General features: G+C 38.2%; 1 protein-coding gene and 2 long non-coding RNA genes across 3 annotated transcripts; 2 read left to right on the top strand and 1 right to left on the bottom strand.

The window, feature by feature from the left end:
- Window positions 1-32,713: 32,713 nt before the first annotated feature.
- LOC141933788 (uncharacterized) lies at window positions 32,714-127,237 on the bottom strand. The gene is made up of 3 exons (XR_012626224.1): window positions 127,014-127,237; window positions 34,320-34,354; window positions 32,714-33,092 (listed from the first exon to the last, which is right to left on the bottom strand). It is a non-coding gene; the product is annotated as an uncharacterized LOC141933788 (long non-coding RNA).
- On the top strand, window positions 86,749-94,744 carry LOC141933792 (uncharacterized). The gene is made up of 3 exons (XR_012626225.1): window positions 86,749-87,095; window positions 92,049-92,141; window positions 94,693-94,744. It is a non-coding gene; the product is annotated as an uncharacterized LOC141933792 (long non-coding RNA).
- A 4,039-nt stretch (window positions 127,238-131,276) lies between the features above and the next one.
- KLF6 (KLF transcription factor 6) lies at window positions 131,277-140,550 on the top strand. Its single transcript, XM_074832154.1, has 4 exons — window positions 131,277-131,909; window positions 134,871-135,444; window positions 137,160-137,283; window positions 137,706-140,550. The coding sequence occupies exons 1-4, from the start codon at window positions 131,808-131,810 to the stop codon at window positions 137,755-137,757; spliced, it is 852 nt and encodes a 283-aa protein (XP_074688255.1). The 5' UTR covers window positions 131,277-131,807; the 3' UTR covers window positions 137,758-140,550.
- Window positions 140,551-144,179: the final 3,629 nt, after the last annotated feature.

Raw genomic sequence — 144,179 nt, 5'->3', positions numbered from 1 at the left:
TTTATTGGATAGATTTGAGCAGTCCTTAATTTTATATTGTTTCACTCTTATGTACTATCAGCATTTCAAGAATAAAGACATCCATAGAAAATTAAATTTTGCTTAAATATAGTCAACCTTGTGTGACAAATGACAGAGATTTTTATCATAAGACAGAAGAATAGTAGCAATAATAAAACCTTAGAAATCACTAAGAAAAGTCAAATGCTTTAAGGGTAATTAGAGCCTAATTAGAAATAGAGATGTTATCAGTATGATAATAGTTGCCATTTTATTCATGCCAATGCATAATTTCTCTCAGTGACAAAATGTGGTTCAATCCTGAAAGCATGCACTCATAAATTGCTCACAGCAGTTAGTGGTTGAATTAGTAAAATAACTGTGTTTTGTTTTCCGTAACTAGTTGTCTTCTAAGTACTGATCTGATCATTTAAATTAATCATGGGGAATATTTATGAAAATTAACATTAGTTTCCAGAGAGTTCGTTATGAGAAATAATTTACATTTGAAATAAAATGCTAACTATATAACACCACCTTGATGTCACAATCAATAATGATGGATGTTATGGAAGAAAATAGGAAACTTCATTACAGGAAAAATATATGAAAATACTTTGGAAAATAAGAAAAGAGCAATCCTCTTTCAGTGTCTTTGCCCACCACTGATCTGCTAGACACCATAGTTATATTTGTTTTACGGTTTTTGGTTAATGCAAGTTTACCAAAACAATACTCTACAATAAGACATTTTTTAAAGTGATGTCTTGAAGGTCAACATATTACTGCTTAATGTTCTTATTCATCTATTAACCATAGGAGACTGATTATTTTTGCTTGTAACATGAAGGATTATGGAATTTAATTATTATTTGTAAAATGTTCAAAGATTCACAAGAGAAGGATAACCACTCATTTTGTCTTTAAAGTGTCACTTGCCCACTTGCAAACATGGTGGATAGATTCCTGAATGTAGCCAGAAGATATTTACTTCATTTTCTTCAGGTTTTCATAAAATTGTTGCAAACCAAAATAACCCTTTTTCAGCCAATAAATTTGACTTTAAATATAACAAAAAAGCATGGAGTTAGTTTTATTATTTTTCCTCTTTGATAACAAGCACTAGGTAATCAAATTTTCTCACTTTATAGAAAATGTTCATATATCACCAAAGAAACATTGCCAGCAGTGCAACGGATGTTAAAAGGACTAAATAACCTTTGCTCATTTTTCTAGCTGCGATTACTCATTTTTAGTGTAATACTGCTAGCACAGCTCTTAATTCTCTGAAATTTCAAGATGTCTTTCTAAGTCAGAGACAGTCTTCCCCAACACTCAAGAGTAACCGGAAGAGATAAGAGTAATACTTTCCATAACTGACAACCACCAATGAAATCACACATGATAATTCTTATTATTTGCAATCAGGAATTTCTATCAAATACCGCTATCTTCAATGCCTATCACTCCAGTGACATAAGGTGCGGCTAAGCAAAACCTCCCTATTTACAAACCACTAAGAATAACATCTAGTGACTGCACTAGAAGTATGCATCATTCTGTGAATAAGATTAGCCAGTTAATTCACTTTAAAACAACCCCATTTTAGTCTTGACTAAGCGTAAATGAAAAGCCACCAGCTGAGCATTCTTTTAATTCTTAAAGTTTCAGATCCACTTCATTCATCTTAGGATTTTGTTCCAGCAGCACAGTAACCTCCAAAAGTCATGCTACTTTCAGACATTATGTGACTTGACAACCACAGCCTTCAGTTTGGTTAATCTGCAAGTGAGCATGGTTTCTTTTAAATATAGGTGCTACATTATTGTCGTCATTGTGCTTATCTAGATCATATACTTCATATAGAGTCAAGTGAGCTTCCCTGAAGAAGGACCTTTGCTTTATTTGAAATGGATAGTCATTGATAACTTTATTTGTCTCATGAAGATGGAGAAATACAATTTAAGATTTTCTGCAAAAAAAGTTTGCACTACTTCAAATTCAGATTCTGCCACAGTTGCAGCTGACTGTTTCCAATAACACAGTTCAACGTTTTAGTCACCCTGGGCTGCAGTGCTGGCTAAACTAAAGCATAGACACCTATATTATAAATATCTAGAACTGAGCCAGACTCTTAAATTCCCTTTATAGTCAGTGAAATGAAGTAGGAATTTTTTAAGGCATGATTCACTTCTATTTAAGAGAAATGTCTGCATAGGCCAAGCGTATCTCAGCTTAAAGCACTGTTTTTTTCTCTAAAGCCAGAGCCCTGGATCTTTAGAAAACCCTGCTACTATGTTCCTTCAGTTTCATCATCTTTCTTCAGACTGTAGACAACTGAAGAAATGACACAGTAACCCATCAAAACTTTCTGCTGTTTGGAAGAAAATGTTTTGGATGTAATTTCTAGTGGTTTTTATCTAAGATATTAAACTAACTTGTTCAAGTTCTCACCTCTTTATTTGAAGCACCTTACTAAATGTGAGATGGCACATTGCATTGGCTGGCTAGCCATGATGAGCATGATTTCCTGATCCCAATTTATGGACCCAAACAATTGTAATGGGCAGAGTTGTATTTTGGGGGAAAGAGTACATTTTGCAGAAAAACACAAAGTCTGAATAACTAGCCATAGGTTAGATGACTATAACAAATAGAACATGCATTTCTTCCCACAAAAGTAACTAGTCAGGTAGCTATACACTGAAGACATTCATTATAGGCAGATATATCTTACCATTACACCTGTATCTTGAACAAATATTCCTCAAGCTACCACATAATAATCATCCAGACATGCTCTGATATACAGTCAGCCTCTTTTATTCATCCAGAAAAGACAGCAGAAACTTTTTTACCATGAAAGAGGCTTTGTCTCTTAGGTTAGTTTCTTGGGGAGCTCTTGGCTATTGTCACTCCTGTCCATAAACAGTTATTAGCAACAAATAGAGCCAAGTCTTTTAAGGCTTCAGGCCAGAGATTTCTACATATCTATATATGCACCTGGCAAAGATTACCAAATATTCTCCTTTATTTGTTCATCAGCACCGACCATTTGCTTCCTCACCCAGAGTTGCATATGCTTTTGTGAGAGCATTTGTCCTTAAGTACCACTTAAGTAACCTATTTGTAGAGTAATGAGCTTTTTTGATGTATGTTGAAAAATTATTTTTGGCTTTACAGTAATAACATTAGCTTGAATATTTTAAATTACTCTAAGTAGCTATGGTAATGTATTTGTGAGTGTTTATGACCTTGACTGATGGAAATATTTCAATCAAAATTTCAGCATAAGTTTGGACAATCAATTTCCAAGGAAAGTGAACTCTTAACAATACTTCATTTTCATCAACTGTAGTTGTTCTTCCAATCATTTTATCAGAGAATATTTCTGTGACCATCTCCAACTTTTTGTTCAGAATGAGACTCCCTGAAAAGGATGGTTTGATGCCAAATTGACATCAAGAAGATACAGAGTGACTCTTGCAACCCACCACACTCCAGTGTAAGACAACCAAATGAGATCCTGGAACTGTTGAGCCTGCAAAGCTTGGCACATTTCCCAAGAATATCTAAATTCAAATCCTCTTGCCTGGCTTCTATTAACACTAGCAATATGAAAGATTAAAAAGGGCAGCTTACTAAATATTTACTTTGGATTCAGCACTTAATACTTGCTAAGTTCTTACAATTTCTTTGGAAACTGTCCAGTAGGATGTGGCTATATCTTTTATCTAGGTATCAAAGCTGTAGATGGTGAAGAAAGTCTTCTGAGTAATTTAAGTAGCTATATCACACATAACAACTGATTATTTAATTAAAGCTGTCAGTGCTGGTGCACTCTACATATGCACCAAATGTGCATTAATTTGTCAGATGTATTAATTAAGAAAAGAAACAGTAAGGGAAGTCAATGCTATTTAAGACATATTGTTCCTTATGTACCAATGAAGTTACATGCAAGAGTTGAAGTTTCTTGCTACCAAGGTTGGACAATACTCATATTATTGTAGTTTTGTTCATCATCAGAACCAGTCTTCCCCCATATCAGTCTTCTTTGGCATATTGTCATTCTGAAATATTTTATTCCTTCCATAGCCACTGTCTAGGAGACTGTACCAGGATCTGTCAATAACTTCTTTCTGAGAGACAGCGAGATATTCACTTTCACTATAACTCCTGTGTTCACTTCCTCTGTTCCCTTTCATTAGCCATTTTGACGTGGATATCCTCTCACGTTTCCCTAATGAAAAAATTTGAACCTCTGCGTTCCCTAAGTCTTTCTCCCTCTTATTCTTTCTCTTGTCCTAGTGAACAAATCCTACCTTTTCATTAGTTTATTTCTTCTCACTGTCTCTTAGCAGAAATGAAACCTGGCTTGGAAATCTTTTAAGAAATTTTATTATTTTTCATCAGAATTTTTTTAATTGCCAAAAGAGAAACTTCGCAAGGACATTGTCAACAAGATTTCTCTGGTTCAAGATAACATTTCACATTTACCACAAAGCCAGAATCATGCAGAACAGTCCTAGATGCTTGTTCTGGAAAAAGGCAGCATGACCAAACACAAATGCAAGTCTGAATTTTCTGCATCTCAGCTGAGTATATTTACCTGGAGTTGTGACCTAGATTCCTAGATTCTCAGTTCACCCTTACTAATCAGAAGGTTAACTACTGAAGTCTTAAAAAGCTTCACAGAATAAGAAAACTATGTCCTGGTCTACTCCAATGGCAATATGTACCCTTCTTAGATTACTGTACCTCACCTTTCTTTAAACTTTACTCATCCTTCCTATGTTAGCTACATATTGCTCAATGCCCTGGGAAATATTTAAATACATGACTTTTGACCTTTAGATGTTATATGTTGTTGTCTCCTCTATTCTGGTTTATTTAGAGACACCTTCCTTTTGTAGTTTTTCCTTTTTTTTCTTTTAATAACAATTTATGCTTAATTCTGCGCATTGCTTTCCAGAAGATTATAATAGTAAATATAAAGTTTTCTCACAGTTTTCCATAATCCTGTCCAAAAATTCCTTCTGTTCTAATTGCATCTTAGCTTCTTCCCTTTCCTTCTACCTGTGCCTCTCCATTATGGCTACCTCTTTTTTTTTTTTCCTTTTTTTTTTTTTTTTTTAATCCCATATAATTCTCTGTTTAGAGCAATCTCCAATTTTTTGCTTACATATCAGTGACCTCCCTGAGACTGACTTTTTCCTTGACTTCCTGTTTGTACAATGTGTACTGCATTAATGTCTAAGAGCTCCTACTACCATAAAACAGAAAAATTCTGCATCAAAAAGCTTTTTTTCCCTCTATTTTTTTCCATAACAGTCTACCACTTTCTGCATTAGATGATATGCTACTTGAGGCAGCTTTCCTCTGCATTGTACCTTTACAATGTTTATTAGAGTTTAATAAAAGTAATGTCATTCACAGAAATCTTCCTAGCTTTATCTCTATAAGAGAGACTTCAATAACCCAGTTTAAAAGCATATAGACAACCTAGTTTTATTTAAATTTTGCAGCATTCCTTAGAGCTCTTGATCTATAGGAGTGTCTACAGTGAGGTTAAATCCCACTTTCAGAAGTGTCTTAGTTCTTGCTGGGACAGAGTTAATTTTCTTCCTAGTAGCTGGTACAGTGCTGTATTTTGGATTTAGTGTGAGAATAATGTTGATAACACACTTATGTTTTAGTTGTTGCTAAGTAATGCTTATCCTAAATCAAGGACTTTTCAGTTTCCCATGTTCTGCAAGAGAGCAGGTGCACAAGAAGCTGGGAGGGAGTATGGCCAGGACAGCTGACCCAAACTAGCCAAAGGGGTATTCCATACTACAGGATGTCATGCTTAGAATATAAACTGGGAGAAGTGGCCGAGGGGGGCCTATCGCTGGGGACTGGCTGGGCATCAGTCAGCAGGTGGTGAGCAATTGCATTGTGCATCACTTGTCTTTCTTGGCTTTTATTTCTCTCACTTTTTGTTATCTTCCTTTTCATTACTACTACTACTACTACCACTATTAATATTATTATTATTTTTAATTTCAATTAATAAACCATTCTTATCTCAACCCACAAGTTGTTGGTTTTTTTTTTTTCTTTCCAATTCTCCTGCCCATCCCACCAGTGGAGGGGAGGAGTGAGTGAGTGGTTGCATGGTGCTTAGCTGCCAGATGGGGTTGAACCATGACAGAAGATATGGCCGCAATTTCTATGAATCTAGATAAAAATCTGAAGTACTTAAAAAATGGAAGAACCTGTTTATATTTTGAAGAATTCCTTCGGGAACCTTTGGAAACATCAAGGAAGTTCAAGACTTTTTTTCATATTACTACAAATACTTATAAAAGGCATAGTTAGACATAGTAGAAAGGAAAGAACTCTGATGTATATCACAAGTACTGTATTTTCTAACATCATAGTAAGCTTTAACCTATATCTTCAGCATATCTAAGTTACCCACTTCACAAACAGAAAGGAAAATTAATTTCTAGGAAAGGTAAAAATACATTCTTTATTAAAGTAACCCTAGGAAGAAAAGAAAAAAAAAAAAAGACCAGGAGAGTTAAAATGTTCTTTACAAGAAAAATGTATTTAAAACACTCAGGTAAGCTTTTCTACTCAGAGTCTCTTTGTGAACGTGTAAGCCTCAAAGCTTTTTTTCCTAGCTGTATCAGTTGGTGTAATAAAGGATATTATCTCTCCTTTCAAAACCCCATCTGCTGGTACTATTAGTACCAATATAGCAACTTAACTAAAACTGAGTTATGGAGACATAGTGCTCCGAATAGTACTTCAAGGGCAGCACAGATAATAAAGTCTGTGATGATGCTTGTACCTTCAACCATCTTTCAAAATGAAAAGTCTTCCATAGCATCAAAGTTCAGATAATTCAGACATAAACAGAAATTAGTGGGTCATGAGAGATTCTACTCAGAGCTGCAGAAGCTGATACACATGCAAAGCATCTTTTCCAGTGATAAAACTGGAAGTTATATAATAAACTAGCCAGTAGTTTTCCTAATATCACTGTCCAAAAAGAAAGAAAACCCATTCTCATTGGACATAGTGAAATTATTTATTCTGTACAAATTGAGAACAGACATTTCTAGGCTGATTCATCTGAGTTCTTTTAAAAATCTACTTCAGTGAGATAAGAATTGACTATATTCACTAATCTACTATAATAACAGTGGGATGCCTATACAATTAACTCAAAGCAGATGTCCACAATTCAGTCAGATTAATCCCATCCCTAGTGACAAATGTCATCTTAGAAGTATCTTTAGAATCAAATTTTCCTACTGTTTGCAAATGCCATGTTGAATGATAATTTAGAACAGTTTTTGGAGAAGCATTTCAAACAGCTGAGCCATATTAATAAAGAAGAGTTATGTGTGTAAGATTTTTCTGGTTTGGTATTATAATCCATTTATTGGAAATAATATGGGATAAGAGAAGTGGAGTTCATTCACAAGAAGGGTGGTGGTTGCTGTTTTCACTTCAGTAATTTAAAAGTATGTAAGAGTAAGCTGTAGGGATGCCTCCAAAGGTAGTCTGAAATTACTTCAGGATGCTTTTCAGTATGAGAACAAAAATACCCGGACCTGTCCTCGGCATTTTCCAGGCCTCCTCATGTTCAACAGCATGGTGCTATTGTAAGCCACTTGGCTTCACTTCCCTTGTTTAGATAGGGAAGACAGAACATCTTTTCAATGAGAAACTGCAACTTTAGTCTCAGTAAGAAATATAAGAGCTGGCAGATGTCTCCAGAGAGCTATTCCACCTTCAACGTCTCTGTAGTACGTGTGTATTGTTTGCTCTCAGCTGAAGAAAATCTGTTTTGAAAAATAATCATAAAATGCCTACCTGACCTAAAACGTATTTTCCTGTTATAAAAACATTTTTATATAAATTCTTAAACTTTCACTGCTATCTGTTTTTTATATAGCATTGCTTTATAGAGATGCTCTCAATAACTACTAGGAAGGGTGCTGAGGTACTATAATGAAAAGTGTCAAGACAGACTACTAGGACAGAAATTCTAATAGACATGGTAAAAATTTCCTTTCATATCTTTTAAAAAAGTGTGGTTTAAATAGCTCTAAACATTGCTGCAGTGAATGCTGCATTTACCTTTCCCTGTCCTTACAAATAATTTTTAAGCAACTAAATCTCTGACTCATTCTTTTATTTTTTTTTATTTTATTTTAAGGTAATATATCATTTACTTGCAACATGGCATAAATATTTTGGAATTGATGTCTGAAAAAGATTAGGTTTTTTCAGTCTAAAAAGAATGAGAGTTTGTGCCCAGTATTCTTTCTGAAACTTTCAGAAGGATTTTAACGATATAATCATAAATTATAATTGTGTCATTATGCATAATTACTCTACACCATTACATCACATAATTGGATCAGTTCAAGTTCTAATTGCATGGTTAGAGAGATTTACTCTAAGTATGTTTGGGATATAATTACACTAATTTCATAATTCTGGGACCCGCAGAGTCCAAATTTTTTAGGATTAACATTTATTTTTGTGGTTCTGTCTCACAGCTGGAAAATCTTAAAATGGTATTTTCGTTGTATAACAGACCCTATTTGTTTTCACCAGTATAGTATTAATCCCTATTTATATTTATAATGTACTAAATTCTATTTGTATATGTGAAGATTAGAGTATTACTTGGTCTATAGCAATGTTAAACCTGTTTATACGGGCCACCTTGGCCAGTGGTCTAGAAATGAAAAATAATCAAATGTAGTGGTCAGCACATGCAAAAAGCAGATGGGCAGAGACTAGCAGGACCAGAGCCAGCTGGTGTGCAAGTGACAGGGTCTGCTTCACAGTCTTGTAACGGAGCCAGTTCAGAGAAGCTGATGTGGTATTACTGGGATGCTATTAACATCACGGTACTTTAATGAAACATCTGTGGGTGGGCCTGTGGCAGCATGGACACCACCTGGGGTATTGCCAGCTTTAGAAGACCAAAAGTCATCAGTCAGACAGCGAAAAAACCTGAGATTGACCTTATGATATTGGCATTAAAAGTAATCAGATTATGTTTTCTATTCTGTCTTTTGACTTTTAAATGACCACCTGTTCTTCTTCTAACAGTAATTGGCATATGACAGTTTCAGGTTGAAAGTAAGGTAAAACTTTCCCTATTTCTTCTATTTGTTCCTTTAAACTAGTGGAACTACATTAATTTCATTTTATTATCTTGAATTTTCCAGTTTTTCCCTGTGTCTATAGCAGGTATTAGAAAATGCTTACTATGTGTCCACAAAAGCATTAAACATTAAGAATTTTTGTATTAAGTATTTTCACATCTGAAAATACTGCTAAACCAGCCTAACCTTGGAAAAAGTAATAGCATCAGAAATATGTAAAAATAAATGTATGCATTAAGAATCACCATCATCATCTTCAAAACAAATCCCAGAATGATTGCAAGTCACTGAGATGGTCTTCTGTTGGAGTATACACAAAAGACGTGATCTGGTTACTCACACAGAATCACACAGAATCACAGGCTAGTTGGGGTCAGAAGGGACCTCTGGAGACTGTCCAGAAGTATCAGCCTGTTGCTTCCTGTACGAGAGGGAACAATATGCCTAAGTTTCATTCTGTAGAACTGAAGCATCCTTTTTCTTTCCTTGTACACAACCTGAAATTCTTCTCCTATTTTTCTTTTTCTTTTTTTTTTTTTTTTTTTGAGGAAAAGGGGTGGGTGGGTGGGGTGGTCTGTTTACATATAGCGTTCTCCAATTATATTTTGATATTAAAATTATTAGTTCAAGATTTGGTGGCTATTTCTATGTAACAGATGCTGTTTGCTATAATTTACTCTTCAACCACAAAACAGTCATCAAGTAAAAAATAATTTTTTTATATTCCTTTCTAGAAAGTCTATCTGTGATACCAGCCATAGCATTTCTCTTGCTCTTTGCACCAGCTACTCATGATTCTTTGCTTATAAGGATTTCTCCTTAACCTGCCATCTCTGTTTCCTTCCTTAACATCTTTAGTAGTAGTATCAAGCTCCTTCTTTGCTACTACTGTGATGGGTCTAACCCATAATCTAAGGCCATGTGGAGGCACAAGAATCCACCTGTGCCTCCAGCTCCCCCCACCAGCTCTCTGGGCTGGCAGATCACAGGAGCATCAACATTTCTTACCTTTTCCAGCCAGCATTAAGGTCTTTTAGCCAACTGGTACAGAAAAGTTGGTCCTAGAGGGTCTGGAACCCAGCACCAGTGACTGTGATCCTGATCCTTTACAGTCACCACACAGAGCAAGCACAGAAAATAAACATGGCACTGTAGCAAATCACAGTATATCTCCAGAGAAAGGAGCTTAACCTGCTTCTGTTACTTGTGCTCTCATGTTTGACATCTCAGGTTGGGGTTACATATGAATAACTAAACTAATGAGAAGCATCTTTATTTTTATTTATTGACATAATAATAATTAATCAAGGTAGACTTGGTTTAGACAAAGACTATTACAGAAATTTCTTGATACTGGTAGTTTTATGGATATTAATATGCATCTATTTCACTGTATATAAGCAGAGAAAACAGCAAGGACAATAATGTCAGTGTTTCTGCAGGTGGAATGGATAAGAAATTCTTTTTTTTTCTTTCCAAATTAAACCGAAAAAAATTTGTTCTGAATCTACTTTTGATTTAACTTTTTCTCTTATAATTACCATTTCATATAATGGATTACAAATCCTAAAATAAATAAAATTCTGCATCTATGAACCTTTATGTTTTGTACTATAATTAAAGGATAATCAATATAACGCTGGACTGCCCAAAGTAATAAATAGCATTTTCAGGTAATTAAATGCCAGAGCAAAGCTGAAGTATTTTATGACCTTAAAAGTCACTTAGTGAGAGCATAAACCAAAGCATTTTTTTTCTGCAACCATATTTTTAACAGCTAATCAGGCATAAGAGAGCTTTTTGGAACTAATGATAATTTTCAGTTGTCCATAAAAACTTTTTTGTTTCTGTTTTTAATGCTCTATCTTTATGTGTGTAAGGTCAAAGAGGAATTTTAGGTTTTTCCACTGTAAACTGTATGAACCATTTTCCTGGAAAAAATATTGAAATAGTTTATCTCCAGTTCACAGGAGAATAAAAGACAGTCTAATTTAAGAAAACATTTCTTGTGTATTTTTATCTGTTATATTCTATAGGGAGGGAGAGAGGGAAGAAGGAGGAAAGGCAGGAAAGCAGGATGGAAGAAAGGAAAAGGAAAAGGAAAAGGAAAAGGAAAAGGAAAAGGAAAAGGAAAAGGAAAAGGAAAAGGAAAAGGAAAAGGAAAAGGAAAAGGAAAAGGAAAAGGAAAAGGAAAAGGAAAAGGAAAAGGAAAAGGAAAAGGAAAAGGAAAAGGAAAAGACATATCCCAGCAAAGAATGACTTACAAATACTGGCATCAAATAGGAAACTGAAAGCATCTTAAGATAAAATGAATATATTTCTTACTGCTGTGAATTTTGCTGTGTCTGTAATGTACCGTATCAAATCAGTCGAATAAGGAAAAGCATGCTTGCTTCTGGGAATGAAACCACTGCACATTTCAACTGCCTGAAAAGATATCTCTTAAGATAAATAAGTACAGAACCAGACAAAAGAAAAATAAAATCTGGTAAATACTATATCGTCTGCATCATCCTCTAGATTTCATATGTAGCAGAGGTTGAAAATACATTTGACTTTGTACAATAGAGGTCCATTTTAGAGTTTCTGCTGCTGTTAGATGCTGGGCTGATATTCAAAGGACATAAGGGATTATCAACTTATTAGGTTTATCCAGGTGAAAATCCCCAGAAATTTCTAAAGGAATTAGGTACCCAAATCACTTAAGAAGCTATTGCTTCCTAATTTCTTTAGGTTACCTCACAATACTCTTCTAACCTGAAAGACACAGGGAAGGGAACTGCCCTTTAGAATGTAAGCATTATGGATGAAGAGATATAGATGTTTTTTCTTAGTAAACAAAGATAAGACAGGTTGGTTTGTTCCCTCTGTAACTGTATGATTCCCTGGATCTTTACTCTTTGATATTCCCAACTGAAGCTCACATATTAATAGTGCTTAATGAATAATTGATACCTTTTGTAGATGGGCTTAATGAGGAACCAATTGTTTTCTGTTAGGTTATAATTATTATTATTTGTTGCTTTTATTGATACTACATTTAGCTCCCAAGAAAACTGAAGTCCCGTTATATTAGGTATTATACAAACTGATACAATGAGCAAATCATTGAGAGGAATTTATACTCTAAATGGACAGAGCAATGGGTAAGAAAGGAAATGGGAGAACCTATGGTCTAAAAAAAGATTCACAGAGGAGGCAAAAACAGAATTGTCATTGTCTTTGTCCAGGCTTTTCTCTATCATGTTCTATAGTCTGTCTGATTTTAATGTTCTGTTCCTTAGAATTAGTGGACTCCAGATTTGCCAAAAAAGCTAACCTTATGGAGGAAGATGGTAAAACGTACAACAAAAATGTGAGGATGCATTCTATTTTTGTTTAAGGATATACATCCATCATGCAGTCCAAATGTAATTACAAATAATAATACTCTTTAGTCCTAAGCAACCTTCTCAAGAGTACTCACATGGAAGGCAGCAGAATCTGAAAATTATAATCAATATCTAGACTGACAGTAAAAAAAGAAAATTTCTTCTGAAATAGTATTCAAAGAAAATGCTCTGATAGATGAAAAGAGAGCAGTACATTGAGAATTAATTCTTATCCTCAGCAAAGGTACAGCATATGGAAACCTAGATTAAAGCTTTCAGAAAAGATGTTGGCTTTACTGACTTTTTTAATAGGCTTATTTTTCAGTTTTTGTGATTCTGTTGGGCTGCCAAGTATGGTGGCAAGCTACCAACAATACTAATAGTCTAGCTGTCTACAAGATGCAACAGTGATCCTAATTAAGACCCACAAGTGAAAGCACAAGCAGTTGAATGCAAATTGCAAAATTCAGCTGATTATTTATACAAGAATGAAAATTCTCTTCTCTTGATTAAATTCCTCTTTAGAGGCTGAATTTGTAATTGACCATTTCTCTGGTATTTTGAGAAGAGTGATTAGAATGAGCAGCTTGAACTTCTTTTACTTGAGAGAAAATCATGAAAACTAGCATAGTTACAAGATTCCCCGTGACATGTAAGTGACACTAATAATATTTCTAAATGTTTCAATTGATCTCTCTTTTTAAATGACACACAAATCCAACTTATGGTTTTCTTTTACACCCTCCAGACGTGGAGAGTGGGAATGACTTCAAAGCACACAGGCACTGTGAGATTTAATGTCTGATTTCAGAAGGGGCCCTTTATACTCTCCACTAACTAGTAACTCTCAGTAGACACTGCACCTGATGAGCAGATTTTCAGCCTGCCAACATATTATATAAAAATCTTGTTTTGATCTTTGTATACTGAAATTTACTTCAGCTGGTACTAATTACACCAAAACTTCTGTGACAAAAGATGGCATATCCTATCAAACACAGCTAAAACCAGAAATATCACAGTTCACAGCTAACCATATTGTCTAGCCATAGGCCTTCCACAGAGATCATCTCCAATTTTGGCTCCTGCTGCTGCTTGAGGCAGGTGAAAGAATGGACTTTGGACCTGTAGCACTACCAAAAGTTGACATATGCTGGAGGATTGCTGAGACTTGTCAGCTTCTTTGATGGCATCACCCACATAAAACAGATGGAAATGTGGTTGTGAAATTCCTATACGTTGATTTCCTGTCTGTGGTATCAGCTAACTAAACAAATAAGAACTTCTAAGCCATATGGTCCTTCAACTGGCTCTTGATTTCTTACTTTAAGGGAAGGAGAAAAGAGAGTCTTATTATACAATACTGAACTGAAAATCTCTTTTGAGAAGATACTATTATTTCCTCATACAGTTGTCGATGACCAAAAAAACAAGAACAGTACACTGCATACTGACTTTAATAAAGACAGCTGAGGACTCTGTTTATTTTTCCCCTGCAGTGGCTGTGTGCTGTGTTTCTGGGGCTAGAGAAAAGAAGTTTAGAGTCTGGCCAAGAATGCGCGGAATGTAATAAGTTCCCATAAATTCAGAAATTGTTAGGCTAGCAAAATTTAGTTCAACATATTGATTCTGATACACTTTATAGAATTATAAAAAAATATTGACTGAAAATACACTGTCAAGTAAAGTCCCTGTTACACACCAGCATACTTTGTGAAATTATACCTACAGATAATCCAACCTCTTCCACAATGCTACTTTCAGCTTTTCATTATGGCAAGAATTTGTTGAACTATAAGTCAGAATCCTTTTGGAAAGAGGTGCTGTCAGGAAATTAAAAATATTTATGCGATAGTTTCATGCTTGTAGGAAAATAATATATGGATTTTTTTCTTATTTCAAACAATAGCAGGAAATTATTTTCTAAAAGACCACTTTTGTACTAATGTTGCTTCCATCAACTGAAAGGATTTTTCTCTGCTTATGCTGTTGAAGATATCTTAGCTTAAGATTAACAAGACAGAATTCTTTTTTAAAAAAGGCACAGTTTGGGTTTTTTTCCCCTCCTTTAGCTTGCTTTCTTTTGAGTGAAAGGATAAATAATACAAAAATTCCTAGTTTTGTTCTTGTAAGGAAGAGATTGGTAAAAAAAGGAATTAAGTTAGCCCAGAATTAAAATTTGCCTGCCACCACCCATTGAAGCTCTTTTCTGTAAGTAGTGTGACTGCATCTTTCAGTGGTCCAGAAAAGCCTAATATTGTGTTGAGACACCTTCTCTCTATAAATGAACAGGCTGAGAACTTTGTTTGTTTTTGTTTAGACTGAGAAGTCAGCAGCTGTGACATACTCTCTTGCTGTATGTCTGACCCTGTTACAACTTGCCTGTTATTAAATAAAATCTCTTTTGTTAGTTTATCTTGAATGTGAATCCCTGGCCATGGTGAAGGCAAATCTGATATGAGCTCATTGGAATTCAGGAAAACATTCTCTCACCATTTTCTTGTCTTCTGGGACAAGCACTGCTGGTGACCCACCTTTTAAGGATGTTAATTGTTTTTAACAATGGAGGAAGTGTTCTCTTTTCCTGTAGTTCAAGGCAAGTTGCTTAGACAGGGTGCACTCCAAGTTCTTTCACTGCAGTTAGTTAATAGAAATAGTCCATAATTTTTCTGATTGTTATCACAGAAACACTCAAAGATCAACAGAGACCAAGGCTACAGCTTTATGTTCTGATGAATCACCAGAAGCCAGCAGATAGTCCTTCTGGAAAAGCCTGAGGTGTAAAGATATAAATCAGGAAAATTGTAGGGGCAGTGAGTGGGTAGTGATGGCTGGCCAACACCATGTCATGTCCAGGATTGCAAAAAGAACAATAGAAGTGAATTAACCAAGCGATGTATGGTTAGAAGGAGATAAGGAAAATGAAAAGACAAATTAAGAAAGTAAAAGGGGCATCAATGAAGAGACAGAGAAGAAAAAACTTTGAGTATGGAAGCTCTCAGCCAAAGCATACAGCAAGGATGGAAGTAATGTCCAGTAATCAGAAGAAGAGATTGTCAGAATAAAGATTAAAGAAACTCTTTGGGACTGTTTCTTCATATGTTCCTTCTAGCCTGAACATGTGGCAACAATGATGAGAACTTGTCAACAAAATTTGGAGGCAAGAGGGCTTCACAAGTCCATATAGGGTATTGAAAGAGGAGATGGCTTAGCAGAGATCTTAGCACCCTGTAAGGAGCTAGCCCAAGGAAAGGGATATAGAAATTTAAAGTTGTGGTGATCTGAGATAGGAACTAATTAAAGTAGTTCAATACTGATAGAATAAAAGTTTCTATTCATTTGTGGATCAATTTTAGGAGATATCCTTTGGTTCTCCAGCTTTTAATTCTTCTGTCCCCTCAGTGATTGAATGCCAAATTAATTATTGCCAGCATGTTAATTTAGGAGGTGAACAGTTTTGGTATAGGCTGGTAAAAAAAAGTTATTGAAAATTAAAAAGATATATTATCACTTGTGAAACAAGTTACCTATAACTGGTAAAATGATTATCCAAATAGTCTTCTACTATGCTAGTCACATATATTGTTATAGGTATGAATGAAAATGGTCAACATAATAATGCACTTTGTGTGTCAGCTGTAGAGTTCCTCTACTGTGTGTTATCAGGGTATTCTGACCTAAGAGTTTGATGCCAATGCTTAATAGAAAAAAAAAAAAAAATGGTCTACAGCTTTGGAGACTTTCTATTTACTAGATGTACTGCATAAAGGAGCTGTTTAAGAACACCAGCAGTTGCCATCTGTCAGATGGTCTAACAAGTTAATTGAGCTGGTTTTACTTGTCCAGAGATGTTTCAGTGATCAGAAGAACATTTCTTCAACCAGGTGCAGTTCCACAAAGTGAAATCACGAAGACAAAAGATATGCACAGACCACATTTCTTTTGTCAACAAGTTCTGAGAAATGCCTGCTGAGAATATGCCACCTGGTATTGCTACTCTGAAGTTGTATCTAGTCTTATTTTATGGACCATGCTCTGAAGTATCCCAGAGCTGTATGATCCCTACTTGAATGAACCACAGATCCATTTGGCCTGTGAACATGGTTTCCCTTGCATAGAAGTTACAGAGCAGGAAGATGAACTGCATTTCTCTGTGTCATAAAATCACGCTATGTAATTCAGAGATTACTAAACTTTTTATATATCCCACACAGGAACTGGGAAGTGCTCCCAAATCCGTAACACCCATAAACTAAGGAAATCCAAAGGGTACAAAAGTTTACTTTTTTTTCAGTAAAAATCATGTCCTCTTACTAAGTGTCCTTCAAAGAAGAAACAAGACAGATGTCTGTGTGGCTGGTGCTTTATTCTTGCTTTTTTCACAGATAATTCAAGTGTTGGTTGTGCCCTGAATCAGTCCCAGACATGTCAAAAGTTTGGAAACCCAAGGATATTGATGGTGATGTAGAATTCTGACAGGAAATATTGTGTTTCTAAAAGATCACTGTAACACAGAACTCCCTCATTTTTATTTGTCATCTCAGCTGTGACAAAGAGATTATCTCATTTGGTTCCTCAACTCTAGTACTTGACCAACATTGACGTGCCATGGATGCCTAGACTCCTAGCTACCTACTAACAGGCCCACAGCTGCTTGTTTCCTACTTCAGAACAAGCTCAGTTGCATTACCTGAGTGAAACAATACTGACTAAAAAAGAAAATGCCACATTTGGTACTAGAAAGAAGGAGCTGGATTGACAACTCTGATAGACAAGTGAAGACTACAGTTATTATTGTTTAATTGCCATGGCAACTAAGCATGGCCTTTTTGCTGAAATAATGTCATGGTAACACCTTACTCATTGTAAAAAATAATAATCAGTCAACCTAGATTGCTATTGGGGCTGCACTCGAGTGAAAACTGTAGACTTAGAAAAGAAAGGTTAATAAAATACACAGAACAGAAAACAAGGTTAGAGGTGATGTTTTGCCTCTGAGGCGTTTTTCAGAATGCAGAAGAAAAAGATTAGCTGCAGAGACAAGATGAACATTAGCTCCCTGGTTTCTCCTTTCTACCAATAACCTTCTAAGAGTCTCTCCAAAGCATACAAAAGTCCCTGCAGCCATAATGTCACCTTCAACCTTGTTATCTATTCCAGTTTTCAATATATATTGCTATCAATTATTTTTCTTGCAATCTTTTGAAACAGCCACATAATTGTTTCACATCCTTATTAGGAATTTGGATCTCTAAGTAATCTGACAACTTTTCATGTGCTTCTTTTTCAGTAGCAGCTGTGGCACTGACATTTTTCTTAGAATTTAGGTCTATGACTATATAAACTAAACATATCCATGAAGAAACCACATTGATTAATTTTGACCTATTTTCTTCTATTATGTCATTGTTATATTAAAATACAGACAGACTGCACCATGAGAAAAATAAAATGCTTGATCATCTCAACTCAGTTCGTACTATTGTTTGCTATGCATCTCCTTATATTACTTTTTAATATTTTATAAGCTTTAAAATAGCTGAATCTAAAGAGATTCATTTATCACTACTTTTTAAACATTTTGCATGATGAGAACTTCACAGGAACAAAGTACAATTGTAAAAGTCAAAGTCAGTGCGTTTTACATACAGGTGAAATAATAATTTAAAAAAATTACTGAAGAAGAAACAATGACTTACACTTTCAACTGCTAGGCAAAGTTTATCTGCTTGATTCCAGTTAAATTCATTGAGAAAAGTTGTATACTTTGAAGATCTGGGGAATAAATGTTTCATGAAATTCAGCACCTACTGTTTTATAAATGCATTAAGGAGGTCATTCGGTCCATTTGTCTTTTTTGATTTTTAACTTGACTATGGATATCTTTTACAAAATAGTTTAAATTTGAATTTTGTGATTTTTCTTAATATGAAGGGAATGACTGGCTATAATGACTAGCCTACTATCTGTTGATAGTCATTTTGGCAGAAGAGTTGTATGGATCCTTATGTTCATAGCCAAGCCCCATTTAATTTTTTTCATATTATATTTCCTCTTAAACAATTATTTCTTCTTGAAGTATTCATTCTTTACAGTCCAATGAATCTTCAGTCCAGAGATGCTTTAAAGAAGATTAAGAACTCGATTTGCTCTAACTTGTTATCCAATTCTGAATAGTGGTTTGCAAGATGAAAAAGACTGAGTATGTACATTGAGTGTTTTTCTAAAACAATTTATGAAACCTCAGACATGGGTAGTGGTAGTACCACACAAAAAATTCAGTTATATATTATATTAAGGTTGTCCACTGCCTTTAATCAAGTTTGACATGAAAATGTTGTTTTCACATAAATAAACAGATTAAGAGTCAAAATTTTGGCTCTTATGGTTAAAGAACCATCAAATTGGTAGTTTGAATTATTGCATTTTTAAAGGAAGAGACAATAGCCTCACTAAACATTGCCAGGGAAATACATTTCAAACCTCCAAATAGACCTTTTTTGTCAGCAATCACTCACATTTCCCACATACTCTTTGCTTCTAAATTGCCTAGTGAATTACAGGGAAGTGATACCTATCATCCTGCAACCTAGAATTGCTCTGGAAGCTTGGAAGAGCATGGAGAAGTTCAAACATTAACAAGTTCGATGATTTTCACTGCTCCACATTCAGATAAATGTTTTCCACCTGTGCATTCAGTTAGCTTAAGGACATGGAGCTAAGCTAACACGGTTTCTTTTTCTTTAAGTGCCATTCACAAGGAATAACTTATCTATGAAACAGTTTAATTATAAAGAATATATTGGTTATTCCAAAAAGGATTTTATCTTATTTTTTAATATTATTTTTAACTTTACAGAAGGACTATAGTATTAAAAGCAGGTAATCGTGGGCATATCCTTTTGAATTTCTTGCTTTATGTTCATTGTCCTTTAACCACCCTACAACTGCATTTGACATCCAAGAACCCTAGTCAAAACAAAAAGAAAATTTATTGTTACAAGAGAAAACATTTGTGTCATGCATAGAATATATCCCTTTGGAGAAGCATTTCTGAGGATCGTTTTTACATCTGAAAATTATTTCCCTTTGATCATTAAAATGCAATTAAATCTTCCTCACACATTCAAGCCTATGCATCTTGTCAAGAGAATGCAAGTTCAGCTTTGTCTTAATTAATATCTTGAAAGAAAACTATGTTATGGATCAGTTTTCATTCTACACTGATAAGAAAACGACATAAAGTTGAACTGCAATGTCAGAAATAAAGTTAATTTTCAAACTTGTTCAGTTCAATATTCACTGCTATGCAGATGACCATTAAGTACTCAAAGCAACAAGGTCTCTAATTCTGGTCAGTTATCAAGATTTACACACACAAAACTGGGCTCATGGTTTGCCTAATTTGGACCGTCTCTCTGATGAAGTTAATGACAAATAAAATAACAAAGACATAAGGAGATAGTTTCTGCATCCCTGGATGGAACAGGGTGCCATTTATACCTTTCTCAACTAGATCGTATTACAACAAAAAAACCAAAGACTGCAAAACTTCTTACCCTGCCCCCCCACTTGATTTTTTTTTTAGTGAACGAAAGTAATACATTATTGCCATATAATAAAAGAACTATAAATGATTTATTTAGGTTCACAGAATTGACCATAGCTGCTCTTGACAAATAGAAATTAAAGTTTCTAATTTTTCCTTTAAAAATTCTTATTAAAGCAATCAGCTGCAGGCATTTGTCAGAGTATTTAGTATAACATCAGTATGTCAGAATGCTTCTGTTCCTTGAGGGCTACTTTCTGTTAAGTGATTCTTCCCTGGACTGTCCATCTCTGACTGGGATGTGATTTTTACAAGAAGTAACCCTAAGGAAATAAGGGAAATCAAATGATCCTATAATTTTTCTGCTGAGCCTATATCTACTCTGGAAATTTTCCTATAACATATGACTTTCACTGAAAATTTCAGAGGAAGAAATAGATAGCCTACTTCTTTAAAATCTTGATAACATTATGATTACTAAAAGACTATTGTTAAATGGAGTGAAATTTTCTGGTTTACATTGTGAGGTCTAAAACTAATGAGAAACTAGCTATTTGGCTGTCTTGAAATGTGGATTTCAAAACTGAATTATTACCCCCACCTAACTATTCTGCAAGTGTCACTTTAAACATCCTTTATTAAAAAAAGGGTTTTTTTAACACCACAGTCTTGCTCTTACTGAAGGAATGCAGAGCGTCCTTTTTTGATAGCTGTAGACATACACAGATGAAATAAATATCCATTGAAACTCTCTTCAAGCCAGTAAGATGGAGTAGTTTGTTTTGAGACTTGTAAATGCAGAATCCATACAAATCTCAGAAATCAGATGAAGACCACTATCGTCAGATGAAAAGTATGCTTTATTCTACTTTTTCTAGTGCTCCATCTGTATATCTTCACACAAGTGGTATAACTTCATGACAGGGAATACAGGTGGATGATGAAACTGTGTTTTGTACTTGTGTCTAAGACTTCTTGGCCAAAAGCTGTATGAGATTTTGAAAGCTGGGGAAAGGGAAGGAAGAGCAATCATCAGAATTAATCTTTTTGAGAATCATTATTAGCTCAGAAAAGCCATTAATTGTCTTTCTAAAGCAGACACTACTATTAATACAGTTGAAAATATTAATTATTTCCAATGATTAGGTAAGACTTGGAGAGTTCAGCAATTTTTTTATTACTAATGAACTTGTAAAGTAATCTTTGCAGATTTGGCAGGGTCTAGAAGCAAAAAAATGTAATGAAGTTTAGATGACAGAGTGCAACACACTAAATGACAAGTTTCCGCCTTTGTATAAGGTAGTGCAGGTGATAAAATGCCAAAGGTGAGTTACATGTACACAAATTTTGTCCGTGATTATAAATAGACTAAAGGGCCTGAAGTTGCATTAAATCTCAAAATCACTTCTTTATAAACTTTGACATTTCATGCAGAAGTCATATCACTGTTCTTCCATTTTTCCAATATATTGTTATCTGCTTAAACCACTATCAGTTTTACAACATATTCTAACATGGTTCCAATACGGTCTTGTAAAACCTCATCTACTAAACATGTTTTACACTATACTAAGATCTGATTAATCAGCTCAAATCATAGTTGTTTGAATTCATTGCTACAAGCAGCTTACAGACTTCCCAAATATATCACAGAATCACAGAATCGTCTAAGTTGGAAAAGACTTTGAAGATCATCTAGTCCAACCAGTAATCTAACAATGACAGTTCCCAACTACACCATATCCCTCAGCACTATGTCGACCCTACTCTTAAACACCTCCAGGGACTGGGACTCCACCACTGCCCTGGGCAGCCCATTCCAACGCCTAACAACCCGTTCTGTAAAGAAATGCTTCCTGATATCTAGTCTAAACCTTCCCTGGTGCAACTTGAGGCCATTACCTCTTTTCCTATCGCTTGTTACTTGGTTAAAGAGACTCATCCCCAGCTCTCTGCAACCTCCTTTCAGGTAGTTGTAGAGGGCAATGAGGTCTCCCCTCAGCCTCCTCTTCTCCAGACTAAACACCCCCAGTTCCCTCAGCCGCTCCTCGTACGACATGTGCTCCAGACCCTTCACCAGCTTCGTTGTCCTTCTCTGGACACGCTCGAGTAATTCAATGTCCTTTTTGTAGTGAGGGGCCCAAAACTGAACACAGTAATCGAGGTGCGGCCTCACCAGTGCCGAATACAGGGGCAAGATCACTTCCCTGTCCCTGCTGGCCACGCTATTTCTGATACAAGCCAGGATGCCATTGGCCTTCTTGGCCACCTGGGCACACTGCTGGCTCATGTTCAGCTGGCTGCCAATCAACACCCCCAGGTCCCTCTCTGACTGGCAGCTCTCCCGCCACTCCTCCCCAAGCCTGTAGCGCTGCTGGGGGTTGTTGTGGCCAAAATGCAGCACCCGGCATTTGGCCTTATTGAAACTCCTACAGTTGGCCTTAGCCCATCGCTCCAGCCTGTCCAGATCTCTCTGCAGAGCCTCCCTACCCTTGAGCAGATCAACACTCCCACCCAACTTGGTGTCATCTGCAAACTTACTGAGGGTACACTCGATCGCCTCGTCTAGATCATCAATAAAGATGTTAAACAGGAGTGGCCCCAAAACCGAGCCCTGGGGGACACCACTTGTGACCGGCTGCCAACTGGATTTAACTCCATTCACCACAACTCTCTGGGCCCGGCCATCCAGACAGTTTTTTACCCAGCAAAGCGTGTGCCCATCCAAGCCTCGAGCAGCCAGTTTTGCCAGGAGAATGCTGTGGGAAACGGTGTCAAAGGCCTCACTGAAGTCAAGGTAAACAACATCCACAGCCTTTCCCTCCATTCAATAAGCAGGTCACCCTGTCGTAGAAGGAGATCAGGTTTGTCAAGCAGGACCTGCCTTTCATAAACCTATGCTGACTGGGCCTGATCATCTGGTTGTCCCGCATGTGTTGTATGATGATACTCAGGATGAGCTGCTCCATCAGCTTCCCGGGCACCGACGTCAAGCTGACAGGCCTGTAATTTCCTGGATCATCCTTCCGACCCTTCTTATGGGATTCAGGAAATTCATGAAGGCTAAACATATCAGCAGCTATTCAATTAAATTGTGTGGATGCAATCTGGCTCAGAAATTCCCCAGACAGTAGATAGGAAGAGCCTCCCAGAGAGGGATCTATGAGTTTTAACAAGTTAGATATATTCTGGTGTCCTTAGCAAATATTTCCATTAAACAAAGAATCCTTTTAAGGGTGAGGAACTGGTGATTCAAATTAAAATTCCCAAGAAATATAATTTAATACAAATAATTTCAAACCAAACCAACCAAAACTCCAACCACAATGTTGGAATTTTCTAAGTAAAAAATATATTGTCCACCTCCTTGTTTGAATATTATACATAACGGGAAACACTCAGCGTAAAGCAAAGTATTTGATTGAAGTGCTGTAAATAAAATAATCTCTTTTGAAGATGCCTCAGAAATGGTAAGGTATTGTACACAGCAAAGTAGGTACATCTGCAGGGAGTTGTTAACAATTTATTCTAATTTGTCTATGCTTAGCTATTATGCTTGCTGGAATATGCTGCTGGATTTCAACATGGCTACACTTCATTGCTCATAGCGTGTTGGAAGCTTACAATAAGGACTGGAAAAAAACCTGTGCTCCTAATGCAGTGAGGATATCAGATCATTATTATGTCAGGAAAACAAAGGTTGAGCCTCCACTAGGTATTTCCATTTCCTGAAGATATATCCATTTTGGCTGTACATGTTGCCTTGTATCTCCCACAAGTGATCTGAACAGGTTTCAGGTGGGACAGAAAACCCTTTATCTCCAGACTGTGCACTGTCTACTCTGCTACACTTTTGTAAAGGCTGAAAGCTGATGCATCTGCAAAGGCAAAGCTCTAGAAACCTTTTCTGTAGCCGGGCCTCGTATTCTTTCCAATACCTAGGTCAATATATAGTTATGCAGGGGCCCGTGCCTAATCCTATCTCACACATTTTCTCCTGTCAGGTATCTCCATCTCTGAAGCAAGAGCTCTGAATCACATGAGAATTTTCATCTTTTGTCTAACACAGCAGACTGCTCTACCACTGACAGAAGCAGGTTCCCCACTTGTGTCTCTTTAGCAATACTAAGATGCACTGGCTAATGAACTTGTCCTTCACTTGTCAAGTATACTCTCCAGCCACAAGGAGGTAGTTTCCTCCAGGAGACAAAACATGAAACTTCTTGAATTCATAGAAAATAGCTGATAATGATTTCATTGCTGTGCTGATCATGGCTAATTCTTTTACCAGTACCTAAGATGCCTAAATAGCTTCTGCCCTATAATTTATGTTGTTTCTTCAAAGGAAGTGGTTTTGTAGGTGCTATTTGCATAAATGTACTGTTCTTGGTTATCAGAATAATTTCCTGCTTTTGGAGAAAGCAAGCTCTTCAGAGATGAGCATATAAGATAATAGTATTGCTATGAAAATATAATCTCTATGATAAAAATAAAAGACATACTTTGCCTACTTATAAAGACTCCTTCGTCTGAACCTCAGTGAATCTTCTAAGCTTGTAGTTAAATTATGCAGTGCTCCATATGTTAGGTAAATGCTTACGTCCTACATTACTACAAGAAGAAATTCTGGCCTTCTCTGAGTCAATAGCAATGTGTTTTCAATGAGGATAAGATTTTACCTGTAGTTGGAAATAAGATATGAGTCAGAGTATCTTACTTTACCATTATACCCCTTGTCACACTGGTCTGCCCATAGAGAGCTTGAACACACCCTTTTACTTATGCACTGTACATATTCAGAAGACCAAAAAAACCCTCTTTTCAAATTATTGTTCTGATGGTTAACCAGCTGCAAAGCTGACATGTTGAGAGCTAGCCGGTTGTTCAGAGAACTGACAGGTGACTAAAAGGCCAATTTCATACTTAAGCTCACCTCACTGAGCACAAGATCACACAAGTCCTGCCTAGGGGCGAGATGTTATCTGGACTGGGATTTAAGGTTGAATCCAATCCCAAAATAAACAAAAGATAAGGATTTAGGCAACTATTTGAAAAAAGGGTGATATTTTGGTAACTACATCCAAACTGATGTTCCTGAAAGTCCCTGTTCAGGCACCACCTAAGCATCAAAGGCACCTACTATTCACATTGTTGCCTTTTGTGACCTTAAACTTCCTGAAGAGTTTAACTTCTGCACAATTGCAGAAGTGCTTATGTTTTGGCACAGTTGAACATTGCACTGTAAAGCTCACATGGAAGACCAGGCTGGGTGTCAAGCAGGCATTCCTCCACTGCAGTCCCCCCAGGGTCTTTCTGATCTGGCAAGCATTATCAGGGTAAAACTTATGCACACAGACCAGATCAGACCCCAGAAAACATGAAGTGTTTTCACAGCTACTGGATTCTTGGAGAAGTACACAGTGCAACTAACCACTTATTTAAAACATAGTAGCTTCCCTGGGAAGTGGGAGATGAAAGCTAATTCCTTCCTCTGCCAAAGGGATTTCTTCCCTCTTAGGTCAGTGATCAGAACTATTAGGCTATTCAGAAAATAACTAAGGTTTTTTGGGCCAGAAGGAAACCAGAAAAGTCAGCACAACTCCTCTGAGAATGACACATCCTTTCTGACTTGGCTACTAAATGAGTGGCTACCTCAACTGTGCTTTCTGTTCAAAACTCTCTGAATCCTGCATTCCTTTCTGCAAAGTGACAAAGCAAGCTTCAACAAGCTTGTGGAATTTATCTTTCCTTCCCCAGTTGCCAATGTTACCTGGAGCTCTGTGGTTATTGCATTTGCCTGAGGAAAAACAACGAGGAATTGAAAGATTCCTGAAAGCTGAAAGGAGTCTCAAACTCAGGCTGTGCCCTATCCAGATGCCATATACAAAGTGGATGGAAGTGGCTGTGGCTGGCATCTACTTCAGGCTGAACACAAATTTTCAGAAATTGTTAGCTATAACCTGGTCTCTGTGATGAAAGCAATTATCATATTATATGATAATGTCTATTGTGGGAAAACCAAGAAGATATATTCTATTATAAGGTATGAACACAGAGATTCAGTATATTCTTGCAATTTCCATCTTCTTTAATAACCCAGCCTCTTACAAACATGTTGTTTCCATGTAGAGTTCACAAATACAACTTATGCTCAATTATGCAAAATAAGGACAAATAAGGTGATAGCTTATGCACCATTGTCCAGCTCTGGTTGAAAGGATGATACATTTGAGCATGGCCAGACTCCAGATCTGCTAGCTCTACCCTGTGTATCTCAGAACAACACATGCTTGGTGCTTCTGTTACTACTTGGTCAAAGATGATATGATTTAGTCTCATCCTTCTGGCTCTTGTGTGGTCCATCTATCCCTTCATAAAAGAAAATGGAAGGGATTAACCAGCCTTCAATGTGAAAAGAGATAAAAACTCAATAAAGATTTACATCATCCCTTAGTGATAGAACACACATTTTAATGCAGTTTTGCTTGACATGCAGCTCCAGTACAATATGAAAGATTGCTAATGAATACAATAAAAGCTTAATATTAAGCTTTTGGCTTCATACAGGAACAGCTAGAGAATGAAATGTTAAGGTCAATATTCAATGCCTAAATCTTTGTGCTATGGTATTTTTCATGTCAGTATGATTCAAAGTTGCTTTCTATTTATATTTCATGGCATTTATCAGTTTAAGACAGTACTTTGAGATTTACTTAAGTATAGGATATTAGATGTAATTTGCATCTAATAGTGCAAGCTAGACCTTTTGCTGTCCTCATGGGTGTACGAATGTCAAAAAGACTCAGCATTCCAGGAATACCATAATGAACTAAATATGAAGGCAAATGCAGGGAAAAAAAAAACACATCAAAGGTGAAGTATGTTTTCAATCAGTCTCTGCAGATGATTCAGCTAGGAACATCAAGATTGTATAATGACCTGCAGACCAGATTCCCATGCACAGCTGTATGAACTAAACCAAGAGCAAATGAACTGTAAAAACTATTATTGTCACTGAGAGCCTCAGTAAAGTAACATTTATTTGAACTCATATCTGTTCCAATGAGATTTTATTTTAGAGAGACACCAAAAGCATAACATAATTATGCATTAGCCTTTCTTGGCACAGAAAGAAATACAAAATTGACCTCTTTTGGACTTCGAGCTAAAATTATTTTCACGTCATAGCTTAAAAAAACCCCAAAATTCACTCTGCCTTCAAAGCATGGCTGGATTGATTTCTTCTCTACAGCTATAAAACGGTATAATACATAAATATGACAGAAGTGTGCACATTTGTAACTTTATGTATTTCTGTACATACAGATGTGTATATGTGTATATGTATAAATATGTATCTATATATATGCATACATGTATAGATCCATATGTCTGCACATACACACATATGTATGCTTGTACATTTGTAATGTATTTAATATACGAATCATACAGTAACTTTTTGGTAGCACTGAGGTATGCCTCCTTCTTTTACAGGGAACATTGCTTCTAACAAAGAATTGTTTTAATTACTCTTTAAAAATTACATGTGGCTCAAATGCATGCAGCTACTCACTGTACAGAACTGTGTGAAATCTCATTATGAAACTTGGAATCAATTAAAGCTCACCTAGTTAGGGCTTTGTTAATAGCCTGGGTCATTATAATGCCTGTGTGATCTTTTAGAGGATGAAGTAACTGTACCTGTACAGATTTTTTGTTTTGAAGCAGATGGTACAGAACGAGTTTTAAACAAATAGCATTAAAGATAGAAAATGCCAAGACAAAATACTTGTTTATTCAGAAGAAAAACAGTAAATTCAGTTTGATCGTACTTACTATTGCTTCTATTTATCTACCAATATGTTTATATCAGCAAATTTTTGTTTGCTTAGCATGTAAATAGGGGTTGACTCATGCAAATACATATGTACAAGTGTGCTGCAACTGTTCATGAGCTTGTCTTGAGAGCTGATGTTGACATGGGAAGTTATCCAACAAGGAAATAGAAATGGTGTCACACATGAAAGAGATGACCAAATGGTTAGACATGTAGAACATAATAAATATATTGAAAAACTCAAAACAAGGGTCAATCCTTTTAGGTTAGGAACTGCTGCTTATTACCAGAATAGTGTTGTGCTTAGCATGGCACACAGACAAGGTGCCCACAGGCATATTATGAATAACTCACAATCAACCTTTGACTAAAGTATGTCATTTGATGAGTAATTTCAAATGCTGAGCACACTGGAACATGTCAGAGCATATTTGTATGTATTTCAAAAACAGTTAAATTTGCTGGATAAACCATTTTCCAGCGAAACAGATCCCTCAGTGTGAGATGACACTAAAAGAATTTGGGCAGTTTCCTCTAAGTTTTCTTGTTTTTTTCCCCTCCAACTTACTCTGAAGTCTAAAATTCACAGGCAACATGAAACACAGGGAAACGTTCAGCTCTGTGCATCAAAAGACAAAAGATGATACAGTTGCACAAACAAAACTCCAGGTGACATTATTTGTCAGTTTGTGATTCTAATTTTCAGTGCTCACCGAACTGCTTGGCTGAACAGTTACACATGACAGTCTGTCTGACCCCACTTTAACCCTGGGTTTAAATAGGTGCAAATGGAAAATTAATAGCAGGGATAGCCAAATAACACACTTTAAGTGTTTAAGAGGAACATAAATTTAAAGGATTGTATACAGTATATCACCAGCAAAATAGTTTAATAGTATATAAAGCAACTCTTTTAATGAAAAATAAATATTACTGCTACACTCTGCATTCCTTTCCTGTTTTGCTTAGCTGAGTGTTCAAGTTAATGTTCAACATATTTAATATGCAGATCTGGCTGGATCAGTTTAGTTAGTTAGTTTTAGCATATGTTCAAAAAGCCATGCAAACAGTGACCACAAAATGATGTCCAGAAGAAGTTATATGACATAGATTAAAAACACTACATCCTGTCTTAGAGCATGCAGATGCACTAGATGAAGTTTTAAGATCTCTTTCAGCTTAGTGATTCAAAATTTCAGATCATGCTTGATGATCATAGTTTGATGACTATAAAGAACAGACACAGAAGCTTCTTTCATCAAGTCTATCTTTCGTTTGTGCCTTGTAGCGGTTTATTCGAAAAAACAGTCACTGACCAGGATATCATATCTGAAACCTCAAAAGCTAGAGTAATGATGAATATTTAGGTTGAGTCTGCTCTTTGATTTTTTTTTTTTCAGTTAGAATGATTGACAAATATCCCTCCAGCAAGTAATAATTCTTGACTGACAGATTACTTCCTTCTTAGATGTTTTGAATCAAACTAACACAGACATTTTGATCACACTTCATTCTTCTATATTAATACAGCATAAAATCCTCCCACAGCTACATATGTGTCAGATAGAAATATTATATCTAATTCATAAATATTTATTTATAACAAATCTTATGTCTGAAGTTTCCTGGATTGATAACAAAAATGTAAATACAATAGATTTATCTCCTTCAAGAAATCTAAATACCAATTGTGCTCATTTATATGGTGCAGATAAGGTCCACGGAAGAGATGGACATCAGCCCTGTTGGCTTTTATTTTTACAGATCACCAAAGAATGTTCTGTGGTTTAAAATGTAAACAGAAATGGCTTTGCCCCAAGCTGGTTTTTATCTAGCATTAAATGCAACTTGGTGGTGCCAAATATTACAAGGGGAAAGCGTAAGAATGTTACAATAAGATCATGAAGAAGGTCATCATAATTGTCTGCCCCAGGCTCCTTCACAGGAGAGCTTTCAAGGGGTACAGTTTTAAAGGCAGTGGGCCAAAACCAGAGCTACCATAAAGAAGCCTGCTCCCTTTGAAGTCAGTAGAGGCAGCCTGATTTACACTGAAGAGACTACTATCTCAGAACAGGTAACCTAGCAATTTGATGACGACTAGCTAACGAGCTGTCAAAGCTTAAACACCAGTCATCCATTCGCCTGTATCTAGGAAAGTGATATACAGCCAGAACTATATGTGTAGCATTTAAGCAACTGCCACAGATGGGGAATTTAGCACACTTGCTGAAATTATTCCAGGAATCCCTAAACCATATTTGAGCATCAGCAAGCATATATAGAAATGCACAGTTATCAAGAATGCCATCTAGTGTACCCTCCAGCAACACTCAACCATAACAAACTCTCTGCACGCAGAAATAAAGTGAAATGATTATAAACTGTATATCACTCTGGATTGTGATAGATGGGACCATTAATAGCAACCTGAGAAAAATCAGATGGCTGGATCTAATGGAAATTACATGGCTTTTCAAAGCAACTTAGAGTGTTTTGTTCTATAGGATGGCACAAGTTTCTTTGTATATGATTGTATAAAACTATTGCAGTTCCATCCAGCCTGTCTCACTAATCTTTCACTAGGATGCTTTGTGGCAAGTCTATAACCAGAGTCCCCCACTCTTCTCTATCTGAATCATTCTAAATGTAGGGACAAAGACATTTTGTGAAACAAGGCTCCTGGATAGTTCCCTGAATTCTGAGATAAGCATTAAGATGTGCAACCCCAGTAAAGATGCTTGATATAATGTTATCTGGCAAGTGGTTACTCTTAATCTTACTATCTCACAGTTACTCTGGTATGCAATAACAAATTGTAAATACCTAAATGTTTTCCACCATCCACATCACATCTTTTAGTTCTTCACACACAAAACTCAATGACTGCACTTCATCTCTGGCTGACTTCTGTGATAGCACAATGTGTGAACCAACAGCAAAGGCTTTCCATTACCCACTCTCATTTCAAATCTACAGACTTGTAGTGGTTTGCTGTTCCATCTTAAGCCAGTTTTCTGTCAGTTGTGGGCAATACTACTGTGAATTATTTACACGCAAATAATTGCAATTTTTACACAGCCTACATGCATTTCCAAGAAAAATCTTGCTATGATTCCTGCTATGTTCCAGCTTGCATTAAGGAATTGCTCAGACACATCTATTATGTTGTCATCGGTCACGCAAAAGCATTAGAATTTATGTTCTACACTACATTTCACAGAAAACAACTCCTCCATTTTCATTTATGAAAATAAAGATTATTTAATGAGGAAGAAAGGTCTAATGAACAGGGAACTAATCTAGCATTTAACTTCCCTAGTCGCTATATACTTCCTGTGCAACTTTAGGCAAGGTGTTTAGCTATACTCTAACTTCCTCCTTTGTAAATCAGAGATAAAGGCACAGCTGACACTACAGAGTTTTTTGAAGGTAAATTATGTGAAAGACTGTGAACAGAACAGTAGCAGAGGCAAGTAATATTTTAGACAGATCCGATGCTTTGCCTCACTTCCAGCAGTGCTAGCACCTGACATCATCTCTGTAACATATTTGCAATAAGCTTTGTCAACAGTACTTCCAGTTTATTTTAAATGCATTAATGAAAAGGGTAGATGCTCAAGGTGTTTAGTGAGATTGTCCTGAGCACAATTTGCAGCTTAGCTGCCAGCTATAGCATACCAATGATACTGCCCCAGGAGGAGGAAAGATGCATTTTTGTTCTCTCAGATGGCTGCACAAACACTGTGAAGGCTGACACCACACACCACACATACTGCTAAAGAGCATGGAGATTGTAGTTCAATAAACTGACTTACCACAGGATACCAAGTGTTTCTCTCTCCTGCATAATTTTCATTGAACTGAAACCCACATATGACTTACAAAACCACTAATAAAATTTGCAGTAAAAATGCATCTTCACTGCTGTCAATGGAACTGCTCAATTCAATGAAAATGTACAAATTGAAGCCAGCAAGGAGTGGAATTATTTTATTATTTATCAGTTTTGAATTAAATCTTAGCAAAATACTAAGGCATCAACATCCTTAGGATTTATATTTCCCACTATGAGAATAGAATAAAGTAGAATTAGAGCTCCTGAGCACCCTCCTTAGGCTGGAAGATCCTTGTCTGTTGTAGAGTCTCCTAGCAGATTCTACACACTTTCTCACCCTGATTAATACATGGGAATTTAGCTAGAAAACAGAACAAGGAAAAAAGAGATCAATATTGAACATTTAGGGGAAACAATATTACATGCTGAAAGACCTACTTTTTTTATTCAAAGTTTGTATCTCTTACATTGCAGAGCTGTTGATGTCCCTTCAAATCGTTGCTACGTGACAAGTATCACTCTCAAGTTCCATTAGTCACAATACTTTGGAAGCAGCCAGACAGTATCTCAGCAGGAGGTAAGATTTGCTCCATAGTTATTGAACACTGAAAATAAAAATAGTGAATTAAAACCTCCTATTACAGGTAGATGAAGTGAAAGTCTGACAGAAGGCTGCATCTTCACTATTCTGGGAAAATCAACCTCATCCTGAATGTAAATACACCAAGGAACCTCAAGGGTAAAGAAATACCATGGGCAGGAGGAAAAAGGAAAAGAGAAAAAGGGGGAAAAAAGATTGTTTGGTAAACATAAAGTGAAATATTCTGCATAAGTCAGAGAACAAGTACACGGTAGTCAAAGCTAAAAACTGGTAGGTTGCATACTATGGGATCATATGAAAAAACTTCAGGATCTGCTCATAACTCTGTCTTTAAACACATGATAGTATTTAATGGTATTTAAAAAGACTTTAAACTGCACATACAGACATGCAGAATAATTCAGCATATCAGTAGGCATGAAGGAATCGGAAAGCAGATACGTTTCTTCGAAAAACTGGTACGACTGTCTTTGACTTCAAGAGTGCCAAATCTGGCACCAATGTACGGCAAATTTACTCCATTTCTTCTTTCTAATGAACTGATTGACTTCAGCCAAGCAACTTCTCTGAGATCTTCACAGTCTTTAAATGACGAATGTAAATTTTCAGCTGCACAATGAAACATTATCCAGATCTCCAGATGGCCTCCACTTCATATTCTCAGGATCTGGTATAACTGCTGTCCCAACATGATATGTAGCAGGTTCAAGATACCTGAGTGACAAATGGGTCTGTGTAAGCGATTGCTTTGGCAAGAATTCCATACCTCCATGCAAAATGAACTCTGTGAACTCCTCTGCAACACACAATACAAGAAAGCTTCAAGGAAATATGAACACATGTGGTACTTTCCTTGCACTAATAGAAGAAATGTCACCTCTATTAAGTTATGACTGGCCCAACTTCAGCCACTGTTTGTTGAAGACAATGTAATTTCTTGTGATTTAAATCACATCATTAACAATGAAGAGAGAAAGTTTAAAGCTACATTGAAAATGTATATATATATCTCCCTGTAATATTAATAAATAACGTGTACTTCCCAAGTGTGGATTTCCCAACTGCTAGGGAGATTTCCTCTTGATTTTCCTTCTACCAAAGGGACAGAAATAGAGCATGAAAAAACACATTAAGCAACATAAAAGATGATTTAATTATTAGATAACTAGCAAAGGCCAAAATGTATAGTGAAAAAAAGATCTGCATCTGAGTATACTTAGTGGGTTATCTAGAAGTTTTCATTCAGAAAAAAGAAACAAACAATATGAATGAAGACAGACCTCAAGGTTCATAATGATGGTTTCCACTGATTTCACTGGAATTTGGATAGGAAACATTTTATAATATAGTTGATTGGTTTAAGAGCCACCATTTTTGGTGGCACTATTTTCCACACACACTTCACATTTTTCAGTAGCACTTTTTAAGTGTGAATGCAAAAACTGGATGCAGTTTGATTCCTGAAAAGCATAACAGTTCTTTGTGTCTATGCTTAAAAAAATCACCTTTTGAAAGTTGGGATGGATGAGAAAAATTTAGTCACAAAAATTACTCAAGTTATAGACAAAATACCTTAAAATTCAGGGATTATAGACCTCTACCTGATTAACTAATCAGACAGAAGGTTTAGAGGTGAATTGAGTGACAGATATTAACAGTGAAAATACAGGGTCTATTGTTTAAGGCATAGCAAACAATAATTGTTGGAAGAAAACTCAACCCTTTTCAAAAAAACAGAAGAGGTAGATTTTGAAGAGTGGGGGTGATTCATCAGCAGAACAAAATCTCAAGGGAATTGACATATTGTCTCTCTTTATGTCTTCAAATCAAAATGTTACATGAAAATAAGCACAAATAAACACATAACTTGTAATTTTCTCATCAGGAGTAACTAGGCAAATAGATATGTCAGGGGTCAGAATAAAAATTCAATGGTTTTACCTGGTTTTCAGTCTCATCAGTTAAACTCTGTGTATCTGCAAAAATATATGAGCAGAATTATTCCATGAAAATTCTTCTTCAGTAATTTTATACAGTATTAAACATATTTTTCCCTCCTTTTAGCAGACTTAATTCTAACAAATTTGGGCAGATTTATTCAGCAAAAGGGTGGACATTTGCATTGAGAGCGATGAGTACATCGTCACAGATACTATATCTTTCACTAAAGAAAATCGCTATAGACCAGAAAATTTATACTAATGCCTAACTTGTACTGCAAACAATACAGTAATTGTTTTATTAAGGTTAACAACATTAAAGACTCTGTTTCCTAGAGAGAAGTAATTTTATAAAAGATTTTATTAGGAATTAAGCATGTCCCATTTTGTAAGGTAAAGACTAATAGATGAACTTACACAAGATTCTGAAGAGAAAATCTTCTAGGTTAGTGACTGTATACTGATTACTTCCAAACATACTGTGAATTTGCTGAAAATGTTGCACATACATGAAAGAATAGACATGTCTATTTTCATATCACAATAAACTTTGACAAGCATTCACCACTATTTATGAATGAATATTCTTTGTTTTTATTTACATGCCTCCTCCATCTCTTTTCTGAGAGAGAATGACCAATTGTTTGAGTTTGTAGCCATATTCAGAGAAACAGTAGCACCAAGGAGTGGGTCATATCTTCACAGCCTGAAAGAACACAGAATCTAAAACCCACCAACAGAACCTGACTTTGGAGGCAGCTGAACAACTTAGACAAGTATACTACTTCATCCTTACAAGCTCGTAGCTGACCTTGTATAGGTCTGATAAGAGAAAATTAAATGTAAAGTCTGAGCCCAGACAATAAAACAAACCATAGCTTAATTTTTGTAGGAAGTATTAAAGCCTTCAGTTAAACCTGTGTGAACCAGAAAGAAAAAAAAATAATATTTTTTTGTATATCCTTCATCTTGCCTCTACTTCCCCTTTGTGAAAGAAAAGACCTCAAAAATTTCCTCAAGTACTTCCCTTATTTTGAAATTATGGATATCCAAGCAAGCAATAAATGTGGTTCTATCCTAAAATCAAACTAAGAATTTCAGCAGACCCTTTGTACATCATTCATCAAAATTACATAACAAAACATGCTAGGTTAATCTATGCAAAAATCAACACCACTTGCAAATTATAAAGAAGATTAACAGTGGGGGAGCTGTTGTTTTTTTGAAGCTTGAGCCTTTATGGGAATAGTGAGCTCTTCAGAACCACACCGATCTTTCTGTGACAAAAGAGAGTAGGATTAAGTGAAGTATTGGTCTGCTAGTATGGTTTTACCACTCCATACTGTTGGAAAGCCACAGGTGCAGAGGCAAAATAAAAAAAAATAAGATAAAAAAAGAAAGAAAAATTAAACTCCAGTATGTCAGGGTTGGAGTTTTTCATCTTAAATTTTGGGCAGCAGGATATACAGCTGCATGCACAAGTAAAATGGAAGGAAAGTTTAAATACAAAAGAAATCATAAAGTATACAAACTTTTGCATGTTCTAATCTGAACCACTGTAAAAGAAAGGAATTTAGAGTAGAAAGAATTTATAGCATGATACTGAGCATTGGCATTTTCCTTATATATTTCATATGACAAATAACCCAGCTGATGCGCAGAAAGTCACCAAGAATGTTTGAATGCATGTCATGCAGCCCCATTACCTCTCATGGACTGGCACATGATGTGAGACATTTCAGAATTCAGGCCAATATTTTTAATAATAATTAAAATCTATTTGGAGCTGGTGGTATTCTATGTGAAGATCACATCTTTCATGCAGAAGTAAACACGCTTTTCTCTAAATGAAGGGAGAGATTCTCTTTTTATTTAAATCTAGGCTTTAAATTTAAGATTTCCATACACCCCTCCAGTGATGTGGGATGAGTTTGTGAGGTGTATTAAATCTTAAGGCAAGTCTGCATTGCATAAAAGAGTACAGTACAGAGATCTGTGCTCTGTATTGGCAAAGTCTATGAAATCCACAGGGCATTGTGTAATCAAGAGACAACACAAATGATGTGGGGCTGCTTTTGAAATTCAGCTACCTACAGTGTCCACTCACCCAGTTCCAGTTCTGGAGTTAGCCTGCACAAACCCAGTTCAGATATATTCAAAACTACAGAAGCAGAAAGAGATAACTATACTTTCTAGAGGAGACATATGTTTACATAGTTACTTCAGGAAAACATCTAAAAGGTTTTGTGCTGTCTTCAATTTTCTCTTAAAATAAAGTTGTTTGGAGAAGATTTCTAAGTCACACATGACACAATGGCAGGAGAAAAGACAACACTTTTCTCCCCTCAATCAGAGACCCAAATTAATAACTTTCTGGCATTGCAGAGATTGAGGGTTTTTTCAGTCAGCAGTCACTTGGTCACTTTTAGCTGAGTGGCAATAATTGAGAAAGCACAAAACAAAAGTTAGCTTTGGTGTTCAAAAAACCCAAACACCCAAAAAAACATATTGAGTGCCACTTGCCCAGCAGGTTCGTGGGGTTTGTTTATTGCCACTGCCTTTTTTTGGAGCTAGGCTATGGAGAGAAGACTCCAAGATGAGATACAGAGAGCCTACTTTGTGCCTGAAATGGAAGTAGGATGAAATGTAGGCAGTGGAGTCCAAGAAACTGATCCAGAAAACCCATGCAGAAAGTGGTTGTCAAAACCAGCAGACACTAACAATCCAAAAACACCTTCCTGTTCAGCATAAGATGTTTCCCAGAGGCTTGTGCTTGAGCCCAGTTCCCACCTCATCTCCTCGGTCCCTTGGGGACAAGGGACCACGTGCTCACCCTCCAGCTGAGCGCTGCGACAGGCGGGTGCCATGGTGTGAGCTCGGTGGGACTGAGTTCAGCCCAAGGAACAGGCGCTTTGGCAACATGCAGGATCTGACCTGCAAGATGAGACAGCACTGCTGCTTCTGCCCACTTTATAGGGAATTTTTCATGTGGGTTATATGGAGCTACACATGTGGGTCATATGGAGCTACACATTACATTACTTACATTGCTCTCGGCCATAGTTTTCATCTTTGCACGCCATGGCAGTGCTGGTACCACGGTTTCCCTCTGGGACACACTGTCAGAGCTGAAGGCTCCATGTCCCTGCCCAGCCCTCTGGGGCCTCCCCCATCCCGGCCATAGCCCAAGACACCCTTTTCAGCCCCCCGAGGTCTGTCAGTCCCTGTGCTGGGACACCAGGCACAGCCCTGGCCCTGGGGGGCCACCCATGGGCCAACATCCCAGCCTGTCCCTGTCCCCAGGGAGGTGCCCAATGCTAGGGCTGGGGCTGCCCTGCTCCTGGCTGGAGCTGAGGCAGACCCTGACGGCTGCCCCAGGGAGCCCCCAGAGCCCCTGGCTGACCCCCATGGGGAGCCACCATCCCACAGGGTGTCCTAACAGGTGACCCTTCACCCACCCTGTGTCAGTGTCCACCATGGGCTTCCTCAGTCTCTGGCCATTGTCCATCCTCCGAGCGCAAAGGAAAATGGTGTCAGCCACTCCTGCTGCTCAGAAACTCCTCAGCAACACATGATCCTCCCTGGTCAACATGGAGACTAAAGAGACAGTCACTTTAATGAACTGACTTTTTCCTTTTTGCTTCTCTAGCATTAAAAATACTCCACTGTACCCCTCAGAGAGAAAACAGCATTACAAACATATTGAAACAAGCTGTCACTACCCTAAAATTTCCTTTTATGAGCTAAGGAAATTCCACTTTTCCAGAATGACAACCATAGCACTTCTGAGAAACCCCTGTAAATCTTGACTGTGCGCAAACATGTTGTTTTAGCCAGGTTTATTACTAGGAAATACTGGGGAAAATGTGATGAGAAAGACCGTTCTCAGGAAATCCAAACCAATAGCGACATCAAAACTGCGGGATTTTTCCCTGCAGCAAACCAAACTCCTAGAACCTTTAAAGGTTCGCTCATCATTACAGAAATGCCTCTACATAAATCAGTCAAGCATAATGAGGCAATAAAATTTAATTCATGCACAAATATCCTGGCAATCAACCATGCTGGAAAGAAAATTCAGAGCACTAAATGGGAACTTCGGAGGGTTTCCTGAAGCATAATTTAGGCAACTTTTTTCAGAATGTGACATGATCTCTTTAAATCCGTAACTATTTTCATGCGTATTATTGTGTTTTCCCACAGCTGAGAACCCCTGCAGAACATTTTTGGTTCTATAGTTCAGCTTGTGTTAGTAATCCAATAGAAATATTTACCAAAGGTTTACAACTGACTTGTAAAAATATACTTGGCATCAAAACTCAAAATTTGGCACATGATGGACTGGCATAAGAACTGCCCAAAAGCATTTTCCCTCCCTTCCCAAATTTTACATACAAACAAATAGAGGCAGTCTGAGCTATTTGTATGTATTAAAAGAATCAACTTAATATTTTCAAATAGATTTTTTGCAGTTGTGTAATTCTAAAGTGGGATGAATCCAAGCAAAATACCAAAATACCAAAATCCAAGCATAGACTTCATATTGATGCCTTTTATTAGAGAGGTTAAAAATAACTCAAATTTAGCTAAAAATAAAAAATTTACAAGTCATGTCTTATTCCAGATGATGGAGAAATCACATTTGAGCTTCTTATAGGTTATACACATCTTTAGTGCTTTGAAAGGAGAATAACACCACCAGACCTGGGGATTTCCCTATGGCACATAGAGATTATTTCTCATTTATATCAGAGACACAAGGAATAGGAAGAGCATGGAAGATGAACCCTGAGTTTGATTAAGTTTATATTGACTAAAGAGGTCCTAACTAGGCCTATTTTTCTTTTGTCCATTCCTTTTAATAATGAGCCATTGACTTTAAGAAAGAAAGTCAAGTGTCTTGTTTCTTTGAGCAACAAAAGCCTAGGAAGAGATACAACATATATTCTGTGCAAGGAGGTTGTCCCTTTCTGGAGCTTTCCATTTTATCACAGTGTTAAGCCAGCTCAGCATCACTACTAAAATATGCCTTAGGTAGAGTGAGTGTCCTGCCATGAGACACTCATCAAGAGAGTCATTAGTTGAGGACCTGTGAGGAGACACAGAGCTGTAGGAAATAATAATCCAGGACTCTAGCAGACCCCAGGGATTCTCAGTATTTTAAGGACCAAATCACTTTAAATATTCAATTTAAAGGTCAATCATCTAGCCCTTTTTTTCTGCCCCCATTCTTGCCTTGTTCTTTTTTCACATTGACACAAAGAAATATGTGAAGGAAACAGTGAAACTCCTTGAACTTTCCTACTTGTGGACTCTTAAATAGATTTTTCCTTGGAAAGGGAAATCTGTCCCAACAACCAGAGACCAGGAGAAGGAAAAATACAGTCAAGTGAAGAGTTTTACATAGGGTTTTTTTTTCCACCAAAGCTCAGAGGGGATTCTGGCAAGAGACAATAGTCTGGATAGAGTCAGAGACTATAGTAGAAGGAATGTCTGAAGGAAAGAAGGATCTCCTGAGATGAAGCCAACAAAGGCAATTTTTTGACTTCTATCCAGAAGCATTACCCTTTAAGGAACTGAGGCCTGGGGAGTTTTTAAAGCTGTTAAGCTGGATCCTTTTAGGTAACCACTGAGGCGAGAAGTGGAATGGAGAGAAGAATTAATATGAGTGAGTCAGATTCCACATAAATCCAGTTCAGGAGCAGTCTGGGCAGCATGAGCTTTTGCTTATTTCCTCCTTTTTTTTTTCCCCCTTTTTTTTCTTTGAGACCTCAGTCGTTGTGTAGGATACAGACAAACAAAAATAATTGGTTTTCATACAGACCAACTGGATGAAAATCAGTGGTTTATGGGAGTTCAAATGTGATAAGCTCATGATGCCTTGTGGATTTAAAAGCCTTTTACCCCTGAGCTCTGTGACTCACCCATCTTCAGGAGCCAAGTAAATTCTCCCAAGTAATTCAGGAGCCGACTGGCTCAGACCCATGACAGTGCCAGGGTGGCTCAGTTACTGTTAGCATGGAATTACTAAGAATGTTCACAAGCTCTTCCTGGTTTTGAGATAATGTGACATAACATAAATCTTCATTGAACAGATTCAAACCCCCTGCCAGACACAGGCTCACATTGTGCACACAGACAGTTCCTGCAGTTCTACTGATGGGTAGTAATTTGTTAAATTGCCATAATTCTGGATGGATTCAGGGCAAAGGTCTTATATATTACAGCTACAGAAATGAGTCTCATCTTTTTATTTGAAACACTATTGCTATTTCAGTAAGGCAAGGTTAGACATGACAGCTACAGCAACACTATCCCTATTGCCATTCCATTCCTTTTACTTTGAAACTGTTCTACCTTCCCTTTTTCTCCGTTATCAACCAACAGAAAATCATGTAATGACATCTGAAGAATATCATTCTTCACAATGGAATGCAGTGGGTAGATGCTGCTGATGTCTTGTATTTCTCCCATGTCCACAATTTCTATATCCCCTCAGTCTTTCCTTGTTTATAAACATCATCACCCCATGAAATCCAGCACTCATAAATTTAATCACATATCTGTGGCTGGTTGGCAAGAATCTTGTACACGCATATACAGAAGTTCAGTCTTAAGCTTTGCAGCACTCTTTCCTTGCTTTTCTAATGTCCTTTTAAGGATATTATGATTAAATGTCTTAGAAAAATACACATTCATCCATGCATTTACCACCAAAATAATTTTAAAAATCATTTTAAGCATACTTGGGAATAGCAGTTTTCATAAGGCTTATTTTGCTAGGAGCCTTCTTGCAAAATATCATTCATTTTTGAAATGGCACACATTCAGGTTTTTTCCCATTCAAATGAGTGGTAGTTGTGGCACTGACTTCAGTGTTGACATGATCATATCTACTTTGCAGATCTCCCTAGTCTGAAAAAGATGTTGGATCATCTTTCCTCTCCAATCCAGGCTGAGTTTTTACAAAGAAACAAACTTTCCTTAGACCATGCTTCTGCTTTGATATTTTATCTCTGTTTAATTAAAAACTCTGAATCATCTTTACCTTGACAGAATGTCTTGTATCCTTGATTCATTTTCCCTTGGCCAGATGAAAAAAGGTGACTCTGGCTGCTTTCCATTTTTACCTTTGCATAGATGGTCTAACAAAAGTCACTAACTTTTTCTTTCTTATTCATTTTTAGCCTTTTGCATAGGTCCTTCTCTACAAAGGCTGTAACCTTTCTGTCCTCCTTGCTTCAACCTTTGTAGCATCACCAGTGACAGACATTTACTGCCTGCATGTAGTAAATTCTGATTAAAACACCTTATAAATTTTTTTCATTTTATTTTCCCCTGCATTACAGAGTAGCCCTATGCACGGAAAAGATTTTTTGCAACGGATACATTTGGCCTCATTAAATAATTACAAAATAAACCAGAAGGAGCTGATTCCAACCATTATATGGGAGATAAACAGTTTTTAAAATGTGGCCTAATTAAATAATTACTCAATAGACCAAAACAATTCTGATCTGTCATGTAGCTAATGTGCAGTTTTCAAAAACTACCTAATTAAAGTAATTGCCCAATAGAGCTGATGGTTCTAAATGAGCCACTTCTTTCTTTGGTTACTTGGTGCCCAGATTAAAACAACCTAATTGCATAATTTCTTTAAGGACATATTCTGATATATCAATCAGTATCATACTAGGGTCTTCTCCCACTTCTATTACTTTTCAGCTTTTTAAATTGCAACTCTGTTGAAGACATCACAGACTTTTGTGATCTTTGGTGTCAAATGAGGGGTTGTTTCAGTTCCATGAAAAATCAGGGATACCTCTTCAGTGACAGTGTGACTCTTCCTTTTTCTGTTTGCTATACTTTCATTTAAAAAGGAAGTATCAGAGACCCTTTTGTAAATGTAGACTTTTTGTATGACACCTACTTATCCTACCCTAACACCAATACACATACTTGAAGTGCCAGTGTGATGTAATATCATTGACTGGCTGATTTTAATCACTGATACATTTTAACAACAAAGCCTTCCTAATATGAATGCATTTTATACAAACAAAACTGTGCTTTGCATAGAACCATTTAAACTTACACTGCCTTTCTCCATCCTCGTCTCCCCTCCACGCTCCTCAGAATAAAAGGAAGCATCAGCAAAAGCGTGCTTTTGCCGATATGACTGTGCTTACACTAGCAATTTCACCAGCACAGTTCTGTCAATCACACATCACACTTTACTACCCTCATCAACATAGCTGTTCCAGCAAAATTTTGTATTACAGACCTGACCTGAGTCTCATTAAAGTGGCCAGGGGTCACAGGCTATAAAGTCACACAGACATGTTTGGAAAACAGCAACTTCCTATCTTGTATTCAGTTTAATTGGTTTCTAATTTAAATGAAAGTTGACCTTGTTTTCAATTTTTGTCCAAAAAATTTCCATGGCTACTTTTGATTTGTTTGTTTCTTAGCCACAGAGATCTGTTACCTTTTCAGCTGTACTTTGAGAACTCAGCTATTTTTAAACCCTGGTCATAGGTCTATGGCAGAAGGGGTTTGAAGAAGCATCCAAAAGAAGAAATATATCTGAGTAGTGTCAAGAAAATGGGTTAGTTTTTTATAACAACTGGAAGGAGACCAAAGAGATGGAGGATGAAAAAGACCCCAAATACCAAAAGTGCCTTCACTAGACTTGGTCTGAACTTCCAGAACATGCATTTTACTTGGTGGGAGATGCCAGCTTTAAGAACAGTAGTCTTTTATTTAGGAACTTATACAAAGCTTTGGGTATTTAATTTTAGTCATCCAAGTGTAAATTTATTGTATTTATTTTTAGAAATATACTTAACCTTCTGTGACTCTTTGTATTGGTAGCTGTCATTAAATGGCATTTGTTATTCACCGTTCTATTTCTGATACCATAACGAAGCCTGTAGCTCATGTCTATTCTCGTGTTAACCTAATTGACTCCAAAACTTCACAAATATAACACAAACCAAGGTCCTCTAGTTATGACAGTGAAATCCCAAGTCTTCACTACAGTGTGACAGCTTTACTGTTTGTATCAGTGAAAAACAACCTGTCTAACAGTGACAACACACAGAACTGTCCAGAGGAGCTTTGATTTGGAACAGAGCAAAGAGCATGTTAAAAATCCAGCAGAGTCCTGAACTTAAATCAAAACCAGGTCTATTAAAAGAGTAAGCCTGCTTTCAGGATTTTCCCTTGTTTAAGATTACCCAAAGTGACAACACACCAAAAGAAACAGCTTTGTTTCAGTCTGGAAAAGAATACATTTGTTAATAATGCAAAGCTTATCCTTGTTTTTACAGTAACTGCAACCAAGTAACTGAGATGATAAAATTCCAGTGCAGAGATTTTAAAATGTTTATATTTCATAGATACAAAAAAGGTCATAGGTATGATCCCCATTTACCTTAGAAAGAACTTGTTTTCTTATTGTAAAATCTCTGCAGCAAATAGAGCAACAATCTAGATTTTCTACTAAAAAGCATTGAACTTTGTGATTTCTTGAAAAATTATCTTTTTCCTCCTTAACCATATCAGTCATTCAAAAATTTTCATAAGAGGGGATCTTTGGCATACAGGATGAAACTGACTTTGATTCCTGGGATGGCACATTTGGTTATATGGTTCTCTGTTCTGTGAACAAAAATCCTACTACGTATTCTTTGTGGTTGCAAGAGAGAGGGCTTATTAAATATAGGGTCAGGAGATATGTAAAGATGTAATAATTTTCTTCAGCTGCTAAAGGGAAAGCAGACTGGAACAGCCTGTATATTTCTTGTTTGTGAACCTAAGAATGGAATGACCAGTCCCATTCTGCAATTTTCTGGTATCACAGTTGAAAGCATAACCAATATTGAGATCAATCTTAAAATAATTTCTTTCTTGCCATTCATTGGTGATTATTGCAGTGGAAAATTAGAGGGGGGAAGAACTGATTAACTTTTAAAAAACTAAGTTACAGCACTACTTAAGAAAATGAGAGACTGAGGATAAAAGACAAGTTTACATAAGAAAATTGCAGTTTCCATTTCAAATCTTTCTTTTTTTGTTTATTTTCAGAACTGCTCAGTGACCAGATCTGCATTGAGTTGTGATTGCCTTATGTGGACAGAAAAGCAAGAATATGCATGTTTTCTTGTATTCAAAGTAAAATATTTTTTTAAGGACACTTAGGCTGTAGAACCAACTGTCACAGAATTCTGGAGATGTCAGATGTACAAACAGGCTCAAAGAGGGATTAATCAAATGCATAGAGGATAGGCTTATTAGTGACAATTAACCATGACAGTCCAAATCCAACCTTTGCTTCAGATTCTCTACATTACTGATTAGCCAAAGATGGGAAGAAGTATGCCAGTGAAAGACATCCTGTACTTGCCCTGATTCTTAGACTGCAGTTTCACAACAGTTCAAGATGATATAAGTACTGCACTTCCTCCCGCCCTGGGCATGTATTCCAGCCTGATCCCTTTATCCAGCTGGCCCAGGAAACTGATTCAATTGAAAACCAAGCGTTGTCAGCCAAGTCAGCTTCCTGATCTCATCACATAAGCACAGTTGCTTAATTTTTTTTCTCTAATCTTCTGCTTCTGACAGATTGATGGTGGTTTATGAAGACCTACAAACCTCTGGTCAAACCCAGTATAGCAGGTTTAATGCTACGTTCTTCTGAGCCATCTCATTCTCACCCATATCTTCCAGTGGTGGGAATGTGAGGAGACAGTTGTGCTGGCTGGGCTGCTGATTTTGTGATAACTACCTACAGTCAAAAAACTAATCCATATTTGCACAGGACGAGTTATCTTACTCCTCTCTCAGGGTAACATGCAATTTGAAAAGTGGTCTGGTCCTACTGAATCACAACTGTGCCATCTGAGCTGGTGACTCCTCCATGACAGTAGCCCTGTCACTAGTGTTTATAATAACCCCCTGTATGGACTCTGTAGACCTTCTGACCTTTTCCAGTATTTGTTTTGTCTTAAACTTCACTGGAGGTGGCTGTTTTTCTACCAACAACTGTTCCACAACAACATCTAAAATACTTTTCTTCAAAGGTACTGCTAAACTAAACCTTAATTTTATAAGCTCATCAGCTCTGTCTGTGGTAAGGTAACAAGAAGATAAGAACTCTTGGCATGTGCATGTGTGCAGCTGTGTAACCTTTCCCATTTTGCAACACTTATCTGACTTCAAGAGTAAGACATCAAAAATAGAGCATTGTGAATTATTTTCACGGCATATGGGCCTGGCTGTGGTGTTTTAAAAACCCCTCTGGTTCAAGTGCCATGCATATTTTCTGTTGCATACATTCATTGCTGAACTCCAGCAAGAATGGCAGTAGTGTCCTGAACCAACAAAAGCACTTATTCATGTTACCTTTAAGAGTGCCACTATTCTAACTGAAGTCAATAGGGACACAAGGGTTAACTGTTTAAATTTAAACAGATGTCTGAGAGCTTCTTGACTTGAGAACAAAAATTCTTCCTATTCCTAAATCCCTGGACTGTTAAGTGAAACTGCGTAACTCTGTTTTTGGATTCTCTGAAGAGTGAGAATTCTCAAAGGGGAATGGCTGTGGAGGAAACCAAGGATTATCTGTGACTATTACAATACAATAGTATTAAACTAGTCATTACAGTCAAGGGAAGGAGAAAAAGAAGAAAAAACCACACACAATACTTCATGTTCAAGATTTTGAAATTTCTAAACTTATTTTGAACTGCTGAAAAGCTATTTCATGTTATTATTTTTACCATAATCATGAGAAAGTTTTTTTCTTATTAAACCCTAACAATATTAAAAAAAAAAAAAAAAAAAAAAAAAAAAAGAAAAGAGGATTCAGATAACATTAAGTAATTCATAATTGAGAACGATATTTCATCCTGGAATTTAAGATGTTTACTATTTGACCTGAAATTTAAAATTAAATTTGTATTTTGTATTACAGAGTTCAGCTTTAGAGTTCTACTGTCTTGACCTTATAGAAGTAGCAGCAGTAGTACTAGCATCTTTGTGGAGTGTTTCTTTTTCAATTTATGATCCATTTACTGAACCAAAAATGCAGTATTCTTCTAGATCCTCTGCTGAGTGACAGAGAGGAGGAGGATAGAGAAGGGAAAGTAGCTTTTGGTGGATGAGGCTGTATCTTGTGAGCTTACATTTTACATCTTCCAGCCCCTTCAGCTCTTTTTTTGGGTACCAGTCATTTTCTCTTCCTGGAGATATACTCCACATCAGTGGAACATGAAAAACTCTAGTGATTGTCTGGCTTTGTTCCTATTGTCATCTTTGCTGATGTTATCTTGGTTTATGTGGGTCAGAAGGCAATCACCTTTGTCTCTCTCCCTGCTGCTGTCACTTACAGCTCTGCATAGTGGATCCACTGTGCTACCAAGTTAGAACAATAGCAGTTTACACCCATTTATCACACAGACAGCTGAATACACATGGTTCAACACATTAGAGTATCAACCTCCAAATCCTTCTGCTGAATAGTATTGTATTCTAGCTTCAATTGTTCTCTAGACAAAGAAGTGCCATAGTGCACCCGAGAGAAACATATAATTTTAGACCAAAACATATCACATAGAGCATTTGTGAAAGATGTACCTGCCCATGGCAGAAGGGTTGGACTAGATGATCTTTAAAGGTCCTTTCCAACCCAAACCATTCTATGAGAACATAATTCTCACAACTGTGATCATGCAAGGTTTTTGTTTGCTTTTACAATGAAGTGAGAATATTTAGAATAACAAACCAAAAAAATCAGCTGATTCAGAATCACACAGACAATATTTTCTGGCATGGGGGGGCTTAGACTTCAAGGTCACTGCTGGGATTGTGGAAAACTGATATAAAGGCTGGGGCAATGAATGGTCTCACTAGGACAGGAAAACGGTCCAAGATAGGAAGAAAGTGATGAGACTGTGAAGGGACCTCTGGTTTTCCCTTATGAGAAATTTTCTCCCCCTCTGCCTTTGCTGAGTGCAGTCAATCCTATCAAGAATGCAAGACAAAATCCTGGACACACTGAACTTAACAGCAGAACTACCATTGTCTTCTACAGGCCATGATTTCACATGGAAGCAGCAGTATGAAGTCTAAATCAGAGCTATTTGAAAGAACCTGAATGTCCTTTTAGAGATCCCCTCTCCTTTTACATTGAGTAATCAAAACAGGTAGTTTTAGAGTATAATTCTAAACACCCATCATGATAAATATCCACATGATAAATCATTGTAAAACACCACATACTAAGTAATACTACCCTCCTTGCTCAGTATTAACCCACAGCCATTTCGGTTTTATCTTCAAGTAAAATAACTGTAGTATTGAACTGCACTGAAAGATTTTCATCTACAACTAGCAAGCCTTGCTTTCAGTATTTATTTTTTATTATTTTCTTTCTCTTTATTTATTTAGCTTTGTATCTGTCTGTGGTTATTCATAGCAAATTTGGTAGTGGGTTAGTGAAGTACATAATCAAATGTGATTTGAAATTATTATTCTATGAAATGTAGTCAAATACGATTTTGAATTATTATTCTATAGAAGCTGAACAATGAGTAGTCTCTTACAGACTTAGAATATAATGGATGAATAGTTCAATACCTGGCATGTGCTAGCTGTTTCAAGTTCTTCAACTTTTTTTAACTCTCTAATTGAAAAGTTTGTTTTAAATTAATGGATTTAATTTAAGTAATATATACCCAAACTTTAGCTTTTCGGGTTGGGGTTGGGGGGAGGGGAGTGATTCCCTGTAGTCCAGAGAGATCTAGAGTGAAAGGTAATACATATCTTAAAATATAAACCTATATGATTTTATCTTTAATAAAAAAGTGATTGTGGAGTAGGCATTTTTCTAGTGGGATCCTGCAGGGAGCAGGTGTTAGCCTTGTAACAGCTGATATCTTTACAGTGTACCTTGAAGAAAACAGTGTCTGTATGTCACCCAAACTGGACATATTTCAACACTCTGGGATTCAGTGCAGCCAACTCTGTACATCTAAAGACAATGAATGCAAGCTATACTTGCCAAAAGGAAGACTACATGAACCTTCACTTGGTTTTTAATTACTTGTGAGGGGAGAGTTACTCTTTCCTAGGATAGTTAACTGAACAAGAGATTCTAGTCTGACATGATGCTTAAGATGGATAATGAAGCAAAAGCAGGCCAATAGAGAGTAGAGGTAAGAACGTAAAATTCTTCTTTATTTTGCAACAAAAACACAATTGCTGCATCAAGTCCCAATACATTTATCCAAAATGCTCCAAATTTGGAGCTGAGCTCCAATAAGAACAACTAAAGAAGACACTCTTCAGAGTTAAAAGTTGTTTGTATGTTTAACTATTCCCCCAGGATACAGATTATTGAGTTTCAAGAAATTTATATGATGAATATTTAGTCAATTATGCAAAGCAGAATATCTCCAACAGGAAAGACACACCTATTGTGACTTAAAGTCATTATTTGGGATTCGCAGTAGGAGACAAATCTTTGCTCTGAACGAAGCAAAAGCAGCCTTAAGGTGTCTTTCCCATTTTACACTGAACAACCTAACCACAAGGCTGTGTGGGTATGAATCTTTTTTGCTGCATTGCTCTTCCCTATCCTTTCCCAGGCTCTTCATTTCTTTGAAACTGTTACATTACTGTGGGAAGTTCCCATTTCAACAAAATGGAATTTCCCAAGGACGGAAATTCTATCATTAGAAAATTCCCAATTACTTCTGCTATTATTCCCCAAGAAATTGGCTCCTTAAGTACCACTGGGTGAGGCTTCTGAGTTCTCTAAATTAATGAAAATCAGCTATATCTCCTGGGAACTTTAAAAGGCATTTCTCACTGGAGAAAGGAGAAGAGCCCTGAGGTGTTGCAGCTGCTAATTGTAGTTCTGGGATTGGTGATAACATACATACAAATATATGTTTCTTTCTTCCTAGGTATGGTACTTAAGTCAGACAATCAGGAAAACAAAACAACAGTGTATTGCTTAGGTCACCATCAGATCATGCTGTGGGCATTTCATGAAGAATACAAAAATGTAATAAGTGCTCACTGAGCATTTCTGAATAACAAACAAATCTATAAAAATCTGAAATTTAAATGGATTTTTAGATATTCTGCAAGCAGAAAAGGGAGTGAAATAAATCAAATACATTATTCAGCACAAAGTACTCTCCCAAGTCCTTTTTTTGTTTCCTTTTTTTCTTTATCTAGCAAACTACAGAACCAGCCACTGCTTTCTGGGGATTTCATTAGTATGTGGAAGACATATTGTAAAAAGGCTTGTCCACTAGGGAAGCATTATCTTTTACTGGCAATCTGTGAATGCTACTGAAAAATGACCTTTTGCTATCAAAATATTAATGTCTTCATCTCAAGAAAGAATTTCAAATCTAAACTGCACATGAAAATTGGATATCATTTTTCTTTGCACTCCATGGATATAGATGCTTCATAATGTCTGTATAATTCTCTGCTTTACATGCACCTTGTGCCATATTATATGATAACTGGAAGTTATTATATTTCATAAGGCTATTGTAGTATTTCTGTCATGTGGAATGAAAACTGTAGACTGCATATAATTTATATCATGTATTTAAAATCTTTCTTTTTCTCTGACAGACAGACATGGATAGTGGGCAACAAGAAGTACTATCTACAGCAGAAATTGAAATATGCTTTGTAGTTCTACTCACCCAACAAAAGACTAAAGTATAATGTTTCTCAAAAAGTTCTTTACTCTCCAAGTTTGTGGAAACTTCTTAATCTGTTATGGAAACTTCCTCCCTTCAGCCTGCAAGGGTGTCTGAACCCAGAACTGAAACCACAGTGGATCACTCAGTTTAGAGGCTTAGGTATATTCTTGTTGTTCTCCCAATTGTAAAGAAAAGCAGAGTGAGAAATGATGTTTCCTTTGTGCTGCTCACGTCATCACATCTTGCATCACATCACATCATGCTTACACCATTTCATTTCAGGGAAAGAAGTCCCACATTACCATTTACCCTCTGCAGAAGGTGCTACATTGACAAGTATGTATGCCTCTGAGTCCTAGGGTGTCATTCCACCCAGGAGGCAATTGGTAATGAGGAAAGAAAGAGAAAGGCAGTCTCAAAGCACAGGTCCAAATCCAAAACCCAAATACTTAAATTCGTTCTTGAATCATAGGTTTAAGCTTGGTCTCAATTTTTTTATAGGGGACCACAAGAGGAAAAAAAAACCCAGAAAATATATGGAAGAAATGGTCAGATTGTAGAAAATGGAAAGACAAAGTTAGATTACATTCATGTGAGGAGTAACACACAATCTTTTTACGTGGGTAAGAACTGAATTAGTTGGTCTCTTTGGGATAGGTTATTTCTTGCCGAATTTCTTAGAACCTACACTTCCAACAACAAAGTGTGACTGTGTTTCTACCTTCCTGTAGTCATACTAGTTCAGTGCTATTGACTAGACAGGAAAGGATAAATTCCTTTAAAAAAATTTAAATGGATTACTAAGGATATCAATAAGCATTTAAAAATGTTCAAATTGAATTATTTTCCTTAGGACTCAGTAGGTATGTCTTAGCTCATGAGCCAAGGACAACCTCTGAAATTCCTGCATAATTAAGATAATGAAATGGCTTGGTGATACCAGAAGGGACAGTTCCAATCCTTTCCCCTTACCACCAACCTCAAACTGATGCTGCTGCCTTTGATTCAAATCTAGCACTCAGTGAGTTTATTTAACTCACTAAACAAGCAGAAAAAATAATCCAAAAAGTAGTTGATGACATTATTTTGATTTGGGTCAGTCAGCTCCTGTAAGAAAAGCATATGCTAGAATTTAATCTTGTGCTTCAGTTCTACTGATATCCACAGGAATTCAAGAGCATGCATAAAATTCAGCAAAAGCCTTCTTTCATGAAACCAACAGTTCATCATAAGGAATAAGTAGAATTCAGAAATTGGAACCTCTCCATTGTATTGAGAACAGGAGGCTTAAAATGTGTCTACATTTCTTTTACTCCCTCTCTCTGAAGATACCAGATCACTTCTACAGGGAGACATTCTTTTTAGACATTTTAAAATTTAGATATGGGCCAATATCTCAAACACTACAAAGGCCAAAATTAAATCTCAGGTAGAAGCATCCAATGCTGCATGGTTTAAATTCTGTTATAAAGTGACTGCTGTGATGTAAGAATTCAGAAGTTAAAAGAAAGCATAATGTTTTTAAGAATTTGCAATTAGAGCTATTGCCTAAACCCATCAGTGTGGGAGTTAAAAAACCAGCATTAATATTAACACTCCTACAGTAACACTCTGCAGCATGGAGATTTTAGGTCAGCTTCATTTTAGAGGGATAAATAATGAATTGAAGTGCCAAATCATTTTGTGGAAACATCCTGTAATGCAAATGCTTCTTAAAGGATAAAAGAAATTCATGCTTAGAAATAACAGAAAAATCTGTCTCTGGTGAGTCCTCAGGAACTATTTCACAATTTATAATAGATTTCTTCCCTCCACTACTTCCATGAAAACTTGTGCTTTTTCTAGATTGCAATGCGCTAAGGGCTCTGATTTAACTTTGTCAGTAAAGGTACTAATATCCATATGGTATGGCCAAGCTTTTTTGCCAAAGATAGCAAAATGGATTTTGCCATATTTCAGTCACCAAAATTCACAGTCCAGGACTGTAGGATAAAATTCAGTGTTGAGGTGTGAACTGAAGAGATGAGATGACAATAGATGTATTACTTGGCTGTCCTATTTCTAGCAAAAACCAGGGAAGATCACTGAGGACATTAAAATCTTAAATTGACAGAATCAAAAAAGTCAGTACTTTGCTACCAGAGCTGTACGTTAATTTGCTCCCTGCATCCTAAAGCCCTCTGTTAGGATTCACTGCGACTATTCAGAGAGCCAGGTATTAGTGCACATAGATATTTATTGTTTCAGGCCTCAGTCTGACTAATGAATGAAATAGCATTATTTTAATAGGTATTTTCAAATTACATTTAGGGTGGTTTTTATGTTCTATTTAACCTTTATTTAACTTCAGTACTGTGAACTTTCAGTATCTACAACTCACTCTTATACGTGATGACAGGAGATCAAAAAGATCTAAAATAACTGATCATTAGCATCCCTTTGTCTCTTTTTCACAAACTGCAGGAACAAATAATTTGGATTTCAATGACATCAAGCAATTCTTGTCACCTTCCACTTTCCAGACTGCTAGGCACAACAAAACAGCAATCATAATGGAGGGAAGTTAGGACAAACCATAAATGTCAATCACTGATTAATTGCAAAATATATATTCATACAGAATAAAAACGTCTATAGAAGGCAGGGTGAAGGTGTTAAAATTTATAATTTTTTTTGTGAACCTTTTACGAAAGGTTGGGTCTTTGTTTCAGTTTTTCACAAAAGGTCATTTTTGGGTGCCAGAGACTGAACTTCTAGCTTTTCCACCATTTGCTGAAAGCATTTTAGCTAAAGACATATAGGGGTTAAATTTAACATCCCTTGAACTGCCGTAGATCATGAATAATTCTACTGAAATCAATGCATTTCCTCTACTTTCAGATGCTAGATGACAATCTAGGCCAATATCCTGCACAAAATTCACTAAGGAGTGGAAAAAAATATCTCTCTAAAATGCATGATTCTCTACTAAATTATAAAATTAAAGTATCTTCAGAACTCACTGGATTTATTGGTTTGTGTGCTATGGTCAACTAGGCTCATACATCTGCAAGTGTAAGAATTTATATGACTGCCACATTCCATGAGTCTGGAAGAAGTCTTATTTTGGAGTGTGTTGGGAATGGATTTGTTCTGATAACAAATCATTACACATTTAGAAAGACCTACTCCACTGTAGGAAGACTGAACAATTTGATTACGTTAACTGGACAAGTTGAAAGGAAAAATAATTTTCAGTAGCTATTCACTATTCAGTAAAAATGAATAAAGACATGGAAAAGTGTTTGTGAACTAATCTACTCATGTCAGTAAGTCCTTCCATCTATACCAAAAGACATTTATCTACATAAAATCAGGCAGAGAATAAATTGTTAAACTCTCCAATGTTATGTGTGGTTAAGAATTCTCACTTGAGTGATAACATAATCTAAATTTTTAGTTTATAAAACATTTGGTAAACTTTGAGCACATGATCACTAATTTTCCCCAATAGTAGCCAAAAATATTTTGCAGCTAGAATTTGCTTACTTCCTGAATGATATATGTGTTTTTTTAAAAAACTTGTGTCTATACATCAGTTAGTCTCACTGATTCGTTCCATTTCAGAGCCTTGCCTAACTCTGACTGTCAATCTCTGTGATTCCGTGATTCTGTAATAGGAGTTCAGATACATTTAATGGAAATTTTAGCCCCTTTTAACACTAGGAGGAAAGATTTTTCCCATATAATCAAATTCTTGATTTAATTTACTTGAGATTTTTGAGACATGCAAAGTCACTGAAATTTCACTGACTCAGAAAAATGCCTAAATTAATTGCATTCAGTCACAAGAACACAAATGCCCTGATTTGATGCTTTCACAAGGAGGGTCATGTGTCTTATATGATTCAGTAAAACACGAGTAGTATCAGCTGGTGTCCAGAAGGTAGGTTCTTCACATGTGATTATAATTAAGAGCAAGGAGTGCAGTGAATTCACAAGTAACTCCACAGTTTCAGAAAATGCAGAATAAGATGATAACTTTGATTAATAATCTGTGTCATTTACTGCATCGTTCCATTTCTTGGTCTCCGAAGACTATTTTATAATTGAGAGAGAGTCATCTGACAGCTACAATCTGCATCACAATGTTGTTTTCACATGAGACAACACTGATTGCTAGAATACATCAAATACATTGTAACAAGAACGAACACAGTATAGTTCCAGAAATTCAACCCCTTTATACCACACCCATGCTCTTGCCTCTACCTCGTAGTCAGACAAATGCACTTCCTCCATTCAAATCCTAACTACTTCTTCCAACATCTTTAAACATTATTTTTATTTGAAGTTGCATCTTTACAAGATGTGAGCATATTATATTGATGTGAGCATTTGGTACTCATTAGAATAAAAATCAGGAGCTTTTAAATCAATGACATTAGGCAGCTGACATGACATAGACCTCGAAACTGATTTCTCACTTCGCATAGCTGATTGAGTATATCATAGAATCATCACAGAATCATAGAATAGATCAAAGTTTTCCCGCCAAAGGGCAGTTGCTTTCACTGATTTAACAAACGAGTACAGAATTGTAATATATAAATTATTTTGCAAATCGCACTAACTGGACTAAACTACAGTCAGGCTTAGGGCAGCCCAGTTAGAAATGTGAGTCTTTCTAAAAAAGCATTCGAATCAGGATTCAGCCCAATAAGTGAAGGCTGTGGGAAGATGAAATAAGAGCCCCTCAAAATGCTTAGCTGTGAGAGGTTTCACTAGAGCAGTTAATATATATCAGTATGTAACCAGAAGCAAGAAGCCGTTCACTGGAGCTACAGCAAAGGCCCCAAGTGAAACTGTGCTGAAAACAGATGCTTGATCAGAAAGGAAACAGATGCAGCACTCTTCATTTTTGCTGAAATGGGGATACAAACTCAAATGCAAACACTGCAGCTTCAAAGGAGCTATACATCATTAATACTGGGAAACATAATGAACTTACTTGTGCAAGGGAATGAACATAATAGATAAACATTTGAGCAAATAATTGAAGAGTTACATAAACAAATAGATTCATTGAGTTTAGTAAACCTTTTTCATACAGGTAGTCAAAGTTAAATATGGGAGAAAGGTTCTGAGGGAGGAAGTCCAATGTATTCACCACTCTGAAAGCCCAATCCCCAAATGTTGAACAGTCTGGAGCTATAGGACATATTCCAACTTTCAGGGACATCAGTCAATGAAGTACCAGTTCTCAAAGTTTGTGGTTCAGGAAACTTCTCCTGCATCAAACTCACAGCTTTTATTGGTAAAATGCAGTAGCTGGTTAATAAGTTAAAATTTATTATAGTTATAATTGCAGTTATAATTTGTATGGTTAATTCAAAGTATACATAATTCAACTGGGCAATGCCACCAGTGGCTAATGGTAGAAGCCATGAGGTGAAATCTCTTGTTCTGTGTTACGTAGAAAGTTTAAAGAAAGGAGAGCAACAGTCCTTTTTTCCAAAACTATAGAGAAGTTCACAGAGAACTGTAATATTCCTGCTCATCAGCAAATATTGGCAAATATTTCCTTTTGGTCATGCTACCAGCATACAAAAAAAAAAAGCCCTGTGACATCAGAGGAGTAGCAGGGCTATAAAACTTTGTTCATATTTTCTAATAGTTCTTGCTCACTCTTCTTGGAACAGGTCCTGAGTATGTGATAAGAATTATCAAATCCTCTTGATCACACTGAGACATAGTTTTCTCAGCCCATCATAAGCTTACCCACAATGTTATTGTACACTGAGTGACATAGGGACATGGCACACAAAAATGGATTACTCAGTTCCTATGTTCTCTGTCATAGCTCCCTGTCATTGAAGGGAACCATATCAGACTTTTAAGTAAATTTATAAAGCTCCACTTTAGAATAGATAAGGTTTTAGCCTCATGCTTTAGAAAGGCTGTTCTAAGACCTATCAACTGCTCGATAGTTGAAGTAAACTGTGAGTTTGTGAGCTCACCTATGATAGTAGGGCAAGCCAGAACATGGAATTTGTGTCTAGCAGGAGACTGACACAATAAGTCAAAATACCAAAGACATTAAGTGAGGAAAGAGGTTTCAGAAGTGTGGTTTGGAAATGTAAGAATAAAAAAAAGGGTTGTTGCTGTTTATCAAAATGGAAGATTGCAAAGTTCTATAAGGCAAGACTGGAGCAATCAGCTAAAAAGAGCTTTCAAGCTGAAATGTGGCAAGAGAACAGGAAAATAGCATTAAAGTCAATATTCCCCTGCAGTAAATATCAGCATAAACAAAAATCTAATTAAGATTTTATTTGCTAAAGACTAAAAGACATCAACCGTTCTCACAAAGCTAGAGATACAGACAAGAACATCTATTCATGATTTCCAGGCAACTCAGATGAATTTTGTCCTTCCAATGGCTATTTCTCTCCAGTAACCATACAGCAAGCTGAGTGTCTACCTGAGATGTAGACTCCTGCAGTTAAGTAAAATGAACCCCATACTGATATCTCAATGGTGCAATTATTAAATGTTGTGAGTGCACGTGCATAAATACTTCAAATTGTTGCAATATTTAAATGATGATTTAAATATTTATATGGCAATATCATTACGAGATTCACAGTATGATGTTTTGGCTTTGACTTTTTCTGTAGTTTGGTTGTTTCACATGCTGTTAAAGGATCCTTAAAATGGAGATGATTGACTGCTGGAATTTAACCCCCAAATAGTGAGATCTTCTGGCAGTATATACATAATTTCATTGTATCATGCTGCCAACTTTATGATGTCATGCATCTGGAAACACACACACATGCTCATGTGTATGAATTTGATTAATCCCATTTAATTTCTCACTTGCAGAGAACCTAGAACACATGTCAGGATTTGTGAGATCAGAGACCATGACTTTTGATAGCTGAGCACTGAGGTATCTCACTGCATTGGTCTATTGTTCCCAGGCCCAGCTGTATTCATTGTCTTTTTGTTGGCTCACCATCCCCACTGGAGATGTGGGGAAACTATGCCCGTGTATCACCTCTTTTGGGAAAAAGTATGGTTATTAAGTTAACAGCCACCCAAAGACCGAGCTGAAATGCTGGACTTTGCTGTGAAGTGGCTGAGATAGAGGACTGCAGCTACATAGTGAGGTCAAGCAGAAACACAGAACAAAGAGCTGTGTTTAAATAACATCTTAAACACATCTGCAGCTAAGTAAACTAAAATCAATGCCTTAGCTGTTAGAGAATTTTTATTTGGTAGCATGGCTTTGATGCTTTGTACTTACACAAGGAGTACTGCACAAGTGACTGTGTACATTATTAAAAATCATGCAATTTTTAATACATAAATGTGGAAAATCATTTTAAAAAAGCAAAGATAGCAGAAAGATAAAAACATTTTATGCTGCAATGGTTAAAAATATGTTGAGAAAGTCCTTAAAAACTGCTCTGTACCCTGATGGCTCTGAAAAGGTAAACAAGACATTAAAAATGCAAATGAAGAAACAAGATGTTATTTATCCAAGTAGAACTTGTCTTGGAGGAGAAAAAGAGACAGAGTGAAGGGACTGGGTTGTAATTATACCGTTCTAACATCTGATCTTTTTATATGGATGTGCCATTTCTCTGTTTCATGGGAAACTGCACTGGGGCTGTATGCGTATTCAGATGAAAGACGAAGATGTGATGGAGAAAGGCTAAGGAATTCCCTTTTTGGTGAGCTTCTCTCCTGAAGACAGCCACTGCCTTCAGAGATCTGTGCCTCCAAACCACGCTTGCTTATAAAACTTGCTGTAAACTGAGAGGAAAAAGACACCACCCCCTCAAAGCAAACAAACAAAAAACCCTCCTCAAAAATCCTGCGCTTGACTGAAACCAGAGGAGTTACTTAATGCTTTATTACCACAGTGATTAATTTTATTTTGAGACTTATAAAAGGACTAATCACTCATAAAAATTAGAAGGCCTTTGCCTACTAGAAAGATCATCTCACAAGCTGATATTTAGTGTTTTCAAGTGACTAATTTGATAGCAGTAAACTTCAAAGGGCCTGAATTGTCAAGCTATCTCTTCACTGCTGCAGCCTGGGCTAGAGCTGCTCTGATGAGAATTGCTTCTTCCTGTGAAACCAAAAGATCTTGTCTGCCAAATGCAAGAGGGACAGCTCATTTGAAAACTATGTCTAGTAGTTACAGTGTCAGTTTGAATGAACAGATCCTTTTTCCTTGAGCTGTTTTACTTCTGTGCTTCCAATGCTTGTTCTGCATTGCCATTCATACTGCTGTATACTTACTTAAAGTATAGGTGACCTCAATTAATGTTGATTTATTCTTTATTCTCTCACTTTCCACCTGACCCAGTACCCACTGAAGTCAGACTCCATTGTGTTTCAGCTGCAGGAACTGGATGTCAGTCCACACATTGCAATACAAACGATGACTAAACCCAGGTGCACATAAACAGCTGCACACTAATTCTTTCTAGTCTTCTCCTCCGCTGAAGACAAGGGGTTTTCTCATGCTAAAGAGCAGCCCAAACTGAAGAATGAGTTCCCAATCCAGAGCTCTTCATGACACAAGCACTCTGAACAGTTTCCTCTCATGTATATATATTTAAAAACAAACAAACAAACAAAAAAACCAAACAACTGGACAATTCTACTTAAACTTTTCCCAGTCAGTTTTTCTCTGCAGAGGGGCAGTGGCTCTCTTTTAGAAGCTGTTTAGCTTTAGCTGCTTAGAAGTGTGTGAGTCATGCAAGAAACATCCAGGATCCTTGAGCAAAGAAACCTTGATCCCCCTGCAGATCAGGACAACTAGATCCTGACTGGGGCAATTCACATGTTCTCAGAAGCAGAGGAAAACAAGCACATTCAGTCAGATGATGGGATTGCATCAGATTTCCTCTGCTGTGCAAAGGTGTTTTATCCAAATAAGTAGAAGATCCTGAGATCCAGAGTACACCAAAGCCTGGCATTCCAGCATTGTGCTCTTATCTCTTTAAAATGTCTCAAGGCTAATATTGTGTTTTATCCAGCATTACCACCTCTTCAATTTTTCATTTCAATCTCAAAGCTAAAGTCTTGACTGAGGTTCCTCTTACGAGTTAACAAATAACAGTAAAATTCATTTTGAGGGCAACTGACACTACTTTTGGGATTGTACATGACGGTAAAATCATGTCAGTGCCTGTCCTAAAAAGCTTCTAGTCTGACTTCAACCCCTGTTTATTCTAGTTGGCAAACATACTAATCGAGCTGTGGCTGAAATCATAGTGCCCCCACAGGGCCACACGAAGCTGGCCTCCACCCATCTGTGTTGTGACATGGCAGGAGAGGGTTTGTCATGCTAGGCTGCTGCTTGGCAATTTGCAGATAATGCCCCTGTGAGCTTGGGACTCAGCTGGCTGGAAGTGTCAGGTGAAAGTTCCACACCTCCTTTGAAGTCCCCTTTTTGTGTTTCAGATGCAGGCCAGGCAGCAGAAAGGGACAATTCAGTATTTCACCTCAGTTTTGAAAGATGAAGGGCACAGCTGTGGGAGAGAAGGGTGAGATGGGGAGGTATCTAAATGTGCAACTTGAGTGTGCAACATTTTATGAGTGAGATGTGACAGGGGTTTTGAGGGTTAACTATACATTTTCTTCCAGTTTCCTTCTGCAGCTGGCAGAAGAGAGGGCTGAGACCTGACTCCTATTTCAGCCATCTGTTACTGTGGTACTGTCTTCTTGGGGCTGATCTTGTCACAGGGAGCTGCTTTTCATGGGATTTTTAATGCAAAGCATAGCATGGTGTTAGCAAGCCCTGATATGAGTTACACATTTAGCTAGTGTATTTTCAGAGCTTTTAAGGAAAAAAAAAACACCTTTGTTTTCTTTGTACTTTCTTCTGCTAGGCTTTTAATACATATATCTTTTCTCTTTTTCCCTGACTGCTATGATTAGGAAAGACCATTTTCAGCATTGCTATTGTTTACCGGGCTATCTTATGAAATACAATAAAGAGACCTGCATGTTTCTTTACTGGTCAGCAAAGCACTGCCAGTTCTGCCCATTCAGTAATTAGGTCAGCCAAGAATCCCCACTCTGACTCATGAGATTTGAAGTATACTTTGAGGCCTTTTGGGATTTCTTTCTATTTTCTCAGCACTTGAGCTTCACAGCACTCACTTGCCTGAAATTTCCAGCAACAAAAGCTAGATAAATTTTACTATTTATTATTTACCAAATCTTAGGCCAATGCAATACATTGCATACAGGCAGTTTTAAATCAGCCATCAGCTATTGTGAATACAACAGCTTTGGGAAAGCTGGCTCGGCTGCAACAAAGGAGGTTCAAAATGTCATAGCAGTGCAGGAATTGAAAGTGGAACATGGGTTAAATCAAACTACAGTCCTATTCCTCTCTTTTTCTTTCTTACAATGTGCAAAAAAAGGAGGAACAAAGCAGGCAGCCAGCCACCTCAGATATTAAGACTTCTAGGACACTTGCATGGACACACTGGAATAAGTTATTGTCACTTCTGTAATTACTTGCTGTAATTGCCAAGTAGGCTGTAGTAGCTACCCTGATTACCTTTCTCCAGGCAAGAATCATGCAATGTGCACTGTGCAGGTCTACTCCAATGCTTTGAGTCTCTTTATCCCCACAGACACCACATCAACTCCGAAAAAATCCCAAAAGTTATTAATTTGTGACAGCTAAATAAATAAAGGATTGACATACGAGACTCTGCTTTTGCGTGTTTTCCACCAAGCAATCTCTGTAAGTGACATTTCCTGGATTGCTGACTTGGGTCCCAGTTGTATCACCTGGAGGCATGTGTCAGTGTACCACATGTGAGAACACCACCTCTAGGAAATGGGGTGAAAAAGCAGTGTCCTCTAATGAACTGTAACAATATATTTCTCTAGCGTTGCTCTTTTCATAGAGAGAAGGAAGATAAAACATGAGTGAGGATTTCTGTTCCTAGAAGCAGAAAAATCTCAAGCCTTCTCTCACTTTAGAAGTTTAAGTAGGGTGAACAGTAATTGCTGTATCTCCACAGACTAATTCTGAAAGGAGGCAGATCCCTGCACTTTTAGAAAGAAATACCACACTGGAGAAGTGAAGTGCCTTGGGCAGCACTTGCTAGAAGAGGTGTCTCTGGAGGCTTGCTTGGGAGGCAGCTTGTGGCTAATGTCCTCTCCCAGCAACAGAGGTAGACTGAACAATATGTCCATCACATTTGGGGAAATGACGAGGAATGAAGATTTTGAGCCTGCCTTCCCTCAGCTCTCAAGCAGAGATAATATCAGGTCTTCAGCCTTTTGCCCACGGCGACAGAGAGGATCATCTGATGCTATATTAGTAAAATCACACCGGACTACTAATGTAGAAGAGGTTGAATGAAAAAAAAAATCATTATCTCAATAGCCAAATCTGGCTAACATATGCAAATTTTACACATCCCCTGGTAGGCCTCAACGCCCTTGCTCAGCAGTTCCTGTCTGATTTGAATGGAGAGTAGCTGCTGAGGTTTTTCCTTCTGGCTGATAGGGGATCTCAGATGTTCCCAGCATTGAACTTCCAAGCTGACATGAGTTCTTCACACAGTGAACAGTCTGATGATGGCTTCATGGACATTTAGTGGATTTTTATTCTAAAATCACTTACACTTTCTAGATTTACCCAGGTGGGGTTTAATCTACATGCTTTTACTACTGCTGAAAGACTGAATACTCTTGTGGTTCTACTTCTCTTTCCAATCTATTGTACTCTCTAAATATAACTTCCCTCATATTGCCCATGTGTGTAACATTCATGCAACCTCGATGAACCATGTAGGTTGACACCTTATTTTTCACAATGCTTTGTCAAGCCAAACACAGAAAATAAACCTGTTTTTCTCTTCCTAAATCCAAGTGCACACTTAGAATTGGACAGTGGTACTTGGACCATCTTAAAAATAGGTTCTTCTAATTTAGGATCCAAAGATATGAATAATTTTAAATGCCATTAACCAGACTGTGGGGGAAATCAGGTCTGGTTTGTGGCTTGTGTAGCTGAGATTTAAAAAAAAAAAAAAAAAAAAAAGTTGTTTGCCATAATTGCAATATTTTAAGCATTTAAAATTATATTCCTTAAAAAGTTTAAAATGTTGAGACTGATATTTTATGGCTATTAGAAGCTTGGAGTCATATAGCACTTGCACATTTAAGTCAAGTACAGCTTCAGGTGAGACTGCTATTTTTCCAATTAACAGATCTGGTGTAATGGATATGTTCTGGATTCTATTTTTGTCATTCAAATCAGTAGTTTGAATAATAACTTAAATAATAATAAGAGCAATTACTTTAAATAATTCCTTGAACCATAACTATTTCATCTGACTTGTAAAAGCAAGTAAATGTTATTCTCCTTTTTCATACAGGGGAAATCTGAGGCCCAGACATGAAGCTACTTGGTCAGAGTAAAAGAGGAGTCAGAACAAGGATTTTAAGTTTCTTAAACTATTAAGTCATACTGTTGTAAAGACTTGATGATTTCACCTTGCTGGATTTTCACTAAAATGTTCATGTAAGTAACAACTTGAATATGTCATAAAAAATAGTAAATGTTTTTCACATCCTCTTTCAATTAATATTTACATTTTGCTTACAATAGCATAGAATAATGACATTCAAATCAAGTTATCACTATGTAGTTTGTTTGCTTATGGCACACCATGTGTTACCATGGAAACAACCATACTTCCTATCTATGGTAACAGTCACAGTGGTGTAAACTGTGATACCAAAAAGAGGAAGTTAGTAAGCTGAAGTTACTAATTCTAAGAAAAACTTGTCAAAACTAAATATTTCCTGTAACAAAAATCTGGTTTATGTCACTAGGCAATTTTCATAAATCCTTGTTTCAATCTCAGATCTGCTGGAGGATCTGAGTTACTCACACATGGAGCTTTGCTGATGTCGAGGATGTGGTCTGCATGGGATGAGCATCTTCTCTTACTTCAGGGACTGTATTTGATTCAAGTCACTGACCACAGTTTGTGCACATCAGCCCACAAGGAAATCCTTCTATAGCAAAGGGTTGTATTTTCTTACATTATATAAAAATGTACAAAATTACTGTATTTTTTTCCTGTATTTTACTCACTCACCAGAATTCTTTACGACATTACAAAAAAAACCCCAACAAACAAACAACAAAAAAAACAACCAACCAAAACCCAACAAAAACCAAAACTTTGCCACAGTAGAAGATATCCCCATAATCCTACATTAAATATATTCCAAAGATGTTCAGGCTCACCATCTGGAGATATGGATCTCTCCTCATTTACAACAGGGAGCACTTAAGTTTGTAGGCTTTGGTAAACTGAATTTCACAATAATTAAATGCTTAAAATAGATTTTTTAAATTCCATCCTCCAAGCATTCAAAACAAATACACCACCTGAACACAAATTATGTATGCATTTCATTATAAATTAAAAACCAGAACATTCCCTCATAAAATCTATTTCAGGAATTGTTGGAATTCAAGAATTCAAGGCCTTTTTTTAATTTGAGTTTTGCTGTGGATGCATCCTGATTACAAGTTCTTACTGGAAAACTGATCATGGAAGGAAGTTATACAGGTCAAAATTTTGTGTGTGTAAATAAATATACATATCTACTATTACAAATATTGAAAATATATTTGTGTACAACCGACAAAAATAAATGTATTATAAGAAATAATGCATTTTGTGTTCTCCACTCTGTCAGAGATTACTATGAGTTCTGGGGCCAAATTACTCAAAAATAGTATCATTTCCTGTAGCATTGGCTGTGGTCCAAGAAGAGAAAATGGCCTATGTGAACTTTGGTCCATCAAGGATATGATCCTGTGCTTTCAGATTATCTGCCTAAATCCTTTCTTCCACAAGCACTCAGTTTCCCAGCCTTAATCCTAGCAGTTGTGAATCTGGAGACAATTTACAGGATACAAGATAGGAGGTGCAAAATTTACCTCTGCTAAATGCAGAATGTCTCAAATGGAGCAAAACATTTTTAGAAGAAAAACTCCAAGGAGCTGCTTGTATATATTTATGTAGCCCCATAAACTTTATGGACTCTTGCCCATTCATACCAAATGAGATTGTGTCTCAGTGCACGTTCGACCCATCTACACCTGGTGTGAGAACAAACTCAGATTTTAACTGGGTGGAGCACACATAGCCCTCTATAAAACAATTACTCACAAGTATTACACAGCAGTTGCATAATTCCTTTTCTAAGTTGTAAACCAGGTGACGTGAAAATTTTTGCTTAACTTAAACATTGTGGGCAAAAGGAAATAGATTATAACACAGCCTTCTGTTCACTGTGCTATTATACCAGTGTAAATCTACTGAATTCAGAATTACCATGCTGGCAGAAACCCTGGGAAACAAAGCAAACAGTCATATCCAAATGTTAATATTCTTGTTAATTATTTTGCAAAATGTATTGCAAAATCTGAAATCTCAAGAAAGACCATCTTTTTTTCCATCAAAGCTAGGATTCAAAAAAAAAAAAAAAAAACTCCAAACCTGTGGAAAAATGTTTGAATCAAAATAGTTTAGGTTCCAGTCAAAAATATATTGTTTTTCAATTTTGCACTGAAAACTTGAGCTTTTCAATGAAATACAAAAATTTACTTTTATTTTATTTTATTTTATTTTATTTTTTACTGAAAGGATAGTGGTACCAGTGCTACCCTCTGAACAATTCAGATTAGCTCTTAAATTAACATTGAAAAGTATTTTTATAGCATTGAAACATTGTTATCAGAATAGCAATATAAACCACTGCAATTTATGGGAGGCTTTCCAGTAACACACTGGAGCTGTGTATTACATTCCATTTGTCTCAGCACTTTCATTAGTGAGCTGAAAGAACATATCACTCAAGGTTGAAGGTGATATTATATTGAGACATATTTCCAAAATTCCAGGAGGGTAGAAGGAAAAAATATTCCAAAACACTTTTTCAAAGAGGAGACATATATCCAGAGAATAGCAAGGCCAGAATAATTTGGGATTGCTAATGGAAAAATAAATCATAAACGGCTTTGCAATTTAAGGTGCCAGCTGTAAAATCTTACTGTTTTTTGAACTGCATTATAGAAGACTGTCCTCTTCTACATAAATTTGAGTCCATGAAGGTTGGATGAATTCATCCTATGTATATTTGGTTTGATTGCTACATCAGTGGTTGAAAGGCCCCAGTGAAAGCACATCTTGTCTTCATTTCTGGGTATCACACTAAATTTGGCTCACCATCTATATCACATCTCCTTGACTCATACCGAGTGTCACATCTAATCAAATTGTTCATGAAGCAATGCTACTTTCTTACTCTATAAATATTTGGTGAATAGTTTGGACAAGTGATACTCAGCTGATGATTTGTTTGCAAACTAATCATTCCAGCTATTCATCACTTGGTCTTTGTTATTCACAGTTGGTCATCCAGGTCACAGAGTGTTAAAGACACTGAAAAATTGTGATAATTGTTTTTGGAGGAAGAGGACAGTTTTGAATTATTATTTTTTTTCCTGCCTCATGGGATGATCAGAACAATTTTTTTTTTTTTTTTCTGAAAAAAAGTGTATTTCCATCTTTATACTTTTCTGGCCTCTGACAAGATAAACAAAATTTCTGAGAGCAAAATAATGAGTGGAATATGATAGGTATTCTATTAATTCAGATGTCATTGGAGCAAAATCTACTAATAGATCTTGAGGGAGAAGACTTTTATAGAAATCATCAGGATTTTGCTTTTGATCATATTACAGGAAAATCATAATTGGAGTGCTAAAAAGGGGGGGGGGGGGGGGAAACGGACACAGCAACCAAGGCATTTTAATGAACAATCACTTATTTGTATGCAAGTTTGTGGATAAAAAAGAGGGAGAGGGAATGTTTCTGATAATTTCTAATACTAAATACCAGAATACACAATTTTACAGTACATAGATCTGTGATTTTAAAAGTAACTCAGTTTTCACTGGACTATGCCTGCTTTCATCTATGTATTCATATTGTAAGTGATCAAATGACTGCAGCTTAATGAGTAACCATTCATTAGCTGAACACAGTTAAGTGAGCATGTGTATGCTGCTGTCCCACTACAGCTCCCAAATGAAATACGTTAGCTTGAAGCACTATTTTAGTCATTGATTGCAAATGGTTTGGAGCACTTAACACAACCAGCTGACTTGCTTTAGCTTCTAAATAGTAACTCTTTGAGACACCACGGCCTCATCACTTGCAACTATTATAAATAATCGTGTGTACAGGAGCTAGAAGAAAATTATTCTTGTCTGCATTCATTTGTCCTTAACAGTTAAACGGGGCCAGACTAGAAGACTAGTTTTCCCAGGTATATCTAAACAATCAATACAGGAGACAAGAAATTTAAAAATTAGTATTCCTTACACTCCTCAATTCCTAACAACAGTAAAAATAATTGCTATTTTTCTGTGCAAAACCACCTGTTTCAGTTTGTTATGAAATACATATTTTCAAAAATACTCTTTCACTTCCTGTTTGGTGACACGGACTCCTTGCTGTGGTCTGCATTCTCTATATCAGCCCTGAAAATTTTTATTTACTCCCTTTTGAATGAAAATATGATATATTGGGAACTCACAATAGAATTATCAAGAAGGAAATTCAGCATCTGAACCTATAAGATGTTTTTGAAGAATAAACTTAGTTTTAGGATTTTTTTAAAATTACAAATGACAAAAACTGAAAAAAAAAAAAAAAGCCCCAGCAGAGTATTTCTATATGTAGTCCATGAACACCACGTTTATGAAATTTCATGTTAACACTCCCTTGCCTGTGCTTTAAAACAAAATTAGGATAGGGAAGAACAGAACATGGACATCACAAATAATGAGAGGTTCCAGCTGTGTGTTGCCTATCTCATGCAGAGGGAGGACAGAGGGAAGGACCAAAATAGCAATGGGAGACGAAGGCATGCCCACAGCAAATATGACTACAGAGAGAAAGGATCTTGTGATTAAGTTCCTCTGATCCCTTGATTATGGATAGTGCAAGGCAAAGTGATATTCTAGACTCAAAATGCTGCACCATCATGAACTTTATTCTCAGCAGTTTCCCAAATGACACCAGAAGTGGTTCCCAGGGGGCCAACAGGCATGAGGGGAGGGAGGACAAACTAGCAGGTCTGTGTATAAAGCAGAGTTACAGATAGACAAATAGATACCATAGATAGGGGTATGTAATATTTGTATTAAGGTTTTTCTAGGAAGCAGTCACAAGATTTGATTCTTTATTAGTCTTTTTTCCTTCCATTGTCATTTATTTCTATAAAAGAGAAAGAAAATATTACACTTCAGGTGAGGAAGCTGAAAATCCTGGGTTTATTTTGTGTATAAGTGCAAATTCGTCTGGACAAAGGACAAAGCTGAGAGGAGTGGATAGCCTAACTTACAGCTTTATTGAACATTTTGTTAACAGTAAGTTAATGCAGATGTGTTTCTGTCTAGCTCTCCTGTGAGCCGGAGTAACTAAAGACAGTAGTGATCTACTGAATCTACTCAAAGATGGCCTTCACCCTGAAGACCTTTAATAATTCTGCATAACAGCATAACCCAAAATACCTACAACTCTAGCTGCTATTAATGTGCGGTCACACAAACCACCTCATTTGTCTGTGTTCTTGAAGGTTAGAGAAAGAGATTTGAAATAGAAAAAAGTGAGGCAATCAAGTAAAAAGTTCCTAGCAATCAAGAATTCTATGGAAGTCATGGGAATTTTCCATTTACTGAATAAAAAAATATAATCAAAACTACCTCACACTTTTTACAAAGTCAAATGTAGGAATCCGAAGCAGTCTTAGCATTGTAATATAGATAGAAATGTATATTGTCAGGATAACTAGTAATACAAAATGAAGATAGATGACAGCTACTTCACAGAAGAAAATGACCAGGAAATAACATAGTCTGTAAATTAAAAGTTTCAAACTGTCACCTCATCCGAGCTCAGAAACAACCTTCCATTAGAAGAAGTGGGTAGGGAGAAGAAAAAATCAGTTACAGGGAAATCTGACAGATTTACAGAAGTGATTTTATGATGTGAGAGTATGGCAAGGGTGAGTGGACTTGCTGATCAGGAAGATCCTTCTATAGCAGGCATCCTTAGAGAAGACAGTGAGGGAAATAATAATTATTGAAGTTAAAAAGTTAAGTCATCAATATCAATCCTAATTTCTTGTAAGAAAAATGAAAGACATTTATTTCAAAGCCTTTGGCTTTAGCTAAGCCAGCAAGAGTTTGCTAGAACAGGTACTAGCCTATTTATCCCAGAAAACCATTCAGATGGAAGTCAGTCTAAAATGCCAACAGCTAATTTGCTCATATAGCCAATACCAGTTGGTACAGTGGCAAAAAGATTTCACTGTTTAGGTGAATTTACTCTTTGACTTTTGCAGGTCTTGTAACCTCCTTATTATAAGCCTATGGACAAATCTATAGCTGGTGTAAACACGGTTTTACATAGTCCCTCCGAACAAATATGAAGTTGTTTTAGAAATTACTATATATTTTTTTCATGCAAAATATAGGTTCTGATGGTTTTCATGGTCCTGGAAAGTGAGTACATAATTTCTCATCGTACACCGCAATTTGACACTAGACACTTAAGTTGTTTTGGGGGTTTTTTTGTTTGGTTTGGGTTTTGGTTTTTAATTACAAAAACCAAGAATTCCATGTGTTCAAAGGTTTTGAGCTCAAAGCAAACACTTAATATTGCAAGATTTGCTATAAAATCATTAAAGTTGCTGACACTGAAATCTACTTCAGTTTGCAACCTGATTTTTTTCCCTTGAAAGCTAATGCAATTTCAAAATACAAGATGAACATATACAGTCCTTTCTGTTCTTTTATTTTTTGTTTGCTCTCTGAATCCATTCCAGTTATTTGCTAATTTGTTCATCTTTTGTGAGAAATCTTTTGCAAGATTTTAGAAAGAATCATAGGAAAAAGCAAGCATGTAGTTAGCTTTGAAAGACACACACCATGTGTGGAGAGAACCCTTTTTAGGACAGGTACAGGAAACAATGCACTATTGTCTTTGCTGTAAATTGCTACATTAGAGGTCAATTATACAGAAAATACCATCAACATTTGTGAACTGTTGCTATGTTAAAGAGAATTAAAGTGTATATCCATTGTGTAGAATAACTGGTTTATGGGAAGGTGGAGTTTTCTGCATCATCAGAACCAGCGCAGTGTTATCTGTAATTCAGTTTCCTATCTAAACCATGAGAATATTAGCTCTTACTTCCTGTAAAAATAAAAAAATCCCCAAATTAGAAACTATGATACTGACTCTAGTTTAGAAATTTTTAAAGCTTTAGACAGAAATCCCCAGAGGTGCAGACTCTATACTGGAGGCTTTTAAGAACAGATTAGAATAACATCTGTGAGGAACAACTTCCCATAGCTTATCCCATCTACAGGGAGAACACTGTACTAGACAATTTCCTGAGGTCTTTTCTAGTCCTGCAATTTTAGGAGTGTATGGGCAGGTGGTCAGAAACCTTCTTCAGTCTAGCTGCAGTCTAGCTTCCAGTCACTGCTCCAATGCCTGGGTAGGAATTTTAGGAAGAAAATGAGAGACATCATGACCACTCCTTCCCTAATGGTGGTCATGACACTGAAACAAGATATAGCTCAGGTTCCCACTGAGAACCAGAGGGGACTTTAATTCATGCCTCAGTATTAGCACATACCAAGGCATTGCTCATCCTTCCACTTCCACTTTGATCAAAATTTCATCAAGGGCACAAGAAAGACAATAAAACCAATCAATAAATAATTAATTAAATAAGTTTCTATCGAAAGTAGCCCATTCCTACAAGTTTATTTTTTTTCCAAGTCAACATTTTCCAACCAAGAAAAATAAGCCCTTAACCAAACAATGCCAACCAACTGGAGAGGCCATGGAAATACTAGTCTAGCAGCACACCTATTTGTGATAGCCTGGATACATATTTATTTATTCAGCTATCTTGGAGTGAAATAAAAAGTCAGATGTGCTCATTTGGTTTTTACCCAAAGCTCAGGACTCTTACAGTCAGGACCACTGTCAGTGTTTGGGAAATAAAAAAAAAAGTGAGAGTGGTATACATGGTTTGGGGATACACAGTATTCTTTTTCACTACATTTTACCATTGTTGAGTATATTATGCAACAACAACAACAACAATGAAAAAAACAACAGCAGAAAAAGAAATGGTAAGAAAGGAAGCAACACAAAGCCTGGAAACTACTCTGGCTCCTTTAGAGCCCAGGACAAGTAATAACTATGGAAGCTTTGACATTTCAGAAAAGTTTCCATTGTGGTTTTACACTAGAACCAGATCTAATTAGTTTCTGATGATCTTATTCTCATTTTAGAAGAAAATAAAACCTGATGTAAGTTTTAAGGAACATAGAAAATATTCAGAAAATAAGAAGGGAAAATTGTGGATTTTTTCTTAATGTGGCAAGAATGATAGCAACACGTGACACTCAGGCCAGCCTTTGCTATTTTAACAGTTTGGGCAGGATAAGCTGTACCCTCCTCTTCTACACAGAAAAAATACCATATGCAGTACATGACACACATTATGTGACATATAAGGCATCAAATTCCACCTACTTTCAGGCACCTATCCCCAGCTGCTCAATTAACTAACACCAGCAGTGGCGAGAGTCAGGCACCTCCAGAACCTAATACTGGCAACCTGAAGTCTTCTTTCCACTGACTTTTGATGGGGATTGAAGGACTGTCTTCCTAATGGGAGCACTTTACTTCTGTAGAACGAATCTCAGCTGGGAAATTCAGAAAGGCTCATATGAATGAAGCCTGCACCCCAATAGCTGTGGTCTGGTATATTTTAATATAGAAGTTTTCAAATTTATTAATGAATATGGTAACACAGACTTTCCTTATTTACTCCAGGATTTCCCACAATTGCTTGAAGAGTAGTTAAGATGAGAGGGCCAAACTCTTCTCAGTTGTGGCAGACAACGTAAGAAGGGGCAGCAGCCACAAACTGCAGCTTGGAAGGTTTCAGTTGGTGACACAGATACATTTTTTTTTCCCTGGAAGGATGAAGAAATGCTAGAAAACGCAGCCCAGGGATGCTGTGGATTCTCCATCCCAGGAAATTTTAAAGATTTAGGGTAGACAAAGCCATGGTTGACTTTATCTAGTGCTGGTGACAGGCCTGCCTCAAGCAGGAGATGGGAGTAAATGTCCTTCAGAGATCCCCTCCCACCCAGATTTTTATTGTGTGATTTCTGTGGTTCTATGGGGTTTTTTTCCTCCAATATCACAACAGATGCTAAGCAAATCAACATGTAAATTGGGTCATCACATTCAGAAAAACACAATAATTTTTCCCACTATTAGTGAAATGCTTCAACAGATGTGTGATTTGCATTGTTTTATAAACGTATAAATAGATCTCCATCAAGAACAAATTTTGTTGGTGTGAGAGTATAGCTTCTCCTTTGACCGTCCATTCAGAGTGATGGCTACAGCAGCACTGCTGTGCCCCCGTGCCTAGTGGCACAAGGCCAATTTGCAGCTAAGAGGGCAAAGTAATAGATCAGCCAGCATTTATAATCTGCATACATCTTAAATTTCAGTCTGAAGTGAAGATCTAATGCGTACTCCTGCAAGCAGTTATGTGTAAATGGCCCCTGTGTAACATCTAAATCAATGTTGCATTGTTTCAACCTTTTGTTCAAGTGTTTTACATTGAAAAAACAGACCTCTTTGAATTGTAAGAATGTCAGTCCAGTACAAAGTCAGTTAACGGAATTAAATGAGAAAATCTTACCTGGTAAAAGCTTCACTTTTCATATGTGGAGTCACCAAACATGAATCATATATGTTATTTGAACAAAGCATAAAAACAAAGCTTACTTTATAGCAGGGGCTAAAACCAGAAATAAAACAGGAGGAAGGGATATTTTTCTTCCCAGTGATACATTTTACTGTCAATTCCACTATAAAGGGAATACATCAGTTCCCGGCATCCAGGAAAAAACCTGACTGAATTAAGCTTGTTTCAGTAAATTAAAAATCCTCTACAGGTCAGTGGTTTGAAGAGCTGGTAGGAGTCTTTACTTGACTTCCAAAGAAAGAGCAGCATCCGTAGGGGTGAAAAGTCAATCCCTTTGGGCTCTGATTTACTGAGAGAAAGGTTATTCCATAACAACCTGTCAACCTTCAGCCAAAACCACCACTGGCACTTTTCCCTCCTGGCCTTCTTTAGAAGATCCCTTCTTCTAGGGCTTGGAGAGAATTTCTAAGACCTCTCACAGGTCCTGCCCCGAGGCATCACTATCCCACACACTGCTAGCTTCTGCTAGTGAGTGACTCTCACTTCTCATAGTTTGGGTGCAAACAAATGAGGCAAGGATTTTGTGAAATTTGACTTGAAAGTCCCAGCAGAATTCCAGTCCCTGTTTCTGTAACCTGCACAAGGCAGCATCCTTATCTAAAACTGAGGTGTCTGAAAGATGTGTCTGGACTCTGCTTCAGAGTACACCCTCATAGTTATTCTGCTCTCATAATTTCACAGGAAGCACCATTGTAGAATTCAAGGGATAAATGAATCACTTTTCCAAAGAAAATGGAAAGTTTTTTCTGTTAAAGGCAATTTTTGACTAAAGAATGATTTTTCACAAAGCAAAATAATTAATCTGATTAATGGTCAGATTTTCCCTTGAAAATAATCTCAGTGTAAAAATCTTTCCGTAGGCTTTGTTCTGGGAACTCGGTGTCTAAACATCCCCCCAAGCTTTCACCATGCCTGGCTGTGAAGCACAGCTCAAAGACCTCACAAACTGCCGTCCTCCTGACGTTGTTGGAGGGGAGTAGCTGCTTTCTAATACGAGTGAGGGATTCACAATCTCTTCATTTGGACTGAGGTGTCCAATTTGAGGCAGCCAGGCTTCTTGTCTCAAATTCTTTGTGCCTCAGATTATCTACCTGTAAAATGGATATAATGTTCTTTGTTCATCTCCGAGGGCTGTCAGGAGGCATACTTAATTTACAGCTGCAAAGTACTTCACAATCCAAGTAAAACGTGCCCGTTCAAATGCAATGCTTTATTACAACACCAGAGTATCTGCTACTGTCATTTATCCCGGTGTCAAACGGGACTAATCCCATTGCAAACGAAGGGATTGAGGATGGGAAAGGCAGCGCAAGAACCACGTACGCGGGCCTCCTGGGGCGCCGGAGGGAAGCTCAGAAAAACAAAACACAAAACCCCCAAAACTGCGATTTTCATCCGCGACATTCCATTCCTCTTCCGAGTGAAGCCCCACGAGGCGGTAACTCGCAGCGCCGGCAGAGCGCGGCGCCGGGGCCCGGCCGGCCGGGAGCGCGCAGCGGCAGCGCGGCCCTACTGCCTCCCCCCCGCGGGGCTCCCGCCGCCTCCCCGCGGGCCAGCGGGCACGCAGGGGCCCGGCACACGCCTGGGAGGGCCACCGGTGTCCGGCGACTTGCCAGCGAGGAAGGAGGGGGAGGAGGGTTAAAACAGGGGCCCGCAGCGGCAGCAGCGGGGCGGGGGGGGACGGAGGGAGCGGGCGCGGAGCGGGCGCGGAGCGGGCAGGGGGGTGCCGGCGGCTGGAGGTTGTCACTGCCAGGGGTCTGGCAGCGGTTACGCCGAACGCTGTGAGCTGTTGACAGTTGAAGATGAGCAGCTTAGGCAGAAGGAGAAATCCTCTGGACTTACAGTAAGTCCTGTGACACTGTATCATTTGACTCAATTAGCTCAAATGACTGGGATATAATTGAACAAACTATAACATGAGTTGTGACTCATGCTGTGCCTCAAACTGCCCATGACAGTGTGGTAAATTAATTCATAGTCTGTTAAGTGAAAGTTAATAGCCAACGGCAATGCTTGGCATATCAGAGGGATATTTCATACAAAGGCAAAGTTAGAGAAGGAAGGTTTCATAAAACTCTTCATCTGTCCACTGATCTCAAAACCAAAAGTGAATGAGGGCTGGCAACAAGAGACCGAAGTGAAGAAATACGGTAGGTCAACAAAAATAACAGAGACAGAAGTTATTTCTGGCATCATATCTGGTAACTGTGTTTGAACGTTGATGATTAACGTATTAGTTATGTGTGTGTGATGCAAGAGGCACAGTAAGTGGTTTGCTTGCATATTCAGCTCTCCAGCCTGTTCACTTTGTCCAGACAAAATCCCCAACATAAAAGGCTTATCTCGCAAATTAGGCAGCACAGTCATCCCAGGATTTTATTTATTTTAAACTGTGGGCCCCAGTGTGACAGACACACCCATTTAAAAAAACTACTGCCCTTTGTAATAGAGTTTTCTAAGTTTTTTCCCCTAATGTGTTTTGAGGGTTTTTGTTTTTTTTTCCAGAAGTGGCAAAAATAATGATGGACTCAATATACTGACAAGACTCACAATAAGGGAGACCCAAAACCGGCTCTGATGGACATTGATTAATGTCATGGTAGGATCCAGGTCTGCTCTTTGGATGCACATTGGTTGTGGTGTAGGGGGAAGTGTGAAGTGAAAGAAGGGTTGGCAAGAAGCTGCAGAGAAAAGGGAGCTAGGAACTCTCTGAAATAGTATCAGGGAAGTGAAAACATGAAGTGGTAAGTAGTAGCAAAAAAAATGGAAGGTGAAAGGGAAAAATAGAAAAACTAAAGGAAGAAAAAATCGGTCATGGGAGATTGTTGCCAGATATAGCTCTGGACCAAACCCTATAAAAGTGCCTGTCTGTATTCATAGTGGGGTGGGTGGCAGGGATGAGATACCTGACATGTTTGTAAAACAGTTGAGGCCCTGCAGGATGTTCTGATTTTTTAAGAGCTTTGCCTTTCTCAGAACTGCTTAATAACTGTAATTTTAAGTAGTCCAGAACACATGATAGTGTGAATCATGGTTCCTGTGGCAAACCTGTGGTAAGAAGTTGTGCCAGCAGTAGTATAACAGCTTATTAGAAGGTGAACATACGCTTTTCAGCCAAACATGGATATAGCAAAGACATTTTGAAGACTTAAAGTCTGTTAATCAAAAGAATATGTTTGTGTTTGAAAAATAAAAACTCCCAATCACAAATTAGTCCACCTACTGCTTCTGGTCACTCCCATTAAACAAAGTTTTTTTCTTCTATAGGGAGACAGAACTAGCAGTACTCAAATGTACCAAAAATATGTTATCTCTTTAATTGCACAAATATTCCATTAAGTTAAAGAAGGTGGCCTACAGCACGGAAATTTGCCATTCAACAGCTCATCAAAGCCTTTGAAACACTTTATAAAGAAACATAATTTCTGACTGAAGATTTCTGCAGATAAATGTAGAGGGTCACATTCCTAGCTGCTATAAAAATGAGGTAAATCCAATTAGATTATTCTAATTTATGATCTCGAGACATTTTTGAGATAGTATCCTAATTGAAGCTTGAGATACTTTTCCATTAAAGGCTTCCCTCCCACGAGACTTACAAAGTAATATACTTTTTGTTTTTCACTTTTTTTTTTTTTTTTTTTACTTAAAAAGTAAACGTAATAGATTCTTAATAGGTAAATCAAAAGTGGTATTTCTCACTCAAGAGCATTTGCCAACCTTAACTCAGCCTTCCTTTCATTTCTCTACAAACGAGTGACCACAGGCAGCCCTTTAGCCTTCCTTCAGCTTGCCTGGCTGTTGTAATCTCTGCCAGTCACCAGCAAGCAATCTTCAAAACAGCAATGCCAGACAGAAGGGTGGTACGGCACATGATGATAAATGCTCTGTTAAGACAGTGGTAGACCAAAACCAGAGGGGAAGTTACTGACAGGCCAGGGGCAAAAAGCTATTATGTTCCTAGCTTTTATTGCCTCCGTTTGTGAGTGTGATATTAGTGGCTTCCCAGAGTCCTGACTGAAGTGGCTTACCCAATGCCAGTTAATAAGTCTGTTGCACAGACTGATCTTCTGGGTACAAACACACATCCTTAATCAAGAAATAAACCTGTTCTTTCCCTTACCCATATTCCCTTTCTCAGACTTTTCACAGAAATGCCACCATATTCAACAGGGTGCTCGACAAATTCATTTTGCCTTTTACACCACTTGCTAGTGGTGGGTGCGTATGTACATACAGGTCTGAGTAGAAGATCCAAGTACCAGGTCTTTCAAGAGAGTCTCCTAATTGAAACTTGAGATGTTGTTCTCTTAAAAGTATCCAAGATCTTTTGAATAAACAGTATTCTTAAGGCTTAAACACTTATTTTTCCTATCTGAAAAACTGCATTGTCTGCCCTGTCAGAAATGTTTTTGTGGCAATTGCTGGACTGCCTTTCCTGACAATATAGAAAAAAAATTGCAACTTTCATGTTTAAATTGCAATTTATCTCTCACCTTAAGGAGTCAAAAGTGTATTCTCTGCCCTACATAGCTCTACAGCAGAGTTTGAACGTGAATTACAGTACAGTTTTCAGCCATATAAGCTAAAGCATAGGCAAGCATTTAAACCTGACTTCCACGTGAGGAAGGTGATTCCATCGTTCAATGAATAGCAATAAGCAATCTGGTAGACTACTTCCAGTTTGACTTATGAATTTTAGCCCCAACCCCTTCTCTGACACCTCAGTTTTTGGACAAGATTGTATCGGAAGGGTTGAAAATGCAGTTGTTGCATTGCTTCTTTGTGAACTGCAGGGCAGTTACTTGTCCATCGTCATGTAAAGTCAACATTTAATGGCTCTTCAAACAGAAGTCTAAAAAGCTGAATTCTTCACACCCTGAATCAACGCTACATGGGTCTTTTTAGCACTAGTGCATTATTCCACTGAGTGATACAAGTCAAATCACAGTGTTATCTAAAATCTCCATTTTCCAACTATAGTATAAAGCAAGCAGTATTCACGGCATGTTTTTCAGTAAAGAATTCTTGGGCAAAAGGTTGTCTTGATATTTTTTAGCCATAACCACAGCATTTAACCTCTGAAGAGGAAGGACTAGCCTTGCTACTGAGATGCCGCAAGGAGTGTTTTTGCTATTATTCCTGTTTAACAGAGTTCTCATGCAATGCTTTTGGTCCCAGAGGATTTTCTTTTTATGCCATTCTGCGTCTCTGGAGGTCTGAGCATCCCCCAGTAATGAACTGAGCAACACGACCCATGAGTTCTATGCCTGCCAGAGTAACGGTAGCACCAAATCATGGTCCATATAGTCTATCCAGAGAAACAGAAGCAGAGCCTGACAGGTCAAAATACATCTGGCTTTACCAAAATTATGTCGTTTGATTCAACTGAAGGCCTGACCTGCCATCAACAGCACAGTGCAGCTTATACTGCTTTGAGAGTGAAGGGAAACAGCAACAACAATTTAAAAATCCTTGTTCCCCTGTGGTCAGAAATGGTATGCTGGAATCGTACTAGTATGCAACCACATTTAAACATAGCTGTGGCTGGCATGGCTTGAATTCTAATATGGACAGTACCTAATTTAGGAAAGATGCAGGAGAAGCTGAATGTAAACGCACATAGGGGAATATAAATGACTGGCACCAGTGTCACTTTCACTTTGTTATTAAAAGCAATCTTGGTACTTTGGAAGCAAACAGGCATCAGAGGAGTGGAACTGGCTGCTGCTGCTTTTAGCACAAGGACAGAGACCCTCTAATTTTAACTCTTCATGAATGTAGCATCTGAGCAAGATACACTGATGGAAGCAGGGAAGGAATCTCACTATCCTCTGAATACAGGCAGCTCCAGCTGAGATGGTATCACGTTCTGGTTTGGAGGCAGTCACTTAGGTTTTACACCACACCAGTTCCTAGACAAAAACCAATTTCTTCCTTATGAGGAATGTTTTTTTCCACTGGGAGCAAAGCTATTAAACGATTGCAGAACACAGTGTAGGTGAGGCTCACTTCTCAGCTGTAAGTTAAAGGTCATTGTCATCTACTAGAGGGCAGGAGACTTCAGCAGCTGTGTGTTTTCACCATCATAGGATCTCACAGCGAAATATTTTTTCTCCCATGGCAAGTTGCCTGAACCATTTGGTCAGTTGTAGCCTCCTTAGCTCTCTGCCTAAAACAAGGAGAGGGAACCAAGGTACTGTGGCTCCACAGAATGGAGGCGATGGTCAGTCCTGTGGCCCAGACACCCTCCTGCCACAGAGGGAGATAGCCCCAAGGCAGGGGAACGCACCGCTGAGCGAACGCATTCACTGCAGAGAGGCTGATCCAGCTGGAATTGATGGATCAACATTAAGCTCAGGTGATTAAAAATGCAAGGTTTATGCCACTGTATCACCTTCAGTTGCTACAGATGTTTTCCAGTGTAGATGAACACCCTATTGCATTCATTTCTATACAAAATAATACCATTTCCTTTTTAAATTAGGACTATATAACTCTTAGCAAAATGTGCTGCTATATGCCTATGTCATTTTTAGCAGGGTGTAACTAAGTGTACAGGTTGGCCTTGTCACTGCTTCTGAAATAAATTAAGGTTTCTTTTGTCAAAGCTTTTAATAGACTTTTGGACTGGAAAAGTGCCGAGATGGTCACAGGATCGCATGACTCAGAGGGCTACTGAGATTTAAAAGTGTTTTAAAAGTTTAAAACAATAAAAATAGCTCTACTGTGTCATTTTTAATAGATATAAATGTGTGTTACACAATTCAGACCCAGAAACTCCTTTCAGTAATGAACAAAAATAATCATCATAGCTGACATTTCTGAAATGTTTGAGCAGTAAGTTCAAGGTCATGTTTGAATGCAAACATATTACACATAGTAATTATCATGAGTTTGTTATATTTACTGGGTGAAGAAATTTAACTCTATCCCAGCCAAAACCAGCACACTGGTACAAAGTATGCATCACGTAAACTAGCGGTCTATTATTGAACAAAATTTAACATCAAGCAATGTGCCATGAATTTTAAAACATTTTTTAATGTCAGACACAGAAATTGTAATGAGAAAAGTATCTTGATTATGAAAGATTTACGAAAGGGGAGAAGAGGGGAATGGGGGAAGGAGAGTAGAGGGAAAGGTTTTAAAAAAAAACCAACATAACAATCTTTTCCAAAAGCTTAGTATTTAGATCCTGTTGCGCAGCTAACAGGATGGGAACCATAGAAGTGATTCAAATCACATTATGCATATTAATATCTTAAATGTCCCAAGGCAGGTGAAACTCTCCCTTGTTCATTTCCAAGCCTGTACATTTTGACCCACTGTCAGACTGAAACTGCACAGCTGAAAGTGCTCTTGGCCTCTCCAGGAGACCTCTGTGAGTAATGCACAGGTCTCATCTCCTGACACAGGATCCCTTTGCTGGAGGCAGTTTCAGTATTAATCAGTCTGTCGTCGCTATGGGCTACAACCTGCTAACAAAAACCTTGGACTTCTCACTGACTCATTCTCATCCGTGCTCTTATTTAACAGGGTTTTAATTTAAGCAACATAATTGCCTCCAAGATTGTTCTTTAAGCAAAAGTTTTTTGGCCAAAGATATTTATTGATCCCATGGTCTTTTTCTACTACTTGTTTCATATTTGCATTGTTCTAAAATTTTGGCTTGGCTTTCTTTTAAAATCCCTGGCAAAACATTACTGATTTCACAGTGGGGACAAATCCTGGAGAATTGTCCAGGAAGACATATTAATATCTGTGCTGAGGACAACAGCCAGACCTGCAGTCAAAGTGAATAGGAGTTGGGTTGAGGGTCACATTTGTTCAAGACATCTCTAGAAGCAACGCAGCCACATGGGCTTCATCGCTTCTTTGTGGTGTGGCCCTACCGCACAAAGCTCTCAAAATTTCACTCAAAAAGAGGAAATCAAGTTAAGTGCTTAACCAAAATGGCATTGCTGTGCTTATTAGAGCTAAGGTAAAGGGGCAAGATTCAGGCCTAGACCACACCAGAAGAATTAGGGATATGATTTAGCTGGCTCTAGAAACCGAGCTCAGCAGGGAAGTGAAAATACAGCAGTGGGATCCAATAGCTCCATGAAGGAATGAGACAAAATTTTAATTCCCAGCAAATAATCTGGAAAGGTGTGATTGAAATGTGAAAGCATTTCACCACTGTTTAGATATTTTGCTTGGGCAGGCACAGGCTGCTAAGAGACATCCTTTAGAAGTCACAGAAAAAGATGCTAACCTCCATATAAAAGGAGAAATAGATTTGCTATCTAAGAGATGTAATTGGTATTTGATGCAATTCATATTTTTGCACCCAGTGAGTGCCCATCTAGCAAAAGGATTTATTTCTGGGTTGTACCATCTTTGTTGTTTCCAAAGCCCTGGGAACGACCATTACAGTCATTGTAATAGTCCTTGCTTTCTTCCTGTGACAGTTTTCATTGGCAGATCTCAACATGCTTTACAAAAGAAGTCAAAATCATTAACCCCATCTTACAAACAGGATAAATAAGGCACAAGGGGAGGGACAGAGCAAGATGTGTCCTGGGGTCTGACAAGGACTCAGTCCCCGGCCAGTGATCAGCTGGGTAGGTTCCTAAACTAGCCCCTCTGCTCATCTGCTTTGGGCCTCTCGTGTGTTTTTTAAAAGGTCTATACACACAAATGTGGGACTGATAGAGAACGGGTCACTAGCTGGTGGAGTCTAGGATGGATCATCTACATTGCTTCACTATTGTCACGTGCAACTATTTTTGTTCCCCACCCAAAATTACTTAGGAGACAAAAATTTTTTAATAACACTAGAAGCACCTGTGTCTATTTAAAGGTATTTCCTTCTGCAAAGCCACTCTTGAGCATAGTGGTATATAGTACATTTTTAAAACAGAGCATTGAAGTCAGTGGTCGTGACCAGAATTTATCTGTAAAGATAGTGCAATACTTGGAGGTGTTGGGGAAAGCCTTTTTAAAGTTGCAGTTCCTGGAGCCACGGGAAAAGAATGGGATCTCTATTTCATTTTTTAAAAAGAAAATTCTAGCCCTAGTTTATGAAATAAAACTGGAAAATGTGAACTTAGGATCTCTGAAAATAGGAATGAATTAAAAGACTCTAATACATGTGCACTTTTGCTTATCTACTTACTTTTTTATGAGACTTCCTGTTTCAGGAAATCTTGCTCATAATTTTTGATGACTCAGGACTAGTGACTGTAAAGATCCAGAGAGGAGTTTTTTGCTCTGGCTTTCATATTTCTAAAACATGCTGGGGACAGATTTCCTGGGGACAACACGATTATGGTGACTGAAAGGGGTTTGGGTTTGAAAGGTGCAGGCCTTTCATTAGCATGTCCAGATTTCTATGTCTAACTCTGGTGACAAACCTACCCAACAGCTCTGAGAGGTAAAGCAAGGGGGCAAGGAGGGAGCTGGGGTACAAGGCAATGCAGTAACGGGTGCATGTCTCCGTTTTGATCAGATTTCTAAGATTTCTGAACATTCACATATTTCTAAGAGACAGAAGGCTTAAATCCAAGCAAGGATACAACTCTTTTGAAAACCAGTAGCTTAACTGTTAATTCTTAAATATAATCACTAGTGGCATGCCTCTGAAAAGCTGTTTCTCTCATCCCTCATGCACAGCAAGAAGCATATCAATACGCTCTTCAGAGGAGATGGATGGATAGCTTAATTCACTTTGCAAATCTATGGAAGCAACATTTTAGCACTTTGGCACAAACTGTCTCTGACATTGAAAATTAGTAAAGAAAAGAAGTGGTGAAAATGTCAGGAGCAGGAGGACTTCATTTTTCTCTTGTTTAAAATGTCATCTGCTATCTGCAATCAATGCAAGGAGACAACTTCCCATACCATAATGATTTACAGTATGTTTATAGGCCCAGATAGAAGTAATCACAGGGCTAGGCGAACGTCTCTTGGTGAATCCTTCAAGTGTCAGAAGTGCTTAGTTCTGCAGTTCTCTCTTCCCAAGAATGCAAGGAGATAGGCACGGAGAGCTATGTGACTTCTGCATCTCCATACACAAACCCATAAAATCTGCAGTCTATCTGGCCTCAGCTATGTATAAACATATCCCATGACCAGATGCCTACAACTTTTTAAAAAATGTTGCCTTTACCACTGAAGAAAAGGCAATAACCATTTTTCACTCTTTTTATATCTAAACAAGTACGTATGAAAGGAAATACACTCATGGTCTTGGTGCTAGATTTAATGTTTTAAACTTTCCATTGTTTGGAATTTCCTGTTTAATGCCTTGAAAATAAAACTTCCATTACAGATTTTTGTCCTTTCCCAGTGAGGACTCATTGTCCAAATCTTTTAAATGGTACTGAGATGATTAAGTCCCAGTTTATTCATTTCCTTTATGTCCACCAGAATTTGGGATGCTGTTGGATACAATATCTCCTCTGCCCCCAGAATTCTTGTTTAATATTCCTTAGCAACAGCACCCTCGATGTTTTGCTGGCTTTTGTAGCCATACAGTTCCACAGACATCACATGCTCTTTTCTATCTGATACTCTATGTGAAGCAGGAGTGTTGAAACTCCTGGTTTATAGATGGCAAATTAAAATAAAAACAGCTCAGCATTTAATACTTCTGAGAATTTTTTTAGTCTGAGGCTCAGAGCACCGAGGTAGAGTAAGGAATGAGTTCCAGCGTTTCACATCTTGGGCCTTTGCCACAGTAACTTATTTGTCCTTCCTGTCAGTGGGTGAATGACGGCTTTTAATAAATAAAATGATTCCTGAATCTTGCAGCCACTCCCTGTCTCATTAGCACGGTGGTTTTCCAGAGGAGTTACTCACGTGGTCCTCATGACTGCTGCTAGCAAACTCTGCCTCCTCCAACGGGGAAAGGCACGGTGTTTGTATAATGTTCAAAATTAGGGCTGGTCAATAATTTTCAGTTGAAGTATTTTTTTAAAAAATAAAGATGTTCTATGTTCGTACAAGTGCTATTTTTTGCAGAAATTGAATTCCAGTTCTTTTAATGAAAAAGTTGAAGAAAATCCTTTTCTTCTTTTACCCTCTGAAAACCTAGAAAACTTTCCAAAACGAAATCAGTTAAAACCTTTAAGTTCAAATATTGCACACTTACAGATATTCTAACCAGTTCTGTCTAGTGAATCCTTTTGTCTCATATGAAAGCAGTTATGAAGCACCCAGAGTGTGCAGGGAGTTGTCCCTTCCCCAGAAGCTGCACTTGCAGTCAGCACATCCGCTCAGGAACCACCCCTCAGTCAACTCCTGCCCAGCAGGTGCCATCTCTTCCATAACACCATTTTTTCCCCTAAAGCCTGGTATATTGTGAGTGTTAGTGAGTGTTACAGGGCATACAGTAGGTTAGAGCACAGGTTTAATTAAAGTAGCTCTATTTTACACACCCAATAGTTCCACTCAAAATAAAACATATGCTTTGGTCCTTGGCACTTCCACAGTGCTCACTCGTCATCTCAGCATTTATCTATTCCCAGCTCTGCTATTTACCTGGGGGGTGACCTTGAACAAGCACCTTCATTTGTTCATGTTTTTGCATCACTTTTTCTGTTTCTGTTTTCAGGAGCTTCAGAGCAAACATTATCCAAGAAAGGGACAATCTGATTTTTGTGTTTAAGAAAACCATCATGGTGAAGCAAAAATGTATATTAATATTATTGGGGGAAAATAATATGAGTAATAAATAGTAAATAACTGGCATGACCTGAGTTATAAATGGTGAGGTCCTGCCCTCTCCTTTTTTTACCACTCCACGCTGCTTTTGAACAGATTCTCAAATATCCTCCTAAAATAAAACATATAAACACAACTCACAAAACTCAGAAAGAAAAAAAGAGTATAAGCTGATGCAGTATAAAAATAAGGGTTAATTCACAACTATAGATAGCATTTCAACTCCGTATGCACATTTCTTAGCATATATTCACTAATAAAATCTAACTCAATGCTTTATGGAAGTAGTGATGTTCCTAGAAATCCTTAGTATAGTGACATTTTGGAAAACAACCCTTTAAGCAAGGGGATCAGTCATTTTCCTTCTGTTACAGTAAAAGCTTCAGGATTTCAAATGGATAAACACTCTGCAATTTGAGCTTGGTGAGTCATACTGAACAAGGCAGATGTGTGCCGAGAATTAGCAGTCTGTAATGCATGGGTTTTCCTAGTCTTGTTCGACTAAATTACTAGAGACAGAGCAGGCAGAAAATGCAAAGACTCAAGCAGCAATGTATTTCTCTTTGTCGCAGAACACAGAAATCACTCTGGTAACGGCCACATGAAGAAGGCTGCAATGAAAGAGAGGAGCTGTTCATTCATGATGGTGCAAACAGGGCACTAAAGCCTCCTACACAGGAACAAGGATGAGGCCCTGGGGCAGCTTAAAATTGGCTGTTAGGTCAGACTCAACACTGAGCCTGCAAATCACTGCATCTGTGAGCCCATATTCAGGTACAGAGTTTCTTTGCAGTCAATGGCTGATATGAAAGAGAATGCAATTAATGGGATTACTCACCTGTGTAAAAGCCATATTCATCTGAAGGAGAGAAATAGAGCTCTGCACACAGCAGAGAAGCATCCTTTTGCCCCATACAATCACTCCTGACTCTTTAGAAACTAGGCTTCACATTTTGCTTTACCTCTTTGTCACCTTCATTTCATCCTTGATCCCGAACTTTCTTCAGCTCCTATTTTTCCTGCATCTATTAATCTGCTTCAGACACTCTGCAACTGTCACCTTTGTTTAAATTCTCATGTATATCACTCTCCTCTCACCTTGACTGCTTCCTTTTTCTACATCCCCAAACTTCAGTGTACAGCATTTGTAAAATAATGCTGCCTGTCTTCTAGGATATTCGGGAAGTTCAGCTCATCCTATTCTCAAATAATTCCACATACCTCTGTATCAATTTCAAATTGCCCATCCCACTGCACATCTATTGCCCAGTTTAACATATTCATCCCCTTATTGTGACCCTTTCCTTCCTCATCTGATACATTTCTTTTTTTTTTTTTTTTTTTTTTTTAAATAGAAAGTCACTATTGTTTAGAAAATTCAGTTCCGTCTGGAATAGATTTTCCATCTATTGCTATCTCATTAAATTTTGGACCCAGATTTGTATCTTCTGTAGTATTTCTTTTGAAGTCAGTGGGCTGTGTCCATTTTCTATTATTTTGGCCCACAGATACCTCTTAAATAGCAGAAGGAAAAACATATTTTACCCTCTTGATTTCTCTTTCTGCAGTTCTGAATTTATTTTGTCTACATTTATTACCTATAATGGCTTACTCTATCAAGTGCTTTATAAAATATATATGTGAAATAGTTGATATAAAATCAAATTGCCCTGTATCACTGCTTCTATAAATCCCTGTGTTATCTTTGGCTACATGATACATCTTAATCATGGAATCACAGCTGAATACTAAATATTTGTACATGTAAGCCCCAAGGAATGCTAAATTTCTTTTTTTCTTTTCAACTAAGCATGCTATTAATTAATGCATAGCAAAATGATTAAAAGCATTTTTCAAATAATGAACAATACAGAGACAGATGAGTTAATTGATTGATTGGTGTATGAGCAGGGTCCTAATGAATTAGCATTTGCATATTAACACAGATCCAATCTCTCTCTCTTAATGAGCTGCTTGCCACATTTTGTCTTCTTTTAAGCAGCAGTAAGCATGATAAAACAAATAAACCCACTGGATTGCTTCCTCTCAAGGGACCAGAAGACAAACTTTAAAAAAGGCCTTTCTGCAGCACTGGTATATATAAACCCTCTGCACATCAATGTAGTAGGTACACAGGGACAATCACACTTTACCTTAAGTTACTTGTGAAAAGAGCCATTCTGAAAATCACGGAAATTTACAACTACTGCATATAAGACGCTTATAACGTAATTTTCCCCACAATGATCTGACATTTGCCACAGCTGGTTTTGCTGCTTGAGAAGATGGAGCGGGATGTCACCGACCAGCTCATTCCATCTGTGGCCTTTCTGCTGCCATCAGCAGCAGGACTGTGCGCGTCTGTCTGATCCAACAGTCCACAAGGAAAGGACCTGAATCGTTTCAGGTAGGTAGATGGCAATTTTTAGTCATGGGGCTCACTGAGGAGGATTTCAAACCTTCCAGCATCTCCAGTACTCAAGGGCTAAGTACAAGAAGCATAGTGAAGACAAAAGCGCTGAATGCATCTCCCACCAGGAGCATGACCACAATAACATGTGACAAATCTGTTCTCCTTTCAAAAGCAAGGTTCAGTCTTTTTTATTCAAGCATAACTAAAAAAAAGAAAAAATCAGGCTGCTTTGGTGGTATACGAACCCTGAGTATTGCTGTCACCAGGTAAATCTGTGCGACTTTGGGTGCAATATCATGCAACATGGTAGCACACAGAGATCTCCTTGACACCATACGTACATACCAGTGTGTTACAGCTGTAACCATGTGTTGTAGCCAAGTTAACTGGCAATCTGAGGAATGTCTGGGACCAAAGTTAATATCACAATATGGAACTGCACTGTGCCATATAAGAAAATATTTGAAGCCAGCTCAGAGATCTGTAATACACCATTGGTTTGAGCCATATAGACATGCCCTTTGAGTTCTTGGCCCAAAGCCTTGATTAGAGTCAACTGGCATAGCTGTGTTACAGTCATTTCCCTATTTACATAGGATGAGGATCTGGTCCATTATGTATTTTGGCCACGGAATACAGCTCTGCCTTCTGCTCAGCTGGCTGGCTGTGAAGACAGCAGTTACTGGGTTTTGAACTTGGCATTTGGGGTCAAGCTGGGTGACACTGCAAAGCCTCCACGCTCGGGCAAGTGTCCAAAGTTTCCGGGAAACCCATGTGACCTCCTGCTACCTGAGATTCCCTTGGATTGTTTCACTTAACTCCGATGGCTACTGGGGTCAACATTTACTGTGGGTGCACGGAAAGACTCGACCAGGTCCTACATCAGCTGGTGCGCTACCAGTGAAGGGGGACAGCAGCACCCGGGTGCTGGATGGAAGACAGCGACGAGTCAGCAGCTCAGATGGGATGTGCTGTCTTCCAGGTGAATTGCCATACAGTGAACTAGCTGCAGATTTTGAATGTCTGTGTTCAGCTGTGAAGAGACTCTGTTGCTGTTTTGATTGAAATGGTTCATAAGATATGAAGGGTATTTTCATCTAGGAGATACAGTTTAAAGCAACTTTTAGAAAATGGGATCATTTATGGATCCTATACTGAATGGTTTTAAGCCCCTATTTAAGCAACAAAGATAATTAATCCCTTTAGGGAGGTTTTTTTACTCACACAGATTGTTTCAAATGAGTTGTCCTAAATTAATTGTAAGTTTATCTGTGTTAGTTTAATACAGAAGGTGGTACCGATCCTTTTCTTCACTGTATGAATGCTTTTTTAGATTACGTCAACTTGTGCTAATCATTTCAGATCTGAAAGAAATGGGAATAAAAATCTAAAAAAAATTCTCTAATTATTATTCTAATAATGTTTATACTATAAATTATAATTACAGGTTGTGCATTCATGATTAATGGAGACCATCATGAATTTTTGGAAATTGGTGCTGAAGTATTTTGTTACTGTAATAGTGTCTGTTAATATCTGTCACTTTTTTCATGGAAAAAATATTCCAGGCATGTGTAGCGCTCTATCTATCACCTGTCTATCTGGGCATGATAAATGCAACAAAAAAAACAAAAGCATTGACATTGATACAGGTTTTCCATTGACTTCTCCCAAACAAGAAATAAACACAGTGCAGGGGCCTGGCCAAGGTTTCTACTCGTAATAACTATTTTGAGCCTTTTTTTTCAAAGTTATTGCAACATAGAAAGAAATATAAACAGACCTGGTCTCACTGAAATGCCACATATATCCAATATAAAAATTAAAAACAAAAGCAGGAAAACTATAGTTTACAAACGTCTTTGCTTTCATTTTCTAATCTGCCTAAGGAGCTGCTCAAACAATTGGGACCTTTAAGACTTTGATAAAATCTTGTTTTCCACAATTCTGCAGCGCTGAAAAAGGTATAAAAACCACAGCCAATATTTCTATACTTTTCCATTCCTCTCTCTCTTTGTGTTTTACTTGCTTTAATATTAAATATTTCTTACTACACAGTCAGCCACCAAAACAAAAAGAGGAAATACTACTCCAGCTTGGTTTGCTAAGGTGTTAAGAAGGCTGATGGATAAGTTCTCACAGTAGGTGATGTATCTGTGATCCCGCCACTTCACAGCCCCTTCTTTCTCCCCAGCCTCCCCCATGCCTGTACTGCAACTGTGCATAATCAGGCCCTTAATGGGGAGAACAGAAACCTTTCTTTTACACTGTCTTATCTCAATATCCTTTGTTCATGCCAAGCAGCAGCTTATGAATGCCAAGCCTCTTTTCTCTATCTCGCAAAGGTTGTGTTTTTCAGTTCCAAGGGGAGAAACCTATCATTCCCAAACAATTGAAGAGATTTGTATCTGAACATAAACAAACAAAAGCTGTCCGTAGGGAACATGGAAAATGTTTTTCTCTAGAGCAGCAGTTCCCGCACATGCCCTCAAGTCCCTAGGGCCCTGCTGTGGCTTCTGCAGCAGCCCACCCTGGAACCAAGTTTAGATGGTGGGAAAGCACATCTTGGGGCCAGAGGGAGTGAGCGCATGGTAGCAAGCGCTACTGCTCTTCCTGGGGCGCCCTCTCTCTGTCCCTGCTAGGAGGTGTCTGGGGCTGGGCCAGATAATGAGGAGAGGGGAAGACAGGCTAGCCCTCCAAGCAGCAGCACTCCCAGGCTGCTGCCCGACCTCCTCAGACTGCTCCAGAGGAGCAGGGCATGACAGGAGGAACAGAGGTCAGCTGGACGGGTACACACATGCAGTTTTGGAGCTGGTGGACAGAGTATCCACGAGCAGAGGGAGACACGTGCAAATTGATGAAAGTTAACTGTCCATCTTCAAAAAGGTAAATGGCAAAGCATTTTTGAAGTCTAGTCCAACAACATCACCCTTACACAGATGTCTGATAATAACCTCTCTCACCCTTAAACCCTTCCTTCAGTCAGCTTTAACTTTTCCTGTCATTATCTTTAACTCACAACCTAATTCTTTGCCTTTCTACTTAGTAAATCTTGTTTCTCATGATGACTTTTCCCTCCTGTCAGCACTTTTTGTTCCACAAAGAGAACCACAAACCTGCCTTGGTCCACCATCCTCAGAATTCGTAGAATATCTCAAGTTGGAAGGGATCCATAAGGGTCATTGAATCCAACTCCCTGCTCCTCCCAGGACAATTGTTTCTATGTCTTTTCCCCACAGAGGTGTAAATGATGCTACTCTCTGTTGTGTGGCCCGCAAGACACAAGACAGGGTGTATGATGTTTTGCTGGTGTGACTCCTCTCCAGTGACAATTACATTTCAGTTGCATTCTGTATATAAAGAAGTTCAGAACAACAAACTACATAGGCATAAATAAGCAAAGTTTAGCTGAATTAAATTTTATATTCACTCTGAGATAGTCCAGGCCAGAAAGTACTAAACACTCAGAAAACCTCTGACAAACAAATTTAATGCAAATGTATGAGTTTATATCTTATCCTCTAATTAGAAATCTAATTACACCTCCAGGCCATTCGGCCACAGTTTGTGCCATTTTTCTTCACTGTGAAGTGTCCAGGACCTTTGCGATAGATAGTGGGCCTGAACCTTTCGAGCAAGAAACTGCTTTTCCAGCATAATCACTGAGAAAAAACCAGGACTGTAAACAACATTGTCATGCAACATCCAAAAGCAGCACTGCAGATAGGAAATATGAAGCATTAAACAAGAGTCAGAAATGGGCGACACAATTGTCATCAATTAGTTCTTGCAGGGAACATTCACAGCTGGTGTAACTGCAGTGATTCATGCAGTGATATGCTGACTGAAAGGATCTGGAAATGTATCCTTCCGGTCTGATAGCCTTTACTTTTGAGGGGATATTTTGCTGTCCTTTTATGTGCCTCATTACAGTCTATGTCATCTGACTTGTATCCTCCATGTCATTGCTTTATCATGCTGTCAGTTCCCAAGACAGAGACTCATGATCTCAAAATGCTCATCAGTTCAAAACTCTGCTTCTTTGGGAGAAGCAAACTAAATTACCAGCAATGAGAACAAACTTCATAAGAGAAGCTGGCCTTTTGTTCCTCTGCTGACGGTTATATTCTGATAAGTAATGTGTCAGGAATAATTAGACAGTTTGGTTTATTTCCCATCAGATTTTTTTCCCTAATAAAATACAATATAATGCAGTCTGTAAGAGACATTTTAGACAGAATTATTTCACCAAGATGCATGAGGCAGAGAGGTCTTTTATAATGCTGAATGCAGCTCTAAATGTAAACATTGTTTACATTTGAATGTGAACGCTCACAGAAGTGAAATATCAGAAAGGTGTGATTTGGCTCCTGTGGCTCTCCTGAGCTTTCCGTGACTGGTGTTTCTCCCTGGGGTAATTTATAAACTAATATTCCCTGTTGTGAGAACACTGGCAGGCTCGAGGAGAGAATAGCTCCAATTTTCACTCTAACATGACTGGCTCACATCCAGAAATTGCAGAAAGAATTTGCCACAAAATGAGATGAAAGGGAAATTCTTACATATAAAGTGTTAATGACACTATGGAAAAAAAAAAAAAAAAAAAAAGGGCACATTTTGAGCAAAGGTATATAAAAACACTACACAGATAAATAAAGGTACATAATATGGACTGGCAAGGTGAATTTTTTCAGTTTACAAGTAATTATAACCTGTAGGTTGTACAAAAAAGTGTAAAGAAAATGATATAAATGAGAAGAACATCTTGCTAAACCACAACACTAAGTGGCCACTGGGACCTGTGCAGATTCCCTTCCTAAATATTGGAAATTTTGATCTAGGTCAAAGGTTTCACAAGCTACATGAATCAACAGAGATGGTAGGCTTGAAGATGTACACTGAACCACTCTGGAACTTCTTAAAATAGAGTAACTGCTGAAACAAGATACAGTAGCGTTGCTGGCTGCCTAGACACCGTTCTATTTTAATAAGTGTCATGGATGCTTTGGGGCATATCAAAAATAAATGGCAGTAAGTAGGTAGGAAGCCAAGCCTCTGTGACTTCCAGCAGAACTGCAATGCAAATAAACTCCAGTGAAGTCTTTCACAACCTCTCCAGGGTTATCTCTACACCATTGTTTCTAGTCAACAATTTATAAACTTGGATTTGCTGATTATCCTTGTCTGGACAATAGACTCCAGCTGCTAATGCTTTATATAATGTCAAACTTTGACAAGTGATTAACAGACTAAACTAACTAATTTCACCTTTACGAAGGTACTGCCGTAAATTTGCTTTAAAAGGTTTAATTTTCTTCTATCGGTTTTACCTCTGTGCAGTTCCACTGACTTCGTGAAGCTGAATAACATTTATTCTGGTATACGTGAGAAAAGCAAATTAGGACCAAGGGATTTAAACTGCAGGCAAAAAGACCTTTCCAAAATCCTGGGAAGGTTGGGTTTCAAAATAAATCCTCATGAATGAAGGGAAAAAAGATAATATATCAGGCATTGCCCCTGTTTTCTGCCCTTACACTTTTGTCCCATTGCCTCACATAAAAAAAAAATAAAAAATTATTTAATGTTTTAAATAACACAAATATATTTAGCCATTTGTGTTCAAGGACTAGACTTGTTTGCCAAATTGCATTTGCAATTAATTAGCATTTTCCTATTATTTTAACTCTATGAAATTATTTTTTTAAAATTCTCAGATTGTCTATATAATGGGCAATCAACAAATAATTTATACATTACACCAAACATTTGAAACTTTTAGTGTATGTATAAGTGTATGTGAAATACAAGGATAATGTATTAAGCATACCAGAGAAAATGTATACTCAAGAGGAACTCTCTAGATAATAGTGAGATGTGGTAAAGACATTCAAAATCCATAGTATGTTCACACTAACATTGATTTGTTTTTATTCAGGAGATAGTGAATTGGTGACACTCTGGAGAAGAGTTAAACACATGGACAGAACTTCTTTGAGAAACATTTTGTTTCCAGCTATGTACATGAAAGGTATTTTATGAGAAGAAAGTTGCTGTAGTCACAGCCTAGCAAAGCAAACTTACTAATTAACTGCAGTCTGCACCACTTGCACTTAGCTACGTGCACTGGCTGACAACACTGCACTCAGTGCTGGTTTGCAAACAAATTTAAATATTCAGTGCACAGCTTCTGGGAAAGAGGCCATCTTTCTTCATCCTGCAGCTTTGGGATGTAACATTTATTAGTGACTTATGCTTATTTCTACTGGCATTGTGATGCCAGGAGAGTTAGCATCATGTTGAATCCTCTAAGTGTGTGTCTGTGTGTGTACATGTGTATATATATATATATAGTAGGAATGGGGAAGGGAAAGAACTACCATGAGGGATGTAGCAGAGGGAGGAATGTGAAGAGATGCCTGTGCAATGTTGGTTGGCAGTATGGCTATTTGGAAAAACAAATTCTCTTTTGTGGCAAACACGGAAGTTTTAAAATCTCTTTACACTCTGTGTCTGAATGAAAATGATTTCTATTAAAAAAGTTCACCAAAAATATATAAAAGCAAAGACTATCCCCACTCTGAGTATCTAATAACCAGCATCAACACCTTTCAATCTTCTCTCTGTCTCCTTCTACCACTTGGCCATTCCTTTTCTGCCAGGCTCAAACCTTGACCTTCTGCTGATCCAACTTCCCTTCCCTGTCCTTTTTTCCTATACTCCAGAACAAATGATGCCTTATTTTTTGTTGGCCCCTCAGCCTGAGGGATAGCTATACCTAATTTGAAAGGGAAATGTTGAAACCTTTTGTCAAACTGTTTGTTGTGAGCTCTTGGAGATGACTGGTGTTAGCTTTACGCTGATACTCTGCTGAGGGTTCATGAACAAAAGGGTCCTTCTTCAGGCAAACGAATATATTTTTTCCCCTATTAAAACACTGCTCTTCAAACAATTTCCTGCTCAACCTGTAAAACACGGAGAATAGCAACTCCAAGTTGATGGGACGCATCAAATACTGAAAGCAAAGAAAGGAAGAATAAACCTAGGTTAGGCAGAGTAAGGCTGAAGTATACACAGTTATTTAGAAATCTGACCTTATTACTGGATTGCCAGGGATTGCCATAGCTTAAATCTCTGGACAATGAACAGAAATAATTTATAGACTCATATCCTCTTTACTAGTTAAGAACAAGTTTCCAGAAATTTTCCATGGCTGACCTAAAGTCATCAATTTGCAGCTTCTACTTCATGATATTCATTGTGATTCCTCTTAAGTGTGCCTTCTCCTGCAAGCTGGTTTATACTAGCCATGACTGAATTCACGTTATTTAATAAAATTTGTGAAGGAGTATTCTGTGATGCTACAATGTACTTGAAGTGATAAATGAAGAGATCCTTACAGCATATAAACTTCAAGATGATACGCTGCGTGTCTATAAATGTTAGGTACCATTATATGCTCTTCTAGGCCATGGAGACAATTTCTGCTCTTTAGTGTCTAATATAATTTAACTCTAATTTCCCCTACAGAAGGGATTAAACTGGAAGCACCTCCTACCTCCACCACTTACACCTCTTAGAAGCATTTGATGCATGAGTTAATTTATTCCGTCTTGTAATTAATCATTTTCCCTCTCATTGTAAAAATGTACAATGTCATTTACATTGCCTGTGTTCATTTTACCATCAACATAGTAAGTGACATTTCCTGTAATTAAGTAGAAATATTACATTAAACAATTAAGATGCACATACAACAGAAGTGAGAAGTGAAACAGAACCAATTTACTATGAACATGCCAGGGCCCACAAAGATGTTAACTTCTGTAATCCACACTTGAAGCTGCACAGCTAGGCAAAGAAATACACATAACTGGCATTGCTGGCAATTTGGGAATTTTAGGTGCCCACCTTGAATCAACTTTAAAAAGCCATGTGATATTGAGGATGAGAGTTTCACCACACTGTTATTTATGGTATCCATGTACTTATAGCACAAAGAGGAGTTTCATGATGCTACTTCTGCTCTGTCACGGTCATTATGCATTTCATCAAGACCATCATCCTTATATATTCTCTTTGGAATGATGATAATAAAGATGAAAGATAGCCAAAAAGTGCAGGAACTACTCTATGAAGATCCTTGATTTGAAAGTTCTATAGAAACTTTAATCTAAAAAAACGAATATTAAAATCAATAAAAAGAGGTGAAAGAACGAAATATATTTGATGATAGGGTCACTAATGCTGAAAAATGCTGCAGTGAAAAGACCTAATCATCAGGGGGGGTTATTCTGATTAATTAAAAAAAATCAAACAACAAACAAAAAAATAAAGATCCGATGTCTCTTTTACATCCTTCTTCCTTTTTTAACAGAGATTGCAGAAATATCTCAAATGCACAGTCTATTGAACTAGTAATATACTATGTAAAGCTACCAAGAGACAATACACTGAATGTCCAATCTATGTCTTTTAAAGGATATTAGACAGATACATAGAAGAACTGGAACTATCATACTAGGTTAGACCTACAGAAGAAAAAACTGTGACTTTATTTAAGCATTAATGCTGTCTTTGAGACTGGTCATCACCAGATAACTGAGAAGATGGCAGAAGACCCTTCTATCAAACAGGTACAATATAATTTGTCCCTTCTGTCAGTTATCATCTGCTTTTGTACAGCAGCACTAGTCTCATTTAGGTTATGTTGAGTCCCACAGCACAAGGTTTAATGGCCATTTCACTAAGTATTATTACACTGCTTGCATACCATTTGTCATAACTCCAGGTACCACTGCTATTCATGGGAATATTCAGTCTCACTAGGAATCTTCATTGGTCTCATCTCCTCTGCGAATGAGTTCTATTATCTAATTACACACTGTAGAAAAAGGTGTTTCCTTATAATGATTTCCAGCTTGCCATTTTATTTTCCTTGTTGTTATACTATGTATCAGAGAGAAGGGACATTCTCATTCTTCCATTTAAATAGCAGTCACTGTTTCACATACTTTTGATTCGTTTATTCTTAGTCCTCTCCTTTCTAAATCAAACCATTTCATCTTTTCAAGCTCTCCTCTTGAAAGTTTTTTCTTGTTTGTGATCACTCTCATTATCTTTCTCTGAACACACTCTAATATATGATATACAAATTCAAGTCTTGATTCTGCAAGATCCTTAACACTGCTTGTGACCCACCAGATACTTAATTTAAAGCATACTAATATTCCCTCTGCTCTCAGTGGGACTTTCTGTGTAATTAAATAAATGTTGCAGACATTGCTGGTTGATGTTGCCAGATACATGTTTGTGCCTACAACCAAAAAAAACCACATGCCATTTTATTAGTCACCCTAGAAGGACAATCTGTGTAGCTATTGATTTCAGCCACATACTTAGATGCTTAAAAATAAGCCCACAGTTGAACCATTGCTTCTTCAGATTAATGCCAATCTACATATGTTTCCTCCCAGAAGATCACATACTTACTACATGAACACACTATGACAACGATCTGCACGGAAACAAAGTGATATTGGGGAAAAAAAAAAAAAAAAACAAAAAAAAACGAAAAAAAGATTTAAAAAGCAAACTGAATTATGAAACGAAATTACAGCTAAACACAATGATAATAAATACTTTTAGCCACAGGCAATAAAATATTGCATCATTAATAAAGCTAAGTGGAGAAAAATTTTGCTTGTCACTTTCATTTATAACTTAAATTTTATACTTTAGCCCTACACGTTAGCTCAGTGCATTACACATCTCTCAGGCAATTCCCCTCTGGCCCCAGCAATCATGAGTTACTGTGGTTTCAGAAAGTGGTGAACTGGGTAAATGGAAACTGATTTTCAAGGATGAAATAATGGCCTAAGTCAAGACTGTAGCAGTTTTAAAGGAAAGACAACTGAGACAGAGAAATAGCAAGGGTTTGATGATATGGAGGTTAAAACTGAAAGTACTCATGGATGTGGGAGACAAACCTGAGAGGAACTTACAGAGCAAACTTAAGCTGTTGTGAAATTAATCATTCATGAATTTGCACGTGCCATTGCTAATGGATACAAATAGTTCTGCTCTTGACCTTCCCAGTGATCCATTCCATGTCCAAAGGAAGGACTGAAAAATTAGGTAAAAAGAGCTCTTGGTTACAAGAAAAGGCAGGAAGAAATAGTGGCAAATTATCTGTTAGTTATGCAGTGTAAGGGGCTGGTGTATCAGGGATGTTGGTGAAGAATCACCTTGTTAACAACACATTTGTCTTTCCTTAACAGATGTAAATCAGAATAACCCATTTATGACTATAAACAAGACCTGTGGCTGTTTTGGATCTTGTTCTGTACATTCTTGGTATATCTCTAGTTCAAGTACCAAGTCTGGGGAGATTTATTGGGTAGGGACCCACCATAACAAGTCCTTCACATATGAACTAAATTTTTGAGGGAGAGGAAAGAAACAGCTGAAGACAAAACTCCTGGCATTAACAGCTTCAAGAGGAAACAAAAAATTCACCTGCAGGCCTCCAGGGAAACAGAGATCAAGGGACGCAAAAAGGATTAATAGGCTAAATGTTAAGCTTCCCTCGAGATCTCCCTTCTACCCTCTACAGAAACTAATCATTACTACCGACTCCTGTCCCTTCAGCCATTTAAAAGAATATGGCATGTCTGCTAGAGCCAGACATTAGTTTTGCTTTTATGGTATGAGTGAGTGAGCAGTGAAATAGATCTTTTATTATTTTACTGCACTTATTTTCTTGTTCTATGTGAGGGCACCTTATGGACACCCTGTTGTAAACTGCAGAGTCGTTTATGGTTTATTCCTCTAATATGTTTCATACTGAAGTTGAAAACTCTGTTGCAGTAGACAAAATTCAATCTAAGAAAGTGAGCAGCCTAGAAATAAAAGAGAAAAGAAAAATAGCAGGAGGAAATTCACATCGGATGCAGCCTAAAGACATTGGTAAATATTCTGAGGAGTCTTAGATTTACCATCCAAGGGAATAAATGGAAATGTTTTTGTCTGCCTCTCAACTTCTTAATGCTTTTTTTTTTTCATTATTCCAACTCATCTTTTCTGTTTTTCAAATGATTTTTTCTTATGAGTCCCTAATTCAGTATTCTCCTGCCAGCAGATACCTGCTTATCATTTCATATAACACAGAGATCTCAAAAAGCTTTCCTGTGATGGAGAATTATTTGCATCATGACTTACATAATTTTCATCGGATCCTGTCTCTCTTTACCATCCCAGCATTCACATGAACGTTTTGCTCCAGCTGTGCAAAGTATGTATTGTCCTTTCTTCCTCACTGACCAGCAGTCTGGAACAGCCAAATGGCCTAATCATGAACCTATATAATTTGAAAATTAGTATCACATAATATTCTTGCAGATTGTTCTCATCATCTTTGTGACTTGCATGTACTTTTGTGGATAAGACTCATCAGACTTCTACAATTCAGGATGTAGAGTCCAGTTTCCCAGGCTTAATGGACTCAGTGGATATCTAGTAAACACAGTCAGTGGAGCACAGGATTCCACACCTCTTTTCCTGAAGTAAACATCTAAAATGTGTTAATTAGAGTTAGCACTCTAAAAATGCCTCTGTCTCTCCATTGACTTTAAAGGGAACTCACCCACCCACCCAGCTGCAGATATTTGTGCTGCAGACTTCTAAATTGTGATGTGTCTCCCCCTTTAGTGACCACATCCTTGTTTTCATCAGAAGTCAGCAATGAAGAGTTAATATCACAGTGCAAATAATAAATTATAAAACCCTCTAATTGAAGTTTTAGGCTGTGAAACAATCTTCTGAGGAAAGTGGTGGAAAACTATTTGTAACATCAGAGGCTAACCAGGGCAAAGATAAGGAAAATATGTTTCTGTGATTAAAAATATTTACCAATGCTAAAGCTTCCCATGAAGCAGTTTCTTGACACCGTCTAAACAAAACTGACCAAAGTAGTCTAAACCCACAAATTTTCTAAAAATATGTTCCAAGTTTCTATTCCATATCCTCGCACCACCATAAGACTGTTATGCTGACATAGCAACTGTAGTTAAATAAGGAAACAAAATAACAGAAACTGAAACTATGATACTGAAGACTGCCTCTATATTTTCCTATTTGTTTAAGATGGAAGCTTTTATTTAATTGGTAATAATAGCCTTTAATTGTCAGATGCCAAGAGTATTTTCTATTGCTGGTGTCCCTTGAGGCAATTAAATATGAACACTATTAGTATAAGTCCTCTGTCTTTCAGGAATCTTCTGTGAAAAATTGTTGGTTTCAATAAATGTACAGTGATTTTTGTGGTGAAAGTCCTTCAGATTCCTCAGGTCAACTCTCTGCTTTAGATACGAATAGGAAAAAGGTCTTAACTCAGTCACAGCGTTAAATGAAGAAACCAATGTAGAGGCTGTCCTTAGTTTTAAAGCACATATTTGAAAATATAGAAATTATTTCCCTCCCCAGATTTAAGGGAAGCATGAATATACATTTTACTTCATATCTTTTCTTGGAAAAGTTTATTTCCATGCCCAAGACACTACTAATAGTGGTTGTCATCTCACTACAGTGAAAAAAGTTAAGCAATATCCAGAAGTAATATGTTCTTATTTATAGTAGTACTGAGATAGTAATCACTTCAGTAGTCCAGTAATATTCCAGAAGTACTTATTCCTGACAATTTTTTAACTCAAGCTTGAGTTAAAGCAAGTTGGGGCACTGCCTTTTTATTTGTGCAATTAAACAAGTACTCAGCAACCCCAGCTGAAAAAGTTGTGATTGAAGTTTCTTTTGTGTTTTGGTCTCCAAATCACACAGCATTATTTCAGCATTTGATATACTCTTCCAGCTCTGCAAAAAGAACTAATAAGGTTGACCAGTTCTGTAGCAAGGAAACCATAATGTTATAGCTTGATATTTAACAATTAAATGACAACAGAGGTAAAGGCCATCTATGTGCAACCAAAATAAACAAGGAGTAAGTTGTCATCTAGAAATGATCCTCCTCTGAGAGGATAAAAATGTGTGGGTTAAGAGATCAGTAGGACAACATCCTTTAGACACCACTACAATCTCCTTTAATGGAGCAGCTGAGTGATGTCTCAGAAACACAAAAAATTGTTACAGAGACAAGGAAGGTGAAATGCAAAACAAAGTAACAGAAGAGAAGCAATTACTGAAACCACAGTGAAAAACTCAATAAAACTAAATGTTCACCCAAAGGAATTTATTCTCAGTATGTTTTTGACCTCACATAAGGGTTTGTCTTTGTATGTAATAATCTATACTTACGTAGATTCATAGAAATTACAGAAGGTAATCCAAAGAGGAAAATTCTAGGAGATCATTTTCTGTTACAGAAAGTAAAGGATTAAGCACCTTCACTCAATGAGTGTTGTCCTACGTTCCTGTGCAGCAGAGTGGCACATCCTTACAAATAGAATGGTCGCTATCCACTTGCCATTTCTGAGTGCTCATCTTTGCTACTTGGCCCTTCATTAATTAATAATGGATTGGCTAAAAAGCACAGTAGTCTCTCTAACAAAGGCAGGATGGTGCAAGATATAGACCAAGATATTCACATGGTAGAGATGAGGGGTCTGGTTTCATCTATTCTGTGGGCCAAGGCACACAAACTCATATTCCCCGAGCTAGTCCCTGAACTGGAAGCACAACTGTGCATGCTAAAAAGCAGTATAGTATGGCACTGTGCCTGAACAAAGCCCTGTCAAGAGCAGAAAGGAAGAATATAAATAACTTATGACAATATCAGGAGTTTTTTACCTGACCAAAGTGTGTAAAAATGCATTCATGAAAATAAGAATCAGGACCAATGTCTCTTATTAGATACATGCAAAGTGCTACCAAACATCTCCAAAATAAAGACAGAGATTTTTAATGACACCTATTGTGTTTTATTTCCTTCAATTTAAATAATAACCAAGAGACTCCTACCAAAATGCTCAAACACCCTGATGCACCATTAGCAATACAATTAAATCACAGCAGCGTTAAACACCTCATCAAGAGCTCAGCCAACCTACAAAATTACTTTTCTAGCTTCCACTCAGTTCCTGTCCATCTAATTTCCTTAGCCATCTTTGAGAGTCCCTGAGCAACTCTAATGGAGCCATGGAGGATTGAAGGCATTGACAGAAACCCAGTACAGTCTGTTAAAGGTATTTGTCAGTGCAGATACATGAAGAAGCACAGAGCTATATGGCTTTTCGGGCAAGTCAGATAAGGGAGCAATAACAGACTCCGCAGCTGTGTAAAGCAACTACTGTCTTGTACTTTGACTTTCTCTGGATAAAGCAAAGTCTTGCCCATTACATCTAATTTGCTATTTCCCTCCCAACGCCTTTCTCAAGAACACCAGGCAAAAAATACTACCTCTGAATCATACATATCAGAGGAAGAGATTACTTCCCTCCTGGAGAGTCAGGGCAGAAAAAACAGAACCCTGAGTCGTAGTTCTTCCAGTCTGTGGCTGAGGTCTCTCACTGCTGGCCCAAACTCCACAGAGCATTTGCTCTATGGCAGCAAAGATGCAAGGCCACTTCTCTGCCGTGACTTTTACATAGCCAGTGGACAAGTGCCAGGCAACAGACCTCTCTGGAGTACTCCGGCTGCTCATGCAGCTTCACTCTCACCCCACTGACACAATCTCAGAAGGATCTATAAATAACCAGAAGAATTCACTCAGTGCTGTAATAAACACAAGGGGCCAGATTGTATTGGTGTAACTGAGACAAGGAATGTATTTGGGCTGATGGTGTTCATCTTACAATTGAATTGCAGCAATGCGCAGATGTCTGTAACACACTGACCTAGCGTACCATGAAGAAATTGAAGTCAGCCACTGTGTGATCTGTACTTACACTTGGTAAACAACAAAACCAAAGATGTATTCCTTAGTAGTTTCAAAAACGTTAATACTGCCTTCTGATCCAGTTTCTCTGAAAACAAGAAGCAACATTTAATTTTCATGGTATCTTCCTTTTCTTACACTTAGATGCATCTAAGTAAGATGCACTCTGAAGACCATGCAGCTAAACTTTGGCCAGCTATCTACTCAGCCTCCCTAATATGGCTTGCATCATAGTTTTGATAAAGACGATCCAAAGAAAGAATAGCTGATTTCCCTGCAAAGAAGCACCCCTGAATAAAATTTTAAAAATGCTTCACATTCCCTCTGTTCAAACAGTGTCTGCAGCCATAGAGTGGGTGACATTACTGAGAACAATGACATCTATTCAAATTTGTAAAACAAGCATTTGATAGACATGCTTCCTCCAACACAATAACTTCACTGAATGAGCTGTTAGCTTATCTAGCTTCCACACTTTGAAGTATACTGTTTGAAAAAGTCAAGCACATACCAGCAGTCCTAGACTCAAGTTTATTAGCTTGAGAAATGTTTTCAATTTCACACTGAAAAGAACCAAAAATGTGACAGCTTATTTTATTTGCTCGGCTTTTGCTGATTGGAAGAAGTGACAGTGAGCATTAATTTGCCATACAGTCACAAGGAGATTTGCAGAGAGCGATGAATTTCTATGAATCTTCTTTCTTAGACTATGTTACATAATATTACTTTTTCTGTATTCACAGGTGACATCCCACAACACTTAATCCTATGGAAGGTGTCACCTAACATGGATATATCATGTGCATTTGTCTAAAAGATCAGTGCATGCAGTACTTACCTCTCTATATTTAGGCCTGCAGCTGATGTTGATGTCACTAGAAATTATTTTATCAAGTCAGTCAGTCATTCAGATATTGCTGGCTATGAAAAATTTCCAGTCAGACAGGACAACTCACAAAAATAAGTAAGTAAACAAGTAATTGTTCTATTAAAAAAAGGTTCCAAATTACACAGAAGCTACTATCTTAAGTGGGGAAAAGAGGGAAAGACAAGAGGACAAGACCCAAAAACCCAGACTTTAGCTGATCCAGACCAGTCTTGCTTTGGGAAGGATGATGCTTTTCTTGATAACACACATAGATGTAGCCCTCACTTCAGCTTGTTAAAGTATGTAACAAAATCTAAATGATAGAATTCAATAACATTGTCAAAATCACACTTATTTTGTTTATGTAAACTTCAAGTAGTTTGCAATGCTTGTCAATTTTTGAACTACACGTAGCATGTTTTTTTAATAGAGCTGTAGCCTAATTCCTTACAAGATTTCAATACATTCTTTTGAAAAGCTGGGACTGCCAACACCATAAAAGTATTTATACTGAAAGGAAGAAATTATGTCTTTTAAGATCAGGAGCACTAAAAAGGATTTACAAACATAACAAACGAGTTTACAAACTCTACACCAAATGTTCCTGTTGGATTTGCAGAGATTCCAGGCCAATTTCCATTAAGCGAGCACAGCAGCTCCACAAAGAATACAATGATGGAAAGATATATCCTATCCTGTTAAATATTTCTTAAAGCAATTCTTAAGCATTTCTTTAAAAATCTCATCTCCAATCAGCTATGGAATACAAAATTATAGCAATTTAGAACACTTAATGGAAAACAGTTTTGCCTATATTGTGATATAGATACTGTTTGCATGCACCATTTAACAATAGTCTCATATTTAATATGAGGTGATAATAAGTTGAGCTGATTGTGACTGTTCTATTGGGCTTGAAAAAAAGATGAGAATATCTCTATTTTAACTAAGTGGAGCCAACATTCTTATTCTGTGATGAAAGCCCAGCTATATCAGTGATCTCAGATGATTAGGGCTATGTACAGACATCCTCAAGCCAGTGTGTGGAAGAGAGACTTTGGAAATGACCTGTATTGCTTCATACAATGACACAGATTTTCAAAAGTTTGATTTTTTTTTTTTCTCCATGTAGAACAGGCCATTTTCCAATTTACCCCATATCCTTTATGATTATTTCAAAGTATTCCAATTATTCTGTATTATAGGTTATATGAGAATTGTATGTGTACTAGACAACTTCCAGCTGTCTAGTATTAGTCCAGTAATGAAAGTGTATTACTGAGTCAATTAGAAATCCATTGAGGTCTATTGTAAAGTTTTCATCGATAATGAGGTTTTCTGAAATCTTTTATAGAACAAGAGAAAAAATAGTCCCATTGTAGAATAACCAAAATTTTTTTTTTTTTTTTTTTTTACAGTATGACAGAGCTAAACATCACAGTAATGCCAGACCTAGCTTTCCAGGAGGAACACAGGCAATACCTAAACTTGAATAAATCTTTAAAACATCACATGAATTGCTTATGAAGTTTCAGTAAATAGATGGAAAAGAAATGGCTTTAGGCAACTATACAGACATATGATTAAAATCTAAACAGCTATAATATCTGTATTAAAAGAATAAAAAAGTGACAATTTTGAATGATGTCAGTGTTATTTTTCTTGAGTGCATTACTCAGAGCTTTCAGCATGCCTGAAGATACGTAAGTAATCATTACCTACACATAAAAGGTCAAGAACCAAGAACTACACAGGTTTATAAAATCCAAAGGTTTTCTTAACTATTCAATGGCTGATGATGTCATTAGGGAGCATCTTATCAAGTGAGTCAGTTGAGCCAGAAATCAAGAATGTTTTAACTTAAACAATCCTTCAGCAAGGGCTGCCCTGCTCAGAAGTCCTGTTTAATGAACTTGTAAACTGCACTATAAAGTTAAAGGAAAATCTGACTGCTCATTTTCCTTGTTTATACCTTCTTTAAGAAACATCTGCTAACCATTCTGCTGCTTCTTCTTCCCCTCCCTGCCCCTCCCCCCCCCCCCCCCTTTTTTTTCCCCTGCTACTATTCTTTCTTACATTGCTATTGACTCAGATTGAAGGTTTAGCCAATCTTTTAGTTTTTAAAACCTGGCATTTCTGGGTTTAGTTGAGGACACCTAAGCAATGAAGAAGTGAACAACTGTTTGTTGGAATGCAAATGGGGGAAATGATTTTTTCCACAGAGGGTAGAATTGTGACCTGGTTACATGGTGAGAACAGAAGGGAGCTTTTTTTGAAGGTTCTACACCTCTTGCAACTGTGCCACCACATGTATACAATCCTAAACTATTAGGCTGATGGAGAATACAGTTTGAAAGCTCCCTGCAAGCCTGACTGCTACAAAGCTGACATTTTATTAACAAGTGTTATATTTGCGAGTTGCGTAGCCCCAACTTTACTCTGGAATTTAAAAGGTCAGTGCAGACACCAAATAAGGCTTCAAACCCTTAAGATCCACTGTGAAGGACAGCTGGCATGGCATGCAGATCTCTGCCACAGGGTTATAAAAGAATGAAGTGAATATTTTAGCAGTGAGCTGTCACTAATTAACACAAAATTTATTTACTTGAAAGATAAATATATTTGGAAATGGTAAATGCTTCAGAAAGAATGTTTGGCTATCAATTGTGCAAGTGGTAGTTAAGTAGGAAATAACACAAGATGTGCCTTGGCTAGGATCTGAAGCATTGAGACTGAGTATCTCCAGATTCAGAGACATGAAGTTGTTGAATTAGATGATGACTTCACACTGACTGCAGAAAATCTGCTGGTTACAGTGGAATGACCTGTGATTTACACCCTTTTAAAGTGAGAGAAGACTGGCATTTTCTGAGCATCACACCTAACACTTGCACCTTCCTGCAACTCCACAGCCTCCAGGTGATATGGAACACCATCACTTTGAAACAGCAATACCAGAGATTTTAATCCAGTGGATTACGAGGTACTAGAAAAAGTGTTTCTCCTACATTTGGCTCTATGTACTGGGCATGACAGCACTGACAGTACTGCCTTGCACTTCCAACAGGTTCAGTGGTGTGCAGGTTCTGAAAAAAGAGGTATAAAAATAAAGTTCCCACTGTTTTTTTTTTTTTTCTCCTTCAAGGATATTGCATATTGGTCCTTTGCTCATGTAAAGTTTGAATATACCTGAAATTCTGAATTCTGTGGTTTTATTCTTGTATGAGTGTACAATAGAGCAGGGCTGAAGCTTTTTCTGCTAATACAGAATAGTCTTGCAAGGTTTGTACCCAGTCAAACTGCACATGAAAAAAGGCTGCTGAAAAACTGAAGATCATGGGAAGTCCTGCACAGATATACTACCTGGGACCTGGGGGGACCATACAACTATAAATAATTAATCATAATTTGAAAGTGCTTCATTGAGAATAACCTTTAAGAGGAACCACAGGGATTTCCTCTTGAAAGAAGTTCAAGACAGCCATGTTGCCCCAACATTAAGTCAAAAATGTCTCCTTAAGCATTAAATATATTTAAACCCTGTGGTAATATAGAGACAGCTTACTGTGGATTCCTTCACAGAAGACCACATCCCATGCTAGCAAATCATAAGCCATCTGTACTGTGTGTGGCCACCAAGAACATCATGGATGGTCACCATGTCAAATCATATTCTCCCAAATAACTCCAATGCAATGCTTTAACAGGCACTGCATCTCAAACAAAAAATACCTTTGAGAACATCCATCCCAGGATATTGACATACAGCACCAATCCCACTCAAGCTATTAAGTAAAAAGTCAAATTGCTGGACAAGTGGGCCACACAGTAAGAAACTGTCTGAAGCGTACATCATTCACACTTGCAAATTACCAAAGCCTTGCAGGCAATGGCAGACAATCATTTTAAACTGTCTTGACCTGCTGTCTAGCCAGTCTTCAGAGCAACTGGAAAGCACATACACAGGATCTCCAAGAAGGAATCTGAGACAGTGAAAGAGACGTGGTGCTTATCAAGGTGCTGACTGAATGGATTCCACTGTGTTAACTGAGAATCCATCTGCTTTTGCCAGATGTTAAATAATTAACCTCATCTCAGCATGACATAATTTATTCTTAACATATCCTTTTTTCTTCAGACTCTTGTTTCAGTTTACACAATTAACCCAAAGCCAAGAAATAGATATCAGCCATTCCATATGGCATCATGCCTTGTTCCCAAGTGAGAATGTATATGAGAACTATATATTCACAAGTCTGCTAGTAAGGTTACCTCGGCTCTTTGTGTCACTGGGTTCAACTGAAATCCATTCGATGCAAAACTAGTGCAAAGGGAGGTGAGTCTAAAACAGTACCAGCATCAGTACCTCAGATTTTGTACAACTCCGGACTGCTCAGGCTACAGTACAACTGAGTGAAGCTTTTGGATGCTTAGATGTCATCCAACAGAGAAAATCCACTGGAGCGTTGCAGCACTCTGGAGCTGCCCCTCCACTGGAAGCTGTGCGAAAGAGAATGTCAAAAATTTCTATGTCATCCTAAGACACTCTGTAACAAAGAAATCCACCAGTCACAAAATCTAGACAATGTATCACCCTTTTGAGTCTCTGGAACAACACACAGGGAAGATGAATGGAAACATGAGATTGTCCTTTTGTCTGCTTTTCCCTTACAAATCTTAAATTCAAAACACATTCTATACAGTATAATAAAACCTCAGAAGCACTAATGCATAGTCTATAGGGCTGAAAAGAGAAGCAAAGAAGTGGGCAGTCTCAGAATGGTTTTCTTTGTAATTGCCTACTGCAGTTGGAATGAAACATTCTACTTAAATTATGCTTTATTCTGTGTTTTTTCTTTTAGTTCAAAAAGTGCAGAGACACTGCTGAAATGAAACATTCAGATTCCACTCAGTGTTAAATGAGTGAAGATGATGTGCTTCCATGTAGTACAGTATCTCATTAAATCAGGGTCTAATCAAGCTATAAATGAAACATGTCAAGGCACTGGCTAGCCGAACTGTCTCATTAAGTATCTGACCTGCACTTTCAGAAAAACTCCATAAAGACCAAATTTCAAAGCTGGAATATTTTTGTTTCATGAAGAACATGGTGGTGAATCATGTGTAGTTATGGTAGAGGGTTACTTCAATGTACTCAGGAAGGGTTTGAAGTTTAATTCTGCATGATACACAGTTGCTGCAGAGCACTTACAATGCAGATTAGTTTACCACAAATTGAAAATACCAATGAATATAGATCTGAACTAAAAGGTAGGATCCATTTTACCTATTGATCTGTGTTCTGCAGAACAAGTGTTTGATTCCAGTAGTCATCAACCTCTGACTCTGAACCTACAGATGTGATGTCAACTCTCCTCCTTTGAGGGCCATATTCTGCCCTGTATTTGATAGTATATTTGGAACCAACATGGTGAAACAACTGAATGTAGGTATTCCGTTAGCAGCAACTACACAATTCCTTACAGCTTCCTTTTGTTTCTTCTGAAACGTGTTCTTCCCCTCTGCTACCTCTTAGCAGTGACAAGGCTAGAGGAGGAGAAATGAAGAACACAAAAATCTTTCCAGCATGCCTCTGTTTCAGGGGTGAGAAGAAAGTTATGGACAAATTTGTCATGATTGAGGCTAAATATAAACTCATCCCATATTTCTTTGCAAATGAACCTTGATAGAAATCTTTAGCATCTTCCATCTCCTGGCCACTTAATTACAGAGCTCCCACTAAGATCTTTTACAAGAATTGTATCAGAGGATGGCAGACAATTCTGATGCAGATAGTAGCAAAAATCTGACATCCAGTATCTTGCACAGGAGGTTAGGGTTGAGAAATAAAGCCCAAAAATTCTTATAAATATTATCATGGGATCCTTAAATGTTCAGATAAAGCAGACATGACCTCAGTCCTTAGCATCTCCTCCAAAAAGCACAAAGAATAATAATAAAAAGTGCTGATAATAAATGATATTAAATATAAGAAAAAAGTGTAAGGCACTCACTGACCATTTTGGAGAGCTTCAGGACTGAAATGACCTTTTTGCAATCTTGGAAAGTTTTCTAAAAAGAAATGTTTAAGTTTCATAAGCAGAGAGCTTAACTCCCAGCATTACAGAAGTCAGCAGGAGTTCTGCCATTGACTTAACAGGTCATGCTTTTTTAAGTGACTGAAAGGGAGGAAAGCATGTAGCATAGTTAGCATTTGGAAGAAAAGAAAGGAGTGCTGAATTTGCTGGAAGATGTCCTGGAACAGTAAGGTTGCAAACATGAAGCATATGTGTAATTTGAAGCAAAGGGGCTCCTCACATGCATGAAGCTGCACACATTACCAAGTCATCATGGAACTGGGATCTTGAACATCTTAAAGGGAGGTCACATGTGTATGTCTGCTTGGAGGACACCCGATCACCACATCTGTCATGTCTTAGATTTCATTAAGAGACAGCTATTACATTAAACTTGGTATCAATAATACACCATAACTGAATCTTTTTCTTTTTTCTTTTTCAGGTTTTGGGGATTTCTCCCTTCATTAAATCTCTCTCCTTCTCCCTTTGGAAATGAGAATCTTTACATTAAGAAAGAGGATTCAGTAACTATTATGATAAGTTAATTTAGTGCACAGAAATTCTTCTTACATCATGGTTGGTGGCCAAAAATTGTAAAATTTTTCTACCAGAAATATCAGTTTTATTGGTTTTCTGGTATCATTACCTTGTGAAGTACTTGGCTTTACTTTTAAATGTGTTGAAGCTTTCTTCCCTCAAAATTAGAAAACTTCAAAACTAGTACTCCTAGGGTGCAACAAAATTCACTTTTTCTGTAGTACCTTTTCAAGACATACCACATAAAAAAAAAAAAAAAAAGGATGCAGTCTACCAGTCAAGGTTGTCCTGTGTTAGTTCTAAAAATTGAAACAATCACACAAAATAACAGAAAAAGACTAAAAAATGCAAAACAGGTAATAAATTGTATTCTTCTATTTCCAAAGCTAGTTTCTTTTTTTAGAAAAGGAAAGTCACAAATGAGAAAGTCTCCCCAACTTCCAAGAGCAATGAGTGATACAGGCCAATATTAGTAATACATTTCAGTCTTGGGAAACGGTAGAAGTCAATCAAACCAAAGTACTGCTGTTGCAGTCACTGAATTATGTGCCTGACTTTAAGTATAAAAACTGGGGTCCAGCATGTGCTTCATGTCCATGGGCTTAGCCGCATGCTTGGGACCTAAATTTCAGTAAGTACTACCCATATGCCTTTTATAAATATTGCTTTAGTTTTGCTACGATGAATCAGAACAGCTGTGGGTTTTCAGAACTGCATGTGAGATGTGGTGTACACACACACATAAAAGAAAAGTTACTCCACTAAGGAACTAAAAATGCCCTTATAAATGTCCAATGCTGTATCAGCAACAATACATGTCAGCCAATGTTATTGCTTTTTTATCACAACTGTACTCTTTATAATGTTTGAATAATGCCTCTCCCCATCAGTCTACTTACTTCTTCTGCTGTTTATCCCTTTGCTCTATCTTTGCATTCTCTCTGTGTAAGTATAATAAACGTGTAATACAACTGGTATTTCAGCCAGTGAAACCAGCAATCACTCCCTGGTGCTGGCATTTCACCTTTGACTCAGCGCCCTGGAATCCTGCCGGATGCCAAGCTCTGACTTTCTCAGGCTGCGGTCCCAGCTGCAACTGAGCAGGGGACAGGTATCAGACGTGTCACCAATGACATCACCAGTGACGCTGTGCACGCTGCTGGCTATTATTAAGCATTATTTGTTTCAGCGATGCTACAAACTGGACTACAATGCTATTGAGTACCAGTGAAAGTTTAAAAATATGTTTCAAATGTCCCCATCACATTTTTAAACTTTTGTAAAAAGAGCTAAATCTTCCCCTCCTCCCGTCTCTTCCCTCCCCCTGCCAGGTCATGTCACTGATCAAGTGACATGGGAGTCATCATGTGACTACTGAAATCCCATTCAGATGATCTGAGGAGGGTCTTCATGTAAAGAAAAAAAACCCACAAAAATAAAATATTCTGCAAGATTGTTTCAGACATTCCGTTTATCTCTGTTTCATTGTAATGTTATTTTCAGAAAAAGGCTGAATCTGCAAAGCTCCTTCGAGTGCTAGCCTTGTTAACTCCCATGATTTTATCAGGAGTCTGGTGATACTTGCTGTCCTGCTAGAAGCCTCACTGCAGCACAGAAAAGATTAGAGAATCCACTATTCCATGATTAAATAAAGCAAACTCGGTCTTCATGGTTGGGAAGAAAACTCACAATACATAGGACCCTACAGCTCAAAAAGCTAAATTAATAAATTTGGGGGGAAGACGGTAGAGGCAACTTAGAGGCTTATGTTTGTTATTGGCAATTTCAGTATGTACCCTAGGTTTGTGGCTCTCTCTATGTGATGGCCCTGTTATAAAAGCATAGGCCAGCAGCAGAACACAAACCTGGATGTATTTAAAATTTCAAATGCCCCCAAGGCTGGACTGGGCCCTGTGAGGACAGCACACAGTCAGAAGTGGTGTAAAGCTGCCTGTCACCAGAACAAGGAAGACAAAGCCCAGCCCAGCTCGTAGGCATGAAAAAGCTAAGCAATTTCTCACTTCCCCATGTGATAGGCAAGATGCGAGAAGGAAAAAGTCATGGTATTGCATCACTCACCCCTTTATCCAAGGAGAAGAAGGACTGGCAACTTGCCAAGACCTTTCACTCCATTTTTTTAATGCTGTGCATGCATAAAAGAAAAAGGAGGAATCCAGCCCTCGGGTTTTGATTGCTAATAAGTTATCGCATAGTGACTAGTGAAAGGCATGCCTTAAAACCATCAACATTGGCACCTACTACTTTGTTTTGCAAAGGACTTAATCCTGTCGTGACACCCCCCCCCCCCTTCCACACACACTCACACACTTCTGGCATTTTTCTGTTCCTGTCGTTGTTTTCATTAATGATATATATATGCATCCAAACTCATTTTCAACGCATTTTCTAAACAGTGGAGAGACAGACTTATTTTCTTAAATGTCTTTCACTGGCATTCTAGTTAAAAAAGCTGGTAAACAAATTTTGAGAGAGAGAGAAACTACCTCTATCCCACAGCAACTGTGGTGGGGAGAGTTTTTCAGCCCTTAGAGGTCCCTAGAGAACTTTGAACACATTTACTAATATCAAAGCAGGGCAATAGCTTTTCAATGACATCATCTTCCCACTCCCTGTAACTGAGAACTCACCGTTCCTTGAACTAGATAGAGTCAGGAGGTTTGAGTGCCAAAGGTCTTACACCATAGTTTCACCTACAAGTATTAGGATTTTCAGGCAATCAGTGGCTGACCTGATGCATTTGATATAATTTGCTAGTGGCAAAGTTTTTTGCTGTCTACACATCAATACTAAAGAGTTACCTCTGTCAAATTGCAAGGTTGATTTTAAGACAGCCCTAAGAAGCTTGAATCCAGTATTAAAATTATATGTGTTCTTAAAAAATGCATGAGATTCTTAATATGCAAACTTAGGGCTTATTCACAGATGTATTCTGGGAGTGAATCAGTGCACAGACAGGGAAAGCTGCCCACCACAGAATGAATGTTCAAGGTATGCGGCAGCAAACCCTCGTTGAAAAATGAACATTCAGGTTGCGGTGATACTCTCACTGTCTGATACGTTACACTGAAAACAAAGACAATATCTCAGGCAAATACAAATCCTTTCCACTGATATAGCCTGGACCACTGTAAGTGCTGTTTACAGCCAATGTTTGTTCTGTTTTAGGGAAAAAAGAAACATATACAAACAACTGTTCTTTTCCATCCTGAAACAATGGAATAACACATGATAGCTCCTTTACAGTGGTGAAATTCTGACAGTGATCTCAACAGCTGCTTAGCCACCAACCACAGCATTTACAACTGGTTAATTACAGACACCCAAACCCTTGCAACACATTTTGCTTTCATGGCCCAAACACTATAATCAGTGACTTTATGCAGGCCTGCACAATAACATCTCTGTTTATCAGAGAACAGAGCATAATAACGTATCCGAGATTCATCATGGTCAGCTTAAACATATCAATTCACATTTTCTGTTTTATTTTTTAAACTAAAGAGAAAGAAAAAAATGAGTCAAATTTTGTTTTTTTTTCTTTTGTAAAAATGTGAAAGCAAGAAAACTGCAGATTAAGTTTGGCTAGCTATTAACAGGATCCTTGTTCTGTGCCATGTTCGTAATAATTTGGTTGTGAAAGTGGGAGGATGAAAAGGATGTTCAAATGGACACACTTCAGATCAGTGTGATGCCCTTCCTCTCGTGAGTAGCGCTTCACAAGTACTTTCATTCAGTTGGACCCCTCTGGATTTGGGTGAAGAACTCAGACATGAGAGATGCAGGCTATGTAGCACTATCCATCACATGGCTCTCAGGAAGAACTAGCATAAATGATCCTGCAGGACGGATATTAAATATAGTAAAAAGAGTAAAACAAAACCAGAACACAGTGAGACTATTTTGTTTACTCAAAAGGACCAGAGTTCTCTGTGTGTTTAGTTCTACTGGTCTATGAATACCAAATCAACTTAAAAGTTTTATCATTTCTCTTTCCCGTGGAGGGAAACTGAGGCACAAAAAAAGCACAGGTTAATTTTTTCAATTGCCCCTTGACTTTGAGGATCTGACAGGACACTTGATTTTTAGGGCAGAAGACCAGGATGAAAACCCCAAAGAACCTGTAAGACACCCCCCACCCCCCATCTCCTATTAACAGGCTCAGAACAGTCATTTATGTCGCACAGAGCAAGTCAGTAACTGGGATTCACATACAGATCTGACAGATCATCCAGAACCCAGCCTGCCAGACACTGCTCCCAAATAATATTTGAAACCTGGGGAAGGGGGGAAGCAATAATAGTACTGAAACTAAATACTGGATTGGGCCTTTATTTTCTAGCTGCTTTGACTGCAGAAAGGATTTTTGCCAACTTATTTTGCCCAGGAAATTAATTCCAACCTGTTATGTAAAAGCCCTAATGAATTCCTGCTCTGCTGAATCAGCAGTGCAGCAAAAGCAGACCACCACTGCCTGCAAGCTGAGCAAGCGCCAATCCTGCTGAAAGGCAACCAAAATCACCATATGCTTAATCTGAAAGATAACTTAAACACATCTTTAAAACTCACCACAGTCAAGAAAACACTAGAGGTTATCTGTTAGGTGACGAGTGGAATGAACTTTCAGGTATTTTTCAAATCTCATTCCTGTAAATAAGGAACATCTGACTATGATCCTGCAAATTCCAGTTGAGAAAGCTCTGATGATATTAATGCATTATGTTGTGACCAGAATCCCTTGATAGAATTACAACATTACTGTACACAGCTGGGTGGATATTATTATGTTGCACAAAGAAATCAGAGATTATACTATCAGGAATAAATGCAACCGAGATCCAACACAAATGCACTTGAATACAAAGCTGGTGCCTCCAAATTTAGTACAGTATGTTTTTCAGTGCTAACTTTCTAACAACATGGACAAATAAAGCCATGCATACACTGGCAAACTAGACTGTGTGGCTAGAGAAGTTTGCTGATGACAGTCTTGTTATTGTAACAGGAAGTGACTCAGCCTTGGCAACAAGAGATCAGATATTTTATTCAGAAGCATTAGGTCATTTTTTTTCCCCTAACCAACCAACAGTTTCACAAGGCAACTGGTTTTGTTTGAAAATAAATATCTATTTTGAAAGTGATTTGCTGAGGGAGTAGAGTTAAACATTTATGGTTAGGAATAACTACTGGGTTTAATTCAAGGCATCTGTAAACCTCTTGTCCTTTTAACTCTCTTAAATTTGCTGCCTGTACAAAATTCCACTCCCCCAGGCAAGAATTCTCCCACATGGGTGAGTAAAGTATCATCAGCTACATTATCATCATGAGAATGAGGATGAGTGAGGAGATTTGTGTCTGGACCAGTACCTTTCCATGACAATTATACATGACTGATGTCAGCGTTAAGCTAAAGTAAAACTACTTCACACAGGCATTACAGCTGAAGCAAATATATGCCTTGTTGTAATGGCCTATTACATGATCTTTCATCAGATATTTATAAATAGGATATGATGTTATGTTGCTTCTCCTAAAATCAGTGTAAAACAGAAATTCTCTTAATATTCTAGGCATACAGCCTAGCCTAGAACAGTTTCTTTCCTTCTCTGCTTCTGCACTGTAACTATCATGTGTCTTTTGCACTACACATAACATCACACAACTATGCAGAGACAGAAAAAATAGTTTTCCTTCAAAAGCTACACTGGTATTACTCATTTTTGCTTCAAATACCTTTTAGCACAGTTCACAACTGCATAAAGGTTGCACAAAAAGAAACTAACTGTTCAAGCCAAATTAAAATTCTCCCTCTAACGATAAAGAGTAAACATGCCACCAGCTGCAGCGCTCCTAGAACAGGATTTCATCATCTTCCTAATATTTTCCTGATTCGTTTTCAGTTTTATATTTTTAAAATACCAATGAAGCATAATACTTCACATCACAATTACTCAAATATCCCATACAAACATATAAATAACACATAAGTAACAATGCCAGCTTTTTATCTTGGGCAGGGAGCAGGAAAAAAAAAAAAAGTTCATGGAGGTATCTGAAAAACTTTGTAGCAACAGTGTTTATCTACTGCCTCCATACTTTGCCCGGAGCCTAATTTTAGGTATTAAAAATAAAACTCCAGACAATTTCCCGTGACAGGCACTGCAAGAACACAGTAAGACCTCAAGCATTCTTCTTTGATATCAAAGTGCATTATTTTTGTAAATGTGTGAAAAATTAGACTTCTTTGAAAAGCCATTGCAGTGAATAGGAATTTACAATTCAGTGTTAAATGAAATATCCTAAGACATGTCCCCACCAACATTATTTCAGTTATCTTCCTTGAGACACAAGCAGTATTTTATAATTCCAGCCCACTAAAACAGCAGATTTCATAATTTTGCTGCTAAAGCAACATGGTTTTCTGTGCTCTGTCAAATAGCATTTTTATCTTCTAACAGGAAAAAATAGCTATCTTGTTCTACCATCTGCCAAAAACTACTAAACACAGGGTGTGCTTCTGTGATTTCAAACTGCAGAAGCTTAAGTAACTCCAGCATTACACCTATTAAATATACTGACAATCAGACCCTAACATTTTCAATGTACTGTGGCACATTATTTAAGAAAGGTATTTCTACCATACTGTTCCGGGGTTTAACTGCTAACACAGTCTACGTTTCAGTTAGCTGTCCCTTCTGAGCACCATTATGTATCAGATGATTTTAACTAGATAGTCTTCCTGAAGTGTTGGACAAAGCCTATCTATTCATAGCTTAACACAAAATTTGAGAAAACATGTTTCTTTGTCCAACCATATAACCATGGAACATGATATGAACATAATTTCAGCTCTACTGCAAAACTCTTCCTATTCCATATCTAGTCTCATGATACAGTACGCTACTGCAATTGTCTGAAAAAAACTTACTGCCTGAGAACTGCAATTTTATACATGAACACTCACACACATATATATATACGTCATTTTTTAATATATCTCATATTTGCTCAGACAGACTTGAAAACACAAGCCCCCAGTGTTTTAACACTTGAAGGATAATAAAAGGAACTTACATTTCTTATTATCCACATTTCACTACTTTAAAGCCAGTGTTGTGTTTTTCTGGGACCTAACATTTAATATATGAATGCTTGGAGTCAGCTTTCTCCGTGTTCAACAGGCATGAATATATTGCCATCTTCCATTGGCACCACGTCAGTTTTATGCTTACAAATTCTCCATTCTCATGTGTTCTTCTCAAAACTACTCATGTTTTAATAGGCCTCCATCATACGTGAAGCCTTAATCTAAGAACTGACAAGTTTCAACCCTGATATTATATTTCTTACTGAAATAGAGACTCCAGAGCTCTGATTTAGCACACTCACTCAGGAGCAGCAGTTGACAGGAACAGATAAACTGTAACCTCCTTGTTACTGTGTGCACCTTCCAGCTTCATCTCAGGTCAGGCTGCCCCAATGAGCTGGGGATGTAAAAAACATTTTGAGTTTTTCAGATAAATGGCTTACTTTTTTTGCATTCTTTGTGGGACGGGATATTATTTTAACTTATTATGAGGCACAGTAGCAACTAACAATATTCATGATTTGTAAAGCTAGGAAGATAATACGAGTTACATTTTCATAAGGACAAAATATTATTCCAGTTGTATACATTTGTGATGCTGCTGTAATGCATTTTAACGGTCTCAAGTTCTAAAATTAAAAGATTCTGAAAACTCATTTTGGGCATGCAAAATGAATTCTCTATAAAATACACAAGCTTTTGGTGGAATAGCAATATCAAACATATGTAGAGAGACCTATTAAATCATACTCTGATAATTTTTTTCTTTAATATGTACTGCAGCATATAAAATAAGGGGGAAATAGAAAAACTGTGCAGAAACTCTGTAGAACAACAGAAAAAGGAAACAGGTTGCATAGGAGACAAGCTCTCCCTGAAACTAAAGAACGACACAGAAACTCTAGTTAGAAATATTTCAGAAAGTGGTCTTCATTTGCCTAGCTCATTCTGAAAGTGATCCTACAGAAGTAGTAGTCAGAAGTGGAGAAAAACAAACTCTTGTGAATCACAAGAATGAACAATGTACTACATTGAAATTATATCCTAATCTAATGTAGAAAAAAAAAGCTTTTCTAATATTTTCTACTTCCTTGAGGAGTTCACTCTATAATAATGTAGCCTGTAATATCTTCAAGGAATTGCAAGCATATTGTGCCAATGAAGATGCAATTCTCAGATATTTTACCAAGGCTGTGTACTTCCTCCATAATTATCCTCATAGGTTTGTCCTTCTTGTTATTATTGTTTCATATTTTAAAGTGAAGATGTATGGAATACATGCCTTCCTAGAGGTCTTACAGAAATTTTTTTAAGCCTTGCAGACTTTTTGTGTTTGGGTTTCAGGGCCACGAAGATCATTAGGGACTGGAACATCTTTCATATGGGGAGATGCTGAGAAAGCTGGGACTGTTCAGCCTGGAGAAGAGAAGGCTCAGGGGAATCTTATCAATGTGTATAAATACCTGACAGGAGGGAAAAAAGAAGAGGAAGCCAGGCAGGACCAGAGGCAATGGGCACAGGTGAAAACCATGAAACAATGTGAGCAGAAGAAAAAAACTTTTTTTTTTTTTTTTTAATGTAAGGGTAGTCAAAGACTGGCATAGGTTGCTCAGAGAGGTTGTGGAGTCTTCATCTGTGGAGATATAGAGAACTGGACATGATCCTGGGCAACCTGCTCTGACTGACCCTCCCTGAGTAGGAGAGTTGGACAAGATGATCTCAAGAGGTCCCTGTCAACTATTCTGTGATTCTGTGAATATTTTTGTATTTGTTTCAGGATATTTACAATACCCGATTGTTTTCCTCGATTTACCAGTCCATAAGTCTTGCCTTCCCTAATGACTTCCACAGCCAACAAGGTCATAAGCCAATCTCTGTAAGCAAGTAATCTGCTTCCTGCTGGCTCACTTTCCTCTGTGCCCTACAGCATTTCCCAATTCATGATCATTCTGACTAGAACTTTTTGTAGCATGGGTTTTCCAGCTTTATTCCACATGCCAATGTTCTTTTCGTAGCAAAAACATAGTCTAAGATGGGGCACAGCGATACTATTAGGAAGCTGGGCCACAACTAGGTTGCACTGTTGAATCTGAAAGCTCAGAAATATTCTTCAGCCTTACCAGTTTACACCCAGAGTTCATGAGACTTACTGACAAAGTAAAGTTGATGATATTGAACTGACTTTTAAAGACATGAAATCCTCCTTGCTTCAGTTCTTGATGTGATTGTGATCTGAGGTTGTGCATGTCTGGAAAATGTTAGAATATCCTTCAGTATTGTCTCACCAATGAGTCACAAGTTCACCACCTACCAGAAACTCTGGATGTCAGTTGCAAACATGGATCTTTTGCCAGTACAAATACAATTTCAACTATTAATTCTTGTCTTCAAGAAAAAAAAAATGCTAGCAGTTTTTCATGAATTCTACGCTTACTATTACAGATTATTAACATTTACTCAATGCTATAAAATTGTATCATTTATGCAACAGGCTTTTCTGCTCCAATTCCTCTTATGAGTTGTCTATTTCTCATTCTGCATTTTAAACATATTTTCTGTTAGCCATAAAACGGGGAAAGAGCAATCATCATACACAGCTCTTAACAACAATGATCTGTTTCCATCTCTGAAGAGAAAGAGCCTGCAAAGCAGGCACTATAATGGTCATAAATGCACATTGTGAATCACCTGAATAAATTCAATACATTTCTTGTTAAAACTATTGCAACAAACTACTAACAGAAGTGAAAACAGACAACACTTGTGCATATTTATGAAAATATTTGTAGTTTTGGTTTGAGGAATGTGACATATTATAGACCAAAGAGGAAAGCAAATCTTATTTAGAAAAATTAAGTAAATAAAAGAATGAATTTAAAAAAGGGGGTGAAAAAAAGAACAGGCCTTTAACAAATATTTGGGAGTTCCCAGAAAGACATTTCCTGAGTTCTTTATGACTATATGAATCTCACTAAGAATAAGGATGGGAGTCATGGCTCTAAAAGTAAAGTTGAATGGGAAATATGACATCCAAGGACACGTGGCAGGTACAGGCAAAATGCCAGTGATGATGCAGAACAGTCACCCTGATCACACCAGCAGTCTTGTTGAAGAGAAGATGCCAGACAATGGAATATCCACTCCCATAAGACAGTCTGAAAGACTAAGGTGTGTTGGAGGTGACTAAGTGCCAGCTCAGATCTGCCTCCAGTTCTGCTGTCTGAGACTCATACAAGGACAATCCTTAGAGTCTTTCAAACAACAGCACTGTAAATGACATTAAACTTCCCTTCTTTTTCTGTGTTGTGCAACATGCAGATGCTGGGCAATCATCACAGGTCCTTGCTTTTTGACAGAGCATGAAAGTGAGAACAGAACTAACAACTCTAGTCAAGTGGTCATTTCAAAAGGCAAAAAGCTTATTTTAAGGCTGAAATATGTCTGCTATGTATCTTAAAATGTGAATGCACACATATTTGTTTTCAATATTGCTTGACAACTAAAGAACATGTGACACTATCAGAATTCTAGTTTCTATGCTACAGAAATGCAATAATTTGTTCTTAAGAAGCTAAACATATCTTAATATTAAGAGGCACATAGCTGAGGATTTTCACTATGTAAAGAGTGACACAAGTAATCACAGGAGTCCAGCAAGGGTAGATATTTGTTCCTGGTCAGAGCTGCAACATGTGTGAGATGACTGGAAGGGACCTACCTAGACATAGAACCTAAACCCCCATTATCACAGGAAACAGACAACCATCAACAAAATAATGCTAAAGAAACAAATAAGGGATTAGACAAATTTATGGACAAGAGGTCTATAAACAGATTTATTTAAGGCACAGATTCAGCATCTAACATCACTAGCCCAACAATTCTGAATGCTAAGGGAATACAAAGGGAACTGATGGCAGAAACTGGATAGGCTCACACATTCTCCCCAACTAAAATTATTGCCACTGGGCTTTTGTCTTTGACATTTTAAGGGGAGAATGCAAACCTATTCCTTCATTACCACAAGTTCTGAAGCTGAATTTCTGGCATTTCTGCATAAATCTAATCATGGTTGAAGGGAGAATACTGAACTTGATATACCATTGGCTTGATCCAGTAGGGACACCTCCTTTTCTTATTGCTATTTAATGGGATTTTGTTTCACTACTACTGCAAGATTTAATATGCATCCTTGTTCCCAGTCTAAACATGGAAGACCACAGTTAGATATGGTATTCCAGACATGATCTAATTTAGGACTTTGCACATTAGCATCTATCTCTGGAAATGTCTTTTGCACCCCACAATTTCATTTACTTTCCTGCTACTGGCTAAAATTCCTCTACTGAACCAGGTGATCTCATGATCAGGTGATCTCGTGATCAGTGATTAAATGGCCTATTCGTTCTTCTGTCAAGTCTAACTGATGATCTCCTGCAGTGCAAAATAAATCCTTGGGGTTGGTACATAAGTGCATGACCCTGAATTTCATACTGTTTTTTTCTTTCCATTGATATCACCCCAGCCGTCAAGGCCATTTCTTTTTCTGTGGTATTACAGTACAATCCATCTCTGTATTGACAACATCTCCCAGCTTTGTGCCATCAGTATATTTCATTACTACATTCCTACTTCCTGTGCCAAGGTCAGGAATGTAAATATTAATAATTCTCCATGCAACATCAACTCAAATATTTTCATGTCGTCGAGGAAAATTAGATCTGTCGGAGTTCCCTTGAGAAAAACTATTGATTTTCTCTTGATAAAAGAAAATCTATTCCCTTATCAGTGAAATGTCTAATTAATGATATCATGTTAGCCTAATGAAATCTAAATTAGACACCAGAGGAGTCTCTATGGAAGCCAGCAGAAGGATCATAATTCTGTATTTTTAATCTGATTGAGATTCCATTAAAATCTGAGATTTCCAATGATCTCAGAAGGAATGTAGTGAAATATCTAGCATGATGACTGATGACACCTGTAATATTAAAACCAACATCCAACAGATAAATAAATCCTAAATATTATTTGTCAGACTTCTTAAATTCATGATACTGTTCTGAAAGTCAGTAATTTTTTTTATCCCAAGTGTGTTAGTGTTGTTGGCTTTGGACTTCCAGTTTCTGAGTCCTTGAAAGGCACCTTGGTTGCCACTTTAGGATTTTCTCAAATGTAAAAAGGCAGTGACAACCTATTTATTTTTCTGGTGGAACTCAGATTTTCACCTACTCACTTGCCTCCAGGAAAAAGGTCTTAAAATTAAAAACAAATGTTGTTAAATTTTTTAGAGGTGTGTGAGTGTCAGATGCAGTTAGGCACACGCAGAACTTTTCAGAGGATACGGAAAAAAGGGCATTTTACAAATAATTAAATATCATGCTGAGAGTTGCCATCATACTGAATTTTCACAAGAAAAGTCATTTCACAAAGTGATTGTTGCTCTAGAGAATTTATATAAATGTTCTGTACTATTACAAATAAAAGTACATCCACTGAGATTACGATGGATGAAAGAATTACACATACTGTGTATTCATCTAACTGTCCTACTTCAGCCTCCTGGTATGAAAACGTTCCATATGTCATTTCATGACTGAAGCATAGGTGACGGATACACGGATATGTCTCAAGACTGAAAAAACCTAAAGCAACAGTGAAATGCTGTAGGAAGTAACTAAATGGATTGGAAAGGACTCTGTTTTGGGTGACAGTTTGAAATGGGAGGTTTGTGTTTCGGGGCACTGTTAGACCCTGGGATGTACCTTGAGGGTTACATAACAGTCCTGGCAAAGACCTCTTTCCTTGGTGATACAAGCACAACCAATTATTCTGGTTGAAGAGGTTGTTGCAGGTATCCTTCCCTTTGGCAACGTGCAGATTAAGCTACTGATGCAGGGCCCTCTATCTGAAGCTGCACCAAAGATTATTCAGATCCAAGAGCTATTGCTGAATGCAGCTGTCTGACAAAGCACGGTTTCATGAAGCCAGCTTGTTACACCTGAGTTTAGCATTTGCAGGAGCTATTTACTTGTGGTTGATATTCATAGTACTGTATTTCAATGGTGTAGGCAGTAGCTAATAAAAAATGATGTTTATTCTCTGTGTAGAACTATTGTTGTAACTCACAGAAGTGTTCAGACTAGTGCCCTTTTTTAAACACTTTCCACAACACGTTTTAAGTAAGAAGTCTTTCACCCTGAAACTATATCCAGAGTCCACATTCATTAGCCTTCCAAGCATGCCACAAGGCTCATCTTTTCATCCCACAGGGATTTAGGAAGATTGAAAGCTACTGGATTAAAAGGAACTGTACTTGAGCAAGCAGTGTTTCTATATCTGAAAAGTCTCCAGGAGAGCTTATTCGCATTTTATTGCATTTTTTTTTAATTTTCGAGTTTTCTGTCATTTTAATTTGTGAAGCAGCATCTATAGCACCGTCTGATACTTTACAAATGTACAGAGACACCACATGCTCTGAGTTATAGTTCGTGGAGGCAGGAGGCAGGGAATTTATGGTATTTTAATTATCTGTACACATGGACCATTGTGTGCTTGTGTCTTTAAACACTCAGATAAGAAGTTTTTACTCTCCTTTGAACAAGGAGACACCTTACAATACTCAACATTTTCATGCTTCACTTCCCACACTGCTTTCCATGACACTCTGACCAGTTATTCTTTTTCCTTGTACGACTTCTTCTCCCCTGTGATCATGTTTAGGCATATGCTCTTTCAAATCATGAGACAACCTCCCTAAAAGAAACATGGTCTTTTCAACAGTTGCTGCCTACATCACTAAAAAATAATACTATGAACATCAGCCAAAAGCTAGAGAGCAGTTCCACAAAGCTTTGGGCCCAGCAACAGCACAGAGGAGCAAAGGATAGAAATCCCCTAAGCTCACACATCAGAGGACATTCCCACCATGTAGCAATAATGAGTCACAGTGAAGCAAAAGCCATCTGTTCATCTGGACACAGATACCGCTTGTCAGTTATCAGGAAACATTTCCACTGAAGAATGTCACTGCAAAGTTAATCTCCCTGCGTAGACAAACTCGGTGTTTCAGATCTTCTGGTCCATAAACTGGGAACACTGCAGTCTCCTTTCACCCTGCTTTGTCTTACTGTTTTTGAAAACAGGCTGGTCAGGCAAGACACTGCCTGTGTGGCTGTATCTATCTTTACAGTTTGGCTAGTACCATGAGCTCTCCAAGTCAACTCATGAGTCTAGCAGTTCTCATCAAAAATGAAGTATTCAAATGCAGTGACATTGAGCATCCCTGACTTTCAGCCAGCGGCAGTGCTGTGCTTGTGTGGCCCTTCGGCAGCAGCGTCTTCCCATTCCTCCTTTACATTCCCAATGCTACATGATTTAGTCAAGTTGGGACCCCTCTTAGTTCTAGTAAATTGCCATGTTACATCTTTCCCCCTAAAGACATCCCTGACATCAGCTATTGATGAAACTGGGAAAAGTGCAGTCATAATTAATATGTTGTATCTTGAAACAGCGGCAGAAATACACTCTGTAAAGGGACCAATCAGCCCTAATTAAAGTCATGTTTAACTAATCTTTTTGAGGTGGGGACTGTCATTTAGTCTTGCCACACATAGCTCAATGGGATTCAGCACTGCTGTTGCATTTAGGTGTCATCACAACATAAACAGTGAATAACTATAGAAGTATAAATCTCAGGATTTTTCCTAGTATGACTGCTTCTGTAGGCATCCTATTTCAATTTGCTTGACTATTGCATAGTTTGGGTTATCACTGGGTAAATGTTTAGCAACTCACATGTGCAGGATGGGTGGCTAATTCTTTTCATGTGTGTAATGTTTTGGATCAAATCATTTCCACGTTCATTTTGATGGATTAGTTTTCAGGTGGACAAGACCCAAAAAATCAGATAAACTCTTAAAGATCCTGCTGTACTGAAGACATTCTTAACAATGACATTTAGAAAGAATGAGAAAGCACTTCTTACATCTATTCAAATTAAGATTTATAACATATAGGCACAATTAAAGGGCCATCAGCATTCTATAAAAGAAAAGTGTGATTTCATATTAAATCAGATGATACCAAAAAGATCAGCTTGTTAAAAATTTTCTTCCTCAAGTTAAAACAAGGCAATGTATTTGTTGCAAAGAATATAACTTTTGATTTCTATCATGCTTCTGAAATCCATGATTTCTAAATGAATGCCAAATGAGATTTTTAAAAAAACCCCACATGAATAAATTTCATAAACTGCAAAAGAATGGAAAAGATCTAGAGAGAAAGATTTTGGCTTTTGTATATGCATATTAACTTAATTGTTTGCCCCTTGAAAATAGCAAGGTGCCCAGAGCATTTAAACTCAAAAAGTGATCATTTAGAGCAAAACATTTTTATTCGGCAAAAATCTTCTAGGATATCTTCTAAAAAATGTCTACAAAATTTGAGGGGGAAGGGTTAGATACAAGTGACAGGTAAGGATCACAAAGAAGAACACCAGGTAAAAATTCACCTCCAAAGAAGACAAGCAAGCTTTGCTGGAGAAATCTTGAAGGAAGCTGCCTATCTCTTGGGGAAAAAGCTTTAAAAGGCTTGTGAAATTGCCATCAGGAAACGAAATGACCACCACAGATAAGAACTCCATCGGGTGGTAAATGTATAGGAATAGGGTTGACGCTTTTGTTGTTATTCAAAAGCAAATGAAAAATGAGTTTATGAAAAAAAGCTTGGATTAGGACTCAGAAGATCTCAGTTCATTTCTTGGCTCTGCTGGCCAAAGATTACATTTGTCACAGACTGTAGAAAGGAAGTAGTATCTTTTTTGTATAGTTAGGGAACTGAGACCCAGAGGTAATACTAGCCAAGGATTCACAATGCTTTATAGGCATTTACATTTCCAATAAATTTCCCTGCAGAGAAAGACGACTGAGAGTTGAGAGGTATCTTTGTGGGTCTGATCCTCGAATTACATCTGTGTTTCTGTTTCCTCATTATAGCATTCGGATAATAAATCCTTTCTCCCGCACTTTGAACAAAGGCTGGTTTTTGTTGTTTGTTTTTTGTTTTTTTTTCTCACCAGGCTGGAATATAAACTCTCAGGAAAAATACTCTTTTTACACAGTCATTTATATAATTCTTACAACTTCACAGTCTCATAGTGAGGATCCAAGAAGCGTCCATGAATCAACAACTAGTTATTACGTGTGTATATATGTATATATATACCCATACATCTCAGATACTTACAGAGTAAATATCCTTATTTTATTATTGCTATCATCCTAGTGCATGACAGCAATAATGACAATAATGTGAGCATATTGATGGGGTCTGTCTTGGGGCTTCCACAGCAAATAGTAATTTCCCTGATTTCCCATGCACGGGGCTGAGTTTTGACACTGACTGGGACTAAACCCAGAGCACTTCAGTGGAAACTCAGGATTACTTCATCATAGTCACTTGCTTTTCATTTCCTTTTCCCTGCTGATCTTCCGAAGCTACCAGACTTACACTGATGTGAATGAGATCTGAATCCTGCCCGCTGGCAACACTTACTGAAAACAGGAAATAGGATATTTCAAATAACAATAGGTGGGAACAGTGAGTAAAGGTTCACTATGTGGTAACGGTGCTGACTCTTTAATGACTATGTTTATTTCCTTGTGTCCCAAAGAAGGCCACAGTTCATTTTGTTCTCGAATGTGTATATATGGCCATACGTATATCAGACACTGTATCTAATTCTGCAGTTTATGTTAATGGTGGGGGGTGGAAATCAGCACTGACTCCCACTTCTCATAACAAGAGACACAATTAGATCGCTCTCCGGTGCCATGGCACCAAACAAACAAGTTGCAAAAGATTCATCCCATGCCCTGTTAGTAGGAAAGTTCCCTATTGTTGCGGCAACAGTGAGACAGGTTTTTTTCCTCCCATGCACCACAGAAAGGGGTACTGTGATATAAGAGAGAAACCCTTTACAAAACTCACAACCCACATAATGTCCTTGACACAGAGTCAGAGCAGAGATGTTACGAGTTGGAAACGATACCCTGGGCCACGTAGCTCATTCCAAGCAAAGGTCTGCCGTTCTTGGCTGAAGATTCCACACAACTCCTTGTCTAGTCTTGCCGTGATTAATTCCCAGAAAAGTCAGTTTCACAACCACTCCAAGCAAGCCAGCCCTATGTCTAATTGGCATCACTGCTTAGAAATACTTCTTTGCATTCTTCTATGAAAGTTTGCAGTTACAATCTAATTCTATACACTTTTACTAAGCCTCACAAGCAGCTAGTGAGATGGTCCAGCTATTTCCAACAATCATTAGTCCTCCAGTCTCTCACTCCACAAAATGATTGGTTCACGTTGGGTTCCTTTTCTCACAGCTTCCAAAATTGGTCTGAATTAAGTTTCACAGCTTAATGCACTGTTAAATAACAGTCACCAATTAGGAACGGCAAGAAGGAAGAAATAAATGGTCATATGAAAATGATAAAAATGCCCAGTGACACAGGGTTTGTTTTTTTTTTTCTTAGCTCAAGCTGCTTTACCATACCATTCTTCATAGCAATTTCTACTCCTCCACCTGGGGAAGCAGTCAGTAAACTTCCTAAAAGCAGACAAGTAACTTGGCATCAGCCAAGTCCCAGTTGTTCATATTTGCTACTTCTTTATGAGGACATTTACCCTAAACCCCATCTTTCCTAAAGATGCTCTGCAATGAAAGTGTGCTTTTATTTTTACTTATTGCTCGCATTTAGAAAGGTTTGGAAGGCTACCTCATTCTTTTTTTTAAAAAAAATTTTTTTTTCTCTTTTAAGAATAGAAATTCAGATCTTCTAAATCATGGAAGATTTTATGCACTGCTAGAAAAGTCATCCTAAAGTTCAGATACCATACAAATGAAAAGTGTTAACTTTTTGAAGTGCAATTTTTATTTACCCTGTACAGGATGAGTGCTTTTAAATACTTTAAAAACCTGTAAGTGATCTTTGCTATATAAGAATTCAATTAGAACTTATAACTACTAATAATACTCTTGTGTACTATTAAGCAGACTGTTCAGCTGAGCCTCTTGTGGAAGCAAGGTCTAATGTTTTGCTAATACAGTCACCCAAGAAAAAGCTGAAAGAGAATATATGTTTTGTTCATAAATACATCCAGCAGCGAAGCATCAGGGAGGAAGAAGACCTATTTAAAGCAGAAAGACAACACCGGCACATGAGGAAACAGATATAATAAACTGGTTGCAAATAGGTCGGGAATTAGAGGACCATCACTCGTTATTACAGCACCGAGAGACAGAATCACCCTTCCAGTGCCAGTTATGGAAATGGAAAATGTAATTGCCTTCAAGGTGAGAGTACACAGACTTAAGGAAGACATTCTACAGTACATCTGCCTGAAAAAGGATTGTCTGTCAATACCTTTTGTTCTAATGCTGTTTCTAGGTGCTGATGACAATCACAGGGCAGTTCCCAGAGCGCTACCTTCTCATCGACCGTTTAGGCAGGTCTAGAAGTATCAAAGTGAAAACAGGAGCTTAAAAGCATGAACTCCAAGGCTCTGTAACAGGTAAACTGTAGAAACTACTAGCTCTGAGTTTGGTCTGAAGAGTGAAAAAAACAAAACAAAATGAAAAAAAAATAACCACAACACCTCTCTCTGACTCAGTTGTGGGTCATTGGTTCATGTTCTGTTCACATTAGCTAATGACAACAATTTTTTCCCTCCATTCTGGTTAATTGTTTACCAGTATTTGTAGGACAACACATTACCTCTCCTAACTGTTTTCTGTGTCTGCTGAACGAGTTCAGTTCACATTTACCTAAATTCTTCCTTACTGTATTTTTGTCATTATTTCTTTTTTAATTCTTTTACCTTTCACTCTGTCTTAGGATAGGTTATGGTCTGAAATGTAATTCTCTAATTTTGCCAGAGTGACAGATCAGGAATCACCCCACTTGCTTGCCTACTCATAACAGTTCTATTTATATATCCTCAAAGAGCATTTACTTTATCTGTGGTAGAATCACACTGCATGCTAGTTTTCGATTTAGCAGCTTACCACCTCAGAAGCAGATCATTTCAAGTAGTGTTCTCTGCTAACCAACAATGCTTTCACACACTTGACACTCTCTCTCTCTTTCCCCAAATAAAGTCCATTTATCCTAATCAAACCACAAGCTATTGGTTCCTGCTCATTTCATCTAACCTCCCTGCATCTGGCCGTATGTGAACCATTTTCAGGGGTTTTTCTCCTCTTCTTACTCTCAGCACTGAATACAGTGCAGAGCAAGTTAATGTGTCTTCTAAAAATGCACAAATATTCTAAGAACAGAACAGGTGCTCCCCCTGCCTCATGTGGAGCTCAGCCCACCTGGAAAACACCGTCTGTCACCCGCTACACCCGAGAGCAGATTTTCCAGGAACAGTCCAATATCCCTGACAAAAGCGGTTACTACGGAGAAGTGGTGGGGCATTTAATGTGGCAATACAGCATTTCAGACAGAACCTTATTAAAATTAATGAACAATAAAATAATTAAAGCACACAGGGCTTTTTTTCTCTGCACATATTTGTAAATCAGCGGTCTTAAAGGGGTAAACGGGATGATTATCCTCAATTGTGGACAGTCCTGCTTAAAAGCCGTTGTGCGACTCCGCAGGCAGAGCACCGACATTTGGAATAATCCTATATAATTTGTACTAATTTTAGCTACTTTTATAAATGACCTAGATCATACAGAGTTAAAAACACACTGAACATTTACAGGGTGGGAAGTAAATCTGTGACTACCGCTATATAATCAGGCATACATACTGTATTAGCTGTATGGCAGTCACAAGCCATTTACCCAAGGAACTCAAGAGCTGTATTCCTTCCCTACCCGTTAACACTGCCCATTCAGCACAGATGCTTCAGCATCCTTCACCACTACCAGAAATGGACAGCTCTCTGCTCTAAATCAGGTGGTCTCTATCTCTGGTTGGCACATCTAAATAAAGTGGTGTAGTCCCAAGGGACTGACTGATTTTGGTTTGGTTTTTCCAAAGTTAGAACATATTTTCTTTTAAGGTTTTCAAGGCAAATTCCACCCTGCTGCATGATTAAAAGAATCCCAGTGGTATAAAATGGATATTTGAAATTTTACTACTATGTGTAGCTTGAAGAAACTCATTAGGGACTAAATTATACCTTCAAGTATCTCCACTAGTCCATTCTTTCATTTTCTTTCATTTTGGAGCCTATTAAAATTTGTCCTAATGTTTATTATCCTCCACAAGACTACAATAAATTCCCTTCAACCCACACGCCACCCCTTCATTCCACCTGGCTGCTGTTAGTGTCAGTAGCTTCCCTTCAGCGTGCGTTCCATGGAACAGCCTCCTAAACCACAGCATGTTATTGACTCACCTTTTCATTTTAATTCCTGATTAAATATATACCGGGTAAAAACATCACGTCTGTTTACCTCACTCTACACAGTCTTACCCATTCTTTCTTATCTGGGATTGACCTTCCATTCTAATGACGCTTGTCATTATTTAAGATTAAAATTTGTTAATACAGTTGTAACCTAGAACTAACACATTCAGTAACACTTATGTCAATTTTCTTTTAAACGCTCATTGATAATGGCATAATCAAAGCCAGCATTTAATCAGGACATAACTTAAATAGCTTTTACTGCACCATAGTCACATCTGTGCCCTGGTTTTCTTTGATTTGCTTTAATTTTTTCCTACAGCAATAATCTTAATCCCACTCAAGCAATCACAGACTGGCAGAAGCACAGCAAACCTTGTCAACTAAAAATGCATTTTATTAATGGACCTTTCTTTTTCTTTTAAATATTGCATCTCCATGAATTTACATCTGCTATCCCCAGTTGTCCTTCACTGGGAGATACTGTCCGTCTGAAGATAACCGTACAAAATAAGATTCTTATGATTCAAACTCCGCATGGGCACAGTACCTCTCACCCAGTCTCTGGCAAGCCCAGACCTCTCTTACATGAAACACCGCTAAAAAGGGGCAAGTGTAAAATAAAAAGAGTGGACAGTTGCATTCACCGTCACTATGTTTGAAAAGAAAATTTTCTCCAAAGAAGGAGCAGGTCAGTTAAACAAACACTAAGGATTTCCAGAGTTATGTTACCAGGTTATATTTGACTGGAGCCCACACCGCATTTCAGGCCACAAAATATTTAACTCTGCAGAACTAAAAGCAGGCTCAAGGAAGGTGTGTAATTCATCTACTTGAGGGCTTTTTTTTACTTCTTCACTTTTCTTCAGTTTTGGCCACAAGTAGACACAAACCTATCTGCACTATCTGTTGTCCACAAGGCAATTTTAGATATATATTTGTGTGTTTGGCCACGTGAAGCCAGGTGAAGGATTACTGACTAAATCAAGTGAGCTTAGTTCTCTGAATTTAGATGTTTTGAGTCTTCAGCACTGGCTTGTTTTTCTAAACATAACGGTCTAATTGACCTTAGGCTTTTTTTTCATAGACACAGGAAAACCCAACTATGAACACCAGTTGTTTGTTTATGGAATTGCCCTATTAATAGTTTGAGGGGCTAGGGGATGGAAAGTTAGACTGACATTTCCACACCTGTGATTGCTAGCTCACAGAAGACAGTAGGCAGAAGAAACAAACATTAAAGACTTTCATTACCATCTGTAGGTAACTAGCAACAGACACAGAGAGAAGCAGGGAAATGGAAATAACAGAGATTATGATGGGAATATCGGTGGAAAATTGTAAGTCCTTTATAAAAAAGAAACACATTAAGAGTGTTTGTTCCACGTGCCGGACGCTCCTTTGGAAGGCTACGCACCACATTTTTTAGAATTATTTTAAGACATCCTTATCGTTGACAGGTCTAGTCTCAAAAAAAGCTTGTGCTCTGATACCAACGTACAAATATCTGTGCTCAGGTGGAAGCGGGCACCAAAGAACGAACTTTTCCTGGAGGAGCGCGCCAGCCCCGAGGGCAGCTGCGTGGCGCAGGCCCGGGCAGGGAAGGTTTGTTGCGCAGAGCCCCATGACAGCTATCGCCCTGCTCTGCTGCAACACCCGCTGAAGCCCCCACAAGGGGCTCCGCTGTCCCTTGGAAGACAAAGAAAAAAATAAAATACTTTCGAGCCTTCCTGCGCACTGGGATCCAGGTGGATTTTGCCTGGAAGCCTTGTGGGGAAGGTGCCGCGGGGGGCCCACGGCGACGCCACGGCGAGGCAGGACACCCCGACACCGCCGCGGGCCGGGCCAGGCAACCAGGGCCCCCGGGCCAGAGCGCCCCGCGGTGGGAAGGCGGCCCCGGCCGGAGCGAGCCCCACACACCCGCCCCTCGGCCCCCTCACAGCGGCTACGGCCGCCTCTCGGCGCGGGCGGCTCCGCAGCGCCCTCCGCGCCCGCCGCCGGCACCGCACCGCGGCGCGCGGCCGCTGCGCCCCTCCCCCGCGCGGCCCGCTCGCTCCCTCGCGCGCGGCCGCCCCGCGAGCACACACCTCCCCTTCCGAAAAAGCAGCCGCTTCCCCGCTTTATATACCCTGCTAAAAATAGCCTGCCGCCGGGCTCGCCAATCAGGAGGGGGCGAATTTCGAATCGGGCCAATGGCGGGAGCCGTCACGGCCAGGCTCGGTCACGCCAGGAGGAGCCGCGATGGCTGCCGCGCGGCGATTGGGCGGCTCTGACATCATTGGCACGCGGGGCGCGGAGTGCGTGGCGGAGATTGGGCCGCGGCGGCAGGCGGCGTCATGGGATCACGCGGGGCGGGGGAGGGCGCGGGGGGCGGGGGCGGCGGCGCGGCCGGGCAGAGCTTTGAATAGGGAAGTTTTGCAGGGGGTTACACTCGCAGTCAGCGCCGTGTTTGCAAATATTGGGTCCGCTCCTGCGCAAGTGTCCTCCGCCGGCCGCGGGAGGGGAGAGCCGCCGCGGCCGCCTCGGGAGACGTCCTGCCTTGCTGTGCAATTAAACTTTGCATGAAACTTTGGGTCTTTTTTCCTCCCTAAGCTCCTCAAGGAATTAATAGATCTCTCTATATATACAATTTTTTTTTTTTTTTTTTTTCTTCTCTGGAGGAAGGGGGGGGGGCTTGGAAACTGAGAGCAGAGGTTTGACACCCCCCCGCACACACCCCGCAACCCCTGCACATAAAGGAGGCATCTGTATTTTTGGTAACCAGCACTGACTTTGTTGTTGCAACTTGAGACATGGATGTGCTCCCAATGTGCAGCATCTTCCAGGAACTCCAGATTGTGCACGACACGGGTTACTTCTCAGCCTTGCCGTCCCTGGAGGAATATTGGCAACAGGTAAACGAGGATGTCGATGTTGTTGTTGTTGTTGTTGTCGGGGTTGGTTTTTTGGTTTTTGGTTTTTTTTTTGTTTGTTTTTTTTAAAGCCGTATTAAAGGATGAGCGGATTAAAAATAATAATAATAAATAAAAAAAAAAAACAAAACAAAACAAAAAAACACCCAAGTGTCAGCAACGAGTTTGGGGAGAATTAAGCACAAATGCGTAGAGATGGTTTGAAGCAGGTGTTTCGGCTTTAACTAAGACGGCTTTCTGGGGAGGGAAGAGTTCCCGAGGTGAACGTAAGGAGCTGCGCATCTCCGTCTCGCCTTACCTCCGGCCCGGCCCTGCTGCGCGCCGCGGCTGTCAGCCCGGCGGCGGCCCAGCCGCCCCGCTCCCTCCGCTCCGCGCCCGCGGTGGCCCGGAGCCCCGCGCTCCGCTCCCGCCTGCTCCGCTCCACACCGAGTCCTGGCAAAAGTTTTGCGCTTGTACCAGGTCCAAACTCCACAGCTGGGTCTTGTCATCCGAGCTCCCTGCCTTGGCCAAGGGCTGCTTTTCGCCCCTTGCTGTGTTTCTTTTTTTTTTTTTTTTTTTTTTCTTTCCTGGCGGTGATGGGGGAAAAAAAAACCCTCCAGGAGTATGTGTACACATATCTATGTGTGTGCGTATATATATGTATATAATGTAGCTGTTTCCCAGCGCAGGGAGCTTTGCAGAGTCCGTGAGTTGTCAGTCATATGACAGCGATCCCCTGGTGCTAATTGCCTTGGTCGGGAAGGAGGAAGAACGGAGGCTCTTTTCCTTTAATGGACATATTTTGTTGCTTTTCCTTTTTTTTTTTTTTCCCCCCCCTTTTTTTTTTTTTTAAATTTTTGTGTTATTTTTTCGCCCCTCTTAATTTGATCCAAACAGCGGGATGGCAGGAGCTGCGGCGGCCGCTGACATTTTGGCGTTAGCCCGGCTGGGCTCGGGGGGGCCGCGGGCTCCGCTCCCCAGCCGGGAGCTGCTCAGCCCGGAGACCAGATCAAATACCTGCTGGCTGCTCAGAAGGACGAAGGAGTCTTTCCGAGAAGGTTGAAATGCAAAGTGTTACAACCTTCACATGCCTACTAATTATATGCAATGCCTTTTTTTTTTTTCTTCTCCCCCCCTCCTTTCCCCTTTCAAAGAGGCAGCTTCATAGTACGTGATTGAAATGGAGCTAAGTAGTTTCCTTCAGGCATTTGGGTTTTTGGCGAAGGGCCAGCCCTCGTTCCCAGTAGCCTTCAGAGGCATTTAAACTCGGAGAGAGCTTCACTCCGGTCCCCATTACTAATATACCTAATGAGGAATTTAAATTAGCTGGGAATATGAAAGTTTAACAAGATATTAATAAATGCTTTTTTACCTGTTTTCGTGGAAAATCAGTACACTATTGTGTTGTCCCTGTCTAAACCTTTTTTGGTTTTAATGTGCATTGCAACCCAGTTACCTAATTGTAGACAAATACATAAATAGTGTGTGCAGCAGTGGGTTTGATTTTGGAGTTGTGTGGCTTGTTGGTTTTTTTTTTCCCTATTTTTGCCCACACTCTTAGCCTGGCCGGAACATGTGACCCAGTTTACTTGAGCGGTGCTGGGGGAGAAAGGAGGCTGCTCCCATGGCGGCTCTGCTCTTGGACAGATGGAAAGGGGCTACGAGGGGAATGTGTGGCATTTGGGATCAGGTTTTGCTACAGGGCTTGAAAGAGATGATCTTGCTAAAATAAGTAGAGTTTGGTATGGAAACTTGGTGTGTCCATTTTCTGTGCAAAGCTTCCCTATGGATCGTTTCCTATAGTGGAAAGAATAATCCCAAAACATCAGCTTGTTGCCATAACAGTTCATACCCTCTTTTTTGTTCTCTGAAAATGGCTAGAAAGTCAGCAGGGTGAATTGCGATTGAAAACCACAGCTTCACCAGTTCAGTAGGGTGGTTTTGTTTTTTGTTTTGTTTCGTTCCATGGAGTAAAGGGGAATGTTGTTGGGGGGGGGGGGGGGGGGGGGGGAAGTTGTCCATGTTCTGTTACATGTATATTTGAACAGAGTACTTTCTTGGCAGATGGTCAGGGTTTTAAAAGGAAGTCTCCTTTGGCATTGCGTGAAAGAAAGAGAGAGATGACTCATACAGTTGCACTCTTGGCCAGTAGATAAAGTTCTTGTTCATTGTGGGACTCCCAGCAGGACCTCAGAGTCATTTCCCGTTTTGCATCCTATAGAATTGGACATTTCTATTCTGGAACTTTTTTCTCCCCTCTCCTCTGTTGCTAAAGTTCCCCGTGTTCCTCCGAACACGCATGGGAGCAGTTCGAGTTATGTGGTGTGCATGCCAGGGCGCTTGGAAATGACATTCTTTGAAAGTCGAGTGTGCTGCGTTCTCATGCACAGGAAATGGGAGGATGTCTGCTGCTCCATTGATGTCCCCAGAAGACAGGCCGGCAGCTCTGCAGCCATGCTGAAATGTGGCTTTGTTTTCTGACACAGCGTTTGGGTTTTAACTGCGTGTGGGAGCACATTGTGTTCAGTTGGGTCCTTTCAGCCTCGTGTTTGTGAGAGAGAGATACAAAACAACTTGAAATTAGACGAGCTGCAAGAGCAAAGTGTAATTATTTGTTGTGGTTCTCTATGGTCCTTTTCAACATCAGCCTACTGAAAACACAGATTTTATGATGAGAGTGATGATAATTTGACTGACTCATTAGAATGCTATTTTGGAAACCAAAGCTGACTTGCACCTTCAGCTGTGCGTTTGAACTCCTGCCCAGGTCTCGAAAACCGATTTCTTTTCATCGTAACAGTCACCTAGTTATGGCTGGAGGAGCCTTTAATTTGTTTTGAACCTAGAAACCTCAAATCGAACATGCAGCATTCCTGCATGTTTTTTGAAGTGTAAAATACAATCGGGTTTATTTTTAAGCAAGCTTGTAACTTTTCTCTTTTTTCTTCCTTCTCTTTCACCTAGACATGTTTGGAGCTGGAACGGTATCTTCAAAGTGAACCCTGTTATGTTTCTGCATCTGAGATCAAATTTGATAGCCAAGAGGATCTCTGGACCAAAATTATTCTGGCACGTGAGAAAAAGGAGGAATCTGAACTGAAGAACACGTGTGTCCCAAAAGAGGACAATCTTACTAGTCAGAACTTAGAGACCAACAGTTTGAATTCTGACGTGAGCAGCGAATCTTCAGACAGCTCTGAGGAGCTCTCTCCCACGACAAAGTTTACCTCTGACCCTATAAGCGATGTTTTAGCCAGTTCAGGAAACTTGAGTTCATCTGTCACTTCCACTCCCCCTTCATCTCCTGAGCTGAGCAAGGAGCCTTCTTCCCAGCTATGGAATTGTACGCCGGGTGAGTTGCATTCACCGGGGAAAATTCGTACCGGTACCGCTGGAAAGACTGCAGAAAAAGGTACACCCGCCAATGGTGACACCTCGCCAGATGGCAGAAGGCGTGTTCACAGGTGTCATTTTAACGGTTGCAGGAAAGTTTACACCAAAAGTTCACATCTGAAAGCACATCAGCGCACTCATACAGGTTAGTAACTATATGCTTATTAAGAGTTGGCAAGTACCGTAGGGAATATCCCTGATGGCGGTGGTGTCACAGCGTTAAACAATCACTGGGTGGGAGCCCAGGTTTGGAGAGATGATGTAAGAGTTGTAGAGGCTTACCAGCATGGACAACATCATTCCTCATTCTCTTCGTAAGCGAGCTGAAGCCAAGACAGTTGGTGATAGATTAGTCCACTGTCACAGCAAATAGGAGCCACTCATCTGAACAGGCAATAGTCAGGAAGCTGCAGCAGCATGCTGCCTTCAGGAGCAAAGATCTAGCCAAGATAGATGCTAGACCCTTGTTGATGTTTATTTCTAAAGCAAAAGTGAGCTGAGACTTTCTTGCGAAAAAAGGAACATCATATCCAAAAATTGGTCAGATCACTCAATACTGCAAGAGCTTATTTTCGTGGATCAGTCTACACTGGGTCTATTCAATCAGACATCCCAAGGCCTTGATTATATGAAGCATAGCTATAGTTGTAAATCATTTAACAGATTTGTGTGTAATGGCAAAAATCTTGGAAAGCCACAGTGTGTTGTAGTCCTTCTAACATACCTGCCTAATTGGACTTAGAAATGTATGATTTACTGTATAATTTCATCCCAAAACACTGAGCAACAGCATTTTATTGTTATGGAACCTGAACTAAAAATAACAACCTTGTGTGTTAGTGGGAAAGAAATTGAGGAAGATAGGCACTTCAGGGCTTCTATAAATATTTTATGGTTGAAGTACCATGCTGATTTGCTTGTTTGAGCATTATTATTTGACGTGTTTTTATGACAGCAGTTAGATATGCAGAGCTGCGCCTTGGCTCAATAGTCAGCGCTTAATGTGAGGAACTGGCCTGGCATTCTTGGTGTACCAGTCCAAAGACCTAGATGCATTTTTTTCTTTCCCCAAGATGTGAAAAGAGAATTCAAGGAAAAGATCATATTTTGACTCATGAGCTCAGCATTTTGTGGCTTTTATGGGAAGTCTGAGCAAGCTCAGATGCTCCCATTGTCATGCAGAAGTCAGATAAAACAAGATTATTTCAAGAGGAAAGAACAACTTCCACTGAAACCGTGGTGGTTGAGCAGACATAAATAGCTGCTGGCCTCAGAAGTATTGCAGAACTGTTGTCCTGGTGCTGTCTGGCTGAGAACGTTCGTGTGAATGGAAGTGGTATTTCTTGAATGCTGAAATAGCAGTGTTCAAAGTGGTGTGCAGGCTTTTCCAAGAATATGTGGCTCAGCAGAAAGGAGGTTGCATGTTATGCAGATGAGTGAGTGACAGAGGACTTTGATGTAATACAGTAGCCTAATTGCATTTTGGAGCCTAGCTGTGCTGTCTTTAATCACCTTTATGAGGTGAACGATACCTGTTTTGGAGTAAGCCTGCCATTACGGATGAACAGGAATGGTAGAAGGTTGGATTTCTTTGTTTCCTGTGAGCCTGTTTAATAGCTTTTTTTTTTTGTAATAAGAATGAGATTATTTGATGTGCAGTTGCAGTGAAATAGTTAAGTAGGAATCGTGGATGAATTTTGCAAGCCTTCTTTGCCTACATGTTCTGAAGCATTCAGATAGGTTAAATAAAATTGGCTGGTTTTTGGGGGTGGAGGAGGTTTACATAGAGAATGAATGGGATAGCACCTATCTTTCTTTGAATGAAGTCATGACTAACGTTGTAATCTGCTTTCTTTGTAGGGGAAAAGCCTTACAGATGTTCATGGGAAGGGTGTGAGTGGCGTTTTGCAAGAAGTGATGAATTAACCAGACACTTCAGAAAGCACACTGGTGCCAAGCCTTTTAAATGTAGTCACTGTGACAGGTATGTGACTGAAATGCACCTTTTAAATTAGTTATTTTTGAAGCTTGTTGGAAAGTGAGTCTAGGCTTCTTTTTGCTTGTGAAGGAATCATCTGGGAATGCAACTGTGTCTGGTATTTTTAAGGGATTATTGTATCTTTAGACTGGGAAAAAACCTCCCATTTTACTAATCGTTGGGATGTGGTTTGTAGCTTGATGTGGCAGATGAGTGTGTAGAAATCCCTAGTGTTACCGCCCATCTACAGAGCTCCTGGGTGCCCACAGACACGTTTGAGTGCTCCCGTGTATCCCAACAATGCCAAATCCCTCCTCCGTCAGCTGTGTTTTGGAGTAGCAGAGCAAGGGGGGTGCCTCACCCACATGTATCGCATCGTGCGTGCCAGCAACTGTGGGATAACGCACAACCTGACTCTTGCCTTGCAGGTGTTTTTCCAGGTCTGACCACCTGGCCCTTCACATGAAGAGACACCTCTGAATGGGTCAAGAGGTGAATCCTGCGGGCTAAGAGGCGTCAAGGTTGAAGAGCCTTGAGCAGAGGGATGCGTGTTCCAGCCAAAGCATGCCATTTTGCACCCTACCCAGTTGCCTCCAGGACCTCACTTCCTTGAAGGTCTTTTGAGGGCTAATAAGTCATGTAAGAAACGGCATAGCAACCGCGGTGCGTGATGTTTGGGGTTTCCTGGACTCATACACTGGTATCTAACCTTCTGAGTGGCTCCTAAGCCTTTGCCGTGAGCATGTGCACTGAGAATGTTAATGATTGGGCGACTGTATGCGATGAGGATCTCTTGATGACTGTATGCTGAGGCACATTTTTTTTCTTGTGGTTGTTTTATAACTGTAAGAGAAAAAAAATAGTCTGAATGTCTTGTATGTGAGGAATATCTTGTGAGATGGGACGACCACCAATCATTTCCAAGGGGTGGGGGGAGGGGTGTCTGCACCTTTTTAGAGGGAGAATGGAGAGGGGAAAGGGGGGAATAAAAAGAGTCAGGATGCCAGAATGGAGATGGGGGACCTCCCTGTTCCTGTGTGAGAGGAGCTTTAGGTGTCTGGTGCAGCTATTAAACGTGCAATGTGTCAAGTAGCTTGTTTTACTTGCTACAGAGCTCATTTGTAATCCATTGTATAAGCTGTGTATTTACAAATGTAACACAACTATAACTTTTCATTATAATACAAAGGTTATTGCATGGTTCTGGGGAACTATATGCTTTTCCATTCTTTAATCAGGACTGCAGTTTTGATTCCAGTTAAGAGCAGCTAAAATACAATTGGTCTAATGTTACATAATGTATGGAACATGAATAATTTTTTCTGTTGGGTGGATAAAACCACTATTGGTTAGAAACTGATTTTTCTCATGCAGCTAATTTTTCTCTTATTTATGCCTTGAGGACTAACTTCTGGTTTTCTAGCTGTTAATGCACTGTTGACCTTAATAATGGTGCCTTATGCAAGTGACCTTCTCTTGTAGGGGGTCTTATACAGGGGTATGGGTGATGCATGCTTTATTAAGGCTCTCTTTTCACCTGGCATTGTACTGTATCAAATGTATAATATGAGGGGAAAAAAGGTTACTTCCAGGGTCCTCCTTCACAAAGACAAATATAGAGAAAAGTCGTTCATGTCAGTACAGTATTTGTTTAACTTAGACAATTTGACTGTGTTACAGTATAATGCATATGCCAATTGAATACCTGACCAGTTCTGCCACCTTGAGACTTTTTTTATATTGACCTTGCACAACAACTGTGTATATACACACCCCAACCGTACTTAATATGTCAAGTTTTCATACATATTAAAGATACAGAAGTATTAAAAGATGTATTTGCTTAAAAGGCACAAGTTTCACATCTATATATCTAGCTATCTGTTGGTCATACAGAAAGAAACTATATTACTTTTTTTTTAAAAGTGGGCAGAAAAATAATTGTGTATGTATATTTGTGTGTACAGTCTGTGTATGTGTGTATATATATAGATAATATATAAATATTTTTTTTAAAAGAAAAAAAATTAGAACACATAGCTAGAAAATGCCACAGCCCATCAAAATATTCCCTCTCCCCCCCCCGCAATACGGTCATTAAGGAGACAAAGAAATGAAAGATACAGTTAATTAAAATCTAGCATTTTTAGAGGCTTTACCTTTAGCTTAATGGTATGCTAAAGGCTTTGTTGGCATTCAGTCCTTCTCAGACTGCTGACTGTGTTTTGTAGTTATTAGGTTGTCTGGAATAGCGTATCTGTGGCCATTTAAGAATGATATGAACCGAATATTGGCATGCTAAAAGAATATTAGCTGTATGCAGATGAAGTACACTCGGGTTTTGGTGAGCTTACTGGAGGACCTGTGAGTGAGCTAGTCGTTGTGGTGGTTGAGCTCTAATTTTACATAGTTCAGCTAAAATAAAAGACTGTTTTTTCCTAGAGTAGAAATAGTCTGTCCAAAAGCAGTATTTCTTTTTTTTAAACCAGCTCACTACAGTCGATGCAATGAAACACGTGACCTGTTTCTTTTTCTATTTATTATCAGTCTTGCTTACTATGCTAATATTTTGGTATATCTTCCTGGAAATGTATGTAGATAAGTGGTTTAAAAAAAAAGTATATGCAAGTGATCTGGTTCTAAGGAACACACAGGCTTAAATCATTCTCATTTCATTTTTGGTTTAAATTGCCTGAAAATGCACTTTTTTTTTTTTCTTCCCCAAAACAAACAAAATTTCCCAGAAAATGAACTTCTATTTAGGGTTGGGTTTTGTTGTGTTTTTAACTCCTTGTTTGCATTGTCCTTGGCTTAGCCATAATTCTTAAAAAAAAAAGTAAACAAAAGCAAAAACAAACAAACAAAAAAACCAACCCCAAACAAAAAAAAATTAAACTTGCACTGGCTTGTCTCAATTGTGAAACACCATCAGACTTGTGTGGATGGGGTGGGGCTGTGTGCCATATGTCAAATGCCTGTAATTTTCTTAATAAGCAAGTACATTTTGTTCAGGTGATAACTGAGCCTCAATCAAGCTGAAAAATAAAAAAAATAAAACATTTTTGCTTGAAATTTAAGAAGAAAAAGTTTCTATTAGTGAAATTTCTTTTTTTGTTTTTGAAGCACCCTGTTATCTAAAGAATCTCTTTGTAAGATTTTTGTAAAAATTTTGTTTTACAAGATTTTATTTGAAATTGTTTTTTGCAAGATTGTTATATTTCTGTATGAATGTATTTTTTATTGGAATAACATAAAAAGAAATTCTTATCAGCATCACGTGTCTGGTTTCATCTTTCTCCTCTTCTGAAGTCCTACACACCAAACCATGTCAAGTACTATGTCGATGCTTTGCCTTGAATCACCTAGTCGCAGGTACAAACACCTTTGGGTCAGATCACTTTGTGGAAGACAAACAGTGACGAGAAAATAATTTTGGTAGTAGAAACTAAAAATTCTTCCATATCTGAAAAGCTGCTGTTGACTCATCTTTTGTCTCAGCCGAATAAATAGTTAACGTGATTGCTACTGCAAGACTGCACCTTTATTCCAAATCATTTGTTCTGGAGAGGTGAGTGCACGTAGGACAAGTTCTGCATGTGGGAAGGATATTCAGTGGGCGTTTAAAGTGAAGGAAAAAACCAGAAAGGTGATGGCTGGGCTGGAGGCACCTGTCCTTAACTTTTACTGCAAAGTACTGGCCTTTGAACATCCCCGGTGGATGGGGAAGCTGCCTGAAACCTTGAAGGCGTGGTTGTGGGAAGGAATGCAGGGAAGGAACCACAGGAGATCTGCCTGGCCCAGATGCACAAATCTCAGTCTGCTGTAGGGCTGACCTGACCCACATGCTGGTGGTGACCTTCAACCAGCCAAATGCAAGTCTGTGAACTGCATTTTTTCAGAGCAATGGCTCTTCAAAGCATGCCTGGCATGTATGCTGGCTTGGGAGACATGCAGAACTTGTTTAATGTTGCCTTGTGGCTTCTGCTTCAGTCATGCTGGTGTTAAAAATCTCTTAAGCACTGAGTGAAAACACTGGCAGAAATGGCGGATACATGCCGAGCAACTTGAACATGTGAATTCATTGCACAGTAATTGAACATTTCATGGTTTTAGATGAGAAACGGTCTAAAAATGATACAGAAAAGAATTAGTAAACACAGGTTGAGGCAGAAGTAGTGTGGAGAAGAGACCCTTACCGCCTACGTCAGTTAGCCCTGCAGTGGGGTAGTAAGTAGACAATATGCCTCTGTATAGAGGCAAATTTGTGTTCTGCAACAAGAGAGATATATTGAACTTTACCACTGGAACAGGATCTTACACAGTGAAACACAGATGTCTTCTGGGAAACTTAGTTACAGTTGCAATAGAAATACAGAAGGCTACCAAGGTTTAGGGATTATGACATTTTGCCGCCTCATCTGTATACCACGTAGAAATGGAAATATTTTTAAAGAACTGAGCTTGACCCTGGAGGTTCTCCACCCAAATGTTCGATGGGTGTGTAATAGAGAACAAGGATTGGCAAATTTTTGCCTGTTTATTGGGTGTGTGTCATTTAGGGCTGAGTCTTACAGTACCTTCTTAAAAAAAAAAAAAACAAAACCCTGATAACTCTATTATTATGGATGTTACTGACATCCCACCCCTGTTTTTTCCTCAGGGAGATTGTACTGAAAAAACAGCAGTGTTCAGGAAAAAAAAAAAAAGGCTAGTGACAGAGCTATTGGGCAACAAGGAAACTACAAAGCAGAAAGCAATAGCCATGTCAGGGTTAGTGCATTTCAACATGCACATCTACTGCAGGCTTGCTTAATTCCAGATTTTGAAATGCAGAGCAGATGGGAAGGGATGTGAATTTGAGGGTGAAGAAGTTAGGTGGCTTAGGTATGGACCTGGATTAGTAGCCTCAGCAAGTTCCAACAACTTCAACTGAGGTTAACAAGGTGAAAATGAGGACAGAGCCTGTGAGAAAACATGTTAGGTTCTTGCTGCAAAGGTTAGATATGGCATGTTTGTGCACTTAGGCACACATATGTGCATGCAAAGGTCAAGATGAAGTGGTTAAAATCCCAAAACAGAACTTGTTTGGGTGTTTGTTTTTTTTTTTTTTTTCTTTTCACTCTTGGGTGTGAAAAATCCTGGCGTACAAGTGGTCAGTGTGAGGAGGGTGTATCACAGTTTACCAACTTATTTGAACAACTGTGTATTATAAATACAGCATGACTTTGAAGTTCATAATAGACAAGTGATTGCTATTTTCTTAAATTGGATGTTCATATTGTTTGCAAGTTACCGTCTTTCTCTCTCTAAACAATATTATGATTTGTCACAAACTGAATCTAGAATTGTTGTGCCTGTTAGAGAAAGTTTAAGACAAGGTGTATGTTATTCTTTCCTCTTTAGTCATTCATGGTACCTCTGCTTTTGTGTCCATTTTTTACCTCTTCCATTCTTCTCAACTACTTGAGCATTCACTCTTAATTTTCTTTAATTGCACTGAAATCTCTGAGGAATAAAACCAAACCTCTGTAAATTGCACAAATAGCAGCAGCAAAATTACAAACAAGGAGAAGGAAAAACACTATGGTGATTGTTTCAAAAGGTAGCTGAGTGTTACTTATGCAGCACCTAAGGAGTACGTGATCTTACATGTTCACACAACAGGGAGAGAGGACCTTTAATAAGGTGAAATCTCCATGGTCCATCCATTGGAGGTCTCCTTTGTCTTGTCTGGAGAGAGGAATTAAGGTAGACTGAAGCAGTAAGGGGAGCTCTTAACTGCACAAGAACGGGGGTGGGCAACAAGTCTCTTAAAGCATAAAAGGACCTGTATTTCCTCCTTGTTCCTCCATTTTTGAAAAATTCCTTGAAGACAAAATGGCTCAGATAGGAAATCTCTGCAATACTTTTCTCAAGCTTTTCCAGCTTTGCTTCCTCAGGTAGCACTGGTTTATAGAGTAGGCAATACCCCACCAGTACCCCAGTTCTTTATTTCTCGTGACAAGAGGTTACCAGCTGGTACCCCCACAGAAGTCTGCCTGCTTTTGCTTCATCCCATGGGATTGTGTAGCCAAGAGGCATTATCAGGTACTTCTGAAATAAAGACTCTGACATGGCAAGAAACTCTGCTGAGATTATACAGTCCAAGGCAATAGTATCTTTACTTTTTTTTCCCTTTAGCTCTTTTACCTCTACACTGGCTGTTTCATCCCTTATTCATGGTCCCTAGATACATGGCATTTATTTTTGATCAAACCCGTAGCAATACTGTCTCATAACCATTTGAGCTCTTACATAGAAGGGAGAATGAGCAGATGGAGTATTGCTTTTGCACATAGGTCTACAGAGGTTTAATCAGTCTAGGACTCATTGGAGCTACCCTGGGAAATAAGGGTTTTCAGGTTCATGCATTAATATTGTGAGGCCTTGGTCAAAAGCTCATTTAAGTCAAGGAGAAATTCCTCACTGAATTCAACTTGCTCCAGACACAGTCATTTTTTCGTAGAGCTGAACCTGAGGAGGAAGTACATTTGAAATCCATTCAGAAACAAATTTTCATTCAGTGACATTTATGACTGTATTTTGTCCATTTCCCATTGAACAGTTGATAGCTGGAGTTTACAAGTGCAAGCATTGCAAAGCTGATTTTTTTTTTTAACAGTAATGTGATTTTTTTTCTGAATTTTATTTTTGATTGCAGACTGATGATAAACCTTGTAATTTGTTCTGCAGTTTCAGTTACACAATAACTGCATAATAATTTTTGTAAGTTATAGCAGTGACTATATTGAACTGTAATGTTTTCAATCTGAATGCTTCACAAATTATTAGCTGAGAAATTATTAGCTGAAGAAATTAACTGGATTTATAGGATACCATAGCAACAAAGGCACCCTATGGCT

The sequence above is a fragment of the Strix aluco genome, chromosome 1 (genome assembly GCF_031877795.1).
Source record: "Strix aluco isolate bStrAlu1 chromosome 1, bStrAlu1.hap1, whole genome shotgun sequence".
In the NCBI taxonomy this organism is placed as follows: domain Eukaryota; kingdom Metazoa; phylum Chordata; class Aves; order Strigiformes; family Strigidae; genus Strix; species Strix aluco.
Note: the sequence above shows the minus strand (reverse complement) of the source record. Positions and strands in the feature narration are given on the sequence as shown.

Excerpts from the sequence above, each read along its gene's own strand:
- KLF6 (XM_074832154.1), top strand. The coding sequence starts at position 131,808 with ATGGATGTGCTCCCAATGTGCAGCATCTTCCAGGAACTCCAGATTGTG. Across the intron at positions 131,910-134,870 it reads TGGAGGAATATTGGCAACAG|ACATGTTTGGAGCTGGAACG; the intron begins GTAAACGAGGAT and ends TCTTTCACCTAG. Across the intron at positions 135,445-137,159 it reads ACATCAGCGCACTCATACAG|GGGAAAAGCCTTACAGATGT; the intron begins GTTAGTAACTAT and ends CTTTCTTTGTAG.